Source organism: Tursiops truncatus, chromosome 11 (assembly GCF_011762595.2).
Source record: "Tursiops truncatus isolate mTurTru1 chromosome 11, mTurTru1.mat.Y, whole genome shotgun sequence".
In the NCBI taxonomy this organism is placed as follows: Eukaryota; Metazoa; Chordata; class Mammalia; order Artiodactyla; family Delphinidae; genus Tursiops; species Tursiops truncatus.
In genome coordinates, this window is record NC_047044.1 from 42474428 (window position 1) to 42610523 (window position 136096).

At 38.3% G+C, this 136096-nt stretch overlaps 3 protein-coding genes and 1 pseudogene across 3 annotated transcripts in view; 2 read left to right on the forward strand and 2 right to left on the reverse strand.

Annotated features, from left to right (window-relative positions):
- Window positions 1-2773, reverse strand: part of GLIPR1 (GLI pathogenesis related 1) — an 18347-nt gene extending 15574 nt beyond the window's left edge. Inside the window, exons 1-2 of the mRNA XM_033866311.2 lie at window positions 2510-2773; window positions 1464-1709 (exon numbers count right to left, since the gene is read on the reverse strand). Of these exons, the coding sequence (XP_033722202.1) occupies window positions 1464-1709; window positions 2510-2701 (438 nt within the window). The 5' untranslated portion in view covers window positions 2702-2773. The remainder of the gene's footprint in view (window positions 1-1463; window positions 1710-2509) is intronic.
- A 44349-nt stretch (window positions 2774-47122) lies between these two features.
- Window positions 47123-78307, reverse strand: GLIPR1L2 (GLIPR1 like 2; the record flags this gene model as incomplete). The annotated part of the gene is made up of 6 exons (XM_033865634.2): window positions 78050-78307; window positions 70490-70735; window positions 68575-68678; window positions 49410-49495; window positions 47474-47500; window positions 47123-47391 (listed from the first exon to the last, which is right to left on the reverse strand). Coding segments are annotated over exons 1-6 (966 nt in total), but the record flags the coding sequence as incomplete, so codon positions are not given.
- Window positions 78308-79496: 1189 nt separating this feature from the next.
- Window positions 79497-111132, forward strand: CAPS2 (calcyphosine 2). The gene is given in 7 exon segments (XM_073789217.1): window positions 79497-79578; window positions 96056-96176; window positions 96359-96392; window positions 99724-99763; window positions 99766-99840; window positions 101802-101900; window positions 110949-111132. Coding segments are annotated over 7 exon segments (627 nt in total). The 3' UTR covers window positions 111125-111132.
- A 13601-nt stretch (window positions 111133-124733) lies between these two features.
- Window positions 124734-125747, forward strand: LOC101337421 (cyclin-G2 pseudogene; annotated as a pseudogene).
- The last annotated feature ends 10349 nt before the right edge of the window (window positions 125748-136096 follow it).

Sequence of the window (136096 nt, forward strand, 5' to 3'; positions counted from 1 at the left end):
CTCCTTGATTACAATAACCTTAAGATGAAAATTTCACTGACATCAACCCTTTCCCTCTCATTATAACAATTTCCTGTAACTGTGCCAAACGTGTTTCATCTATACCACCACCAGTGAGGTCAGTATCTTTATAAGGCTGAACTATATTGAGTTTTTCTACCAACATTTTGCTCTTAAAAACACCTAATATTCCAAGTTAACTGGCTTGTTAGAAATGCTTTTGCTCTCAGACATCATTTCAACAATTTTTTTCTACGTTAAAACCAGTCAAACATAGGTTCACTACTTTTAGTTATTGGTTTGACAAGGACCACCAGGAAATAAAATAAATAAAATGTGGCCAGTATAGGGAGGTAGCATATTAAGAAGATTATAGAAGACTTTTCCTAGGGATTTGTTTCCACCATGTTGCAAATGTGAGTTAGAGTTAGGAAGCCAAAAACAGCTTGAATTTTAAAAAAAAAAAGAAAGAAAAAATCTCATCGAGAAGCTCTGAATGTGGCTATTGACACTAATACTGTAGATGTGGGTACAGGGTAGCTACAGGATTATTTGTACAAATTTATATGTTGACCTCTCCACTGGGTCTGGGACTTTTTTTTCGTCTTCATGTGGCACATCATAGATTCTTAGTCCATGTTTGAAAGACTAAGAGGATATGGAAGCATCAACTATTATTACCACAATTTTTTTTCTTTTGGCCACACTGCGCAGCATGCGGATCTTCCCCGACCAGGGATCGAACCCATGCCCCCCTGCAGCGGAAGCACAGACTCTTTACTACGGGACCACCAGGGAAGTCCCCTTCAATTCTTATTGATGCTTCTGTCTGAGAGGCTTATTTCTCCCAGTTTTATAGTCCCAGAACAATTGACTCAAATTTCCTAGAGAACTCGTACCTGGAATAAATCCATTTACTCATAAGGTCCTTTGATTATTCACAAATGGCACTAAATACCATGGGAAGACAGGTGTGATCAAAATTATTCAAAGGCTGTGCAGATTGGTGGGCCTCACATTTTACCTATGTCCATGTAACTACACTCTTCAAGCACTATCTCCTCTGGTATTGGAGTCTGTTCCATTTATTTATTTATTTATTTATTATTTATTTATTTTGCGGTACGCGGGCCTCTCACTGCTGTGGCCTCTCCCATTGCAGAGCACAGGCTCCGGACGCGCAGGCTCAGCGGCCATGGCTCACGGGCCCAGCTGCTCCGCGGCATGTGGGATCTTCCCGGACCGGGGCACGAACCCGTGTCCCCTGCATCGGCAGGCGGACTCACAACCACTGCGCCACCAGGAAGCCCTCCATTTATTTATTTTTAAAGTAAGCCTGTAACCCCTACTCTCTAATATTTACAGGGACACTAGCTTACTCTATATTTTTCTTAACACCAGATTCCAGCTTTCTCCTCACCCTTGAAACGACGGCTTCCAGAGAATATAAGGCAGATACTTACCTGAGTATAATGGCCACAGACCTTGTCACATTTCCGAGTCTTGAAGTCATAGTACTGAATTTCGTTGTACCAGTCTGTGACGGCTGAAGACACAGAAAAGAGGTACAGAGACCCAGTCCAGAGGTTTTCTCCCAGTGAAGTGAAATTTGGGTGCAGCTTGTGGGGTAGCTTCAGCTGTATGTTGTGTGCAAACTGACAGTTCCTTGCCCATGCTTTTGCAATTTGGGCTAGTACTGGGTCCCAAGTCTGCAGAAATAAATACGAAACACTAGGAGGGTCAAGAATGGAGCCTGTTACCCAACGCTGTAACCGCAGTGAGCAAAGTGGGAATTTGCATGGGAGGTGAGGCACGATGTCCAGAATGGAGAAGGACCACGAACATGTAGGTCCTCCGTATGTGGAGGATCATATTGTGGTCTTCAAGTTTGACTAGCGTTAGTGGGAGACATGATAATCTAGTTTCGAGGAATTTAGAATCAAAGTGAGTGACACAGAACAACATTTCACTGAAGGTCTATTATGTTGCAAAATAACATGCTGGTTTCACATATTTTCTGTAATTTCATACCTACGATAGCCCCTATCATAAGAAGCTCAGAAAGGTTAAAAAACCAGGCCAAAGCCACAGACCTAGGATTCAAACCCAAGCCTGACTGAATCAAAATCCTAGCCTTTCCCCCAGACGCCCTGCGGCCTCCCTGAGACAGTCAGTACTCTGCCGGCAACAAAAAAAAGTCAACTTAGAGACAAAAAACGAAACCAAAAAAACCTCACAAAAATTAACAGGCAAAAAAGAGACATAAATTGCACCTGAGGACGTGTGCAAAGGACGTGTCCAAAAAGAGAAGTAAAACATACTTGCTTTATAACAAGAACTGAGTAGGCAGAGAGAAACTGGGTTCGTTTTGATCGCAGGTGGTGAATTTAAAGCACACCTTCATCACCGCGAGAGCACTGGTCAGGATTACCAAGGATTCACCACCAAAATCAATCCACATTAGTTGTTTTTGACTGACTTCTGCCACAAGCCCTCATGTTTTTCTTACCATGTATAGCATATCACTGGCTTTTGGAGTCACTTCTGATCGGAACTTGTTGTGCATTCGAACACAGTCTTTGATGAAATCTTCATTTTCGATATCTGGCAAAGTATTTGCTGGAGAGGAAGAACTGGAGACCACAGAGAGCATCCAGTGTGTCACAGCAAGTGTGACTCGCATGCTCAGACTGTCTGGCATGGAGACCCGGAGGCTGGAATCCAGAGGCACTGCAGGTCCCGAGGGTCGGTGAGCCGGTTTTACAAAGCACAGTCGACTTCAGCTTTGAGAAAACGGAAAGCAGAACATGAGTTCATCACAAGTGTGAAGAAAAGGGTTTCTCCATATATGGTTTGCAGCTCGTTTTGTGCCCTTAACCCTGCCTTTTCGGTGGTTCTCAGTGACACAGCACCTATTGCAACATGGATTTTTATGAGGTTACATCAGACTTTCTTTTGAGTTGGGGGATGTTTCCAAAGGAAGTTCTGGAATCCCCAGAAATAATAGTCCCAATTTTTACTGAGGTTCTGGTGGTTAAACAAAAACATCTCTTATTTCAATAAAGGTCTTGCCAAATACTTTTTAAAAACATTTTTTTTGGAGTCACATCAGCACACCGTGGTTAGAATATCTGGTTAACATCATCGCTCGACCTAGAATTCATTCACAATGGTGAATGTGATGGGGTTAAGTCGATTTTGTCCATTCCCCTCCCCCAAATGAAAAAAACAGTTACGTGGACTTTTGGAGGCAGCTGGCTACTGCTGCCAATGGATTCCTAATTTTGCAGCCTTTGCTAAACCTCTGTCTGCTCTTCTCCTAGATCACAACACAGAGCCTATTTCCTGGCCCTTCAGAGGCATTAATCAATCTCCTTTGAAGCTTTAATATTAGCTTTGTCCACACTCCAAATTCTTGGCTTACCTAATTTTGACAGACCTGTTCATCTATACCGCCATGAAAATAATGGGACTGCTACAGGCATTCTAGGACAATCTTCTGCTTCTCAAGATACATCCCTGTAGCGTGTTTCTCATGCCAGTTAGCTCCTGCGGCATTAGGTGTGCCCCATGCTTCTGTGCAGTGGCTGCAGCTGCCGCCTTGATTGACAAAGCCAGTGTGCATGTTAGGCTCCCCTATTCATCTCTATGTTCCCCAGGCGGTGTCAGCTATTCTACAAGTTCAAAGGATACAGCAACTCTCTACACGGTGACAGGCCACTTATGAGCTGACTTTCTCATCATCTTACATCGTTGTAACCGTTTGAATCCAGCTACTTTACTACCCCTCCCTGATGGACAGCCCCGCTGTATCACACATGATTGCCTTGCAGCCGTAGAAATGGTCTCAAAGCCACGAGAGGTTCTCTCAGACACCCCTTTAGGTAACCCAGCCTGACTTCTATTTTGTGATGGCTCCCGTCAATGAAGTTTCTTGGGAAACATAACTGGTTATGCTGCAGTTTCCCCTCGTGGGACGCCTGCTGTTCATTCTGATGCCACAGGAAAATCAGCCCAAGCTGCTGAGCTCATAGCTCTTACTAGAGCTTGTACCTTAGCAGAAGGGAAAACTGCCGCTATTTACACAGATTCCAGATGTGCTGCTGGAGTCTGCCTTGCTGTTGGCACAATTTGCAGATCCCGTGGCCTCTTAACTTCTGCAGGTAATCTTATTGCTAATGACCATATAGCAGCTGCCTTATTACAAGATATTCACCTCCCTTCTAAAACTGTTGTTCATTGTTCAGCCCATACCAAGGAAATGCTGTATCTTTAGGAAATGATCAGGCTGACAGAGTTGCTAAAATCCAGCTCAAAATGGACACCCTTGTTCCTTCTCTACCGAATTTTTAAACTTACTTGTATTCTTGACTGATTTCATCAACTGTTAAGCAAATGCCCCGCAGTCTGAAAGAGGCAAATGGGTGCAAAAGGGTGCTAAACAATTACCAGATGGATACATCTGGCCAAATGGACTTCCTATAGCACCCTTCCCTTTAACCTCTTGGCTTATATCCCATCAAGTGGGATATATGTGCAGATGGGGGAGAATTAAGGAAATACAAGACAATTGGTTTTGCCCTGGCATCCATAAAATTTCTGACCAAAGTATTTCCCTGTGTACTACTTGTAAATCTCCCCAAATTTCTGGGAAATACCTGGGATACCCCAAGAAATCCTCCAAGGCCCACATTCCCCTTTGTGGCACTCCAAATGAATTTTATAGATTTCCTCCTGCTTTAGGCTATTCTCACTGTTTGGCTGTTGTCTACATGTTTCGTGGATGGACTGAATCCTATTGGACTAGACGTGCCTCAACCACAACAGTGGTAAAGACATTAATAACTGAGGTTATTCCTCACTTTGGCATTCCTTTATGGACTGAATCAGATCAAGGAACTCATTTTACAACATAAAGCACTTGCTTGCAAAAACTCCAGGGTACTCATTACAATTTCAGACCCCATATCATCCTTAACCCTCAGGGAAAGTAGAACGTAAAAAATCTAGACATAAAAAAACTTTAGGAAAGATCTGTCAAGAAACTGGACTTAAATGGCCAGAAGCTTTGCCCTTGGCCCTTATAAAGATCCAGAATACTCCAAATAGGAGACATGGACTGACCCCTTTCAAAATGGTCTTTGGATACCCAATGTCCATTGGTATTTCTAAACCTTCCATTCCTGGGTTAAGTGAAGATTATGGGAACTTAGGTGAACAACCTGATGATATGACTAGCTAGATACAACAACAAATGTACATGAAGAAGGTAAAAGGGGCTTGGCTTCCATCAACTGATAAGCCTCGCCATCCTTTCGACCAGGAGACCAAGTGTACATCAAGGTCTTTAGAAGAAAACATGTGCTGTCACCTCCCTGGGAAGGACCTAATGAGGTACTGCCAACCACCTACACTGTCGTCAAAAGGAAAATCCTCCTGGATCCACGCAAGCCATGCCAACACAGGCCCAGAACATCCCTCTCAAGACAAGTGGGAGACAGATGCCCCAGGTGATTTTGAAAGATTTCCAGGGCCGATTCCCAGGCCCAGAAGCAGCCAGCGTCATGAAGCAGACAGCTTTTCCCAAGATCACAGATCAAGAAGCCTCACTTTCACCTATCTCCCTTTCCCCACTTTTAAGACTCCCTATACACACACATCAAAAAACAGAACACTTTTTCTTATTAACAAATCCTTTCTCTGCATTTATTAATCATTTATTAGAAGGCTAGCTAGAGAACACTTGTCTCTATCTTATTTCTCCTCTAAGTCTCCACTCTGGGCTCGTTTTCAACCTGTGTTTTGTTCTTACTAACCCTCCCTTACCCCCTTATGCTAACTTACCAAACCCTGGCCACGCTAACTCAGCCTGAGTGTTGATTATGTCAACATGTGGATAGTGCAAAAGAGCCTGACCGAGTCTGGGTTCCTGCTGATGTGGACATGGTGGGCTAAGTACGTAAGATGGATGAGCGGCAGGGTATGATATCCATGACAAGAAAATCATCACTCTGCATCTTCTTTTTTTTGCGATACGCGGGCCTCTCACTGTTGTGGCCTCTCCCGTTGCGGAGCACAGGCTCCGGATGCGCAGGCTCAGCGGCCATGGCTCACTGGCCCAGCCGCCCCGCGGCATGTGGGATCTTCCCGGACTGGGGCACGAACCCATGTCCCCTGCATCGGCAGGCGGACTCTCAACCACTGCACCACCAGGGAAGCCCTCTGCATCTTCTTTTAGTGAGTCATTTGGGCCCCAGAAAAAAATCTGTAGAAGCCCACAGACTGTCCCTTACCCAGATAAATAGGTGAAAAATTTTCCCTTTGCATTAAAAGCAAACATGACACTGGACCTTTCTTGGGTGACATACCAGGACAATATTGCAAATCAAATTCTGTGGTTTGATTCCATAGGTGACATCTTTAAACCTCGCAAGGAAACTGCAAATGACTCTAGCACCACCATTTTGGGAACAAATGTCTGCCAAATCACCACATGTTCCGGATGTCTCAGAGGTCACCCTTGTACAAGTCAGGATATTGCAGCTGCCCCCATGATCAAGCTGCCCCAAACCACAAACTATATACGGGTGGATCAAAAATCTGGACTTACTTTGGTTAGGTGACAGAAATAAGCTTTACAGCTGCCAAAACCAGACAACCGACCTCCTATATCAGCTATTTTGCAATCTGTTTCACTCTCACATGTCGACAGGAGCGCATGGAGAATGGAGGCGTTTGGACACTACAGCACCACTGGCAAAAGTCATGGAATACCCCTGGGAATTACAGCTTCCATTCTAACCTTGTCTGTAAACCACTCTAGTCTTTTTATTTTGTGTGACAACCAATGTATAAAGGGTTCCTGACTAAATGGTCAGGACCATGTGGATTTGGATACCAGTCTCCTTCTGTCACCAAATACTCCACCCTAAATACCAGCCAAATTACAAACATGAGTTCCTTTGTTCATAAAGTTGTGCCACATAGACATGCTTGCCGAGAAATCACAGGGAATCTGCTGCGTATCCCAGTCCCAATGTCTTTTCAGCACTGAGGGTCTTATTGCCAAGCTTTAAAGATTATGAATTGGAAAAAGGAATCTCTCTGCAGTAATGGAAGAAGAGTTCAATACTGCTGTGCAAACCCTGAAAATACTCCAATCAGAAGTTAATAGCTTAGGGCTTCCCTGGTGGCGCAGTGGTTGAGAGTCTGCCTGCCGGTGCAGGGGACACGGGTTCGGGCCCTGGTCTGGGAGGATCCCACATGCCGTGAAGCGGCTGGGCCCGTGAGCCACAGCTACTGAGCCTGCGCTTCTGGAGCCTGTGCTCCGCAGCAAGAGAGGCCGCGACAGTGAGAGGCCCGCGCACGGCGATGAAGAGTGGACCCCGCTCGCCGCAACTAGAGAAAGCCCTCGCACAGAAACGAAGACCCAACACAGCCAAAAATAAATAAATAAATAAATAGATAGATAGATAAAACACACACACACAAACCAAACTGCTTGAAGATGGGAAATGAAATTTAAAAAAAGGGGGAGGTATTAATATCTAATGGCAACTCTTAAAAAGTAAAGAGAGAAAGATAAATACCGTATGCTAACACATATATATGGAATTTAAGAAAAAAAAATGTCATGAAGAACCTAGGGGTAAGACAGAAATAAAGACACAGACCTACTAGAGAATGGACTTGAGGATATGGGGAGGGAGAAGGGTAAGCTGTGATAAAGTGAGAGAGTGGCATGGACATATATACACTACCAAACTTAAGGTAGATAGCTAGTGGGAAGCAGCCGCATAGCACAGGGAGATCCGCTTGGTGCTTTGTTACCGCCTGGAGGGGTGGGATAGGGAGACGCAAGAGGGAAGAAATATGGGGACATATGTATATGTATAACTGATTCACTTTGTTATAAAGCAGAAACTAACACACCATTGTAAAGCAATTATACTCCAATAAAGATGCAAAAAAAAAAGTAAAGAAACATTACAGAAACCTAAGGTGGAATTATTGTTGCCACTAAGATAAGGTAGAAGGCCCGCTGCAAGAAGGGGCTATCACCATAGCTAACTATAGTATAATATAAACTAGGTGTGGTAGACAGGAAAGAACCTGGCAAGGCCTGGTGGGTCAGTCTTCTTTGAGTCCCACTATCTCTAGATGTCCCAGCAAACACTTGTCTACCAAGCATTAACTCTTTCCATCTTCTTGTGGATTATCTTACTTCCCCTAGAAGTCCCAAACCTCCACCTCCTTACTCCTTGGTCCAGGACATATATACCCCATCTTGCCTTACTACCTTTGTAATTTCTCATGCTTATGTGAATTCCCCATATGTACACGTTAAACTTGATTTTCTCCTCTTAATCTGCTTTTTGCCATTTTAGTTATATGACCAGCCAAAAAGAATCAAGAGGGGAAGGGGGTAACTTTCCCCTCCCCACAGATGCATGTGTGTAATATATGTGTGTGGAAGGGGGTGACAGAGCGTGCCCGTGAGAAAGGGGGGGCAAAGAGAGAACAGTACAAAGAATACTGGTCTCAATTTCAGATTTCAGTTTAAGCTCTGTTGCTAACTAGCTGTAAAACTTCGGATGAATTATCCAACTCTCTAATCCTGCCTGTTCACTGAAAGAGACTAAGAGGACCTTTTCTGTTATACCTTCTTAATCAGAGAGGGTTTGGGAGGATCAAATGAACTAGCTAACATATTAATTCAACACAACTAAATTCCTGCTCTGTGTATTCAAGTTAGTAATACAAGATAAAAACATAGTCACTGCCTTCAACAAGCCCACAGTGGTAAGAGCTGTGAGCTGGTGGTGACAAAGACGGGGAGAGTTGAAGACCAGGGTAGAGGAGAACAAGGGCTAAGGACTCACAGGTGAGGATGCTTAACCCATTCTGGGAAAAGTAGAGATGGCTTCCTACATGTAGCAGTGAGGTCTTCACTGAGCTGGGTTGGTGTTGATCAAATGAAAAAGGGATGGAGAGATGAAGGAAATCGGGGGGATAGGAACTGGATTTCTAGTTGTGAAGTTGGAAACATGATGTCATGGCAAGAAGAGAAGAGCCAGTTCACATTCTCTCTATAAAGATGACTTCAAGTATTGCTTATGTCTGGTAGGAAACATGGTACCTGGCCTCATGGAATTTAGAATCCAAATGGTGCTTTTATGCCAATCAGGAAGAGCTGTAAGACTCAGATTAAGGAGGACTTCTGGATTCTGCCAGTGATTTGGATTTTATCACAAAGCTGCTGGGAAGTTACAGGAGAGATTTTTAGCTATAGGGCTATAGGTGGGGTGTAATCTGGTTTTAGAAAACACCAGTGTTTTAGAAAATCAAGAGATATGGAGAATGGAATGGGGTGGGGGAGGTATTAATATCTAATGGCAACTCTTAAAAAATAAAGAAACATTACAGAAACCTAAGGTGGAATTATTGTTGCCACACACATGCACAGAAAATCACCTCACAAGGTACTCATATATTATAATTTCAATATGTCCAGGCTGCCTAATTTATACCAGCATTCCTTTCCATTATATTGACCTAGGGTAAGCATCTCCTTGTGTGGGGTTCAGAGGCAACCTTGATCAAGGGAGTGACAATCAACAGTTAGACCTTCCTCCAGCTTGAGTTGGTAACCAGGCCTGAAGCCTGCTTTCCATCTTGTTCTGGGTCTCTGAACTAGATTGCCTGGGTTTTGAACACAAGAACAAGAGAGGTGAGAACTTGCAAGCAAGGAAATTCAGTGATGTTTTGTGGTTGCTTGAGCAAACCACATTGTACATGTACAACTCCCAAGAATGAGCAATATTATCTTGGTGATGAAATAAACTAATTACTTTTCTCTAATTTCCAAAAATAAGCAAAATGGAGTCTGCTATTACTGAGACCAATTTTTACATGATTATGCAGAGCAATTTAGCTCCTCAAAGCTACAACCCTCAAATTTCTTAATTCATACTACATTCCCACAACAAAAGCCCAAAGAAGTCATTTGCTCAGAACAACAGGAACTTTTGCTGTTTCAACAGGCTCACAACTTTGCCAAGTCTTTCCTTTTCTTATCTTGGGTCTTCACCATGATCTCCTTGAAAAGTATGTGTGTGTTAAGAAAGATTTGTTTTCAGGGTTTATCTCTGAATAGTGGCACTTTTTTATTCCTTTCTGTGTTTACATTTTTTGGTTTTTTACAATAAGCATATACTATCTTTTATAATTAGAAAATAAACTGAAATTTTTATTTCAGAGAACCATGGGATCTGTGTAATTGTTAAAAAAAGAAACCACAGGCCCAAAATGGAGTCACTTATGTTGAGCTCACAAAGACTTAATACCTAACCTAACTGCACTTAGAACCTCCCCCAGAAATGTACTCTTAATTGCTCAGTCTGGAATTTTCTGGTCAGTGCCAATGAAGTCATCTGCCACATAGCCCCTTTTCCATCAGCCAAAAGAAGATGAGCTTTCCCTTTTGTACAGCTCCTCTGAGCTTCTCTCTGTTAGATGGGTTGCTGCCCAATTCATGAATTCTTGGATTAAGCCAGTTAGACCTTCACATTTACTCAGCTGAATTTTTGTTACTTAACAGATTTGGTGGCAGTGACAGTGGGATCCAAAGTTATCTTCTGATGGCATTTAGGGACAAAGAGAAACACAGGTGTGGTACCCCATACAACCTTTGAGTTCACTGTCTTTCCTGTTATTTTCGAGGGCCATTGGTAAGTTCCTTTTGGTTTTAAGCTCCACTCTCTTTGCATGGAGCTCCCCATCTAACTGGTTTTCTGCAATTCCCTATTTGGTTGGAAACTCTGACCTTGGTTTTGTCTCCCAATCCCCAGATTCCATGGTGGTTACTGGCCAGAGTTGACTGGGTCCAACTTAAAAACCAAACTGAGTCTGAGGTTGGACTGGGTCCCACTTGAACTGGACTAAGTCCAGCAAAGTCTAGTTGATAATGGGAGAAACTTGAGAGTCACAAAAAGCTGCAAAAATGGTTGGCATGCATTGAGCATTTAACAACTGTTACAGCACTCACCACTTAACCTGAAAACTCCTGTGTAGGGTAAGTTGGTCACAGAATGGGTTAGATTGACACTAGGTCACCCGCCAACCTCTAAAAAATTTCTGTGCGAGAAGGTACACTGTGAAACATCACACAATTTCCAACTCAGCAGCACACTTTTTAGATGTTAGTTTGATGCTGAGAGACCCAAAAGTTTAAACTAACTAAATAAATCAAAAATGGGTTCCTTAAAATCCAGAGTTAAGTGCACTACCTTACGGCACACCTACCTATTTTATAGGTAAGAACTATCTGTCGTGAAAGCTCCAAGAATTTGGCTTGGTAACCATGAGGTTGGGGGTCAAACAGTTTGGCGGCTGGACACAGATGTGGGTTAATCTCCATTTTCAGCCCAGGTCCTACCAAATTGCTGCCAGCTCTTGGGGAGTTACAACCTAGTTTACAATGGCCATGACAGAACATTCAGATTAGACAAGATCATTTAAAAAGTGCACTTGAAAGTAAGGGTTCCCAAATTAAGCAAGCAGAATGGGATACCTATTTTAATTAGTACACAGAGGAATCCAAAAGGCTTCAAAATTCCAAAATAGCTTCATGGGGGGGAAAAAAAAAGATTGTTGCAGAAGACAAATGAAGATTTAAAGACAGGAGATCATCAGTAAAAGCTCACCAAACCATTAGCTTTACAGGTACAACAGCTTCAGGGCCAAGCAACTAAAATACCTGGCCCCCCACAGGGCACATTCCTAGGAGCCCTGAATTAAAACACTGGCCTAGGGACTGTTGTTTTAGTTGTAATCAACTGGGACACTGGAAAAGAGGTTGCCCTTCAAGGACCTATGATGATTTGTCAACATCAATTCAAATGCCTTCATAATCCACCCCTAAAGGTATGCCCCCTTTTAGGCCCCTTCCAGAACTGATGGGACTCCAAGACTCCAAAGGATTCCCTAGGAAAGTGCTATGCTATTTTCTTAAATAGCCAAGGGAAGTTAAAATTAAAATGAATAAGAAACCAGTCTGTAGAGGGGATTCCTGGAAAAACTGGCAGAAGCCAGTTGAAGGGTAAGAATTCTTACCACAATCTCCTGAATCTCTGTCATGCTCGGCTGAGACAGAAAAGTAAAATTTCACGTTGTCCCTTTCTTTCCAAATCCAGACCCATTGGTTATTGACGCTTCCTCTCCCAGGGACAACTACTGCATTCTCACTTGTCTAGTTTTGTGTCCTAAGAGCTTGGCTTGGCGTTCTGCCTGCCTGGGACAAGCAGCCTATTGGTTCTTTAGCTATCTATGGGAGTGACTCTAGATCTTGGGAAGGTGGTAACTTGCACACTAAGATGCCTTTTGGGTCCATGGAGTTATTTAATACTGCCAGAAATATTTATTGTCTGTTCCAGCTGAAATCTGGCAAGATATTTGAAAAGATTTAATAACTATTTTTTTAACATCTTCATTGGAGTATAATTGTTTTACAACGTTGTGTTAGTTTCTGTTGTATAACAAAGTGAATCGGCTGTATGCATATGTATATCCCCATATCCCCTCCCTCTTGCGTCTCCCTCCCACCCTCCTTATCCCACCCCTCTCGGTGGTGGAAAAGCACCGAGCTGATCTCCCTGTGCTATGCAGTTTCTTCCCACTGGCTATCTATCTTACATTTTATAGAGTATATATGTCAATGTTACTCTCACTTCGTCCCAGCTTACCCTTCCCCCTCCTCGTGTCCTCAAGTCCATTCTCTAGGAGTCTGCCTTTATTCCTCTCCTGCCCCTAAGTTCATCAGAACCTTTTTTTTTTTAGCTTCTATATATGTGTTAGCATACGGTATTTTTCTCTGAAAGGATTTAATAACTTTATGATCAGAAATTTGGCCAAATTGGAAACTGATATTCAGAGCCTAAAGGGATTTTTTTTTAAGCCTCCTCCTGTAAGCTAAAGTGAAACCACGTCCCCAGAGAGAAAGAAGAACTATTTAAAACCCTCATAAAAGGATTTTGGGTGGATCAACCTCTGGTGTCATTTAAGTTACAACCCAATTGCTTAAAGACAGTTGCTCTTAATTCCTTATCTCTAAACTCCTTGTAAAACTAGAAATGCAGTTTGGGAGACAGTTCAAAGTTCACTTATTCCTTTACCAATCCCAACCACCACCCCCCCATCCCTCAGAGGTCTGTAAATATTAGCCTTGGGAAACCAAAGTCCTTCTTGGAGGAACTTGCATTCCTTCCCTGTGCTTTGAGATATAAATATTCTATAAACTTAAAGGAAGTAATTCTTGTTAGAAGGAAAACAAAAGGGGAAAGGGTAATTTGAAACTTGGGCAAGTAGAAAAATCTTTTAAGTGCTTCTCCACAGATATATATTGAAAGGCTTTAACCAGGTAACCTTAACTTGCTCCATCTAACAGAAAAACTTAGATTCAACTTTTATAACTAATGAGCTTTACATGATTGTACATATCTCATGGCTGAAATTTCAGAACAAGTCTATAAGGTCTTTGCACCTGTCTGTATGTTCATGTGTGTTTAGAGAGACAGTAGATGTGAGATATATATCTACCACTGGATGGTATTGCTAAGATTAATTTATAGAAGAGCTCTAATTGGCTTAAAAAGTACTTATATAAATTAAAATAACAGAAACTAAGCTAACGTGAGCTAGGATTACGTTGTGTTTATATAGGTATATAAGTGTTTTGGAAATTCCTGAAAATCTGATATGTCCTGATATAATATTATCAGTCCTAATGCCAGTTATCATCTATTGGGCTGCATCCCTCAGGCCTGCAAGTCCTATACTTGCCCAGCCTCAAGATCAAATAAAGAGCTCAGAGATGTTACCCAGTCCAAGCTTGTACTGCTCACCCTCTGGCTGGCTAATAAATCAAGAGACAAGTTGTCTAAGTGCCCATCACCAGATGAATGGATAAAGAAGATGTGGCACATATATACAATGGAATATTACTCAGCAATAAAAAGAAACGAAATTGAGCTATTTGTAATGAGGTGGACAGACTTAGAGTCTGTCATCCAGAGTGAAGTAAGTCAGAAAGAAAAAGACAAATTCCGTATGCTAACACATATATATGGAATTTAAGAAAAAAAAATGTCATGAAGAACCTAGGGGTAAGACAGGAATAAAGACACAGACCTACTAGAGAACGGACTTGAGGATATGGGGAGGGGGAAGGGTGAGCTGTGACAAAGCGAAGAGAGAGGCATGGACATACATGCACTACCAAACGTAAGGTAGATAGCTAGTGGGAAGCAGCCGCATAGCACAGGGAGATCAGCTCGGTGCTTTGTGACCACCTAGAGGGGTGGGATAGGGAGGGTGGGGGGGAGGGAGACGCAAGAAGGAAGAGAGATGGGAACATATGTATATGTATAACTGATTCACTTTGTTATAAAGCAGAAACTAACACACCATTGTAAAGCAATTATACCCCAATAAAGATGTTAAAAAAAAAAAAAGAGAAGTTGTTGGGCTTCACTGGTGGCCCAGTTGTTGAGAGTCCACCTGCTGATGCAGGGGACACGGGTTTGTGCCCCGGCCTGGGAAGAGGCCGCGGAGCGGCTGGGTCCGGGAGCCATGGCCGCTGAGCCTGCGCGTCCGGAGCCTGTGCTCCGCTACGGGAGAGGCCACAACAGTGAGAGGCCCGCGTACCGCAAAAAAAAAAAAGAGACAAGTTATTGGGACAAGCAATAGTGACTTTATTTGGAAAGCCACCAGACCAAGATGTTGGGCTCGTGTCCCAAAGAACCATCTTGCCTGAGTTAAAATTCAGGCTTCTTTTATACTAAAAGTGGAGGGAGTGAAGACCAGCATTTCCTGGTTCCCATCAGCCTCTGGGGGAGTTGTGTTAATTTCTTCCCTCCGGCTGTCACTCACAGGTGGGCCTGGTCAGGATGTTTTCTGTGAGCTAAACAAAGGTATTTTAGCTTAATGCTCATTACCTGGGACGCAGAGTTCCCCGGGAGATAGACCCTTATGTATAACTTAAGCTGACAGGCAACATCCCTTTAGTGATTAACTTGAAATACAAAAGGCTCTTCCCTATTACAGTACCCTACTGTCAATATCCCTTGCACAGTCTTGTGGGAAAGGGATGAAGACTTCCTTTTTTTTATTTTTGCAATACGCAGGCCTCTCCCGTTGAGGAGCACAGGCTCCAGACGCCGAGGCCCAGAGGCCAGAACTCACGGGCCCAGCCGCTTCGCAGCATGTGGGATCCTCCCGGACCGGGGCACGAACCCATGTCCCCTGCATCGGCAAGCGGACTCTCAACCTCTGCACCACCAGGGAAGCCCTAGTCAGGCCTCTTTTATCTGCAACTATTTGAACCTGATGAAACCCCTTAGCACTTTGTTGTCTAATTTGTAATTGAACTTGGAGTTTTTGTTCCAGTTCCCAATATATATACTAAATTCCCGTGCTATTTATTTGGACATAAATAGGTAGGTTGACTCTTCTCCAGCTACAATGAAACTACCATCTATTTCAACTGGATAGGCAGACCTGTTGGGGGCAAACTCATGAAGAGGTTAGTATACTGCCCAAAGTTGTTTTTTTCTTTTTTTTTTTTTTTTTGCGGTACGTGGGCTTCTCACTGTTGTGGCCTCTCCCGTAGCTGAGCACAGGCTCTGGACGCGCAGGCTCAGTGGCCATGGATCACGGGCTCAGCCGCTCCGCGGCATGTGGGATCCTCCCAGACCGGGGCACAAACCCGTGTCCCCTGCATCGGCAGGCGGACTCTCAACCACTGCGCCACCAGGGAAACCCCCCAAAGTTTTAATGTAATTGGCAACTGCTGGGTATCTTAGAGCATTTATAGATTCTCTCGCCTGGGCAGACACCTGGAAATGGCCTACCATACAATATTTCAAAGGGGCTTAATTTAAACCTGCTTCTGGGTGCCACCGATCTGTATCAGGGCGACTGGCAAGGCCTTATCCCAGGTTAAATTAGTCTCGACATATTTTAGAGATGTTCCTTTTTAATGTATGATTCACTTTCTTGGTTTTTCCTGTTGACTGTGGTCTGCAGGATGAAAGTAGTTTTAATGCCTCAACCCAAATCCGGGGATAATTTCCCTTAGGAGGGCTTTAACCACTTCAGAGACTTCTGTCCAGGTGGGATATGCTTCCACCCATCCTGAAAAAGTATCCATAAACACTAGCAGGTTATCAGGAATTTCCTGCAGTTCAGGGTATTTGAGTAAAGTCTATTTTCCCGTCCTCGGTGTGGCAGGTTCCTCTGTTTTGAGTCCCCATCTAGGGAGGTCTGACGGCAGTCTTTTTATTATTTCTAGACTGTGATGTCAAGCTGTTATGGTGGAAAGCTTCAGGGTGAGGTCCATCAGAAAGTTAATCAGCTCATTCCCCACTGTCAATTTTTAAATGGGGCTCCTGTGGGGAATTAGATGCCTCAAGTCCAAGGGAGCCCCTGGGCTTCTTTGTTCATCATGTTCCTCTCTTTCTACTATCTGAGAGTCTTTTACTGTTTTTCTTATGTTTTGGCCTAGGGCAATCTGTTTTCCAATGCTCTTTCTGCTTACAGGAAGCACATGTTTCTTCTCGAATAGTGGCTTACCTCTCTTCAAGTAACTAGCCTTCTGGGAATCCAATACAGCTGCCAAAAAAGTGGCGTTTTGTTTGCATCTTCTTTCTTCTGTTTACCCTGCTGAACACTTTAAAAGCAACATCCAGCAACTGAGAAGGATTTATTCCAAATGCACCATCTAATTCTTGCAATTTCTCCTGGTATCTGAAGCACTTTGCCCTCCCCGCGCCCCCCAAAAAGGGGCAAGTTTACCATTCTTTTATTTTCAGGGGCCTCACAATCTGCATTAGGATGATGTCAGTAGGCCTGATAAATCCTTTCCAAAAACTCAGAGGTCTTCATTTGTGTTTTTGCTGAGTTTCTTGAATTTTGTTCAAACTCTTTTGCTTTGGTTCCCTCTTTCAAAGCCCTGCCAAGATGCACTAATAAGTAATGCTCTAATAAGGGCATTCTTCCCTCATTGGGGCTCCAAGTTGGCTCAGCTGTGGGTGCTGTCAGTTGGCCTTCAGGTGTAGAGGACCCTCCCTATAAATGAGTGTTGCAATCTTTCCAGTTAAACAAGTCTGAGAAACCCAGCTGGCTGGTCATTTGCCTTTAGCCCTCATGCAAGATAACAGAATGGAAAGTGCCTTGCCCTGAGAGCGGCTCCTGGCCCAAACTGGGTGCCCTGTTGGGTCTTAGATGGTGATACCTGGCCAAGTCCCTGTGCCCCAGAAACTAAACACGGGATTTTTTCTTTTTTTAAGTTTACTGAAGTATAGTTGATTTACAATTTTGTGTTAATTTCTGCTGTACATCTAAGTGATTCAGTTATGTATAATTTTCATATTCTTTTCCATTATGGTTAAGTGCAGGATATTGACTGTTGTTCCCTTTGCTATACAGTAGGACCCTGTTTATCCTTTCTATATATGATAGTTTGCATCTGCTAATCTCAAACTCCAAATCTATCCCTCCTCCACACCCCTCCCTTGGCAACTACAAGTCAGTTCTCTATGTCAACACAGGATTTTCTAATTGATCCTTAGAAGGGGGGAAGTCATGAGCTCAGTCAGTGGAGTTAGGTTTGAAGCAACATATTCTCACTCTCATTCCCTTCATTTTCCCTGATGTAATAGCACAAATACTTGAACATGAAGGATTTCATCATTCTTCCCCGCTTCTGTACAAAATCGCTATAGTCATTCAAAAGCCACTGTAAAACCATAAATAGCAGTTGATCATCTCTAACCATTAAAGGGATGCCTTTTTGCTTTGGCATCAACCAGCCGGGATTACAATGCAATTGAAAAGAAAATTGGTTACTGCTGTGACACAGTTTAAGATAATTACTAAAAGTATTAGTGATATCATTTACCAGGATATTCCAGGACTTTAGAAGTTCCATATAATTGCCAGAATGCGTATATTAAGTGTTTACCCATGATATAATCTAAGACGTTTTATCACCATTTATTTGACAGTGCTTCCCACGTAATTTAACATACCAAGTAAGCCTAGTTAGTTTAATATTCCTCTCACTGAGATTGAAAGAATCCAAATAATTTGAAGTGTTCCAGGGACCCTTTGGAAAATCTCAAAAGTTAACTAGAGGTCAAGTGAGCTTCATTTAGAATTTGATCTTTGGGAAGCTTGTCAAAAATATCAAAAATTTTAACCAGTGATAATAAAAGATCTCAATGGCAAATACAGATCACTTAAAGAAACTCAGTTACCATAAGTTCAATATTTCAAGAAACCTTTGTCCTCTTAGAGAACCAAATTCAGGTTTTGTACCACTTTACCTTTAAAATTCTATTTAAGTTCAGTGTTACCTTAGCCAATCCTGACAATGCACAAAACTCTTCCAGCGTTCCTCCTCCACAAGCGTTCCACAATTTTCTGTATCCTTATTCATCTGTTCCTTTCTTCTCCATTTAGAAACAACCAGCTCTAGGACAGAACCGCCTTTTTCCCTTTAACAAAATGTATTGTCATGCTGAAACCATGCACGTCAGACTGGAACTTGAACCCAAGCGGCCAGGACTCCAATCCAGCCAAAACCCACAGTCTTCCAACTGAGATCACACACCTGGTTTCAGGACTTAATGAAACATCAGGTTCTTGATGTCTCATCGCAAAAAGAATTCAGTGAGAAACAAAGTGATAGGTAAGAAGTGGATTTATTTAGAGAGAAACACACTCCACAGACAGAGTGTGGGCCACCACAGAAGGGGAGAAAGGCAGCAGGGTATGGAGTTGTCAGTTTTTATAGGGGTGGGTAATTTCATAGGCTAATGTGCGGGAGGAATATTCCAGCTATTTTGGGGAAGGGGTGGGGATTTCCTGAAATTGGGCCACCGCTCACTTTTTGACCTTTAGGGTCAGGCTTAGAACTGTCATGGTGCCTGTGGGTGTATCATTTAGCTCGCTGATGTGTTACAATGAGCCAAACTGAGGCTCAAGGTCTCGTGGAAGTCAACTTGTCCGCCATCTTGGACCCATTTGTTTCTAATCAGTTTATGTCATGTTCTCGGGCTATGTCATTCTTCCAAAGGTTGTGCTGTCCTCTTCCCTCCTGCTTCAATTCCTCATTCCTTCTTTGCTGAAGACAAACATCCTACATTTCTTCATACTGAAATGTTTCCCTTATAATTCTTAACCTTAAAACCTTAATCTCTAGTGAAAACCAAGATGCAAGTAATTGTAAACTGTCATACCAGCATTTCCTGATTGATAAACTTATGTTCTAATATTTTGTCCTATTTGAAATGACCCAGATAGTCAATGAATTCTCTTTTAACTTAAAGTTACAAAAATCTGGAGACTATTATAGACATTCCCAAAACATAATTATTCCTATAGAGTTCACCTAAAACTTTTACCTCATTTACCTCTATTTACTTAAAACCTTTGTCGTATTGTTATTTTTCTTGCTGACAAACTTTGTAACAGGAATAATAAGGTCTTATTTGATTTCTAGTAAACCTGGGTACAATAAAAGTATTATACTTAATGTTGATAACCCTAAAGATAGGTCTGTATTAATCAAACCAACAAGCTCAAGCTAACTTTAATACTAGATATTAATTCAACACTGAATATTTCCGAGATCACATGAACCCAAAATTTATTCTGGCCAGTTTTATATTTTGAGCATTTATATAAGCACTTAATTTCCTTTAAGTCAATCAAGCAGAGCTCTTTTACAAATTAATATCGGTAATGCCACACATCTATAACACACCTACAAACACAGACCTCATAGCTCCCATTCCAAAATTTCAGCCATGAATCAGATACAACGTAAAACTCAGTTACAAAAGAGACTGGATTCAAATTGGGTTTCTGGCAGATGAGAAATCAAGCTCACCTGTTTAGATGGCTAAGCCCTTTTTACTAATATTTACGGAAAAGACACGTCTATTTCTATTTGTAGCTTTTGCTGATTTTAGGAACCAAGTGGAAACTTTTTCTTCCTGGAAATGTCCCACTCTTCAACAAGGAAAGGTGTTTTTTTTTTCCTGTTCTTTTCCTCCATTTGACATCAGTAAAAGTTTTAAATATCACAAAGCTGATTTGGGTGTGAGGCAGGAGACAGATGGGCCCTCAGGGCAAATAGATTTCCATACTCCCAGACCAGAATAACAGGACAATTGAGAGTGGAAGCTGGGGCCCTGCCCAGATAGAAGATAAGAGACCACATAGTCTTCATTTTCAAAGTCAGGAGACCTCCCCGACTACATACATGCAGAAAGGCTCCCTGGAGGTCCAAAGGGGAGTGATGCCAACTTGCCAAACCTACCCTTAGGCCTCTTCGGTAGAATCTATCTTGGCTAAGAGCTGCGCGTGCACACATGGGAAAATCCTGAGCTATATACCAAATACACACTTTGAACCAGGCAAATCAAAATGATTGGCCAAAGGAAACCTGGAAGAAATGCCCCATAAAAGTGATTCAAATTGCCATGAGGGAGGGTGCGATTCTGAGCCCGCCCGGGTGTCTATCCACATGTACTGTACTTCTTTTTTCTCCTAATAAATACTTTATTTCTTTCACTACTTGCCGTCTTTGTGGGAATTCTTTTTCTTTAAAGCGATAGGGCCAGGGCCTTGTCACTGACCCCTGGTCTAGTGGCTAGGATTTGGTACTCTCATTGCTGTGTCCCGACCTCAATCACTGGCCAGGAACCGAAACCCTCCTTCAAGCCACTGCAGGCCGAGGCCACCCAAGATCAGGTGTAAATGGAGAAACAGTACTAAACAAAATGAAAAACCCAAAGGGCAAACAGAAAATCCTACATAAACCCTCAAGTTTGGTCTTGGGGTTTTACACATACCAATGACACAGAAGACCATAAACAACATAATTAACACAGCAACAGTAGCAGTACATGGTGCACAGGGTCCCAAGATAACCCTGCCTACACCCCTTTGTGCAGATCCTAACAGGTACTGTGGTCACACACTGTTACAATAAAATAGCATCTTCCTCTCACCCGTGAGTTCACAGCTATAATCAGATCACTTATCCAAAATGTGCCACAGAGAATTTCTTTAGGGATAGTTGAAACAGTCCCCCCCCCTTTTTTTTTTTTTTTTTTTTTTTGCGGTACGCGGGCCTCTCACTGTTGTGGCCTCTCCCGTTGTGGAGCACAGGCTCCGGACGCGCAGGCTCAGCGGCCATGGCTCACGGGCCCAGCCGCTCTAAGGCATGTGGGATCTTCTCAGACCGGAGAACGAACCCGTGTTCCCTGCATTGGCAGGCGGACTCTCAACCACTGCGCCACCAGGGAAGCCCCATTCCCCATTTTTAAAAACAGAAATTCAAGACAAACAAAACACAAACTGCACACACAAATGCTAGTATCCAAATAAATGAACCAGTTCACAAATCCGGTAGAAGGCCAAAAACTCTTTCTCTCTCCAACAGGTACCCTACTCAAATACAAAACAGATTTGCTTATTCCGGAGAAAAAGCCCCAGATAGAGAGGAAATAAAGTTTCCAGCTGTACACACTGGACGGACTTACCCTGCTGCATGGAGCCTATCAGCTTCTCCAAAGTGTTGATTCCTTGTTCCAAATGCCAAGCACTGGGGCAGCCGGTGCTGCTTTGGGGAATTTTTTTTTTTGTAATATCTTTATTGGAGTATAATTGCTTTACAATGTTGTGTTAGTTTCTGGCTTTGGGGAATTTTGAAGGAAAGATCCTCAGGACAAGTGATCCCGCAGCTGCTAGGGCCTTACCCGAAAATTCCCCAATCAGGCCAGCTAGCCAAGAGTAGCAAGGATCCTGGCTGGCTGTGCCACAATTTGTTTCGTAGTCCAAGCTTGTACTGCTCGCCACGTGACAGGCCAATAAATCGAGAGGAATTGTTAGGGCAAGGAATGCCGACTTTATCTGGGAAGTCGGCTGACCAAGAAAATGGCGACCTCCTACCTCAAAGAACCATCTTGCCTGAGTGAGAATTCAAGCTTCTTTTATGCTAAAAGGGGAGGAAGTAAGTCCCGTATTTCCTGGTTCCCATCAGCCTCTGGGGGGGTTGTGTTAATTTCTTCCCTCCGGCTGTCATTCACAGGTGGGCCTGGTCAGGATGTTTTCTGTGAGCTAAACAAAGGTATTTTAGCTTAATGCTCATTACCTGGGAGGCAGAGTTCCCGGGGAGATGGACCCTTATGTATAATTTAAGCTTACAGGCAACATCCTTTTAGTGATTAACTTGAAACAGAATACAAAGTTTCTTCCCTCTTACAGAGTCAGCGACAGAGACGTCAATGGTTTAGTGGGTAGGGGGGGAATCTTCCGTGTCTGAAGCAAGGTCCTGGAGCAATACCCCACTGTGTGTGGCAGACAGCAGGCAGGACAGGGCAGTAGTCCTTGCTACGGGGCGGTGGGTAAGGGGCGGGGGCACTGGGGCAAAGGGGAGAAGTTACCAGTTATAGAGGGAATTGACCTCAGGTTAGCTCTTTGGTTACCAGGGAAAACAGCAGAGGAGCGTGCAGTTAACTGTCTGTCCCTTTGTGTTGTTTTGGTTTTTTTGCGGTACGCGGGCCTCTCACTGTTGTGGCCTCTCCCATTGCGGAGCACAGGCTCCGGACGCGCAGGCTCAGCGGCCATGGCTCACTGGCCTAGCCGCTCCGCGGCATGTGGGATCTTCCTGGACCGGGGAACGAACCCGTGTCCCCTGCCTCGGCAGGTGGACTCTCAACCACTGCGCCACCAGGGAAGCCCTGTCTGTCCCTTTGATAAGCTATCCCTAATCTTTAGAACAATCAGTAGCTGGGGTCTGGGACAAGTATCTAGGCATATACTGATTAGGATCTATGATTAAGAGGAGGGCTTGCCTGGTGGCTTGAGCCTTGGGTACACATGTCACAGCTGAAGAAGTCTACACCTGACATCTGCTCTGGTACAAATGCTGGAGACGTTCAGATCACATTGATGAGGAGGAGAAGTAGCTGATATCAGTGTAGACTGCTTCCTCTTGAGACAACGGAGTTTTCTTCTCAAGCAGAGCCAACCATATCAAGTTAGATTAGTAACACACACCTGTCTCTTGCTCACAACTGCCTAAAATAAGACCACAAAGCTTTGCAAAATCGCCCTGCAATAAACCCTTACTTTGCTCCAATCACCTGCTGTCAGAGTTTGGCTTTCTGCGCTGCGGGCACACCAGCCCATTGCTTGGTTACAATCTCCTATGATCTTTCCCATCTCAGTACATTACAGCCCAGTCTTCCAAATTCTCAGGCCAACATCTAGGAGTCACCCTTGAAATATGTCCAGAATTCAACCACTCCTCACCATTCCCCTTTCACCAATCTATCTTCACCTCTCACCTGGATTATCACAATGACCTCCTAAGCAGTCTTCTCGCTTCCTCCCCTATCCCCTACATTATATTCTCCTCCCAGCAGTCAGAATTATCCTTTTACAGTATAAGTCAGTTATGTCAGTCCTCTGATCACTTGGAGATGGGCAACATGAGGAAATAGCCTCAGTGTTTTTTCCATTTTTGCTGGATGGGTGGCATCAGACACGTACAGCTTCTGGGGTTTGCAGTTTAAGAGTAGCTTTCTAGAATTGCTGACAGCCAGTTGTAGAAACGTCCTGTTGCTGGCATTTCTTACATAGCATCAGCGGTGATGATGGTTTTCTTATCAACCAGACCTGGGCATTGCTTTAGGAAGCTGAGTCTGGGGATTGTTTCTCCAGCCCCCTCAATCATTCTGTCAGCTACCTTATTTGTTTTAATAAATGATTTTTCTGCTTAATTTTGCCAGAGTGGCTTCTTTTGTTTGCAGCTAAGAATCCTGACTTCTTTATTTTTTGTCACACCCAGTGGCTTGCGGGATCTTAGTTCCCCAACCAGGGATTGAACCTGGGCCCTTGGCAGTGAAAGTGCAGTCCTAACCACTGGACCACCAGGGAAGTCCCAAGAATCCTGACTTTTTGAGGAGGAAAAAACAAATCTATCAGTCCACCTCAGGAGACCCTCCCCACCTTTTAACATTTTGGTGTACTTCTTTCAGTGTTGTACGTTCATATATATACATTCACATACATATGTATGTTTTCAATATCTATATAATACACATGCAGAAATTTGTTAAATGAGGGCATAATTTTATGCAATTTAGTATCTTGCTTTTTTCTCTACTTACCACCATTTCATAAGTATGTTTTTTGTTATTATGACTTTTCACAAACATTTTGAGGGCTGCACAATGTTTCCTCAAACCGCTATGAGTGCCTCATAACTTACATAGCAAATTATTGTTGGATATTCAGATTCTTTCCAATTTTTCTTTATTATAAACAATGCTGCTGTGGATATCTGTATATATAAGGCATATATCGTAGGATTGATTCCTAGAAATAAAATTACTGAGTAACAAGGTATGAGTGTTATAAAGATTTCAGATACAGAATGTCCAATTACCCTCACAGAACTTGTACTAATTTATACTTCCATCATCATCATATGGACATTGAGACCATATATTATCTTTAACATCAGAACTATGTGTATATATGTACCTGTTCGTGCATATTGTCAAAGAGAACCAGAGCCAGACACTAGTTAAAGCAGTAAAGATAGAGTTAATTCAGAAACTATTGCAATAGGGGAAATTCTTTTTTTCCTTTTGTTTTAATTTACCCTTTATTATTGGAAGTGGAACAATTTTTTTTTTTAACATATACTTGTATCTTTTCTTTTTCAAAATCTTTTCCCATTTAGGTTGTTACATAACACTGAGCAGAGTTCCCTGTGCTATACTGTAGGTCCTTGTTGGTTATCCATTTTAAATATAGCAGTGTGTACTTGTCAATCCCAAACTCCCTAACTATCCCTTCCCCCCACCCTTCCCCCCTGGTAACCATAAGTTCATTCTCTAAGCCTGTGAGTCTGTTTCTGTTTTGTAAATAAGTTCATTTGCATCATTTTAAGATTCTCCATATAAGTGATATCATACAGTATTTGTCTTTCTCTTCCTGACATTTCACTCAGTATGACAATCTCTAGATCCATCCATGTTGCTGCAAATGGCATTATTTCATTCTTTTTAATGGCTGAGTAATATTCCATTGTATATATGTACCACATCTTCTTTATCCGTTCATCTGTTGATGGACATTTAGGTTGCTTCCCTGAAGAGACTTCAGTTTAGAACTGAGCTCAATTCAGAATACAAGGCAGCCAAGATTGATAGCCAAGGAACAGGGTTGGGGAGGAAAGATTTGGTGGATGGAAAATTACTAGTAGCAGGCCAGAGTAATCAGGTGGCAAGGGTGGGGGAGGAGATATTTGATGAGCTATTTAGAGTGATCAGATCTGAAGAGTGGGGGAGATTTTCTCTAAACTGATTTGGCAGGATTCTTGCTAAAACTGGGCTATGCACATTTGGCAAGGATGGGGATAAGAATGCAAAGTCAAAGCCTAGTCAGGAACAGGGCTTAGAGAGGTCTGACTAAAGAGTTTGGTCAGGGAGAGTGTCTTGTCAATATGCGTATTTGAGTGCTTCCCGTTTTCTCTCCCTTTCTATGCCGGATTTTAGATTATCATCTCCTAACTTTAGCTGACTTTGAGGCATATTTTGTCCAAAGAGGAGGCCACAGTGGAATTTCTAAATTTTGCCTTTGATTTGTTGTACGATATGGCAAAAGAAACAGCACCCAAACAACGTTATAAGCACTGGGATCTATTCTGCTCATACTTAAACAGAGTGGTCACTTTTAAAAGTGTGAATTCAAAGATAATGTTAACATGAGAATTGAGTAACGTAAGATTTCTAAACTCTTAAACATAGCTGCACTTGTATTTCTATAAATATTTCTAAACACTTTCTTTAGCATAGATATGTTTCAGAGGAAAACATTTACTGAGGGTTCACCTCCTCTTGTTGCATTTCTTAATTTCATAAGAGTCCAAATTTGAGTTAACTCAATTTCAGCATAAAAGTCTGCCTGGTGCTTCCTTTTCCGTTTCACTATGGAGTAACGCTGTTCTGATTTCGTAAGGCAAGAGAGAAGTTTTTACCGTGTACTCCGTCAAGTTCCTTCGGGGCCTCTCTGCTGGGGTGACCTCAGAGAATGACTCATATACTTCAGTGTTTATACTACTGGCCTCAGCAGCTGAGCTAAGATCTCTGTACAAACTGCAAATTGTGTGCAAGAAAATCAGTTGCCACGTGGAGAGGCTGAGGGGGCTAGCATGCAGTTACCTTAGCACTGCGCCTTCGCTTTCTGCCTTTAGCTTCTGCCCTGCCCAAGACTGGGGAAGCCTACTAATCGCATGCTGGACTACTCCACTTACTCCAAGAGGCAGGTCTCTTCTGCCAGTTCGCTATGGTCCATTCACAAGACAGAGATCCATGACATGGCATAGCATGACCCAGCCTGTTCTCAGTTAATGTTTACTTCATTATGGTCCTGGAAAGTATGTATTATACAGCTACATCTGGGGGCCAACATTAAGTAAGTTGCTCACGTTCACACAGTTAGTAAATGAAAGAAGTGAATTAAACTTAAGGTTATCTCTCTTCTTTACACCAATGACTCACACACCTTGGTGTGCATTAGAATGTCCACACTGTAACAACCCATCACTGCTTTTAATCAGCTCTTCCCAATGTTTTAATCAACAGAATTTTATTTCTTACATTTCTGGAGACTGAGACGTCCCACCATCTGTGTGCCAGCTGGTTCGGCTCTTGGTGAGGCCCTCTTCCTGGCTTGCAGAAGGTCACCTTCTCACTCTGTCCTCACATAGTGAAGAGGGAGACGGAGAGGAAAAGAGGAAGAGAGAGAGAAAAGACACTGATCCCATCATGGGCGCTCCACTTTCATGACCTCATCTTCCCAAAAGCCCCACCTCCTAATACCATCACACTGGGGGGTTAGGGCTTCAACATATGAATTTGGAGGTGACACAAACATTCAGTCAACACACCCTCTAATTTGGAATCCCCACCTCAAATCATAGAAAGTAAACAGAAGCTTACTTGGATATTGGATAAGATGTGCTCTAGGGCTAAAGCACTTTCAAGAGCTCAGTCTTTAAATCTGTGCTGTCTAATGTTATAACCACTAGCCACATGGGCTAATGAGCACTTGAAATGTGGCTAGTCTAAATTGAGAGGTATTTGAAATGTAAAATATACATTGGATTTTAAAGAATTTGTATGAAACAAAGGGTATAAAACATCACCTTAATACTTTTAATATTGGTTATGTGCTGAAATGATAATATTTTGAATTTGTTGGACTAGATAAGATCTAGTATTAAAATTAATTTCACCTGCTTCTTTTTACTTTTTTAAGTGGCTACAAGAAAATTTAAAATAACATGTGTGGCTTGCATTATATTTCTTTAGACAGTGATGTTTTAAGTAAATAACCCATGACGATCAGTATGAATATACTGACTGACACAAAAGTATGGACTGATAGAGTTAAGGAATATCAGGAACTAGGAACTTTGTGTATAAAACTGTACTTATAAGAATATTTCATTTTTTATAATTCTCCAAACTATATAGTAAATTCTAGTTTCTTATCAATATGAGATTAAAATTAGAAAGAACTTAGTGACAAGCCTAGTCCACCTCATTATCAGAAGGTTTTATAGATTCTGTCCTAACATATTCTTGCATAACAATTAAAATATAGCATCATCATTATCCAAGTATTCATATTCAAGTCACCACAGTTACAAGGTGGCACAGGTCTAGAGAGGCATGGATATATATACACTACCAAACGTAAAATAGATAGCTAGTGGGAAGCAGCCGAATAGCACAGGCAGATCAGCTCGGTGCTTTGTCACCACCTAGAGGGGTGGGGTAGGGAGGGTGGGAAGGAGGGAGACGTAAGAGGGAAGAGATATGGGAACATATGTATATGTATAACTGATTCACTTTGTTATAAAGCAGAAACTAACACACCATTGTAAAGCAATTATACTCCAATAAAGATGTTAAAAAAAAAAGACACACACAAATTTGTTAATAAACTTATATACAATTACTTCCAATTCAAACATTCCTATTCCCTTATCATTAACACCTAATCTTTGCACTTCCATTTTTTAAAAGAAAACCCCATTTAAATAATTTTCTCTCACATTTTATTTTGAATTTTTGATCCTCATTTAATGTATGTTTTCTTTAAACAGTCTTTTTCTGATACAGTACCAGTTATCATAAGATAATTATGATGGCCACGTTTTCAAAATCATTATAAATTCAAACACGATATAAATGTACTTTCCAAATCAATAAATATCCAGAAATGAATAAATAGATCAATGCTTGTGTTTATGAAGTGCTTACATTATACTGAATAACACTGCTAGATATAGTCATTCCTGAATTAAACTTGTTAGGCATTCTAAATATAAACTGAGTGTTTACAGGTAGGAATACAAGATATAAATGGTCAAAGAGATAATGTAGCCAATATAATCTTGTAGCATTGAGACTTATCCAATGTTAACACTATTCAACTAGCTACACATTTTAGTCTAGTTAACTTCTCACTTCTGAGAAGGAAATTATTTTGAACTTGCTCTACCCTAAGGAAATGGTGGTTTCAACAGCAAGTTAGCTGTTTCCTTTGAACTTTTATTTTTTTCAGTTTCATTACTAAAATCTTCTAAAGCATGTTTTGTCAGGTGTGGTTCTGGGCGACTACGCTCTGTTTTTATTACAAGCCTTATAGGATTATTTGATTTCTTAAAGTATGCATATGTATATCTTTAATATAAATAAAATTTAAGAAACAAAAATGTTTTTAAAAGCTTTATTATCATTGTTGTGAGTAAAATACTGTCCTTTGTCTCTGACCCAGAAGTCTTGCATTTTCTCTAAGTATCCTTGACTAACTTGTTAACTTGCTGGCAGGATACAGTCTCAGACCTTTCACAGTTTTTGACAGGAGGCCATTTCAAATATTTTTCTTTATTCTTATGTTGGTTTTGGAAGTGGACTCATTCAAGAATTTGCTCATTCCATCTAAATTGTTGAGTCTATTGACAAAAAGTTATTCATTATGTTCACTTATCATTCTTTTAATTTCTCTAGACCTCTAGTAGTGTCCCTTGTTTATTCCTGATACTGGTGATTTTTGTTTTCTGTCTCTTTTTTTTTTTTCCTCAGTCAGCCTTTCTCATTGTAGGTAGGCTCAGCCAGGATGCCATGAGGCTGACAGTTGTAAGGAGAGTTAAAAGCTTCTGCCAAAGTCAGTGCTAGGAGAGCGGAACCAGGCCGAAAGAAAGGATTGCGAAATTTAGCCGGTCAAATCAGAAACCAAGACAGGAAATTTGTCAGTGGGCAGGGTCTAAGGTCATTTGATGATAGTCCTTTTGTGAGGCACACAGCTGTCACCGATGAGACTGTAACTGACAACTTTGCAAATAGGTGTGGAAATGGAGAAGGTCACACTTTGATTTAAAACAGAAAGAAAACAAAAAACAGAACTAAAACATATACTATTTGTTATTTAAAGTAAGATGCCAGCTGCTTGTGTTGAGCTGCTAAGATGTGCCAGTACTAAATCACTGATAAACATGACTGACTTCATTAAGCTTGCATGAGCAATTAGGCCAGGGGAAGCAGGCCATTAACACAGCGGTTTTGTTTTGAGGTTGTTTTTGAAGTGGGGGAGGGTTGCACAAAAGCTCATCTACCGTGGCTTAACTACAATGGGCTATACTTTTTCTAAAATAATAGTTAAGTCCAAAGGTGGGGAGTCCAGGGCTGGTGCTGTGGCAACATGATGTCAATGTTTCTATCTCTTCCTATTTTTCTGCTTAATCATCTTTAGCATGTGGCTTTTCCACTCATGCTTCTTATCTCATGGTCACAAGACAGGTGCTCCATCTACAGCTTCACATCCACATTCTAAGTATGAAGAAGAAAAAGAAAGGAAGGGATGGTGCCTATATCAGACCAGGGATACGATGGAGATAGCTAGTTTCTGCTTTGTGTAGGAGGCTGAAGGATAAAACTACTTTAACAGAAGTTATTCAGAGAGATATCAGCATCCCCAGTCAAGGCACCTATTATGGATTGCATTGAGCCCCTTCAGAAGATATGTGGAAGCCCTAACCCCATGAACCTCAGAATGACATTTAGAAATGGGGTCCTTACAGATGTAATCAAGTTAAGATGAGGTTGTTAGGATGGACTGTAATCCAATATGACTAATGTCCTTATAAGAAGTGGAGTAAGAGATACAGAGAAGAGAATTCCATTTGAAGACACAGAGGCAAAGAGAGAGAAGACCATGTGAAGACGGAGGCAGAGACTGGAATCATGCTGTCACAAGGTAAGGAATGCCTTGGGCTACTAGCAGCTGGGAGAGGGAAGGAAGCTTAATCTCTTTGAGGCTTCAACAGGAGGACAGCCCAACCTACACCTTAATTTTGAACTTCTGACCTCCAAAAATGTGAGAGAATAAATTTCTCTTGTTTTAAGCCACCCAATTTGTGGTAGTTTGTTACCCTAGCCCTAGGAAACTAACATAGCATTCAACCCAGATTTGAGGGATGTTAATTCTTTTTATTTCCTTTTTATTTTTTAAAAAATTTATTTCTTTATTTTTGGCTGCATTGGGTCTTCGTTGCTGTGCTCAGGCTTTTCTCTAGTTGCAGCGAGCAGGGGTTACTCTTCTTTGTGGTGCACGGGCTTCTCATTGCGGTGGCTCCTCTTGTTGTGGAGCATGGGCTCTAGGCACGCGGGCTTCAGTAGTTGTGGCACGCAGGCTCAGTATTTGTGGCTCACAGGCTCTAGAGTGAAGGCTCAGTAGTTGTGGTGCACGGGCTTAGTTGCTCCATGGCATGTGGGATCTTCCCGGACCAGGGCTCAAACCTGTGTCCCTTGCATTGGCAGTCGGATTCTTAACCACTGTGCCACCAGGGAAGACCGGATGTTAATTCTTGAGTTCCAGAACTTGAGAGGACAATAATAAGAACCTGCTTAGAGGAAAGTTTTCTTGGGTGTCGTCCTGGGAGGGTAGCAACATAAACATGATTATACCCCTCTAAGGGAATCAGAAGTAGAAATAGTAAAGAAATAAATAAACACAGAGTACTGAGATTTTAGAATAGGACAAAGTTTTTAAGTTATTGTATTTATAAAAATACTATTTTTGTCTTGCTTTTAAGTTATATAAATAGTTCAATAGAACATCTCATTCTAAAGCTGCAATTATAATCTATTTTTTAAGGAGAGGTAAATATTTAATACTTGTTTAATAAAATTAATGTTCATAATTTTATTAGAATATAAATAATAAATTTAGCATTAAAATAGGTACAGAATAATGTTTATGCAAAAGTCCCTTTGACATTAAATGAACAATTAAATGAGACCATTAACCTTTATTTAAGTCCTAATAATTATGCATAAATTATAAAACTATTAAGCTGGACTCAAATATATACATACACATATTACCTGGTTATAATACAATAATGTATCATGACAGCAGGAGTTGAGGAAAAAGCAAGGAATGTGGGAAAGAAGGCCTCAGGGAAGAAATAGAAAAAAGAGTGGAAGAAGAGGAGCCAAGAGACAGAACAAAAATAGTGTCCCTTAGAGGAAAGCAACTAAGAAATGAGTGACAGTACAGAAATACATTAAATAAATATGGAACTAATACCTTGAATTGGAAAACTACATTGAGAAGTGTCAGTTTCACTAATGTATAATATAAATTGAATACAATCACAATTATAATAATCCCAATGAAAGATACTAATGATTTGACAAAATAATCCCAATTCAGAAGACTGGGAATAGCAAAAAAATTTTGAAAAAGGAAAGGATAAGGAGAGATTCCTCTGAGAAAGATGAGAAAATGTACTAGATTACTATAATAATAATAATAAGAATCTTACTAGTGTAAGAATGAACAAATTGGCCTCAAACTTCTCAAATTCATTCTAGTCCTTTTACTCCACCCCAAGCAGGACTATTAAACTTCATTAATCATTTGCAAATATTTTCTCCCATTCTGAGGGCTGTCTTTTCATCTTGTTTATGGTTTCCTTTACTGTGCAATAGCTTTTAAGTTTAATTAGTTCTCATTTGTTTATTTTCATTTTTATTCTCATTACTCTAGGAGGTGGGTCAAAAAAGAGCTTGCTGCTATTTATGTCAGTGTTCTGCCTAAGTTTTCCTCTAAGAGTTTTATAGTGTCTGGCCTTACATTTAGGTCTTTAATTCATTTTGAGTTTATTTTTGTGTATGGTTTTAGGGAGTGTTCTAATTTCATTCTTTTACATGTAGCTGTCCAGTTTTCCCAGCACCACTTATTGAAGAGGCTGTCTTTGCTCTATCATATATTCTGGCCTCCTTTGTCATAGATTAGGTGACCATAGGTGTGTGGGTTTATCTCTGGGCTTTCTATCCTGTACCACTGGTTATATTTCTGTTTTTGTGCCAGTACCATACTATCTTGACTACTGTACCTTTGTAGTATAGTCTGAAGTCAGGAAGCCTGATTCCTCCAGCTCTGTTTTTTTTTTTTTTCTCAAGATTGCTTTTGCCATTCGAGGTCTTTTGTGTTTCCATACAAATTGTAAAACTTTTTGTTCTAGTTCTGTGAGAAATACCATTGGTAATTTGATAGCGATTGCATTGAATCTGTAGATTGCTTTGGGTAGTATAGTCATTTTCACAATATTGATTCTTCCAATCCAAGAACATAGTATATCTCTCCAACTGTTTGCAAATGAAGCAACTGACAAAGGACTAATTTCCAAAATATACAAACAGCTCATGCAGCTCAATATCAAAAAAACAAACAACCTAATCCAAAAATGGGCAGAAGACCTAAATAGACATTTCTCCAAAGAAGACATACAGATGGCCAACAAACACATGAAAGAATGCTCAACATCACTAATCATTAGAGAAATGCAAATCAAAACTACAATGAGCTATCACCTCACACCGGTCAGAATGGCCATCATCAAAAAATCTACAAACAATAAATGCTGGAGAGGGTGAGGAGAAAAGGCAACCCTCTTGCACTGTTGGTGGGAATGTAAATTGATACAGCCACTATGGAGAACAGTATGGAGGTTCCTTAAAAAACTAAAAAAAGAAATACCATATGACCCAGCACTCCCACTACTGGGCATATACCCTGAGAAACCATAATTCAAAAAGAGTCATGTACCACAATGTTCATTGCAGATCTATTTACAATAGCCAGGACATGGAAGCAACCTAAGTGTCCATCGACAGATGAATGGATAAAGAAGATGTGGCACATATATACAATGGAATATTACTCAGCCATAAAAAGAAACAAAATTGAGTTATTTGTAGTGAGGTGGATGGACCTAGAGTCTGTCATACAGAGTGAAGTAAGTCAGAAAGAGAAAAACAAATACCATATGCTAACACACATATATGGAATCTAAAAAAAAAAAAAGTTTATGAAGAACCTAGGGCCAGGACAGGAATAAAGACGTAGACATAGAGAATGGACTTGAGGACATGGGGAGGGGGAAGGGTAAGCTGGGACGAAGTGAGAGAGTGGCATGGACTTATATACACTACCAAATGTAAAATAGATAGCTAGTGGGAAGCAGCTGCATGGCACAGGGTGATCAGCTCAGTGCCTTGTGACCACTTAGAGGGGTGAGAGAAGGAGGGTGGGAGGGAGATGCAAGAGGGAGGAGATATGGGGATATATGTATATGTATATCTGATTCACTTTGTTATAAAGCAGAAACTAACACACCATTGTAAAGCAATTATACTCCAATAAAGGTGTTAAAAAAATTTAAAAAACAAAAAACCCCATCAAAAAATGGGCAGAAGACCTAAACAGACATTTCTCCAAAGAAGACATACAGATGGCCAACAAACAACATGAAAAAGATGCTCAACATCACTAATTATCAGAGAAATGTAAATCCAGACTACAATGAAGTATCACCTCACACCGGTCAGAATGGCCATCATCAAAAAACCTACAAACAATAAATGTTGGAGAAAAGGGAACCCTCTTACACTGTTGGTGGGAATGTCAATTGATACAGCCACTATGGAGAACAGTATGGAGGTGATTTAAAAAACTAAAAATAGAACTAACATGTGACCCAGCAATACCACTACTGGGCATATACCCAAAGAAAACCATAATTCAAAAAGACACATGTACCCCAATGTTCATTGCAGCACTATTTACAATAGCCAGGACATGGAAACAACCTAAATGTCCATTAACAGAAGAATGGATAAAGAAGATGTGGTACATATATACAATGGAATATTACTCAGCCATAAAAAGGAATGAAAGTGGGTCATTTGTAGAGACATGGATGGACCTAGAGATTGTCATACTGAGTAATATTGTCATACTGGAGTAAGTAGGAAGAGGAAAACAAATATTGTATATTAATGCATATATGTGGAATCTGAAAAAATTGGTATAGATGATCTTATTTACAAAGCAGAAATAGAGACACTGACATAGAGAACAAACATATGAATACCAAGGGGGAAAGGGGGATGGGATAAATTGGGAGATTGGGATTCACATATACACACTATTGATACAATGTATAAAATAGATAACCAATGAGAACCTACTATATAGCACAGGGAACTCTACTCAATGCTCTGTGGTGATCTAAATGGGAAGGAAATCCAAAAAAGAGGGGATATATGTATATGTATAGCTGATTCACTTTGCTGTACAGCAGAAATTAATACAACATTGTAAAGCAACTATACTCCAATAAAAATCAGAAAAAAATAAACTTCATTAGTCATGTGTCATTGCACTGGCTGGGCCATGTTATTTGGAATGGAGCATTCAAAGGAAAAAAAAGTAATAAAAAACATGGGTGTGATCTCTTCACTATTTTTCTTCCATGCTTGGGGACATCTCCTTCTGGAGTCTGTAGTACTTCTGTCTTTACTCACTTAAGATATGTCTGGGATATACATGTGCTAAATTCATTTGCTCTGTTTCCTCTGGTATGGCTTTCAGTTCTACTCAATGCTAAATCCTGAGATCCAGGGATAGGTATTGGGGAGAGAGAGTGCACAGGCCATAGTTGGACATAGCTTAATCAAGCTCACTATGGTTCTTTAGTGGGAGCTTGGGGACAAAATCTTTGCTAACAGTAAAGAGTTACATTGCCTTGCATAATTCTCACTCAGCTAGAGAGTGTGTGTTGAGGAATGGAGGGAAGTGAGATAGCCATGATACTACTAGGTCTCTTGGTTAACAGCATCTCAGTTGTATTATGCTTCTCCAGAGAAACACAACCAACAGGACATATATAGATATGTAGAAAGGGATCCATTATGAGGGATAGGCTCATATGATTAAAGAGGTTGAGAAGTCTCATGATTTGCCATCTGCAAGCTGGAGACCCAGGAAAGCTGGCAGTACAGTCTTAGTTCAAACCTGAAGGCCTGAGAACTAGGGGAGCCAATGGTGTTAAGTCCGAATCTGAGTCTGAAGGCCTAAGCACCTGGAGTGCTGATGTCTGAGGGCGGGAGACCATCACCTCAGTATAATCCATTTCTTATCATCAACCTAACTAGACAGATCAGTAGAATAAAATAAAAAAGTTCAAAAACAAATGCAAGTGTTTATAAGAATTTAATATATGGTAGCATTTTATCAAACTATATTCTCTTGAAAACAGAGCAGATATGTGAGAAAGTACTTAACGATAAGAAGGGTGAAAAGCTCTTCATATTCTAAACACACTTTATTTATTTATTTTTTAAATGATGTGTTATTTTTAAAGAATTTTTATTGGAGTATAGTTGCTTTACAATGTTGTGTTATTTTCTACTTCTACACACACTTTAGAGATTCCTAATTCACATTTAGCCTATCAAAGTCTCTGAGAATTCGTGTAGTATCTAGTAAAGAAGTCTGTTTAACTTTTTAAATACAGCATTTTCAACTGCAGAAATTTCGAATTCAACATTGTATTTGGCCAGAATTGCAGTGCAAATTTGTTTTGGTCTTGGTATGTGCCTAACATATCTGGGGATTAACTGACTATTCAAGAAGTGATTTCAAGACAACAATCAATTTGGCAAAAACTGCAGTGGCACATTGCTGCAATTAACTGTAGTAACTATGGTGTTTCTGGTTTCTGTATACAGAACCCTCCCATCTATTACCTCTGTGTAGCCAGGGTTTGGCTGTCTATCATGATGCCCTGTTCCTCCATCTCCATGTACTGGAATATGCACAGAGCCTAGATTGGGCCAATCAGAGTCTTGCTTGGTCTCTCTCTGCATTCTCTGGGTATGGTGATTGGTTCAGGAATGAGAACATGGTCCAAGCTAAGCCAATCAGTACTTCTTGAGTTTTGGGCTGGAGCTGGTAAGGCAGATTGCCCCTCTTTCTTTGTGAGATATAAGAATATAGGCCTGGGGTTATTGACAGTGAGATTTAAAACAGCACCATAGACAAATATAAAGACAAGTAACAAACTGTGGACAGATATTGCTACCCATGTGATATAGCATGGTTATCATCCTTAAATATGGTCTTATTTATCAATGAGAAAACAATAAAAGCTCCAACTGAGGAATGGGTAAGAAATCCAGACAAACAATAGAAAAACTGAAATGGTCAATAAGCCTAAGGGAAAAAAAAGTACTACCTCAGTAGTATTAAAAAAATAAATTAAAATATGAAGATAGCATTTGTAATCAATCAGATTTACAGACAGTAAAAACAATGATAGCATTCTACATTGGACGAGAGGTGGAAAACAGGTAATCTCAGCCATTAATTATAGGAGTATAAATTGTTAACATTTTGTGAACCGTTACTGTGGTAAAACAAATCAAATATCTTCAGCATTTGTATTTCTCGATATCCCAGTTAATTTATCCCAAGGAAATAATTGGACAAGTGCTCAGATATGTGTGTTTGTGGCAGGGCTTGATCTCAAAATATTAATCTAATTGTTTCTCCCTACTTTCTCTCACATTTATCTCAAGGGATAATTTTATGTCCCAAACTCACACCAAAGACTCAAAGAAATTACCAGCCTCAGTGCTAGATCTAAGCAGGGCTGGTCCCTAGGCTCTTTTACTTTCATAGGCCCTCCATCATAAAAAATATTGAAAATTATATTTTATAACTCTGTTGGTATAAAGGTGAATATAATCTAGGCTGGATGTGTCATTATGTTTATTATTTTTATCATATCAATTTTCTTCTGATTTTAAAATAAATTAAAATATTTTCATGGGTCCCTGAAAGTGTAATTGGCCCTAGGCCCTTGCCTACTGTGCCTACTGGCTAAGTCAGCCCTAGATATAAGCCCTGGGTTAGAGAGGGGAATAGCCAGGGTGCCAACTCAAAACAAAACAGAGTTGAGGGAAGATCTGGAGGAGATCAGTGAGCAAAGCAGCAGGGACTTAGGACCCGTTGTCCCTGCTCTCTTTTCCTATCAACTGGTCACTTGTAGAAAACTTACAGTTGACAGTCCTGGACTTTGTTATCCCCTCTTTACAGGACTTATGTGGAGATGGGGCATAAAGGAAGAAATTTCTCCCATGTCCCCATCAAGATAGAACTGAACTCAAGTAGTAGGGAATCTCCTTTGGAGCAGGAAAATCAATAGCCTCTGTTGTTCGTGTAATGTGTTAGAAAGAACACAAACATGCAATAAAAGGAGGCAGGTGATGTAGAGAGCATTCACATAGTAGACATTTTTGTAGCCATTAAAAAGTATTTAGATATATCTTATTAATATGAGACAAGAACACGTGGTACATTGAGACTTGTCTCCCAATAGGGGCATTATCAGGCAGTAAGCCTAGTCTCACCAGTGGGAAAATAGGATGGGCCTGAGAACCGTTCTCTTGGGGTATATCTCACTTTACAAGGTCCACTAATGGCCTGCTATGTCACTGTTGACCCAAAGTGAGTCAGGATTTGTTCTCCCTTAAATTGTGATCCCAGAATCCCCAGCCATTGTCCCCAACTATGGACATTTGATCTCCTGGTATTATCAATAGTTCTTCCGACTATCTAAAGGGGTTAGCTGTCCATAACCCTACTGTCTGAAAACTTCCTAAGTTTAGATTGTCCATGTTCACAAAGCTTCTGCAGCTCTAACTCTTGACCAAGATCCAGAAACAGAAACTCTTCATGGGCCCCCATTTTACTGTTTTTCTTCTTTATTATATCTCTGATTCATAAAAAATCAGTTTTCTTTTTTATTCTGATTCATGGCCTCTAAACCAATTATGATTGCACCGTGTTATGCCAAGACTATACTTTTTATATAGGATTTAGAAACCATCTACAAAAGCAATGTTATTTTGCTTTATGCACAAAATGTAGTCATTTATATAATGTAAGCCACTTTCTAATCCTTGCCATTGTATTTAGGAACTTGGCATACATTTCAATACCTTGATGGATTCTAAAACATGGTATCTGCTTTGCATTTCTGTTCATGGCCTGGCTGGCTATTTTGTCAGGGAATTTTCCCCCTGGGTTCTTAGGGGAAAAATCTCAACACTGATTAAATAACCTATTATTCCCACTTCTATTTCCAAATTACACTATTGCACTAGGAATTGACACATTCACAATGTTCACTCATTATTGCCCATACAGGGATTGCCTTTTGTCCAAGTCCATAGCAATAGACTCAGAGTTATTGAATCAGTGCTGGAGGCTTCTCTCAAGATCCTTCCTTAAGGGTTGTGGACATACAGAGTAAGAATGCTTAGGGCACATTCTCTTCTTCTCTACTTCTTTAAAATGCCAATTTACTGTTGCCTGATTCTCTATCTGCATCTTTCCTTTGCCCTATTGGAGGAGATATATTTGAGAAATACTCCAAATGGTGAACAGCAAATATGGTATGACCAAACTCTCTCCTCTCTTCATTCCAACCTACGTTCCAAACTCCATGGAGTTTCCCTTCCCCTAGGTAGGGAGACTCTGTGAGCATGATATCTACCTTAGTTATGAGAGACAGGGCTGATCCAGCCTATTACTCTTATTAATGAAATCCTAGTAGTCACATTTGTATAACAAGTCACAGATTACTGGAATTCTAATGTTTCTATCTTGGAGACATATAACTGAATCTCTGCTCTTAATATAATGACTGGAATAACAATTGTCTAAAAACTTACCTGGGTAATTATGAGTTACATCTTTCATCTCTATCCCCTCGTTGTCAACTCCAACTCTTAGAAACAATTCAACTGGTGATCTACCTTTATCATCCTTCAACGTGAATTGAAACACATTCTTTTAATCTGGAACATTACTTAATGCTCTATCACTCCTCCTATTTTGGCTAGTAATTGCTTAAAGTGCCCATTTAAATTTTTACTTATTCCTCCGCTTTGTGTTTGATATGAATTGTTGAGAGGATTACTTCACCATTGTATTTCCTTGTCCTTCCTTCCTCTTTTTTTTTTTTCTTTTTATATTTTTGGCCATGTCATGCAGCATGTCAGATAGTTTTCTGACCAGGGATCAAACCTGGGCCTCTGCAGTGAAAGTGCCAAATCCTAGCCACTAGGCCACCAGGAAACTCCCTGTCCTTCCTTTCTTATACTGTTTGTGCTATAAAATGCTACTTCCTGATCTGATGATATCTAAGTTTGGGTCTGTATTTGTGGATAGTCTTGTCTTTTAGCCTTTTTTGTCTTTGTCAAGGCCTCAGTCACAAAGTCAAAACCAAAAATATTGTCAATACCAGAGAAAACCTATTTATAACTTGTTGCTCCCATGGGTGATAAACCACGTAACCTTGGGACCTGTTTACTGACTGAAATATAAACATGTCTTTGGCTGTTTAGAAGCTGGACAATCCCAAGGAAGAAGAGCAATTTCTGGAGATGTGTCCACTGAAACATAGCTTACAGCCCTGAGCACACCCATCTCAGGAAACTAACACTGCCAAAGCTTACATGAACATATATATCTTATCTCAATCACGAGCAGATTTCTCCTCTGAATGTGACTGATGGGCATCAACATGACTAACCTGTATTTTTAGGTAAAGCTCATGGCTTTTTCTTTTTAAGTCCAGCATCCAAATGAGGTTATTTTAAAGTCTGGTTCCCTGTATCCCACTTGCCAAAACAAGTAGTTAGACCACTGGTCATTGACTGAGTCATTATATGTATACATAAATATATCTGTCTATCACTATCTATCTATCTATCCATCTCATCTAGCTATCTCAGAAGGGGTTTATGCTAGCCACACAGCATATATCTCTGTCCATTTTGCTGATATACCCCATCTTTTTTTCTTTTACTAGAAATTTTCAGTTAGCTGGTATTCTTTCAGACACAAATCCTCTCCATTAACCAAGCATTGTCATCCATAAACTAAGTTCCCTCACTTTTTTTTTTTTTTCTGAATACAGAAACTCACACGGTGTAGTATAAGCCTTCAATGTCAGAAGTAAATCCTCTCACAAGGACAGTCTTGGCCCCTGGAAAGTGACTTCCTCTTATTTGTAGACAGGTTTCTGAATCTATCATTTCCATTTAATCAATTCGCTTTGATGAGCTGCTTGTGTTTTTTTGTTGTTGTTGTTTAAATGCTTTTCTGACAATGCCCAGGTTCTTCTTGGAATCTTTGATCTTAAAATTATTGGAGTCCCTCATTAGTAGCTTACATGACAACATGGGGGTTAATCCGTGTATAATTTATAGTCAGCCATGTGTATCCATGGCTCTGCATCAGCGGATTCAACCAAACATGGACCATGTAGTACTGTATTATTTATTACTGAAAAATATCCACAGATACGTGGACCAGGGCAGTTCAAACCTGTGTTATACACGGGTCAACTGTAGTCTTGAGTGTGCTCTGTAGAATGTCTATGATTGTACTTCAAAGGGAAAACGGTGAGTAGCTGGATCAAGGATGGTTTGGTCTCAAAGTCCAATGTTCTTTCCTGTAGCACTCTCCCTGCTTTCAGCCAGAAGTACAATTTCCTATTGTGCCCCAAGGAAGTCTGTATTGTTAAAACTTTCCTGTGTCTTTCAGCTTTGACTACTCCAAGGTTTCCATTCAATGAACCCTTCCTTACTCTCTCCTAATGCAGCAGCAGAGTTACCTACTCACTCATACCATCCATAGACTCTGGTATTCCTCATGATAGAATTTGTTACTGATTTGTTAGTCTAACACCTTTTACTCTTTCACCACTGCATCCTTCTCTCTCCTCACTATTGATGTATGGTCCTTGCCCTAGGATCTGTGTTATATTGTACACTGAGACAAGTACTGTATCCAGAAATCCATGAAAGCTCTGTTACTGATCCAAGCAGGACCAGAGGACATGAATAAGCTACATGAGCGGGCAACTTAGACGTCCATTTCACTCACCACAGTTACACCAAAACCCCTCTCTCAACTCACACCTATGACTATATTGAGTGGGGGGTCTTGTATCTCTAGGTAAAGGTAAGGAAAAAAGCCAAATCTTAGCTTATCAATTGGTTGACTTGGCACGTGAGTGCAAGCTGAAAATGTACAATGGCTACATTACAGCCATACTCAGGGGTGGCCTTGAAAGACAGTGGTAAGGGAAGATCTTGAAGGTGGAGTTCTGAGTGGTTTACCTGGTCACCACTTTGTATGGAAACATGAGTGGCCTGAGATGGGAATTAATATGGATACATGGACAGTAGAAAAGGCCTGACCAGAGGTTAGGGGTTTAGAAGAAAAAGGGTTGAAAGATCAGAAATAAGAGGGTCTGGGGCAAAGGAATGTGAATGGAGATATGGGAGTGGAGTGGGAATGGTGTGTGAGACTTTTTACAGGTTAATGCCCACCAGAGGCATTGAATAACCAAGTAGACAAATTGGCTCAATCAGTTGACATTAGCCAGGCTTTGTTTTTTGTGCACCCAGAATTAGCACGATGGACAAATAAAAGGCATGTATGCCACACATTGGTTCAAATGCACGGACTTTCACTTATCAATGCTGACCTAGGTATCTCTCTACGTACGATCTACCAACAGTGGAGAGGAATGTTGTGTCCCCATCATGGCACTATTGTTTGAGGAGACCAATTGGCACTTGGTGGCAAGTTGACTACACTGGATTCCTTCCATTCTGGAAAAGCCAGTGGTTCATTCTCATTGGAACAGACACCCATTCTGACATTTTTTCTGGGTATGGGTTTGACTTTCCTGCTCTCAGAGTCTTAGCCAGTACCACCATGTGTGGACTTCCAGAGTGCCTGATCCACAGGAAGAGAATACCACACAAGCTAGCATCCCATCAGAGGTCTCACTTCACAATGGAGGATTTTCAGGAGGGGGACACTGACTATGGAATCCACTGATTATTTGACATATCACTCCATGCAAAAACTTCTGGCCTGATAAAGCATTGGGATGGTCTTTTGAAGGTGCAGCTAACATGCCAGGTTAGAGGCAATATTCTGCAAGGATATGCTGCCAATAGGAAGACTACGTGGGACCAGGAATCAGGGGGTGGAAGCTAGAGCGGCCCTGTTACCCTCACTCCCAAGGCCCATTGGGTGACTTTGTGCTCTTCAGGCTTTGGGCTCCTTTAAACTATAAGTTATAGCTGGCTAGTTTTTTTTGTTTGTTTGTTTTCATTGTACAGGTTTGTCACCACACTACGCTGTCCCAACTTGAGTGAGTCAGAAGGTTAGTGATTATAGTTTTCGCTAATGATAAGGTCTATAAAGTCTGTTTAATGAGGGGAATATCATTAGTACTCCTCAGATTTTAAATATTTTTATTTTATTATTATCATTTTGGCTGTGTTGTGCGGCATGCGGGATCTTAGTTCCCTGACCAGCGATTGAACCCATGCCCCCTGCATTGGGAGTGTAGCATCTTAACCACTGGACCACCAGGGAAGTCCTAGATTTTAGATATTTTTAGGTGCCCATAATCATATTTCCTTCACTCAGGTGGTACTTTGAATTTAAGTGGGCATGTGCTTTTGGCAATTTCCTCTTTCAGGACAAAACTGTTGAATTTCTGCTAAGGAAGGCAAAGAAAGGTACTTACTGTCCAGTGCCCCCTCACTCCATCCCAGTCCCCTGCAGCTGACTAACCTGGTTTCCCGGCAACATTGTGTTGAATGATCTAGAAGAGAGTTCATGGTTATAATAAATAATTGCGGGTCCTACCACCTCTAGATTCATCAAGCCCTGTGACTGTAGTTCCTCCCCCCATTGCTGTGTGCTGTTCCTTGTAAACGTTCTGCTCTTTCCCAGACTCCCTTTGTGTAGTGTCTATTACCACACAGCACTGTAGTCCATTGCTAAGGGAAACTGAGGAACCTATAGCAAAACCAACTATCTTCACTTTTATCTGGTTTTAAGGAATAACAAACATGATCTTTGACCATTTAAATGGAGGACTCAAGATAGCATTGGATCACTAACATTTTGTCAAAATTTATTGACAAAGTATACTGATTCTTTCACACTATTTTTTCCAGCCCTTAGCTAAATCAAAGGCTAATAGAAAACCAACATGGTACCACATGGTATCATCTCTGTCCCCTTTATTATCCGAAAGTTTTCCCTACAGAGATTTATCCATATTGGATATGGAGTCTTTTTTTTTTTTTTGCGGTACGCGGGCCTCTCACTGTTGTGGCCTCTCCCAACGTGGAGCACAGGCTCCGGACGCGCAGGCTCGGCAGCCATGGCTCACGGGCCCAGCTGCTCCGCGGCATGTGGGATCTTCCTGGACCGGGGCACGAACCCGTGTTCCCTGCATCAGCAGATGGACTCTCAACCACTGCACCACCAGGGAAGCCCGGATATGGAGTCTTTGTGTCATTTCCATTCTGCACAACTGCTACAATAACAATGTAAAAGTATTGATGGATAAACAAGGCACAGACACTTGAGAACATCAAACAGTTTTTACTCATGTAAAGGACACAAAAGGATGTCAGGATATATAGCAGAGCGTAGCAACATTCTCCAGCACCAAAGAGTGCAAACTTCCTAGTACTACACCTCATCAGCAGATGTATGGTTGCAGAGGTTAAGATGTAAATGACTGAAGGCCTAGAAGCATAACTGTCTTCTTCTGGCCTAGTCATATACTGGGGCGAACCTGCACATAATGTAGTATAGACACTTTCTGGAGATTACCTTACCAGGGCTAGGAGCATTTCTATATTCTCAGTTATATAATGCAGAATAGAATACACAGTACTTTAAGGAATCAAGCAAATGCTCATCTATCACCCCAGCCTATCTATGCTAGCATATCCTGGTTAAAGTACATTCCTGAACTCAAGAGCCATGGAAAAACTTTCCCAGACACCTCTGGGATTCATACAAATAATCCCTTGATCTAGCTGAAGGAGTCCACCTGTGACTCGTGTAATAAGGATAAAAACAAGTATTCTAAGCACATAGGGTGTGTGGTTCTAGGAGAGCTAGAGATGATACCAAAAACAAAGATTTGGGAAATAAAACTTAAGAAGAAACTGTTCCTTTGACCACATGATGATATGAAGAACATCTATAAATTGAGTTTTTGTTCATGCTGTTTCGAATAATGAAAATTTTAATTAAAATAAATTTGTAGTACGAATGTCCTTCAGTTGAATCAGAGGAATTGAATTCAAAATAACATAAGAAAAGAGGTAAACTTACTGGATAGAATTAGGATATATTCTGAAAAAACAAAACAAAACAGTTCATGTGAAACGTTGGGATGAAACTAGGTATCAGAGACAACAAACAGTCTTTCACTGCTTCTCTCTGTGTTTGGACTTCATTCTTTCTTTCCATGTGGTATGCTACATAGCCTCAGAGCTTCACATATTAAAATTTTAGCCACCAAGGAGGACATGCCTCGAATGTCTGTCTGGATCCCCAAACCAAACACCATGACTGGGCCCAGCTGTGGTCAGTGGACCATCACCCAAACTAGGGAGACAGAATCACAAAAACAAAGTGACACTATTGGCATTTTGGACCAGATCATTCTTTGTTGTGAGGGCTGTCCTGTGTACTTCAGGATGTTTAGCAGCATTTCTGACCTCTACCCACTAGACAATAGCAGCACCTTCCTGGTTGTGGCAATCAAAAATGTTCCCAAACACTGCCATATGTCATTGGTGGAGAGGTGACAAAATTGCCCCCAGTTAAGAACCACTGGCCTGTAGCAATCATATTCCATGAAATCACCAGAGAACATGGCGAAGAGTAGATGTAGAGGAGTAGGAATCAGATTATAGATACAGAGCAAGGTTTGTCGCAGTAGGAATAGAACATGGTATGGTGAGGAATTTATGCTTATAAATGCATCAGAATGTTCAGAAAGTAATTTGTTCTCAGTCCTAGATTGAACCACTTTGCAAATGCAAAATCAGTTTTCTCAGTTTAAAAGTGGAAGCAATACCAACTCCACAGAGTGGCTTTGAGTATTAAATAATTATGTGAAAGCACTTCAGAAGCTATGAAATGACACACAAATATAAGATAATAATAATAAATAAAATCACCAGCCCTTTTCTCTACCTCAGGCTGTTTCTCAGGAGGCTGGGTAGAAAAGAGGCTGACTTCATGGAAATTTTATATATCTATATCTATATCTATCTATCTCAGAGCTCTTGAAAAACAAAACAAAGCAAATGAAAACAAACAAACAAAAAACCAGAAACTATCAAATACAAAAGGATAGTTCATTGCTTTTTTATATAATTCTCATGTTGTCCCATTTAAGAACAGGCTTTTGATATAATACAGTTAATAAACATCAAGTTTATACCATTTGATGTATTTTGCTTATGTTACTCATTTTTACTCAGTTCATTTATTAGTACTACAAGTGGTAAGTAGTTAATTTATATTACTAATTTATGAACTTTTACTATAGATATTGAATAACTATAAGTAAATAACTATTTAAAAATTTTTATTTTATTTTATAACATAAATTTGGAAGCAGCCATATTGCTCAATCACAAATAATTAAACTTTTGACATTTATTAGCCCTTGGTGTCAACAAATTGTATAGCCTAGTAAAGAATTACAGCAAGGCTTTAATGAAATATTGAACATGAAGTAGAAATAATAAATTTGTCTCCTAACAGCATGTACAAATACCACTTAAGCCATTCCAAAACACATATACTACAAAGATAAATAATGGTATTAGAAGCCTTGATAACACATGGAAAATATCACCACCATCATCACCACCAATAACAACTGTGATAGGAATGATAAAAACAACAAAATCAAAAGTTATCAAATGGTTGTCCTGAACTTGGAATGGTCCTAAGCACCTTACATGTATAATCTTATTTAATACTCAAGAGTTTTTTTAACCCATTTAAAAATACTTAAAACATAGAGATAGAAACATGTTTAGAAAGTGGAAATTTCATTCTTTATCAGAATAACAGTGAAATCTTAAGATTAATTAGACTGGTCAAATCTTTTTTTAGTATTTCTGTCATCGCATCCTTATTTGTTCTTAGTGTCCAAGAACTTGCCTTACAGTACTTACTATAAAATACATGCTTTTTGTTTGTTTCTTTGTTTTTCAAATTTAAATTTGTTGAATAAATATGGGGAAGAGAAGGAAATAAAAGGTGTTGCAGTTGTGGTTTGTGCATATTCTTTTTTGTTAAAGCTCAGTGGGGTTTTTTTTCAGTGTTTATTATTTTATTTTTTTTGCCTTTTTTGTATTACATTTTTGTCCTATGATAGTGGTAAATCTCACCCCTTCACCTCCTCTTCCACCTTTTCCTCTTCCTCTTCCTCTTTTTTCCTGTCCTTCTTCTCCTCCTCCCCCTCCCCCTCCTCCTTCCCCTCCTCCTTCCCCTCCTCCTCCCCCTCCTACTCCTCCTCCTCCTTCTCCTCCTCCCCCTCCTCCTCCTCCCCCTCCTCCTCCTCCCCCTCCTCCTCCTCCTCCTCCTCCTCCTCCTCCTCCTCCTCCTTCTCCTTCTCCTCCTCCTCCCCCTCCTCCTCCTCCCCCTCCTCCTCCTCCTCCTCCTCCCCTTCCCCCTCCTCCTCCTCCTCCTCCTCCTCCTCCTCCTCCTCCTCCTCCTCCTCCTCCTCCTCTTCCTCTTTCTCTATGTTTTCCTCCTCCTTTGCTGGCCCAGTTACCTCAGGGATAAAAACTATCTCTTCTTCCAATAATATATTTGGAAAATAAGACTGTATTATCAAAACAATTGCGGCACTTAGTGAAAAACACAGCATTCTGAGAAATAAAATAAGCATGCACAGTGGATCACACACAATTGGCCGGGGTACTTCCCATCTTGGATACCAAAATCGGTAATCTGTAAATAAAGAAGTAATTGAAAGCTGGATTTCACATAAAGTAGTAAAATCATTCAAGAAATAAAGGACAAAAATACATACATATGGCTTGGTCACGACCTGCATTACCTAGAAAGAAAAAGAAAGTTCATAAAGTTACATAGAATTTCTTCTTTTTCTAGAATATATGTTTCTCAACAATAATAATATCATTCTCCTAGTTTTCAGGCACCATGCTCTCATCTTTGATGTCTCCCCTTCAACCAGTAGCCAATTGTAAAGTACAACATATTTTCTTTTAGTAAAAGTCCTCCTGGTCTACCAGAGAGAGCACAGAAGTACAGGAGGAAGAGGTGTGGATTCTAGTACTAATTCTGTCTCTAAATCCTGACAACTTATATAAGCCACTCCACTCCTGCCTTTCAAAGATTGTTCCATCTTCGACATTCTAGAATTCTACATCTCTCTTTTTAAAAAATTGAAGTATAGTTAATTTGCAATGTCCTGTTAGAACATCTCTTATTTTTATCTCTCTTCTCCCCACTTCCCCCCAAGATCATTCAAAATTAATTTTCTGAATCTACTCACTTTATTCATTTAATTCTTATTTTCAGAAGCTTTCAGTTGCTCTTCATTTCCTAGATGGCAAGGTTGACTACAGAGCCTGCTATTCCTCGTTTTTGCTGTCTAGCCCAATGCTATCATAATACTTTTCAGGAAATAAATTTCCCTTCCTCTGCTCACCTGGGCAGAGAAGGTCAAACAATCATTCCCAGATTCCACTAGAAAGGAGAGTGGGAGAATAAATGCAGTCTCACCCATAGAGAGCCCAATGTCAACCAGGGCTTTGTCTTGCAATGATGGTACACTTAGAGGAAAATTTAGAAATCACTCCTCAGGCACCTTGGAGATGAACTGAACTTCTGGTGGATCTTTGACATTATTTTAAGTGTTACGCTATGTCAGGCTTCTCCTTCCCACCCCATGTGGATTCTATCCTCACTTTGCTTGGACTCTGACACCAAATAGTGAGCCACTCCCGCATGGACATCCCTTTACCCTGATCTTATACCCCAAGCCTGACCTCATGCGGGTACACTCACCTCATTCCATGAGAGCTCTAACTTCCCATACAAGGCCATACCATGTGGACACTGTTCTCACCCTACTTAGGCTCTTTCCCCATGCCTACCACATCATGTATGAATCCCTTGTCTTCTTGCTTAGGTTCTAACATGGCACATCTGGATGCCCTCTGTGTGGATGCCTACCTCTTTCTGACTTACCCAATGGCTTTAGGTCTGGATATTTTCAGGAAGAGAAAGAAAAGGCGAAGAGGAAGAGCAAGGTTTTGCATCTTGATTCAAATGAAGCAAGGGAAGAAATGTTACGGTGGAGTCACTCCAGCAGTGGCATTATAATGAAATTGTTCACTAGTTTCTTTAACATAAAAGCCTAATATGCCCCTTACTCACTGTCTGACTTTATCCCCTACCACATTCCTCTAAGCATCATATATTCCAGCCATAGTTATACTTTTGGATTATACGCTCTCATGTTTAGAAAAACTAAAAGAAAAATTTAATAAAACATATTTTCTACTTTTATCTTTTGGATGTTTAGGGGGAAAATGAAAATAAAAGGCTATTAAATATTTGCTACTTTACTTCTTTCCTCTTTCTGAATGTTTTGGAATATCCTATCCTTTCGAGCAGCCACTCTCAAACAGGCCGCTATTTCAGGAATTAACTGAGAAGCTTTTTCAGGGCATAACTGTTAGTTCTCTTTCCTTCTTTCAGATTCTAGTATGTACTAAGGGGCAGGAATAATAGTAAGAGAGGGCAGAAGAGGTTGTGTAGTTTAAAAAAATCTAAAGATGATACTGTTTGATACCACCTTTGATAATATAACAATACCATCCTGAACAAAGGAACAATATTAACATGACAATGAAAGACTAGTGTTCACCACTTCTTTTTCTTGTCATCCAATGCATTATGGATTTTTTTTCATGTTTCAGTTATTTTCTTTATCTTACTGCATAGAAAATCTGTGCATCTGTCATAGATGCTACATCGGGAACACATTAATCCTCGTTGATAAGGACTTCTTGACAGAGATCCTCTACAAAAAAGCAGAAAACATTTTGTTAGAAAAAGTCTCAAATTTTATGTTATTTAAATAATATGGTTAACCAATTTTTAATTAATTTATAAGGGCGATTTAATTTAAAAAATGGACTTAAGGGAGTACTTAAAAGTACTTAAATTGCAGATGTAATCTTCCCCCTCTTTTTTCCCCCCAGAAATACTCTCTTCTGAAACTAATTCCCATTAATTTTAAAGTATTGTAATTTAAATATGAGGGAGTTTTAAAGCTTCTTTCATTTTATTTTGTATAAAAAATTTCCTTTAAAAATGGATATTATAGAATGTTTTATAACTAATTGCTTCCTGATTGGCACATACATATAAAAAGCTATATATAAATGATATATTAGTTTTCTGAAACATTTGCAAAATCCTGAAATGCCTATTGGCACAAATACCCAGCTGCATGGATTATTTTGAGGTCTACATGAAAAACACATAAGTATATAAACAAGCAAATAAATGTAAATGGGATTTTACAAAGTTGTTTTAATCTATCGTACAGAGCACAGGGGAGAAGTTAAAAATTGTTACATCAATTGCCCAGAGGTAAGTTAGGAAAAGAGGCCCAAAAATAGATATGAATTGGGAAGCATATTTTAAAATATCTGAATAAGAAAGATAGAGAAGATAGATAGGGAAAATATATTTTTGAGTGAGAAGAGGGTCATTAATTGTGGTTATTTAAACATGATTGCTTATTTACTCAGTGTATAGTTGCAAGCTATAAAAACAAACATTAGGCATTTAGGTCCCTGGTTAGGCCACTCTGGGCCATCTAGAAGAATGGCCAAACCTTAGAAATACATATTCAAAAATGTGAATATCAAATTTCTGAGTTGTATCTTATGAGAAGTTTTTGATGATACCCAATAAGGTATCTGATACCCTCAAATGGCAAGCTTTCAAGTACATCAAGGATATACAGATACCTATTGTTATTTGCAGATCATATATCGTTCTCTAATTTCACTGTTCCACAATCAAACCATTTCAAGAAGGAAATGAATTTTGTTTGGATCCCAGCCAGAATACTAGCCGTCAAGAAATCCAAGAATTGAACCAGTCACCTTTACCTAATACCGTAGTCTACTTTTACTGCCTTAATTCTTTATCACTGAAACAGATGCCTCCAACTCAAAAGCAGAGCTTATACTGTTCTAAAATCCCTGGGGTGGGGGACCTCTGTTCTTGTACCTATGCAGAAAGCTACTCACTATACAGACTGCCTTTAAAACCTGGAGCAAGCAACCTAAATGTCCATCAACAGATGATTGTATAAAGAAGATGTGGCACATATATACAATGGAATATTACTCAGCCATAGAAAGGAACAAAATTGAGTTATTTGCAGTGAGGTGGATGGACCTAGAATCTGTCATACAGGATGAAGTAAGTCAGAAAGAGAAAAACAAATACCATATGTTAACGCATATATATGGAATTTTAAAATGCAGTACTGATGAACCTAGTGGCAGGGCAGGAATAAAGGCGCAGACGTAGAGAACAGACCTGAGGGCACAGGGGTGAAGGGGAAGCTGGGATGAAGTGAGAGAGTAGCATTGACGTATATACACTACCAAATGTAAAATGGATGGCTACTGGGAAGCTGCTGCATAGCATGGGGAGATCGGCTTGGTACTTTGTGACAACCTAGAGGGATGGGATAGGGAGGGTGGGAGCGAGGCTCAAGAGGGAGGGGATATGAGGATATATGTATACATATAGCTGATTCACTTTGCTGTACAGCAGAAACTAACACAACATTGTAAAGCATTTATACTCCAATAAAGATGTGAAAAAAAAAACCTGGAGCATAGGCTAATCATCCCATGACCATAATGTCTGATAACCATGGCCTGGAATAACTCTGGAAAGGCAAATAAATATATAAATAAATACATGAATTAATTAATCAAAATAAATAAATTCACATTGTGCTAGAATACAACGGGCCCTCCTTTTCAAAGATATGAACATTATAAAACTGTTTATATTAGGTAGCCAGAAATGGCAAGCTAATACTCTCCCATGTTAATCTTCCTGTTGTTCTGAGTTTCTAAAAAGTTTAACCTAAAGCAACTTGAGTCTGAATCTACAGTATAAGTCCACAACTGCAATTGGAAATTATTGGGCTGGATTAGGAGAAAACAACAGATAAGTATCTACAACTAGCAAAGTCCTTTGAAATTTCATAGCTGCCCTGGTGGTGCCTGAAGAAATAGATGATATTCTCTGTCTTTAGGCATTTGCCTTTTCCGAGAAGCAGCCCAAGGGTTCGCTGAGACCAAGTCCTGACTCTGAACATAGTCCTCGGGAACTTTTCTTAGACTTGCATCTGGCCATATCTTCATTATATTGCCACCTATAGGATATGTGTCCAGGCCCTAGATAAGGACATGTCACCTGGGTAGCCCAATGGGTAAACTACTCCCATGCCCAACCCAAAGTCCATTAGAAAACCATTATTCAAATTTTATAATAGATCTACATTGTTCCAGAATGAGAACACAATTCTGGTGGTGATGGAAACTTTTATTGCCTGCCACTTTGTTCATGAAGGAGATAATCCAGCTCCATGGATTGACAATCTAGGAATTACAATTTGTAGATAGATTCTTCTCTTCAAAGTTCTCCATGTGCAGACTCATATAATCTGTATATTGTCCATGGAACAATGGCCAGAGTACATCAAATAGATATTGATTTTTCCATATTATACAACCAGAATAACTAGGCCACCTACAGTAACTCTTTTCACTTTTACTACATCCATATGGCACTGAGAAATATCACAGTGCTGGCTTCTGGTTCATATCCAAACATCTATGGATTTCCCAAGTAGACTTAAAGAATCTATCCCAATAAGCTAGAGAAAAATACATGCAATAAGCAGCAAAGATTATCTTTTAGAGATTCTATCTGGCTCTTCTTCTGATTCATCTAATATATTTGTCTTTGCCCAAAACTCCATGACTACTTCTTGGACCTATTCAAGGTCAAGGAAGGTATGGATCCTGTTGTTTTCTGCCTCAAATTATCCCTGTATATGCAAAGCTACCTCACTTTATATCACTTTCTGTGAAAATCAGTTGGTCACATCTCCTCCCTTCACTTCCACATCTTGCACCTAAAGGACCAGGGAACACAGTTAAACACCTATAAAGCTCCTTGAGGCTGATATTATGTAGTTGTACCATCCTCTAATCCTCCCCAAGATACCATCTACCTTCTGATTATGCCTCCTTATTCACTTTGGTATCTGGCTCACCATTTTGCTTTTTAGTCAAAATTGTGCGATTGTCTACAAATTTGGGACCTAGAGGATTACAATATGCTAATGGATAATTCATCCAATAACTTGGTCTCTATGTTATTGGATGTCTTCACCATCATAAAACTTCCTAATGCTACATAACTGTCACTTTTGTAGCCACATTCTGCATCTTATTATCTCCTAAATCTGCTCTACTTCTGAACTCACAAATCACACATTCCACTCATTGACTGCAACCTCCTGTCCTTCCAGGTTCCTAACTCATTCACTCCCATCACACTTGTCCATTAATTTCACTGTTTCCACAGTGTACTTTCTCTCCTATTTTTCTCCCTATCCATCGTGTTGTCTTTTCTCAATCAAGCTTAGGTCCATCACTTTGCATGTTCTCTACCTAAAACCTTGAAACTCGCTTGCACTATTTTCCTTTACATCCACCTGACAAAACCGCTGTGTAGGAAAAAGTGAAGGAATCTTACTGTCTGCATGTCCCATGCCTGCTTCAGGGCTGCTGGGTGCTGCTGGAGGAAAATCATTAAACTAGGTAGAGAATATCTCTATCATTCTCTCTATTCAGCTTCCGCTCTCATGTTCCATAATAACTATTTCATATCTTCCCAGTCCTCAAACTTCCAGCTTCACTGTCTCTCCCTTTATTCTCAGGACATGATCTATTCTACTTCACAGAGAATCATAACAGCTATTAGACTGGAACTCGAGAAATTTTCTGTCACTAAATATGACAAATATACCTACGCTTTCCTTTCTAATACAACTGAAGAACTGCTCCTCATTCTTTCTAAGGCTAATCTCTCTCTTTTTTTTTAAGTTCAAAAGTCATATAATTAATTGTTTGCACTTTTTTGTTGTTGTTGTTGGTCCTACATTTTCTTTTAGCATCTTTATTGGAGTATAATGGCTTTACAGTGTTGTATTAGTTTCTGCTGTATAACAAAGTGAATCAGCTCTACGTATACATATATCCCCATATCTCCTCCCTCTTATGTCTCCCTCCCACTCTCCCTATCCCACCACTCTGGGTGGTCACAAAGCACCGAGCTGATCTCCCTGTGCTATGCGGCTGCTTCCCACTAGCTATCTATTTTACATTTGGTAGTGTATATATGTCCATGCCACTCTCACTTCGTCCCAGCTTACCCTTCCCCCTCCCCGCATCCTCAAGTCCATTCTCTCCATCTGAGTCTTTATTCCTGTCCTGCCCCTAGGTTCTTGAGAACCATTTTTTCTTTTTTTTTGGATTCCATATATATGTGTTAGCATATTGTATTTTTTTTCTCTTTCTGACTTACTCCACTCTGTATGACAGACTCTAGGTCCATCCACCTCACTACAAATAACTCAATTTCATTTCTTTTTATGGCTGAGTAATATTCCATTGTATATATGTGCCACATCTTCTTTATCTATTCATATGTCAATGGGCACTTAGGTTGCTTCCATGTCCTGGCTATTGTAAATAGAGCTGCAATGAATACTGTGGTACATGAGTCTTTTTGAGTTATGGTTTTCTCATGGTATATGCCCAGTAGTGGGATTGCTGGGTCGTATGGTAGTTCTATTTTTAGTTTTTTAAGGAACCTCCATACTGGTCTCCATAGTGGCTGTATCAATTTACATTCCCACCAACAGTGCAAGAGGGTTCCCTTTTCTCCACACCCTCTCCAGCATTTATTCTTTGTAGATTTTTTGATGATGGCCATTCTGACTGGTGTGAGGTGATACCTCACTGTAGTTTTGATTTGCATTTCTCTAATGATTCGTGATGTTGAGCATCCTTTCATGTATTTGTTGGCAATCTGTATATCTTCTTTGGAGAAATGTCTATTTAGGTCTTCTGCCCATTTTTGGATTGGGTTGTTTGTTTTTTTGATATTGAGCTGCATGAACCATTTGTATATTTTGGAGATTAATCCTTTGTCAGTTGCTTTGTTTGCAAATATTTTCTCCCATTCTGAGGGTTGTCTTTTCATCTTGTTTATGGTTTCCTTTTCTGTTCAAAAGATTTTAAATCTGATTAGGTTCCATTTGTTTATTTTTGCTTTTGTTTCCATTTCTCTAGAAGGTGGGTCAAAAAGGATCTTGCTGTGATTTATGTCATAGAGTGTTCTGCCTATGTTTTCCTCCAAGAGTTTTATAGTGTCTGGCCTTACATTTAGGTCTTTAATCCATTTTGAGTTTATTTTTGTGTATGGTGTTAGGGAATGTTCTAGTTTCATTCATTTACATGTAGCTGTCCAGTTTTCCCAGCACCACTTATAGAAGAGGCTGTCTTTTCTCCATTGTATATTTTTGCCTCCTTTATCAAAGAAAGGTGACCATATGTGCGTGGGTTTATCTCTGAGCTCTCTATCCTGTTCCATTGGGGGGACCTTCAAGATGGCAGAGGAGTAAGCCGTAGAGCTCCCCTTCCTCCCCACAAATACATCAGAAATACATCTACATGTGGAACAACTCCTACAGAACACCTGCTGAACGCTGGAAGAAGACCTCAGACCTCCCAAAAGGCAAGAAACTCCCCACGTACCTGGGTAGGGCAAAAGAAAAAAAGAAAAAACAGACAAAATAGGGATGGGCCCTGCACCACTGGGAGGGAGCTGAGAAGGAGGAAAGGTTTCCACACACTAGGAAGACCCTTCACTGGAGGAGACGGTGGCGGGGTGGGGAGGGGGGGTAGGCAGCGGCGGAGCTTCGGAGCCACGGAGAAGAGCGCAGCAACAGAGGTGCAGAGAGCAAAGCGGTGAGATTCCCGCACAGAGGATCGGTGCCGACCAGCACCCACCAGCCTGAGCGGCTTGTCTGTTCACCCGCCGGGGCGGGCGGGCTGGGAGCTGAGGCTCGGACTTCGGAGGTCGGATCCCAGGGAGAGGACTGGGGTTGGCTGCGTGAACACAGCCTGAAGGGGTCTAGTGCGCCACAGCTAGCCGGGAGGGAGTCCGGGGAAAAGTCTGCACCTGCCGAAGAGGCAAGAGACCATTGTTTCCTGGTGCGCGAGGAGAGGGGATTAAGAGCACCGCCTAAACAAGCTCCAGAGACGGGCGCGAGGCGCGGTTATCAGCGCGGACCCCAGAGACGGGCATGAGACGCTAAGGCTGCTGCTGCCGCCACCAAGAAGCCTGTGTGCAAGCACAGGTCACTCTCCACACCTCCCCTCCCGGGAGCCTGTGCAGCCAGGACCCCATGATTCAGTGACCACTTCCCCGGAAGAACGCACGGCGCGCCTCAGGCTGGTGCAAAGTCACGTCGGCCTCTGCCGCCGCAGGCCCGCCCCGCACTCCGTGCCCCTCCCTCCCCCGGGCCTGAGTGAGCCAGAGCCCCCGAATCAGCTGCTCCTTTAACCCCGTCCTGTCTGAGCGAAGAACAGACGCCCTCAGGCGACCTAGACGCAGAGGCGGGGCCAAATCCAAAGCTGAGCCCCAGGAGCTGTGCGAACAAAGAGAAAGGGAAATCTCTCCCAGTAGCCTCTGGAGCAGCGGATTAAAGCTCCACAATCAACTTGATGTGCCCTGCATCTGTGGAATACATGAATAGAAAACGAATTATCCCAAATTGAGGAGGTGGACTTTGGGAGCAATGATATATATATATATCTATATATTTTTTTCCTTTTTCTCTATTTGTGAGTGTGTATGTGTATGCTTCTTTGTGTGATTTTTGTCTGTATAGCTTTGCTTTTACCATTTGTCCTATGGTTCTGTCTGCTTTTTTTTTTAAGTATAGTTTTTTTTAGCCCTAATCTCTTTTAAACCCTTCCTTTTTCTCTTTTAAAGCCTTCTGTTTTCTCAGGGACTTGTATCTTTACATATACCCTGCCTTTATACTTTATAAAGAATTACTTTTATTTTGTATTAGATTCTTCATGTCAATATTTAAATATGCTCACATCTTCCCCATTTTAAAAACAAAACAAAATAAAAACAACAACAAAACAGTTCTCAATTCATTCCAACCTGGCATCAGTTTCCTCTACTCCATAGAAGCAGTTTTCCTATGTTTATTAATGAACTTCTCTTTAGATCTGATATTTTTAAGTCCTGACTTTGCTTGACGTCTTGGAATTTGAAAGTTTGGACGAGTTTTTCCTTTTAAAAATATTCTTTCCCCACACCTTCCCTGATACCATACTCTTCTGCTTTTTCTTCTACCTGTCTGGCCACTCTTCTTAGGTCTCCCACTTATCTTCCACTAACTGCCCTTAAATGTTGGCATGACATTCCACAGGTCCTATTCTCTTCTCATTCCATACTCTCTTGCTAAGCAATCTCATCTATTCCCATGATTTAAATTACCCTATGTTTCCTGGCACTCCAAATGTTTCTTCTATGTCATTCCTCACTCATGAGCTTCTGACCTAAATAACAACCTGCTTACTAAACATCTCAAAGTGAGTATTTCGCAGCCAACTCCAATTCATTATGTACAAAGTGGAACTCATTATCTTCCCTCCCAAAATGTTCAGTGTTCCCCTTTGCAGTTAATGCCAATACCATTCATGCCTGATCATAAATTTGAAAATCTTCCTTGACTACTTCCTTTCTCTGATTACTTAATACAATGACCTGCAAATCTTGTTATTTATACCTTCTGGAAATGTCTTAAATATGTCTCCAATATCAATCCAGACATCCCTTGTTGATGTAAAAGATAAACAAAAGTAATACATATATATTATTTATAAGTATATGACAGAAAGGAGGAAGCAGAAAAGGGCACCTTTAAAGGGGAAAAAATGTCTCCATCTTCCACTTTCCATCTGTCTCTCCAGAGATAACATCTGTTAACAACTTCTTATGATTCCTTCCAGAAGAAAGTTTTTCATAAAAATTCTCAGTACTTACATGCTTGTGATAGAGACTGCTAGCTGTCAATCTAAATATCTCTTGAAATACTGAAATAACAGTATTTTAGCTTGGCACATTAATGGCTAGTCTCAGTACATTTCCCAACCTCTCCTGCAACTTAGATGTGGCCATGAGATTAATTTTATATCCAATGGAATGGCAGTTAGCAGTGATGTGCACCACTCCCCACCTGGTACTCATGCTGCCAGCATGTTTCTTTTCCCTTACTATGAGCTTGAGCTAGCTTATGTCTGTGGCCTGGATTTGATCATGTGGACAAAGACACTGCCCCAGGGGATGGTGAAGAAACAAAATAGGAGAAACCTGGGTCTTTGAATGACTAATGGAGCACAGTACCCACCAAACTGAAATTTCCCACTTTTATCTTGAATCACTACATTTTTTGGTAATAGTAACTGTTATAACAAAAAGACCTGTTCTTACTTATTATTGTTTTTTATCTTACTTTTTCACCTAACGAGTGAGACCTTTCCATACTGGTACATAGAAAAGTACACCAGTCCACCAAACTGAAATTTCCCACTTTTATCTTGAATCACTACATTTTTTGGTAATAGTAACTGTTATAACAAAAAGACCTGTTCTTACTTATTATTGTTTTTTATCTTACTTTTTCACCTAACGAGTGAGACCTTTCCATACTGGTACATAGAAAAGTACACCAGTTTTTTCAATGGTTACACAATAATGTGCAGTAAATTAATTGCTTAGTCCCCTATTACTGGAGTCGTTGGTTTTTTAAATTTCAGTTTCATGCTATTAAAACATGCTCCAATGTGTATCCCTGTATGTATATCTTGGCCAACTTTCATGAAGATATTACTAAGATAAAATCCTGATAAGGAGATTACAAGATCAAATGGTAAGTATAATTTTAAATTTTGTTACACTGCCGAACCCAGAAAGACTGTATCAATTTATTGCCCTATTGCAAACGCAGAGTATCAGTTAAGCTTTTCTATATTCTCAAATGGATGAGTGGAAAGTGAACATTTATTTTTGTTTTTACCTGAATTGCTTCAATTATGAGTGAGATTGAATACATTTTCATATGATTCATGACCATTTTCTTTTCTTTTTGGTAAATGACTTCTTCATATCTTCTGCACGTTATTCTCTTGGGTTGTTTCTCTTTTTCTTTTTGATTTGTATGAATTCTTTGTAAATTAAGGGGACTGTCTCTGCCATATATTCCACACATACATTTTCCAGTATATCAATTTTTCTTTGGCTATTATCTATAGTATTTCTTTAGTCATTAATTAGTTTGAAATTTTTATAAAATTAGGTACATATTTTTTGGATTTTAATGTTCTGCTCGGTCAGACTTTTCGTCAATACCTCTCCATTTTGGCTAGGCCCAAACTGCAGCTTTGTCTTCTCAGCACTGTGCAGCTTCTGAAATCTCTGTGCAGGTCTTCAGCCTGCAAGTAACTGTTCCTATCTAATCCTTCCAGAATCTCGCTTTGAGGAGTGCAGCTTAGGAGCTGCCCAAGGACTTGCAGAGAAATTGTACACAGATGTTTGGGGGTCCTTCTCTGCAGCCCCCTCCTCTTTGGGATCCTGTCCTAAATCCTAGACTACTTAACATCAATCAACACTGATATCTCCTTTGCCCAGAAAATACACAATCTTTGCTTGCTTTGGCTATGGTTTGTACAATAGGATGCTCACAGAGAGAAAACCAAGGCACATATAGGGTTCCTACTGTACTCTTTTCTATTTGCAAGGATCATAGCACTGTACTGGTTGTTTTCTAATGCCTAAAAACAGTTATTTTATATGTTTTGCCCAGTCTTTATAGTTACTTTAAGCAGGAGGCTAATTCTTATACCAGCTTACATAATGTCCAGAATCAAAGTGGATCAAATTAATTTAAAAGTTAAAAAAAAATAAAGAACCATTAGAAGAAAATGTGAGATAATAATATTTGGGGAAGGCTTGTCTAAGTATGATACAAACCTCAAAACCCATGAAAAAAGTACTGATACATTTTTTTCTACAATGAAACAAAATAATTCTATTGGCAAAAATAAATTGCATTATAAATAAAGTCAAAAGTTAAACATAAAACTAGAAAATATTTGTAAATTATATTACATAAAAGAGCTAATTTTCTTGTACATAAGACACTCCTCCAAGTTAAAAAACAAAAAAAGTCCAACAACTTAAGAGAAAAACAGTAAATGTATAGGAACCCTCAGGTCCCAGTAAATGAAATCCACATATTCTAAAATATAAAAAAATATACTTAAACTCATGAAAAATAGAAGATGAAAATTAAACATATACATAACTCATAGTAGTAAATAGAAAAATATTTGAAAATATATTATCTTAGCAAGGGAGTTTAAATATAGCCCCTCTTATATGCCGACATAAAAAAAAGTTGTAATAGAAAAAATGGCGTGACTATGATGAATAGATATTTAGTAATATATATGCAAATTAAAAGTACACATTCTCTTTGGCCTAGGGTTTCCATGACTATACGTTTATATTATAGCTACTAACTCATGTCAGAATTACATGTCTAACTGAATAATTACTGCTTGAAATAAAATTAATAAAATAGCCTAAACGTCCATCAGAAGGAGAGGATTATTCAAATTAATTTTTGTCCATCCACTAAAAAAAAAAAACTGTGAAATTCTTAAAAAGAATTTGGAAACTCTTCACGTACTCAAATGGAAAGACTTCCAGTCCATATCAAGTAAAAAAATTAAAGAACATCACAAGAAATGTAGTGCGCTCCTGTTTGAATTATGGAAATGCACACATTTGTGCACCCAGACACACATACACAAAGATAGATATACTTTTCTGTATGCACAGAATATATCTTTTAGGATAAAATTTTGGAGAGAGTAACTGAAAGGCAAGGATGGGAACATTATTTTCTCCTTGGATAGATTTTTCCATCATGAATATGTATCAAGTACTAAACATGATTTATTAAATGACCTAAAATTACAATACATAGAAAGCAATGAGAAAGAGACTATGTCATACGAGATCCTAAGGTCTAGTAAAAATTGTAATCAAAGGAAAATATATAACTGTAAATATCTTCACTATTAAGTAGGATTAAAGATAAATGAATGTAGTATATTTTGATAAAAACAGCAACATATAACAGCCCCTCTCCCTAAAAAGTACCTGGAAGATTAAATATCTCAAAACAAAGGAATGAGAAAGGATAAATAACCCCTTAAATCTTTTCTTTCGAGAGATCAATAAAATAGATTAAACCCTCATGAGCAAGAAAGAAAAATATTTACTATTAAGAATTTCTCTAATTTTCTCTTCTTATACTTCTCTCCTCCTGTTTTTTTTCCAGATAGAACTTTCTTTTTCAATTCTTCCCCCATCTCTTATATGTTCTAATATATTCTATCACTCTCTATTTATGATGGCTTTCTTTAGCTTATAAAAATACATTAGAAACCAAAGTCATAAAACAAAAACTTTCACTCAACTCTACACACCTACACACCTTCCTTTTCTTTGTTGCCAAATATCTATATAGAATATTCTAAATTGGCATTACTATTTTTCAAACTGCAAGTTATGAGCTATTACTAGGTCATGAAATCAAATTTAGTGCTTCACAGTTCACATCCAATATTTTAAAATATGAGACAGACTAGAAAGCTGTACTTAACTGTGAATAATATACTATTTCATATATTGATAACATGTTCTTATTTTATCATTCATAGTAAGGATACACATTGTTCTGTAAATCTTTTCTTTCAGTAATGTACTGTGCCTCATAATTCTAAGATGTACATCTTTTCTTATTTTAGCACCTCTGAAATTGAGATGCATCTTAACATTGATGGCATCTTAAAATCACAGTTGACCAGGCAGTGAACATGATATGGTTGTCACTGCACATTGCGAACTTGTCATAGCTTTTCATACTGTCATACTTGAAATGGGTTATATGCATTGTTTGCATTTTACGTATTTAAATTGCTATTCAAAATGTCTAAAATGATCACAATAATATATCATTGAATCATAAATTATTATGCATGCAGAAAATCATGGAAAGAGAGCCACCTCATATATAATAGAGACTGATGAGAAAATAAGTCTAAATGTTATTTTAAAAATCTACCAGTACAGTTCTAGTTTCCCTCTTACCTTACTAGTCTCTTTCTATACTCCTTTGCTAGCTCCTTTGCCTGAAGTTGAAATACTGTAGTGATGTAGGGTTTAGTCCTTAGTCTCTTCTGTCCCGTTTTCCACACCTATTTTCTCACAAGGTGATTTCTTTCAGGACTGTGACTCATTTCTGCCTCAGGGCCTTTATATCTGCAGTTCCCACTACTTAAAAACCCATCCTAGACCTTCATCTGACTAGCTCCCTCATTTGATTCATTCACATTTCTCACATTTATTACTCCACCAAATGTATGTGAACCAAAACACTTGATCTTCTCTCAAGCTCTGCTCCTCCACAAGTCTTCCCTATCTGTCTAATGGCACTAATGTTCATCCAGTTGCTGAGACTAAAGGCATAGGTGTCATTCTTGATTATTCTATTCCATTCACCCCTAAAGTTAAATCTGTCAGCAGGTGTTGTTAAGCTCCATCTTCAAATTATATCCCGAATCTGACCTTTCCTCACTATTTCCATGTTCTGTAGGCAGAATCCATGTCATGGTACAGTATGGGTTTTGGCAGTGTAGAGGAGCTTTCCTCCATGCAGTGATTCTGGGGCACTGGCTCATTTCATCTTGTGGCTCTGCCACTCTCTAGGACATCTTAATCCTCCACCAGATCCTCTGTATCCAACCAGTAGATGAGGGAAGACCAAGAGTGTGAAGGATCATGTAGGAAGTTTTCAAAGGCCAGGCCTGGAAGTGGCCTAAATTCCACTGGCCAAAGCTTAGCCACATGGCCCAACCGAACTTCTAGGGAGGCTGGGAAACATATTCTAGCTGTCTGTTCATGACGTAAAGAAAATGGCACCACCTGCCAGATTGCATTTCCTTATTTATTTATTTTTTTTTTTTGTGGCTTGCGGGCTCTAGAGCGCAGGCTCAGTAGTTGTGGTGCACGGGCTTAGTTGCTCCGCGGTCCTTAATTTTTAAATAAAGAAAATGTTCTTTACTAAATACCTTTGGACACTATAATTTACTTCTTTTAAAGGTCCAGCTTTAGATTCAAGTCATTTTCTTCAATCTCAGAACTCTTACCTCCTCCACTGGCCTCGTTTCCCTTCTAATACACCTCTATGCATCAAACTTAACTACTTCTGAATCTGTATCCTGGCTAACTGCTTCTATGATTTCATACCTGCTTTTACAACAGATCTTTTCTATTTAAAATACAGATGTTGTATGTATTTGGTTAACGTTGTGTTTTTTTTTTTAATTTCTTTCCCAACAGTCTATAAGTGTTTTCAGGATGAATACCATGTAAAAAATGTGGAGTTCTATTGCTTAGTTATTGTTTAAATGTACCTACTATAAACATATTTAAATAAGTAAAAGATCCTGCAGGAACCTGCAGATGCAACATGTCTAAAAATAAACAAATCCTTTTTTCTTCCACCCTACATCTTTTCCTAACTCAGTTAATAAAATTATTTATCATTTAAGCTTAAATTCTAATGCTCATCTTTGATTGTACCCCCTTCAATACCGAAATTCAAGGCTAATCTAATTAATACTGTTTTATTTTACTTTGTCTTATTTTTCGTAGAAATGTATGTTTTTTATTTTATTTTATTTTATTATTATTATTATTTTTGACTGTACCACGTAGCTTGTGGGATCTTAGTTCCTCGACCAGATTGAACCCATGCCCTCGGCAGTGAAGGCACGGAGTCCAACCACTAGACTGCAAGGGAATTCCCAGGAATGTATAAGTTTTTATCTTTGAAATTGAAAAATAACCACTAGAAAATGACATATGTAAATATTGTTGCAGCTCACTTTTCCTGATACATTATAAGCTATCTTAACCTTTATATAGGTATCTATACAGATTCTTTTCTTTTGCTTATTCTTTTCTTTTCTTTGATTATTATTTCTGTTCCATTTATTCTCTGTTCTTTAGGAGCAATAATTTATAGATTTATCACCCTACAGGGTTCCTTTCTTTTTCCATATATATTTTTACTTCTATTGTACATCTTCGTGTTCTGAAATTTTTCAAGATTGTGGTTGACTCATATTTTCCCTATTGCCAAATCTGTTTTATTCTTCCATTCTGTACTAGCTTGCTGTGGCTACTTTAACAATGCCACAAACTTGGTGGTTTATAAAAACAGAAATTTATTTTCTCAGTTCTGGAGGCCTGAACTCCAAAATCAAGGTGTTGGCAGGGCTATGCTCCCTCCAAAGGCTCAGAGAGGGAATTCCTTGACTCTTCCAGCTTCTGGTGGCTCCAGAAGTTCCTTGGTTTGTGAATATATCACTCCAACCTCTCCCTCCACAGTCACATTGCCTCCTTCTCTTCTGTGTGTCTAGTGCTGAAATCTCCTCCCTCTCTCTTATGAGGACACAAGTAATTACATTTAGGTCCCACCTGAATAATCTAAAATAAGCGCTTCCTCTGAAGATCCTTATCTTAAACGTGTCTTTTGCCATATAAGGCAATATTTACTCTTGACATGTAACTTAATATTCACAGGTTCTGTGAATTAGGAACTAGATACATCCTTTGGTGGGGGCCACCATTCAGTCCATTACACATTCTACTTTTCAATTTGGTTTTCTTTTTTTTTTTTTTTGCTGTGTTGGGTCTTTGTTGCTGCGCGTGGGCTTTCTCTAGTTGCTGTGGCGAGCCGGGGGCTACTCTTTGCTGCGGTGCATGAGCTTCTCATTGCAGTGGCTTCTCATTGCAGAGCATGGGCTCTAGGCACACAGGCTTCAGTAGTTGCAGCACGTGGGCCCTGGAGCACGCAGGCTTCAGTAGTTGTGGCGCACGGGCTTAGTTGCTCTGTGGCTTGTGGGAATCTTCCCAGACCAGGGCTCCAACCCATGTTCCCTGCATTGGCAGGTGGATTCTTAATCACTGCACCACCAGGGAAGTCCCCAATCTGGCTTTCTTATTTTCATTTCTATGAAGTAGTTTATAAGACTGTGATGAATTAATTTTTCTACAATGATTCTTAAGAAAGATACCTATGACTGCCTATTTTGAGTACATAGCAAATAACTTGGACTGAGTTGACTCAGTCAACTCATAATTGAGTTGACTCACATAATATATGTGCCAACCTAGATCCTTCACAAATGGACTTTCCAAAGTTTGTATCAAGGAAATAATGGTTGATAGAAATTTCAAGACAAAGAAGCCTATGGGACAGGTGAGTGGAAAGAAGAGTAATCCTAACGACTAGTAGGTTCATCTTATCACTATAGTCATGGGATACCCCTGCAGTCACTACTGCTATTAAGGTCACCAAATACCTTCATCTTATCAAACGGAAATGTCATCTTTCCTTCCTCGTTTTTTTTTTTTTCATTCTTTCAGGAGCATCTCATACAGTTAACCACTTTGGGCATCATGACTCACGTTCTTCACTTGATTTCCAAGTACCCTACCAGCATTGTTTGGGTTTCCTTCTTATCTTGTTAGCCTCTTCACTCTCCTTTGTTATCTCTTTTGCCTGAAGTTGAAATACTGTAGTGATCTAGGACTTAATCCTTGAATTAAGTCTCCATACTCACTCTTTCATAAGGGGGTCTTGTTCAGGACTGTGACTCATTTCTACGTCAGGGCCTTTATAGTAGCAGTTTCCTTTACTTCAAAACCTATCCCAGACCCTCATACAGCTAGTTCCTTCTCATGATTCATTTACATTTTCCACATTTACATTTCTACCTAATGTGTCCAAACATAAAACACATCTTCTGATGTTCTTCCTTGTCTTAGTTAATGGTATCATCACTTATCCAGTTGTTCAGACTAAAAGCATGGGTATCGCCACAGTTTATTCTATACCTCTTATCCCTAAAGTTAAATCCATCAACTGGTATTTTTAGCTCTACCTTCATAATATATCCAGAAACTGACCTTTTTTCACAATTTCCATGGTATAGTAAGCAGAATTCTAAAATGGAGCACAAGCTCCCCTACCCCTGCTATACATGCCTTGCATAATTCTGAGGAAAGTGAATGTAATGGAATTTACTTCCATGATTAAATTATGTTATTTGGCACAGCTGACCATCAAATAGGGAAATTATCCAGGAAAATATCCTGACCCAATCACTTGGGCACTTTAAAAGCAGAGAGTTTTCTCTGGCTGGTCACAGAAGAGAAGTCAGAGATTTGGATCGTGGGAAGGACCTGATGTGCCTTTGTGGACATAAAGATGGTGGGAGCCACGCATCAAGGAATGTGGGCAACCTCTAGAAGACGAGAGCAACCACTGGCTTAGAACCAGCAAGAAAATGGGGACCCAAGTCCTATAACCACAAGGCATTGAATTCTGCTAACAACCTGAAGGAGCTTAAAAGCAGACTCTTCCCCAGAGCCTCCAGATAAGAACTCAGTCAACACCTTGATTTTGGCCTTTGAGACCCTGAGCAGAGAATCCAGCTATACCGTGCCTGGACTTATAACTTACAGAACTGTTTAATAATAAATGGCTGCTGTTTTAAGTCACTAAGTTTGTGGTTTATTATGCAGCAATAGAAAACCAATCCACATGCTAAAATCCTAATCCAAGATACCAGTCTATAGCCTGCACTACAGAAACAATCTCCTAATTGTGCTTGTTTCTCTTTGTACCCTTGTTTTCCTATACTCCATTATTGACACAACAGCAAGAGCAATCTTTTATTGCTAAGTTTTCTTTTCAAAACATAGATGAGGGACTTCCCTGGTGGCGCAGTAGTTAATAATCCTCCTGCCAGTGCAGGGGACGTGGGTTCGATCCCTTGTCCGGGAAGATCCCACATGCCGTGGAGCAACTAAGCCCGTGCGCCACAACTACTGAGCCTGTGCTCTGGAGCCCGTGAGCCACAACTACTGAGCCCGAGCGCCAGAACTGCTGAAGCCCACGTGCCTAGAGCTCATGCTCCACAACAAGAGAAGCCACTGCAATGAGAAGCTTGTGCACCACAACGAAGAGTAGCCCCTGCTCGCCGCAACTAGAGAAAGCCCACGTGCAGCAACACAGACTCAATGCAGCCAAAAACAAATAAATAAATAAATTTTTTTAAAAAACAAAGAACAGGGAGAAAAAAAACCATAGATGAGATCATGCCACTTACTTGCTTATTACTTTCCAATGACTTTGCTATTATGTAGAATAAACCCCCAAATCCTTAACCTGGCCTATGGTATTCTATTTGATTTAGTTGTCACCTAACTCTCTACCTCGTCTCCTACCTCTAACCACAGTTATTCATTTTTCAAACATGCTAAACTTATTCCAAGCTCAGAGATTTTACATGTGCTCTCACTTCTACCTGAAATATTCTTTAGCCGTCTCCTCATCTTTTGGCTTTCGGTTTAAATGCCACCTCCTTTTGCAGCTATCCTATCCATATTCTATGCTAGTTACTCCCTATTTGCTTACTGTGCTTTGTTTCTATGGCATATTTTATTATTTAATTAAATATCATTTATTTCTATGTTCACTTATTTATTGTTTGTCTCTCTTCCAAGACTACAAACTAAGTATGGTCAGTCTTTATTGGTTTGTCAGTAGACAGATCAGAGCCTTGTATGTAATTGCTGAGCATGTAAAATGAAGACTAGTACCCCAGAGGAACCTCTTCCTTCCCCACCACCCATGCCCAGTGGTCTGTTTGAATTTTCAATACCAATCAGTAGTTAACTTTCAAAAGTTTCTCCATGTAATAGATATCACCCCAGTACTTCTAGTCTGTAGGACTGAAAGAGGCCAAAAAAGTTTTGCAATTACTCTACATTCCAAACTTGTTTTGCATGCCTATGTTCAAAGTCAGCAAAGCTTCCATTTAAGAAGGGGTTTCTGAATCTAATTCAACTTACATCATAGTTCTGTTGTTTTCCCTATCTAGGGGAATACAATCATTAATTAGTAATCAATGTTTTTTTTTTCTTTCTCTTTTTGGTTTAGCCCCAGAAGCATTTTATTTTTAAGAAATTCCTTCTCAATCCTAGCATGTAGTCAATTTTTCTTGGCATGTTGATTAGGATATTTTCTCACTTCAGTTAGACGTTTTAACAGTATTACTTATAGTATCATATCGACCTGTAAGAAAACTTGAGATTTTCCAACAAAGCTCTCCAGAGATGGAGGCTATTTTGGAAGGTAGTTTTTTCCCATCATTGGAAAGTTTTTAGGTACAGGTAAGTAACCACATGATAAGTAAGTGTTAAGAATTCAAGTTTCATATGCATAGCATAACTAGAAGACTTGTGAAGTACTTTTGCACCTCTGAGTTATTATGATTCCTTATATGTATGAGACTAGCCCCAATTAATAATACACTCTCCAGAGGATAGTCAACTAAAAGTGTCCTTCATGTTATAAAACTGATGTACTCTTGAAACAATTCTTACAACATACATTTCAACACACTTAACCTTATTTTCTTTTGACTTTTTAAAAATAAATATGGAGATAAACAATTTTGGAAAATAATTTAAATCCTATGTTAATAAGGCTAGGTACTATGAAATAATACTAAAGTTAAAATTCTCTCAGGAAGTAATATTTGGCTAGTCTATACATAAAATCAGTATGCCTAAATTGACTTATTTTATTATTAAATTTAAAATATTTCAATATAAAGTCTTTAATTGCTATCTCATACTTAATTCTTTTATAGCTTGCAAAGACATTTAGAAGAATATGTTGAAAGTTAGGAAAACTTAACCTTGAAAAATCCCCAATTTATTTTTATATTATTTAAAAAATTTAAAGGAACTTACCCTGGTGCATAGTTGCATATGAAAAGTGCTGCATGTTTAATATGTCCAATTCTTGAACATGGAGTAACAGCACAACCAACTTTGTAAGACTGGTCCCAAACAAGCTAAAATAAAATTTTCAAAGAAAACATAAAATTTAATTCTAAACATTTACTCTGCCATAGTATAAACAATAGTATATTCAATACACATAGGACCTTTAACAAAGCAATTCAAGGAATATGAACAATTCTTCATTTGGATGCAGGTAGAGAATTATCATGGATTTAGGGAAGCATTTCCAAAACTGTATTTAGAGAAACACTTTAATAGGTTCTACCAATACTGTATTCTTAGGATAAAGAGTCTGAGAAAAACTGATCCAGAATAATGTATTAGAGCGAAAGGAAGACACCTGCTGAATCAATTTTCGACCTCTTGTTGACTCTGAGAGTTCTAGGTTATTGGCAAAGAGGAAGAGGGAAATGTGAAGACACAAAGTTTTGGAAGAATGGAAGTTGTGAATAAAAAGGAAAAAAAGAGGGGACAGGAAGATTATAGAAGGGAAGGAAAAGAAATACAAGAGTGGAAAGTAATTGAATGTTATCAGCATTTTTCTTTTCTTTTATTGAGGAAATTCCATTACAAAATAAAATGAAGTCTGGACCTTTCATTTAAAAAATGAGTAAAAGAGCTGGTTCCTATAAAATAATTTCTTGCAAAATAGGTCTTGGAGTGAAAATATGAGAATAATTAAAGATATTCCAGAAATTCCTGAATGGCTTTAATATTCCTAATACTTACAAGTGAATGACAACAAAAAATTGTTTTGTTAACCTCTGTGGGAGAGGGAGAAACAATTTGTTTTCCTTTTCTCTATAGCTGAAGTCTTAGTGATTCCAAAAGAAATAGAGTGATGCATTAAAAGAATAGAGAATAGAATGTCTGTAACAGTTGAAGTTAAACAGGTCAAATGCAGGAAATGAAAATGTCTAGGAAACTAGACTTAAGGAGGAAAAAATACAGAGGAGTAGGTCAGGGAGTAGACTTTTACTCAGAGTATTGAAGTCATATTAAGGAGTCTAGCTTTGACATGAGTAAGACAGTAGAGAACCACTCTAACTTTCTAGGAGAAAAAATTGATTAAACATTTTTTGAAACATAAATCATTTGATGGAACAGGAAGACATGAGTTCAACATGAAAAAATTCCAAGATTTTAAGTTCTACATTAGAGTTTATTGACTGAAAAATAATCTTTTAAATGAGCTTGGAAGTTAATTCAATAGTTTCTTGATACCTGATACAAATATTTATTGAAGACCTAAATAATGTCATGTTGCTGTGCTGAGAATACATGGATAAGAAGACAAGGTCCCTGCCCTTAGTGTAGTATTAGATATATAAACAGATGATTATAAAACAATGTAATATGTGAAAAAATAAATGTTTGTACAGGAAATAAAAAGTGGTTCAGTGTTCTTGGAGTACAAAGTGTAAGAGTGAATTGTTAGACATGAGGTAGGAAAATAATTATATGTATTTGCATTTAAAACATTTTAATCAGTTATATAGTAGTATGTGTGCTGATCTGTGCAAAAAAAATCATCTTTTACTTATGTTTATAGTCAATAAACTAAAACTAATTTTTATTTGCTAGTTTCTTTCTTTTCCAGTGTACATTATTTTAGAAAGGTACCTTTCATCTTTGGCTATGGAGATTAGACTTACTATATTTAAAGGAATGTTTTAATTGCATGGTTCAAATAATAGAAGAAATTATGAACATTCAGAAGATCTAGGACTGATTAGAATTTTGATTCTATTAGAGGTAATAATTTTGCCATTTGAGTTTATTTATAAAATTGAAACACAATAACAACGTAGTAGTAAAGCAATTAAGGAGTCTATTGAATTAATAATATAAAATTAGATACCTGTAGATAATTAGAACAGTTATCAGAGCAACTGTTCTTTTCAAAATTGTACTTTTTCCTCTGTGCGAACCAACTTCTGATAGCGATACTTGCAGTAAATTCATTTTCAGGGCCGACCCACATATTTTCACCAATACCATTAAATCTAGGATGGGCCATTTTTCGTTTTTCTAAATGAATATTACGTTCAAACACACATTTTTTCCCCCATGCTCTAGCAGTCCGTGACAAAGCTACATCCCAAGTCTGAAAAAAAAAAATGCAAAAAGTAAAGAAGAAAAAATAACAACAATGAGTTATTTTTTTTTGTGCTCTAAATTACTTTCCTTGAGTTTTCATAATTATATGCAAGGAAAACAATTGTTATTTTGTGCTTATGAGTCTGGTTTATGGAATTTACGTAGGAGAAAAAGTGTTTTGAGACAATTATAAATGAAACAACTATTTCCTGAGATGAAGGCTTATGCATATATTTTTAAGTAAAAAATCAGATTGTTAGATGATGCAAATGGTTATAATACTCTTACATGTAGTCTATTCAGAAAATGTGTATTTTTAATCTCATGCCTTTTATATGTAATAATACAATAATTTAAAATATTTAAGAACTATTTATTGAGCACTGATTATATGCAAATTATTGTACTGTGAGGAATAAAATATGAAGTCAACATAAATTTTGTCCTCTAGTTGCTTACTGTTGTTAGGAGAAAAACCTGGGATAATATATACATACATATACATATATATACAAATACATATATATATATATATATTTATATATATATATTTTAACACATAGTGGTAGTTGGTAAATGTTATAAAAGAGGCACATGTAAAGTTTTATGGATGTTCCCAGAAATGTAAGAAAATATCACAAGATGCTGCTCCCCTCCATTTATGGAAATATCCAGAAATGTGTACTTCTGACATATTTAGAGCCTCATAAATTCATTGTTTAGTTAAGGACAAGAACAAAAATAACACAAATAGAAAAATCAACAAAATATTTGTAAAACCAACATGCTAAATATATATACGTTACAGTAAATCTGAAAATAAACATTTCTGAAAAACAATACTAAGATTTCCTTAGAGTTTTCTTGGTTAATTTCATAGATTATACAGAAGTACAATACAGAAAATATATTATAGAAAACTTCAGCATATCCCCTCCCTCCCCACACTATTTCCCTCCCCAGAGGTAATCATTTTTTAAAAAATTGTTTATGTATAAATTTCTCTAGCTCCATATACACACATTCATATATAAGATATGTTAGGGTGTTTTAGATGAGTATTTTGTGATTTTTGTCTTTGCACGGTTTTAATCATACCATACACAATATTATTGGCCCGTAACTTGCAGTTTTCACTTAGAGAGATTGTTCCATATTAGCACAACTAGATCTACCTAATTTTTTGCAAACTTTTTATAGTATTCCATAGTATGGCTAGCAGCATGTAATAAAGGCTACCGTTCCACTATTAATGGCCCTTCAGATTCTTTGCCATTTGCAAACTATGCTCCATGGACCATCTTTCTACTGCCTAATTTTGCATATTGTTTACACACCACATGCTTACAATGCACCATGTCACTATTCTAAGTGGGTTTTTTTCCTTCCATTTTTATTGAGATATAATTGACACACAGCACTGTGTAAGTTTCAGGTGTACAGCATAATACATCATGAAATGATTAACACAATTAGTTTAGTGAACATCCATTATCTCATATAGATATAAAAACAAAATTTTTCCCTTGTGATGAGAACTCAAGATTTACTCTCTTAACAATTTCAGATATAACATACAGCAGTAGTGTAATATTAATCATTTGGACATCATCCCTAGTACTTATCTTATAACTGGAAGTTTGTACCTTTTAACCACCTTCATCCAATCCCCCCCTGCCCCCACCCTCATAACCACAAATCTGATCTCTTTTTCTATGAGTATTTTTGTTTTCGTTGTTTTTTGAAGTCTAATTGACCTACAACACTACTATGTTAGTTCCTGATGAACAACATAGTGATTCAATATTTCCATACATTACAAAATAATCAGCACAACAGGTTTAGTTACCATTTGTCTCCATACAAAGATATTACATTATTGTTGACTGTACTTCCCAAATTTCATTCCCCTGGCTCACTTATTTTGTAACTGGAAGTTTGTACCTCTTAATTTCCCTCACCTATTTCACTCATCCTCCCCTCCCACTCCTCTCTGGCAATCACCTGTTTGTTCTCTTTATCTATGACTCTGTTTCTGTTTGATTATGTTTGTTGTTTTCTGGACTCCATATATAAGTGAAATCATATGGTATTTGTCTTTCTCTGTCTGACTTATTTCACTTAGCATAATACCTTCTAGGTCCATCCATGTTGTTGCAAATAGCAAGATTTCATTCCTTTTTATGGCTGAGTAATAACCCATTGTATATATAGTGCAGATACCTTTTTGAATTAGTGTTTTTTTTGTTTTTTTTCTTTTGGAAAAATACCCAGAAGTGGAATTGCTGCCACTGGAATGTATACTCCCTTGTTTCTATGAGTTTGACTTTTTTTTTCAGATTCCACATATAAGTGATACCATGCAATATTTATCTTTGTCTGGATTATTTCACTTAGCACAATGCCTTCAAGTTCCATCCCAGTTGTTGCAAATAGCAGGATTTCCTTCTTTTCTCATGGCTGAACAATATTCCATTGTATATATACACACCACTTCCTCTTTGTCCATTCGTCCATCGATGGGCACTTAGGTTGCTTCCATATCTTGGCTATTGTGAATAATGCTGCAGTGAACACAGGAGTGCAGACATCTCTGTGATATCCTGTTGTCATTTCCTTTGTTTTTATACCTAAGAGTGGAATTGCTGGATCATATGGTAGTTCTTTTTTAAATTTTTTAAGGAATCCTCCACACTGATTTCCATAGTGGTTGTACGAATATACATTCCCAACAACAATGCACAAATCTTCCCTTTTCTCTATATCCTCACCAATGTTTGTTTTCTCCTGTCTTTTTTGGTGATAGACATTCTAATGGGTATGAAGTGATACCTTATTGTGGTTTTAATTTGCATTTCCCAGATGATTAGTCATGTTGAGCACCTTTTTATGTACCTGTTGGCTAAAGCTATAAAATTCTTACAAGAAACAAAGGGGAAAAGCTTCATGACATTGGATTTGGTGATAATTTCTTAGATATGTCACCAAAAGCACAGGCAACAAGATAAAAAAAATAGATAATTAGACTTAATTACAATTAAAAACTTTTGTGTATCAAAGGACACTATTAACAGAATGAAAGGCAACCTATGGAGGGGAGAAAACATCTGAAGATCATATATTTGACAAGGGATTTTATCCAGAATATATAAAGAATTCCTTCAACTCAGCTAACCAAAAGACCCTAACCACCTGACCAAAAAATGACCAAAGAACTTGTGCAAACATTTCTACAAAGAAGACATACAAATGGCCAATAAACACCTGAAAATATGCTCAACATAACTAATCATTAGGGAAATGAAAATCAAAACCATAATGACATACCACTTCACACCCATTAAAACAAGTGTTGGCAAGGATGTGGAGAAATTGAAACCCTGTGCATTGCTGGTAGGAATGCGAAATGTGCAGCCACTATGGGAAACAGAATGTCAGTTCTTCAAAAAATTAAGCATAGAATTTGTACATGTTTTTGCAATTCCATTTCTGGGTATATACCTAGTAAAGGTGAAAGCAGGGAATCGAACAGATATTTATTCACGTACCTATGTCCACAGCAGCATTATTCACGATAACCAAAATGTGGAAGAAACTCAACCATCCATGGAGAGATAAATGGATAAACAAAATGTGGTATATACATAAAGTGGAATATTATTCAGCCTTTAAGAGGATGGAAATTCTTTTTTAAAACATTTTTTAAAATTAATTTTTTTTTGGCTGTATTGGGTCTTTTTTGCTGTGCGGGCTTTCTCTAGTTGTGGAGAGCAGGGGCTACTCTTCATGCAGTACACAGGCTTCTCATCGCAGTGGCTTCTCTTGTTGCGGAGCACAGGCTCTAGGCGTGCAGGCTCAGTAGTTGTGGCACATGGGCTTAGTTGCTCCATGGCATGTGGGATCTTCCTGGACCAGGGCTCAAACCCATATTCCCTGTGTTGGCAGGTGGATTTTTAACCACTGCACCATCAAGGAAGTCCCAGAATGAAACCTTGAAGACATCATGCTAAGTGAAACAATCCAGTCACAAAGAGAAACACTTATGATTCTTATATGATGTACCTGGAGTAGTCAAATTTATGAGACCGAAAGTAGAATGGTAGTAGCCAGCAGAAAGAAGGGAATGGGGAGTTAGTGTTTAATGGGTGCAGAGTTTCTATTGGGTAGGATGAAAATGTTCTGGAGATGAATGGTGGTGATGATTGCACAACAATGTGAATGTATTTAATGTCATAGAACTGTACACTTAAAGATGGTTAAAATGGTAAATTTTATGTTATGTATATTTTACAATAAAAAAACCCAATAAATTTTTTAGTTTAAAAATTGTTTTGAGTTTAAAAACAAGGTAGAACAAAAATACTAGGTGACGACAACAACAGCATGGACATGGGCAGAAGACAAACAATTTATGTGTTGTAATATCTTTTTAATATTTAGAAGGAGGTTATAGATGTTGATTAACTTTGGACTTTGTAAAGTATATACATTAAAATGTTAAGCATAACCAGTAAATAATAAAGATAAAATGTATGATTTCCAAACCTGTCAAGGAAAAGTTCTAAGTAGACCATACTATTATGATAGACTATACTATTTACAGTTATTATTTACATCTTAGTAAAATCCATGGGAAAAATATATACAAATTTTTAGAAAGAAGAGAAGGATAAAAGTTAGAGTGCAGCTTTAAACTGTACCCAAAACATTATTCCTTCAAAAATGTTCACATATTAAGATATATATTGAGGGGACACAATATTATGCTTTATATTATTCTCTACGCTTTATGTTTGAAATAAAAATTTTAGACATTAGGAATACAAAACCTATAAAAAGTTGAATTAAAAATATTTTGTGTTTACTCATTATCAGGAGGAACGCTAATCTTCAAACTTGGAAGAAATCGAATTAATCACAAAGGGTGGGAAATACATAGATATAACTCTCAAATATCCTCAAATTCTAATTAAACTCAAAAGATTAAAATTGGCTTGGATAAAACTATCTTCAGCAAATACAATGCTAGTATTGATATATTTCTATAAGAAAATATATAAACAGAAGAGGAAACTTACTGAGAATTCAAAAGGTAAAGAAAATGAACAAAATACGTACAAAATATGTCCAATCAAAATAACATTTTAAAATTAACATTAAAGCAAAGTTCCCTTTTATAATTTATTAGTTTAGCAAGTGACTGAAAATACCCAAGCCAGTCAGATGTGGTATGTCCAGTCACATGTATGTATGGTATGTCACATGTGCAGTCCAGTAAATTAGTTCACGTGTCTGGCGTACATTGTCATGTGCGTGCATCCTCTACAAGTGGTTGTGCTTTGTGTAGCTTACTAATGAAGACCTGATGGAATTGAGGCCCAGAGAATGGACAAAGAGAGACTAGAGGAAGAAGAAGTAACTGAAGAACAGAAGAGATTCAAGACGCAGGAAATGGCAAGGGGATTTTCTTTATTTGAGGAGGCACTGTTCGTTTCTAAGGCACAGGACCTGAACGTAGTATGGTACACAAAGGTTGCAGCAGCCATTCAGAATGCAATCCAGTGCTACCATGTCATCTATGACAAGAAAAAAAGAGCTACTACCCAGACATCACTGGATTGCTTTTTCAAGAGGGTAGATAGAATTGAATCCAGCAAGGAACCAGAACCTGTGCCATCAACTACAGGTGTTAGTGAAATTGCAGCTTGCCCTCCATCTCCTATTGCTGACAATCCTTCAGCTCTGTCATCTCCCACCTCCTCTGCCCCCTCCAGTCAGTAACTCTTCTTGCCTGTTCACTGGATGCCAGCCCCTGTATGCCAGCTATTGTACCGTACTACTGTGCTTTTCAAGGTACTATACAGTAAGGTTAAAAATGTTTTATTTGGGGGCTTCCCTCGTGGTGCAGTGGTTGAGAATCTGCCTGCTAATGCAGGGGACACGGGTTCGAGCTCTGGTCTGGGATGATCCCACATGCCGTGGAGCAACTAGGCCCGTGAGACATAACTACTGAGCCTGCGCATCTGGAGCCTGTGCTCCGCAACAAGAGAGGCCGCGATAATGAGAGGCCTGCGCACCGCGAAGAAGAGTGGCCCCCGCTTGCCACAACTAGAGAAAGCCCTTGTGCAGAAACAAAGACCCAACAGAGCAAAAATAAATTAATTAATTAATAAACTCCTACCCCCAACATCTTAAAAAAAAAGTTTTATTTTTTGTGTTTTATGTATTATTTGTGTGAAAAGTATTATAAACCTATTACAGTATAGTACTATATAGCCGCTTGTGTTAGTCGGGTACCTAGGCTAACTTTGTTGGACTTTGGAACAAATTGGACTTAAGAACGCACTCTAGGAACTGAACTCGTTCGTATGTAGGGGACTTACTGTACTTCTACACTGCTGATATTTGCTTAATTTGGCACAGTCCTTCAGTATAGCAATTGCTACGTATCGTATAAATAAAAAAATCACATACTTTATTTGTCACATTTCTGGAATTTTTCCTAAGGAACTAATCCAGAAGGAAGAAAAGACATATCTAGGGAGACAGTCCTTGCAATATTTACAACATAAATTGGAAGGTCCTAATTGCCCGATACATTTTGCATTCATTTTTAATGACAATCATGAAGACTCTATAGCACCAGGGGAACAGCTAACGAGACATTACAAAGAAATACGGGGGAAAAAATGGGAAAGAAGCAAGAACTATTTTGTAAGGGAATGCAAAATCAGGGCCGGGTCTAGGACGAGGTGAATGAAACACCCTCTAGGGAGCAAAATTTAGGCTGGATACCAAAAAACTCAATAATCAAGATAAAAAATATTTTAAAAAGGCAAAATTAGTGTGAAAACATCCATGATAAAAATTCAAAATTTTAAATAAGAACAGAATCTGACCTTTTATTTGCATTATCCTGAGAGTGCCTCACTTGCCTCTCCCAAATTCAAGCTCAAAGATCCTGTCTTTGTTTAAAGTGATTTTGTTTCATCAATAATACTTTTGCATTGATTTTTAAATTTAAAAAATTACATTAAACTATCATTTTCTCGAATTAAAGCTCCCTTAAATTTTGCACCTCTGGTGAGTACCTCTACTCACCCTAGTCCAAGCCCTGTGCAAACCCTTGGTAATAACTATGCGTTTGAGTGACAGTGGTTTTTATTTCTTGAACATATAAACTTCACGTGTATTTTAAAACCCAAACTCTAAGCGCGGTTGTCCGCGATCCTTAAGGCTCAGAGACCCAGACTCTCCGCGGCCGAGGGGGAGGTCCTGACAGGGGCTGTTGGAGGTTTGGGCAACCGCCTTAGGGCCTCACCATGAAGCGCAAGTTAGCCCCTCGGGGGATGACGCTGCCCCGGAGCTCATTGTGGAGGTTCACGTACTCATTGATAAACGTTACGTCCTCTTCGTGTGGCAAAGAATGCGCGTTTAAACCGGAACCCAGCAGTAGTAGCCAGAACTCACAAAGCCACACCTCCCAAACAACCGTCTGCGCCAGACGAAGCCTTTGGGCGCACCACTCCCGGGCGAAGCGCCTCGGGGTCTCCATCGTTCACTGGCCGTGGCCAGGCCAGTGCGCACGCGCCGGCCCGCCCCAGCGAACTGCCAATCAACGGGGAGGGGCGGTGCAGGCACGTCTGGCCCCGCCTCCCCGCGAACGGAGAGAAAAGGATGAAGGGAAACCAGAGTGAGGGAAGGCTCGTGAAAGCTGTCTGCAGAACAAACCACAACAGAGGCTTGAGTTAAATGAGTGCAAGCTTTTCACTAAACTAATGTAGTTAAATATCCAGAGTCGATTTCTGACACCAGATGATGTGTCATCGTTTATTAATGTGTCAACTGCCCAGTAAATGCCAATTGCTGAATAAGTAACATGTCTGAGGAACCTTCTAATTCTTCTGTGACACCGATGAAAATTCAACCAAAAAAAAAATCCTTACTTGTTAAGTTGGGAGTTTAATGCAAGATCTTCCTTTTATTTTCCTCCTGGACAGAAGAATATCCTCTTTTAGGCCAACTTCCTCACTGAGATTTTCTCAATGTTTTAATGATCATTTGTGGGAAACCGCAGGATAAATGGGAAAAGTGGAAAGCTCAGCAGGTAGGGGGTAGACTAGGGATCATCAAATTCTCATAAAGTTAAAATATTTTCATTTTTTTCTTTCACCAGCATGTCTGGAATATCAATATTCATCTTCTCTGACAAATTGTCATGTTAACAGTAGGTAAGAACTCATTTTTTTTTTTTTGGTTTTCATTTCTTTCAGACAAAAATGGCTAGTATCCTAGAAGATTTTGGCCCGGTTTCTTTAGCTTCAAGTATTTGGCTCAAGAAAACTTGCTTTGAAGAATGTAAGCTGTAGGCACAAAATAAAAACACATATTCGTTTTGGGGTACATATTTGCATATCACATATTGTGCTGGATAGCATTAAGGAGATATTCAGAATCATTGACACAGGAACAGAATTTTGCCACAAAGAGAGCATTGCAACTGCTTGACCAAAAAAAATCTAAAAATAAATGTGCTTTTAAAGATTATCTATGGTGTACACAATTGAAAGCAGTAGACCTCATAAGATGGTTTCATTCATGCCTTAATTCTTTTAATAAATATGTATTACCAGGTAGTGTGTTAGGTGGATGAGAAAGGCCAGTGGACAAGACACAAACCCTGCTTCCAAGTAGCTTACAGTCTAGAGAACTAGCAAATCGGTGACTTTATACCATGGATAAATATAAAGCCAAAGTGTTATGGCATAATGTGTGGGGCAACTAACACCCTTTCTGAGGACCACGTAGGCCTGTTTGGGGAGTGTGACATCGAGAAAGTGAAGCACACAAGTTAAAGAGTGCATTCTAAACAAAGAAAAAAGCATGTAGTATGCTAGGAGATCAAAAAAGGCTAAAAGTGCTTTAGTATGACCAGAGCGTATTGCGGGGGGTCAAGGTGGCAAGTGCTGAAAGATGGAATTCCTTTATTATGTTGGTACTGTTGTTAGACTATGAAAACTGCTATATTAAAGCACAAGATAAATACAATAATCCAGACTTAGATTAGGAAGAAATTTTAGCCTTTTATTCATCCCACTGTATTAGACATATCTGACACATCACTGACAGGTGATCACCATATCCTCTGCTTAAATAATTATGTTAGCAGGGAAGTCACTATCTCTTAGGCAGCCCATTCCATTGCTGGACATCTTACTCATTAATTTAATAAGTATTTCTTTAGGACCTCTATGTGTCAGACCCATGCTAGGTGTTAGAGCTACAGATTTTCAGCAAATTAGATTCGTAGTCTATCCACATGAAGCTTTTAGTTAAAGGTGATACAAATCATCAAATAACTATAATACAGAGTAATAAGTGCTATTTTAAAATTTAAAAAATTCTTGCTGTGTGTCAGGAGCTATTTTGTTTGTTTTCTATTGTGGTAAAATATACATAAAATTTACCATTTTAACCATTTTTAGTGGAAAATTCAGTGTCAATTACATTCACTGTGTTGTTTCCAGAACTATCAGGTGAGATTTTAAATGTTTGGAAAATATCAACTCATTTAAATCATAAAACCCTTAAGAAACAGATATTATGTTTAAAATTTTTATTGAAGTATAGTTGATTTACAATGTTGTGTTTAATTTCTGCTGTTCAGCAAAGTGACTCAGTTATATTTATATATAAATATTCTTTTTCATGTTCTTTTCCATCATGGTTTATTACAGGATATTAAATATAATTCTCTGTGCTATACAGTAGGACCTTGTTGTTTATCCATCCTATATATGTTTGCCTCTGCTAATCCCAAGCTCCCAATCCTCTTCTCCCACACCTCTCCATCCCCTTGGCAACCACAAGTCTGTTCTCTATATCTGTGAGTCTGTTTCTGTTTCATAGATATGTTCATTTGCGTCGTATTTCACATTCCACATATAAGTAATATCATATGGTATTTGTCTTTCTCTTTCTGACTTACTTTGCTTAGTATGATAATCTCTAGGTCCATCCATGTTGCTGCAAATGGCTTTATTTCATTCTTTCTAATGGCTGAGTTATATTCCATTGTATATATATATACCACATCTTCTTTATCCATTCATCTGTTGATGGACAATTAGGTTGTTTCCATGTCCTGGCTCTTGTAAATAGTGCTGCTATAAACATAGGGTGCATGTATCTTTTCAAATTAGAGTTTTATCTGGATATATGTCCAGGAGTGGGACTGCTGGATAATATGGCTACTCTATTTTTAGTTTTTGAGGAATCTCCATACTGTTTTCCATAGTGGCTGCACCAATATACATTACCACCAACAGTGTAAGAAGGTTCCCTTTCTCCACACCCTCTCTAGCATTTATTATTTGTAGACAATTATTATTATAATGATGGCCATTCTGACTGGTGTGAGATGGTACCTCATTGTTAAGAAACAGATATTATTATTATCTCCATTATACAGATGGAAAAGCTAAGAAAAAGCAAAGTAAAGTAATTTGTCTAAAGTCACCCAGCCAGTAGGTGTTAGAGCTGGTTTTCAAACTCAGGTGACTAATACAGGAGTATACAGGAACAGGAAATGAAGACGTCTAGTTTGGTTTGTGTAGAAAGAGGCCAAGCTTGCTGAAGATGTTTTGAAAACGTTCAACCTTTCAGATCTGTCAGTGAATTAGTTGGCTGACATCATGTACTTCATACAAAAAATAGTGCTAGGTTCTTCATGACAGTTTTTTTTTTTCTTAAATTCCATATATAGGTGTTAGCATACGGTATTTGTCTCTCTCTTTCTGACTTACTTCACTCTGTATGACAGACTCTAGGTCCATCCACCTCACTACAAATAACTCAATTTCATTTCTTTTTTGGATGAGTAATATTCCATTGTATATATGTGCCACATCTTCTTTATCCATTCATCTGTTGATGGACACTAAGGTTGCTTCCATAACCTGGCTACTGTAAATAGGGCTGTAATAAACATTGTGGTACATGACTCTTTTGGAATTATGGTTTTCGCAGTGTGTATGCCCAGTAGTGGGATTGCTGGGTCATATGGTAGTTCTATTTGTAGTTTTTTAAGGAACCTCCATACTGTTCTCCATAGTGGCTGTATCAATGTACATTCCCACCAACAGTGCAAGAGGCTTCCCTTTTCTCCACACCCTCTCCAGTATTTATTGTTTCTAGATTTTTTTTAATGAAAGCCATTCTGACTGGTGTGAGGTGATACCCCATTGTAGTTTTGATTTGCATTTCTGTAATGATTACTGATGTTGAGCATTCTTTCATGTGTTTGTTGGCAGTCTGTATATCTTCTTTGGAGAAATGTCTATTTAGGTCTTCTGCCCATTTTTGGATTGGGCTGTTTTATTGACATTGACCTGCAGGAGCTGCTTGTATATTTTGGAGATTAAACTTTTGTCAGTTGCTTCATTTGCAACTATTTTCTCCTGTTCTGAGGGTTGTCTTTTCATCTGGTTTATGGTTTCCTTTACTATGCAAAAGCTTTTAAGTTTCATTAGGTCCCATTTGTTTATTTTTGTTTTTATTTCCATTTCTCTAGGAGATGGGTCAAAAAGGATCTTGCTGTGATTTATGTCAAAGAGTGTTCCTCCTTGAGTTTTATAGTGTCTGGCCTTATATTTAGGTCTTTAAAACGTTTTGAGTTTATTTTGTGTATGGTGTTAGGGAGTATTCTAATTTCATTCTTTTACATGTAGCTGTCCAGTTTTCCCAGCACCACTTATTGAAAAGACTCTCTTTTCTCCATTGTATATCCTTGCCTCCTTTGTCATAGATTAGTTGACCATATGTGCGTGGGTTTATCTCTGGGCTCTCTATCCTGTTCCATTGATCTATATTTCTGTTTTTGTGCCAGTACCATATTGTCTTGATTACTGTAGCTTTGTAGTATAGTCTGAAGTCAGGGAGTCTGATTCCTCCAGCTCTGTTTTTTTCCCTCAAGACTGCTTTGGCTATTTGGGGTCTTTTGTGTCTCCATACAAATTTTAAGATTTTTTTATTCTAGTTCTGTAAAAAATGCCACTGGTAATTTGATAGGGATTGGATTCAATCTGTAGATTGATTTGGGTAGTAAGGTCATTTTCATAATATTGATTCTTCCAATCCAAGAACATGGTACATCTCTCCATCTGTTTGTATCATCTTTAATTTCTTTCATCAGTGTCTTATAGTTTTCTGCATACAGGTCTTTTGTCTCCCTAGGTAGGTTTATTCCTAGGTATTTTATTCTGTTTGTTGCAATGATAAATGGGAGTGTTTCCTTAATTTCTCTTTCAGATTTTTCATCATTAGTGTATAGGAATGAAAGACATTTCTGTGCATTAATTTTGTATCCTGAAACTTTACCAAATTCATTGATTAGCTCTAGTAGTTTTCTGGTGGCATCTTTAGGGTTCTCTATGTATAGTATCATGTCATTGGCAAACAGTGACAGTTTTCTTCTTCTTTCCCAATTTGTATTCCTTTTATTTCTTTTTCTTCTCTGATTGCTGTGGCTAAAACTTCTAAAACTACGTTGAATAATAGTGGTGAAAGCGGACATCCTTGTCTCGTTCCTGATCTTAGAGGAAATGCTTTCAGTTTTTCACTATTGAGAACGATGTTTGCTGTGGGTTTGTCATATATGGCCTTTATTATGTTGAGGTAAGTTCCCTCTATGCCTAATTTATGGAGGGTTTTTATCATAAATGAATGTTGAATTTTGTCAAAAGCTTTTTCTGCATCTATTGAGATGATCATATGGTTTTTCGTCTTCAATTTGTTAGTATGGTGTATCACATTGATTGATTTGCGTATATTGAAGAATCCTTGCATCACTGGGATAAATCCCACTTGATCATGGTGTATGATCCATTTAATGTGTTGTTTGAGTCTGTTTGCTAGTATTTTGTTGAGGATTTTTGCATCTATATTCATCAGTGATATTGGTCTGTAAGTTTCTTTTTTTTGTAGTGTCTTTGTCTGGTTTTGGTATCAGGGTGACGGTGGCCTCGTAGAATGAGTTTTGGAGTGTTCCTTCCTCTGCAATTTTTTGGAAGAGTTTGAGAGGGATGGGTGTTAGCTCTTCTCTAAATGTTTGATAGAGTTCACCTGTGAAGCCATCTGGTCCTGGACTTTTGTTTGTTGCAAGACTTTTAACCACAGTTTCAATTTCATTACTTGTGATTGGTCTGTTCATATTTTCTATTTCTTTCTGGTTCAATCTTGGAAGGTTTCTTTCTTTCTAAGAATTTGTCCATTTCTTCCAGGTTGTCCATTTTATTGGCATAGAGTTGCTTGTAGTAGTCTCTTAGGATGCTTTGTATCTCTGCGGTGTCTGTTGTAACTTCTCCTTTTTCCTTTCTAAGTTTATTGATTTGAGTTGTCTCCCTCTTTTTCTTGATGAGTCTGGCTAATGGTTTGTCAATTTTGTTTATCTTCTCAAAGAACCATCTTTTAGTTTTATTGATCTTTGCTATTGTTTTCTTACTTTCTATTTCATTTATTTCTGCTCTGGTCTTTATGATTTCTTTCCTTCTGCTAACTTTGGGTTTTGTTTGTTCTTCTTTCTCTAGTTCCTTTAGGTGTAACGTTAGATTGCTTATTTGAGATTTTTCTTGTTTCTTGAGGTAGGCTTGTATAGCTGTAAACTTCCCTCTTAGAATTGCTTTTGCTGCATCCCATAGGTTTTGGATCATCATGTTTTCATTGTCATTTGTCTCTCGGTATTTTTTTATTTCCTCTTTGATTTTTTTAGTGATCTCTTGGTTATTTAGTAACGTATTGTTTAGCCTCCATGTGTTTGTGTTTTTTACGTTCTTTTCCCTGTAATTGATTTCTAATCTCATAGCGTTGTGGTCAGAAAAGATGCTTGAGACGATTTCAATTTTCTTATATTTACTGAGGCTTGAATTGTGACCCAAGATGTGATCTATCCTGGAGAATGTTCCATGCTCACTTGAGAAGAAAGTGTAATCTGCTGTTTTTGGATGGAATGTCCTACAAATATCAATTAAATCTATCTGGTCTATTGTTTCATTTAAAGCGTGTGTTTCCTTATTAATTTTCTGTTTGGATGATCTGTCCGTTGGTGTAAGTGAGGTGTTAAAGTCCCCCACTAGTATTGTGTTACTGTCAATTTCCTCTTTTAGAGCTGTTAGCAGTTGCCTTATGTATTGAGGTGCTCCTATGTTGGGTGCATATATATTTATAATTGTTATATCTTCTTCTTGGATCGATCCCTTTATCATTATGTAGTGTCCTTCCTTGTATCTTGTAACATTCTTTATTTTAAAGTCTATTTTATCTGATATGAGTATTGCTACTCCAGCTTTCTTTTGATTTCCATTTGCATGGAATATCTTTTTCCATCCCCTCACTTTCAGTCTGTATGTGTCTCTAGGTCTGAAGTGGGTCTCTTGTAGACAGCATATATATGGCTCTTGTTTTTGTATCCATTCAGCAAGCCTGTGTCTTTTGGTTGGAGCATTTAATCCATTCACATTTAAGGTAATTATCGATATGTATGTTCCTATGACCATTTTCTTAATTGTTTTGGGTTTGTTTTTGTAAGTCCTTTTCTTCTGTTGTGTTTCCCACTTAGAGAAGTTCCGTTAGCATTTGTTGTAGAGCTGGTTTGGTGGTGCTGAATTCTCTAGCTTTTGTTTGTCTGTAAAACTTTTGATTTCTCCATCGAATCTGAATGAGATCCTTGCCGGGTAGAGTAACCTTGGTTGTAGGTTCTTCCCTTTCATCACTTTAAGTATATTATGCCACTCCCTTCTGGCTTGTAGAGTTTCTGCTGAGAAATCAGCTGTTAATCTTATGGGAGTTCCCTTGTGTTACTTGTCATTTTTCCCTTGTTGCTTTCAATAATTTTTCTTTGTCTTTAATTTTTGCCAATTTGATTACTATGTGTCTCGGTGTGTTTCTCCTTGGGTTTATCCTGCATGGGACTTGCTGTGCTTCCTGGACTTGGATGGCTATTTCCTTTCCCATGTTAGGGAAGTTTTTGACCATAATCTCTTCAGATATTTTCTGGGTCCTTTCTCTCTCTCTTCTCCTTCTGGGACCCCTGTAATGCGAATGTTGTTGCGCTTAATGTTGTCCCAGAGGTCTCTTAGGCTGTCTTCATTTCTTTTCATTCTTTTTTCTGTATTCTGTTCTGCAGCAGTGAATTCCACCATTCTGTCTTCCAGGTCACTTATCTGTTCTTCTGCCTCAGTTATTCTGCTATTGATTCCTTCTAGTGTATTTTTCATTTTAGTTATTGTATTGTTCATCTCTGTTTGTTTGTTCTTCAATTCTTCTAGATCTTTGTTAAACATTTCTTGCATTTTCTTGATCTTTGCCTCCATTCTTTTTCTGAGGTCCTGGATCATCTTCACTATCATTTTTCTGAATTCTTTTTCTGGAAGATTGCCTATCTCCATTTCATTTAGTTGTTTTTCTGGGGTTTTATCTTGTTCCTTCATCTGGTACATAGCCCTCTGCCTTTTCATCTTGTCTGTCTTTCTGTGAATGTGGTTTTTGTTCCACAGGCTGCAGGATTGTAGTTCTTCTTGCTTCTGCTGTCTGCCCTCTGGTGGATGAGGCTATCGAAGTATATATCTTTATATAGATGTTTTAGTGGTTGCTATAGGTATTATATAATATATAAGTGTAACTTATTACAAACTATTGGTGTCAGCATTTTACCAGTTTGAATGAAGTGTAGAAATATTACTTCCATTTAGGTCCCTTTGCCACTCACTCCACCAATAATACAATTGTCTTAAATATTTCTTCTGTATCAAGAACCTACATATGTTCTATAACCAATATAATATAACCAATATAACCATAACCTATGTTATAATTTTTGCTTTAACTCTCAAACATAATTTAGAAAAGATAAGGGAATAGTTTTTTATGTTTACTCATAGTTTTACTCTTTGCCTTGTGTTTTCTTCATTCCTGATGTTCCAAGAATCCTTGATTTATCATTATCTTACTATTTTAAGATCTTTGTTTAGCTATTCTTTTAGAGTGGGTCTGATTATGACAAATCATCTTAGTTTTTCTGAATCTGAGAATGTCTTAATTTCAATCTTCATTCCTAAAGCATATTTTCTCTATGTAGTATTCTTAGTTGACTCTTTTTTGAAATTGAAATTAAAGTTGAAAATGTTGTGCCACTTTCTCTGGCATCCTTGGATTTGGTTGAGAAATTTGATGACACTGAAATTGTTGTTCTCCTATAGGTAATGTATTGTTTCTCTCCAGTTACTTTTAAGCTTTTTTGTCTTAGGGTCTCTGAAGTTTGATTATGATGTATGTTGGCATGAATTTCTTTGGGGTTATCATATTCGGCTTTTACTCAGAATTGTTTATATCTTTATCTAAATTTTGGAAGTTCTCAGCCACTATTTCTTAGAATATTTTTTCTGGCCCTCCCCATCTTTCTCAATTCCTTCTGGGACTCCAATGACATGAATATTAGATATAATATTTTGTTATTGTCTCATAGATCCCTGATGTTCTGTTCATTTTTCTTTTCAGTCCATTTTCTCTCTGTTGTTCAGATTTGGTAATTCCTACTGTTCTATTTTCAAGTTCACCGGTCTTTTCCTTTCCCATTTTCATTGCTCATCCAGTGAATTTTTAATATTGGTTTGTCTATATTTTAGTTCTAAAGTTTCCATTTGAATCTGTAACTTCCATTTCCTAGCTGAGACTTTATTTTTTTTCATTTCTCTTAAGCATTTTTGTAATAGCTCCTTGAAGCATTTTTATGATTTTTTTGATATCTTTTTTAATTGAAGTATAGTTGATTACACTGTTTCAGGTGTACAGCAAAGTTATATATGTGTATGTATATATTCTTTTTATGATGTCTACTTTAAAATCCTTGTCAGATAATCCTAACACCTGTGCCATTTGGGTGTTGACATCTGTTGCCTTTTCTCATTCACATCGAGATTTTCCTGGTTCTTGGTATGTGACTGATTTTTTAAATTGTATCCTTGACATTTTGCGTATTATATTATGAGATTCTAGATCTTAGTCAATCTTCCAGTTTTAGCAGGTCTTCACTGACATTGCTCCAGTGGGGGTCAGTCCTACTTATCACTGGTTGGTGGGCAAAAGTCCAGGATCCCTATTCACTTTTATTAACCCTGCTGTGGGGAGGGTTATCTTGTTACCACTGGAAGGAGATGGACATCCAGGCTCCCCCTTTGCTTCTGCTGACATCATCTTATGGGGAGAGAAAGGGGTACCTTGTTATGACCAGGCGGGAATGAAAGTCTAAGCTCCCCACTTGACCTCTGCTGACACCCCAGGTGAGGAAGGGGTATCTATTGCCTCAGATGAGGCTGGAAGTCCTGTTTCCCCATATGGCCTCCATTGACACTGTTGGGGGGGTGTTGTTGTGAGGTGCACTTCATTACTGCTGGGTGGTAGTGAACATGTATGCTCCATGCTTGGCCTCCTCTGACACCACCCTGGCTGGGAGGGCGAGGGGCACCTCATTACTGCCTGGTGGGGGCTGGAAGTCTCCTCACTCTCCTCTGACACATCACTGGTGGAGAGGTGATGGGAGGGGTGCTTCATAAGTGTCAGGCAAGGATGATGGTCTAAGTCCTCCACTTGGCCTTTGTTGAAAAGGATAAGAGGCTTGTTTTTTCCTCATGTTGTTTGTCCAGAAGAGGATGTTTACTGTAAAAAATAAAACGAACAAAAAACATTTCTGCCTTACTAGGCTGTCCCTTTCCTTATTCTCTGGCAAGAGAGGGCAGGCTTTTCTTGAGGCTTTTGTTTCCGTCATCCATTGACATTTCTGGATTTCAGGCTTCTTTAGTACCCAGTCCAGGATTTACAAGAGTCAAAAAGGAAATCCAGGGAACTCACCTTGTGTCATTCCTTGAGTCTTGGAGTCTCTAGAGGATGTCTGCTTCCTTTTCTCCAACTTTAAGTCTTCTGATATTTGTTTTATATAGAATATCCAAGGTTTTTAGCTATACTTAATGGGGGGAGTAGGGCAAATGGATCTACTCCATCTTGTTGGGAAGGTAATTTTTTAAAGTTTTTGCTCATTGTATTTCCCATTCCTATCTCCACAACTCTAAAAGAAGGCATTCCTAATAGATAGATAGATTCCCTATAATCCCTTGACTCAAGAATTTTGGCCTGGCAGAAAGCTTGAGCAGCTAAAAATAAAGGCTGCTACCAGTATCGGAATCGTAGCCTTGAGCATACAAAAAGATCTCAGAGGGAATGGTAGGACATTGGACTCGGAAGGTAGTGTATCTAATATTGTTCTTCCAGCCTTTGTCATGATTTCTGTGGCATAGGACTACCATGGAAGCAGTAGCATGTCCAACCTGGAAGGACAATGTCACTGGCATCCCAGTGGTCACTAGTTTGGAAGGATAATAATGATCATTGACTTGATTCCTAAAGATGCTTCCTTTATCTTTTGGAACAAAGACTTCAGATTTTGTGTGTGTGTGTAACAATGGGGGAAGATAAGTCCAAAAATGTTAAAGATAGCATTTTTAACTCCCTTTTCAATGTGAGGACTAAAAATTACACTGAAGTTGATTTAATGAAAACAAATAAATGCCATTATGTTTCCATTTTAGGATTGTAGGTTTAAATTCATGCTATTAACCTCATTGGTTAATTTCCTATATTCTTTTTTTGTCATTTTAATAACTAATTTTCTTTCAAACTGCAAAAATTGTCGTATCAAAAATTTTGTTTTCAGTATCCAAGAGAGACTTCAGTAGTTTTCAGAGGATGGTACATAATTTACTCTTCTGAAAAATGAATAGACTGCGTGATGAGTTCTGATATACCAACCTCCACCAAAAATTATATGAACTTGAAACAGGTAAAATACCAGAAAGACAGAGCCTCCATTTTTTTCTCACAGATACAATTCAGAACCAAACCAAGAAATCAACAACAGCAAAGAAATGTTTTCAACCAGTTCTTTTCACCTAATATATTCCTAGCTATAGTTTTTATGCAATTCATTTCTTTTCCAAGGTATCTCAGCATAGCTATAGTCTCTAGAAAACTTTACCTCCCATTAAGCCTGTGAGAATCCTAGTCTTTTGCCTGGATCATTGGGAGATTTCTCTGCTTTAAAAAGGAAAAATGATTAGCTTTAATCTGGTATATATTTTAAAAGAAAAAATATAAATTAAAGTACAGTTCTACCATGAAATAGCTTGTACCAAGTCATCCTCTATCCAAAGCATGGTACAAAAGAAAACTATTCTGTCATTCTAATTAAGATCTAGAATTATTACTATCCAAATGGTAAAGACTATGGTCTTGAAAAAGTAAGAATTAATATCCGATGGCTAAGGAATTATATTTATTCAAAACATGTATTTCAAGCCAGTTCAAACATACACAAGATGTACAAATTATAATTCCCTAGATGTATGTATAACTAAAAACATATATTTGCATTTTAAAATTCCCAAGGAGTCTATAATTATAGCTCATTTGTTTTGATTGAACAATGTAATTAAAAATTTTTTTAGAAAAAAAATTTAACGACCTCTCAGATCTGGCAATGCTTTCACTTAAAACGTAATTGCTATTAAGTCTCTGGCCCTAAGGGAAAATTTTTATTGAGCAGTATTCTGGCTTAACTTGTAAATGGAAGAAGTTGACTTACTTATAGACATAAATCTCTTTAAAAAGCCTAATCACTTGTCTTATGCCTAGTAACTAATAATTCAAGTACATTCTAGAAGCTCTTGTAATCACAAACACTCATATTATGAATGACATCTATATAACAAGTTTCTCTACAGAAGGAAGAAGAAAAAAACCTACCAAGAAATTCTTCAAAATAGAAACTAAATACAAAGATATTTATAATAGTTTCATCTGATGGAGAGTTCCCACACTACTTTTGTTTATTTATTTATTTTTTTTTTGCGGTACGCGGGCCTGTCACTGTTGTGGCCTCTCCCGTTGCAGAGCACAGGCTCCGGACGCACAGGCTCAGAGGCCATGGCTCACGGGCCCAGCCGCTCCGTGGCATGTGGGATCTTCCCAGACCGGGGCACGAACCCGCGTCCCCTGCATCGGCAGGTGGACTCTCAACCACTGCGCCACCAGGGAAGCCCCCCACACACTACTTTTTAAGGATATGCTCAGATAATCATGATGCTTCTGCTTATGCTGTGGCAAGAAACAATATATTGTGCATAGGGTTGAGAGCAGGAGGATGTTGGGATGTATCATATGCTACTGAAGAATTTATTCTATATACAGAGAGGATAAAAAAAAAGTTCAGCAATAAAAATATATAGCATAATAGTCACTATTCAAAATTCCTGAAAGGAATATACTAAATAATGCAAATGACAAAAATAATACTTTAAAATGGATTTATTGAGGTATAATTAATATAGAAAAAAACTGTGCATATTAAATGTGTACAATTTGATGAGTTTGGACATATGCAAACACTCATGATACCATCACCACAATCAAGGTAACAGACATAATCAACACTTCCCAGTATTTACTTGTATCCCTTTGTGTGTGTGTGCTTTTTTTAAATTAATTTATTTATTTTCTATTTGTTTTTGTTTGTTTGTTTGTTTTTGCAGTACGCGGGCCTGTCACTGTTGTGGCCTCTCCCGTTGCGGAGCACAGGCTCCGGACGCGCAGGCTCAGCGGCCATGACTCACAGGCCCAGCCGCTCCGCGGCATGTGGGATCTTCCCGGACCCGGGCATGAACCCGTGTCCCCTGCATCGGCAGGCGGACTCTCAACCACTGCGCCATTTGGCTGCTTTGGGTCTTTGTTGCTGCGCGTGGGCTTTCTCTAGTTGCAGTGAGCGGGGGCTACTCTTTGTTGCGGTGCATGGGCTTCTCTCTGTGGTGGCTTCTCTTTTTGCGGAGCACGGCTCTAGGCACGCGGGCTTCAGTAGTTGTGGCTCACAGGCTCTGGAGCCCAGGCTCAGTAGTTGTGGCACACTGGCTTAGTTGCTCCGTGGCATGTGGGATCTTCCCAGACCAGGGCTCGAACCCACATCCCCTGCATTGGCAGGAGGACTCTCAACCACTGTGCCACCAGAGAAGTCCCTCCCTTTGTGTTTTGTTTGTTTTTATGGTAAAAACACTTAACAAATGAGATCTACCTTCTTCACAAATTTTGAAGTGCACCATATCTTATTGTTAACAATTGGCACCATGCTATTTGGCAGATCTCTAGAACTTATTCATCTAATGTAACTGAAACTTTGTACCCTTTGAATAACAATTCCCCGATTTTTCCACCTCCAAGACCCTGGCAACCACTACTGTATTCTTTGCTTCTATGAGTTTGACTATTTTAGATGCATCCAATAGCTGGAATCATACAGTATTTGTCATTCTGTGACTGGTTTATTTCACTTAGCATAATGTCCTTCAGATTCTTCCATGTTGCCACAAATGGCAGGATTTCCTTCTTTTTTTAAGGCTGAATAATATTCCATTGTAATGTATATACAACATTTTCTTTATCCAGTCTTCTTTTGATGGACCCTTGGGTTGTTCCTATATCTTGGCTAATGCAAATAGTGGTGCAATGAACGTGGAAGTGCAGATATCTCTTCAAGATCCTGAGTTTTCAATTTTTTTTTGGATAGATACCCAGAAGTGGGATTTCTGGATCATATCATAGTTCTATTTTTTAATTTCTTGAGGAAGCTCCATACTTTTTTCCATAGCTGCAGCACAATTTTACATTCCCACTAACAGTGTACCATGGTTCCAATTTCTCCACAACCTCACCAAAACTTACCTTAAAATTTATTTGTGTTATAATTAGTTACCACCAGCATAACAAACATTTGCAGTTAAGAATAACAACAATCTGGGGCTTCCCTGGTGGCGCAGTGGTTGAGAGTCCGCCTGCCAATGCAGGGGACACGGGTTCGTGCCCCGGTCCGGAAAGATCCCACATGCCGCGGAGCGGCTGCGCCTGTGAGCCATGGCCGCTGAGCCTGCGCGTCCGGAGCTTGTGCTCTGCGACGGGAGAGGCCACAGCGGTGAGAGGCCCGCGTACCGCAAAAAAAAAAAAAAAAAAAAAAAAAAAGAATAACAACAATCTGAATGAGTCATTAATTTAATAAAAAATGGGGATGAAAAGAAAGCAAAAGGATGCTAAACCTTTTACATTAGAATAGCAAGAGGATCAGTAGATACCCTCCTATTCTTCACATTGGTAAAGCAATTATCCAATGAATGACCTTGGGAGCTCTTGTTATACTGCCTGTCACTGAGCTAGCTGAGTTTGGGGGCACTCCTTTGCCCCAGCCAGAGAGGCTGAATCCTAACTCATTTTCTCTACAACCTGTGTTAAGTATGAAATTAAACTTTGTTTCATTAAGCCACTGAGATTTCAGGGTTTATTTCATACCAGGGCTCAGCCTAGCCTCTTGTAAAACTTATTGCTGGAAGTGCAGTGCAGCCATAATAAAAATCCAAGCTCATACCTCTTGAGACCTAGGTAGGAAGGATCCCTGCTCTGGGTCCAGACTATATAGAACATCACATATTACAAACACACACACACACACACACACACACACACACTTTATTTTAAAATGAGGAGAAAGATTCTCCTCATTATAGCCTTAGCACGGGTTCAATGAGACCCGCAACACTGAATGTCTGCATCTTTTGCCACATGTTTTTAAAGCAAAAGGCATCTGTATCTGAATGGTAAAAAGGATTGCGAATATTGTTGCTGATGACACTGGAGACAGACACTGCTTCAGAGTCCAAGAAAGATTTGAACCATGGAAGCTCTTAGGTTAAGAGAAAAGCTCAACTTGTCAAATCTTTCATTTCAGCATGAAAGCAGTAGATTCATGCATAATATAACATTATTTAGAAGTACTACTGAAGATCTGTTTCCTCACTTCTCTCTTCATATTCCCATTTCAGGGATAAGGAGACTTTTTGCAATGGTAACAAGTTTCTATTACTGTTAAGTAGGGATAAATGTAGTTGTTTATGTCACCTAAGTGAAGCATGACATCAGTTCTTCACATTGGCCAGTAGATGGATATGAGCACTAGAATAGCAAATAATCTTATACTTATAAAAATATTTAAGAAGACAATGAAATTTTCCAAAAACTTAAAAAAATATTTAAAATACTAAAATTGATGACCATTCATTATAACTTTAACCCTAACCCTAACCCTGTAGTTACAGTTATAACTATAAAATTATAGCTATAATTTTAATGGACAGTTTTGATTATTTTAGAAGAAATGGAAATTTAGTTAAGAACATCAATGAAAATGAGCAAAATTATCCTGACCGAATCCAAATCTGAGCAGATTAGATGAAATCCCTGAAACCACATATTCTTTTTTTTTTTTCTTTTTTGCAGTACGCGGGCCTCTCACTGCTGTGGCCTCTCCTGTTGCGGAGCACAGGCTCCGGACGCGCAGGCTCAGCGGCCATGGCTCACAGGCCTAGCCGCTCCGCGGCACGTGGGATCTTCCTGGACCGGGGCATGAACCCATGTCCCCTGCATCGGCAGGCGGACTCCCAACCACTGCGCCACCAGGGAAGCCCCACATATTCTTTACTAAATAAAAATCTACTGAGCCAACAATGAGACTATATGTGAGCTTCCATTTTTTTTACTTCTTCTAGCCCACAAATGTTAGTGGCAAGCTTGCCTTAGCTATGTGGTAGAGTTTACCAGTTAGTTGGCGAGCAGTGAGGAAACTTATGTCAGAGTAGTGATGGCAATCCATGTGATTCAGAGCCAAAATATCTGAAAAAATGTGATCTATTACTCAGGAGGCAGATCATGAGTCCATTGAACTTGAAGCTCTAAGCAGAGGTTGGAAAACAGATAATTAATAGTATTTGTAGGTTGTAGTGTGGGTTCAAGAAGATATTATAAAAGTATTTAAAACACTGGCCAGTTTGGAAGCAGAAAGAGAGAATCAAGAAATGTGGGGCTTTTGAGAAATGGAAAAGGAGCTGCTTCTATATAAAAGGCTTTGAGAGACCAATGTTGTAAAACTTTCATGTGATTAAAAGCCTCAGGGCAAAGAGAAGATGAAGTATGTGATTCCAAGGAAATCCTCTTAATTGATTAAAAATTGCCTCAGCAAATGGAACAGATTAAGACTGTACCCATTTCTCCAAAATTCATGTTTCAAGGTAACTGGCATTAAGATGAAAAAGAAAAGTGCCAGGGTGAGAAAACAAAGAAATAAAGATTTGAAAATTTCTCCAAACTATACTTTAAGCATGGGTATTGGTACTTGGAACTGACTGGAGGCATATAGCTGAAAGACCTTCAGAGTTTTGGAGAGAGGTGTATTCCCAAAGATACTGTAAACCTGTTATGAAAAAGCAATGAATGCAAGATATTTTAATGACTCTTAGACCTTAAACTTCTGTGGGCAGAAAGCAGTCTGAGAAGGCTGTGTAGCCCTCAAAGATGGCATATTTCCCAAGGCCCCCTTCAGACTGGTCCAAGGAGAATGAGGGATAAGGAAGAACATTTTTTTTTTTTTTTTTTTTTTTTGCGGTACGCGGGCCTCTCACTGTTGTGGCCTCTCCTCTTGCGGAGCACAGGCTCTGTACGCACAGGCTCAGCGGCCATGGCTCACTGGCCTAGCCGCTCCGCGGCATGTGGAATCCTCTCAGACCAGGGGCACGAACCCGTGTCCCCTGCATCCGCAGGCGGACTCTCTACCACTGCGCCACCAGGGAAGCCCTGGAAAGGGTTACTTTAAATGTATAAGGATAGGATAGCATTCCAAAGCCTTGATGCTATTTAATATATAACCTACAGTTTGAAGATTTCAAACTATTTTAGAAATTTTGAACTGATGAATTGATGTCAGGCAGATCACTCAAAAGTTTGTAATTCAGTTGGTAATTACAAAGAAAGAGGAAGGAGATTAAAGATATGGGCTTGACAGATGAAGAGGAAACCTGGGAAATTTTAAAAAACTAAGATTTTATTTGTAACATTTAGGTTATTTTCATGCTGATAAAGTGAACCATTATTTTCCTATGTATAAAATGCAACACTTTCACCACACAGTGGTGCTATTGTTCTGGTACATTTTACATGTGATTTTGTATATAACCCCCTTTACTAAGAGCATTCTATTTTTGAAAGCCTTTTGTCAGTCATACTTATGATCTGGTTGCATAGTCACATCCCTTATGTCAGTTATATCAACTTTAATTTTCTTACCGGAAAGACAATCGCAACTTGATACATTTGTGCATAGGAATAATTAGTTTCCATCTCTCTTCTTCTTAAACAGATGTGCTAAAAGAACAGCTATGTAAAAGAGGTGTTCATATTTTGACTGGATTGAGAAAATACCTTCAACAATTGGACAAGGAAGGAAATGGACTTTTAGATAAGGCAGATTTCACAGGGAGATCAGCTCGGTGCTTTGTGACCACCTGGAGGGGTGGGATAGGGGGGACGGGAGGGAGGGAGACGCAAGAGGGAAGAGATATGGGAACATATGTATATGTATAACTGATTCACTTTGTTATAAAGCAGAAACTAACACACTATTGTAAAGCAATTATACTCCAATAAAGATGTAAAACAAAACAAAAAAAGTATTTCACTTAGAAGTGTCCAAAAATGTATGTACCACAGATAATTCTCTGCAGTGAATGACATAATATTCTTCAGTGGTCTTATTCACTTTTCTACTGAAATTTTAGTAGTTCATTTGTCTCCTTCTTTATGCCTCGTTATCAGTGTTAAGCCATCAGGCAAGTCCTGCTGATTTTTTAAATGTCAACATTTATCCCTCCCTCATATACTTATTAAGAGCCTAATAAGTGGGCATTGTTCTAAACTCTGAGAAGACATACTCTGTACTCTTAAGGTCTTCATAAGTAAAGGAAAGAAAAATATAAATGATTACAAAACAACATGATAAGTGTTAAATAGAGAATGCTTTCAGAACATGTGAGATAAATTGCAAGCCAGGTTAAGGAGAAGGAAGTTCATAGGATTTCTGGGAGAAGGAAGTTCATAGGATTCCTGGAGGTGGGTATGTGTCAGAGCTGAGTTTTGAAGGATGAGGAGGAATGAAGCAGACAAGAGGGTAGGAGGAGCGTGGATCCGACAATAGCTACTTCAGGAAAGGGAGAAGCTCATGTGAAGGCTTCCAGGGGAGAGGGAATGCGGCAGGTTCCAGGAATTGCCCCAGAGGTTTCACCCCTACCTTTCCCTCTGCTGTGAGTAATCTTCCACCAGACCTTTGCATGGCTGAATTTTCTCATCATTCAGGTTTTCTCTGCTAAGAACACTACACTGACACCTCCATCTAAAGGAGCATCCCATCTGATCCCTGATCCTCTCCATACCATTTATCTATTTTGTTTTCTTTATACCACTTTGTAGATATTCTCTGGCTCTGCCTGCAGTAGAATGGAAGTTCCATCAGGGCAGAGACCAAGGTGCTTCTTGTTTCCTGCTCTATTTCTAATACCTCGAATAGAACCTGGCGTTTGGCAGGTGCTGAATAAATAGACGATGCATGAGTTGAAATAGATAGATAGGTGGAAGGAAGGAAAGGAGAAGAATGGAGAGAAATAAGCCTAGCAGGGTCCATTACATTAAAGCTTTGCACGCTATGCTCAGAAGTTTGGATTTTCTCCTGAGTGTATATGAATTTGAAACATGTCTACCTCAAGGGTTTTAGATAAGGCATTCTCTTGCATTGTTCTCTTTTGCTTCAAATCGTCTTGTCACAAGATATAGTACATTTTGTGGGAGGAACACTGGAAATTGAATTTATGAGATCAAGGTTCAAGTTCTAGCCTTAACATTTGAAATGTGTGATCTTAAATAGGCCTTTTCACTTTTCTGACAGACAGACTCTGCTGGAGCAATCCAGAGATAATAATTATAGTCAGAGTTGCTTTGAAACTCAAATGAGAAAATTACATGCTTTATCAATTGTAAACTTCTGTGCTAGTATGGTATTGCTTATCATTGCTGTGCCATACCTGTCTTGTGTTTTTTTTTTTTTTTTTTTTTTTTTTTTTTTTTTTTTTTTTGCGGTACGCGGGCCTCTCACTGTTGTGGCCTCTCCCGTTGCGGAGCACAGGCTCCGGATGCTCAGGCTCAGCGGCCATGGCTCACGGGCCCAGCCGCTCCGCGGCACGTGGGATCTTCCCGGACCGGGGCACGAACCCGCGTCCCCTGCATCGGCAGGCGGACTCTCAATCACTGCGCCACCAGGGAAGCCCCTGTCTTGTGTTTTTTACAATGTTTAACCTTATGGCCCACCTAGTGACACACACTAGGGATTATCTAACTTCATCTCTTCCTTGCATTAATAATAATAATAATAGTAATAAAATAGCAATAGAAAATTAGAAAGATGTGGTGTCTTATACCCTGTTTTTTCTTTTCCTCTATAATATCACTGGAGACTGCCCATGCAATGAGAAGCAAAAACAAGAACATAAGAATCACCAATCTGGGTCTAATTCTGGCACTAGTTTGGGGGAAGGCAATGTCATTCTTACTAATTTGAAATTTTAAAAAATTGGTATGCCCCCTAAATAGCCTAATTTATATAGAGATACTATCAATAAATATACCTTAGTTTTGTTTCAACTGAATTATCATTTTCCATCCTGCACCATATTTTAGAAAGAGTTATATAAATTTGTTGCAACTTTTGGTAAATTATTCAATTCTTGAAAAATGTTTCTTTTAAGCTTCTAGCATTATCTTTTAATTCTAGTATCCCTTGAGTTGGGTGAGCAAATTCATCTTCTATCCATATTACGTATGATTTTAAAGATTAAGCTCAATTTCACTCTTAAAAGCTCATTTTATAGACCTTAAAGGCTTTTCATGTACAGGGCATTACAACAGACCAAAAAAAATGTATGGGTTGTTGAGAACTGTGGGGGGGGGGGGTGGTGGGGCAGGGCGTCTTAAGTTTCCTTATTAAAATTTTAATTGAAAAAATTAGAAGGAAATGGAAGAGAATATTTTGGGGGTAACCATTATTTGTCAGTCACCTTGCTAGACGTTTTATTTATATTCTCATTTAAAGCTAACAACTTGACTGAAATATTGAAAATCTATTTACCTGAGTTTAAGAAAATCTCATACTGTATTTTTGTTGTTGTTGTTAGGAACTTTATGAATAGAATATTCTATTAAATAGTGCATTTGCCAAAGAAGTAAGTGGCAATGGTGAAATGAATAAATTGGCATAAGGGATCTACTCAAAACAGCACCTTTCAGTGTAAATCATGGAATAATTGTTAGAGTCATTCAAATCTCTTATACTTTGAAATATGAAGACTAGCAGAAGTACAGTCAGTATCCTAATGCCTTTTGGAGGCATTCCAGTAAGTGAAGTGACTTCTTAATTGTCACTGATATAATACATTAAAGATAATGAAATGGTCAAATTCAAGTGAATGGTAAGCATTTTTTATTGAAAAAAAATAAATTTAAAAAGATACATTTGGGGCTTCCCTGGTGGCGCAGTGGTTGAGAGTCCGCCTGCTGATGCAGGGGACACGGGTTCGTGCCCCGGTCCAGGAAGATCCCACATGCCGCGGAGCGGCTGGGCCCATGAGCCATGGTCGCTGAGCCTGCGCGTCTGGAGCCTGTGCTCCACAACGGGAGAGGCCACAACAGTGAGAGGCCCGCATACCACAAAAAAAAAAAAAAAAAAAAAAAGATACATTTGTGATTTATTGCCACTCTTAAATATTTCTTAACTTTATGGAACTGTCCACTACAGAGTTCCTCTAAATAAGCTTTTTTAGTGCCTTTGATTGGATTTATATGTAACTTTTTGGAATTTTCTTATTAAGTCCACTACCTTGTCTAGGGCTACAACAGATGTAACAAAATGCTATTATGATGATTATTGTTGTAGCCATATATAACTTAAAGGTGTAACAGTGGTCTCTGTGTGATTATTTCTAGGATTTTGAGTCTTTGTGGCTAATTCTAAATGGTTATGGCAATGTAAGGTTGATTACAGAGAATTCAAGCATACCGTTATAGGTGAAATGAATGAATACAGAAAATCATTTGTTCAAAAGGAAACGAAGTAATCTTTCAAACGGTTACTTTCAATAGATTTTTAGGTTCTTTCTTTTAAATCTTTAATGAATTACCTTTGAAAATGTTTTAAATTCCTTTCCCTGTAATGTATTTTGGGTTTAGTAAAACACAAACACACACATACACATACAAATCTACCCAGTATAAAGCGACATAACTTATGCCTATGTTTTAGGAAAATATTGTAAAAGGAAAATAAAATCTGAAATTAAATTTCAGTTCACAAATTACTAATTCCATAAATTGCTGGCTCCATATAGCTATATGTCTATATCTATTATAAAATATTTCCAAGCCTCAGTTTCTTATCTCACAGAACTGGTCTAAGGTATTACATGTAAAATTATGAGCATTATAGCTGTCCCAGTGTCAAGGCTCAATGCACATTATCTTAGGATGATGACTAAAACACGTTTGTCTACTTTTTAAATATGCATGCTAAATGTTAAAATGAAAATTAAAATGATCATGTTAAATTGTAAATTAAAAACAGGAGCTCTGACTTATGTAGGAGAGAAGATATTACTTAGGTTCTGGTAGCCATTTTTAGAGCATGCTTTTGAGCAATGTAGTTTCCTTTTTCTTTTGTATATGTACCTAATATAAAATGTATATTTATCTAATACTGAAACAAAGCTATTGTGAATAAGGTAGTATGAACAATTACATCGGGTACAAATCTCCAATAGAAAATGTCAAAATCTTTATCTTTACTGGCCAAAAGACAAAATAAAAACCTTATGTTAAACAAATTCACCACATAATATTTATAAATTTGCATATATTTTTACCTTACATGTCCTAGTGATAGGCGTGAGTATCAGGAGTAGAAACTGGAGGGTTGTCTCTTTCATAAGTCTTGGTCCTGGGAATAGAGGACAAAAGTAGACTTAGTTTGCTAGGGCTACCATCACAAATACCATAGACTGGGTGACTTACATGACAGAAATTTGTTGTCTCACAATTCTGGAGGCTAGAAGTCCAAGATCAAGGTGTCATTAGGTTTGGTTTCTCCTGAGGCTGCTTTCCTTGGCTTGTAATTAACTGGCTGTCTTCTCCCTGTGTTCTCATGGGCATCCCTCAGTCTGTGTTGTCTGTGTCCTAATCTCCTCTTCTTATGAGGATACCAGTCATATTGGATTAGGGCCCACCCTAATGATTTCATTTTACCTTAATCACCTCTTTAAAGGCTCTATCTTTTTCTGTAGTCACACACTGAGGTACTGGGGGTTAGGGCTTCAACATATGAATTTTGGGGAGGATGCAATTCAGCCCATAACAGGTACCACATACCTGTGACATTATTGTGAATAAACAAACTTGATTCTAGTTTTGACTCATCTGCAAATGTAGGATGGTGCTTTTGGTCAGTTGTATGTTTCTATGGACACACTCCTCTTCTCAATAAAATATATTTTATGATCCTCAGAATTGCATTGAATTAGAGGAGTGATAAAACAACTAGCATTTCAAAAGGTAGTGTTAAATTTCAGGAAATAGAGTAACAAAACCCATTTAAGAATTATTTAACTTTCTCATTGATTTTAGTAATGGAATATTTGCAGGTTTACTTTTTGACTCAAAATACTCCTGGTCATTTGTCTTGGCCATTTATCAATTTCATGTGATTCGTAGAGCTGAAAGTTACCGGAGAGGTCTTTTACCCAACTCCTCAGTGTGCAGAAGAGGAAAGCCAGGGTAACAGAGGTTAAGTTACTTTCTCAAGGTCAGGGTGCTAGAAAGTGGTAGTGCACCTTAAGTGCAGGTTACCTAATATCTTGCTCCAATATCTTTCTCCCTGTTTTCATGATGCTTCCTTCACATACCAGTTTAGTACTTTAAACTGTCTTGTTTAGAGGTAAAAAATAACCTACTGCAGAATAGAAAATTAGGTTCTAATGATTTCACAGAAAAAAATAACATTTCTCTCTTTATTTAGGCCTTTATGAAAATGGATTTTAACAAAACAGGCAGTGTGTCTGTTATAGACATAAGAAAATGTTATTGTGCAAAGAAGCATCCTTAAGTAATTTTAGGTAATCATTACAAGTGAAAATACATTAGATTTCTAAAATGTGAGTTAATCAAAGTAATATCTTTAAATTATATTAATTCATAGCATGGACTTGAGGCCATTAAGTGAGGAAATAAATAATTATTTTTTAAACCAGAAATGTGAGAGCTTTTTTTTTTAACATGTTTATTAGAGTATAATTGCTTTACAATGGCGAGTCAGTTTCTGCTTTATAACAAAGTGAATCAGTTATACATAAACATATGTCCCCATATCTCTTCCCTCTCGCGTCTCCCTCCGACCCTCCCTATCCCACCCCTCTAGGTGATCACAAAGCACCGAGCTGATCTCCCTGTGCTATGTGGCTGCTTCCCATTAGCTAGCTACTTTACATTTGGTAGTGTATATATGTCCATGCCACTCTCTCACTTTGTCCCAGCTTACCCCTCCCCCTCCCCGTATCCTCAAGTCCATTCTCTAGTAGGTCTGCATCTTTATTCTCCTCTTGCCCCTAGGTTCTTCTGACCATTTTCTTTTCTTTTTTTTTTTTTTAGAGTCCATATATCTGTGTTAGCATATGGTATTTATTTTTCTCTTTCTGACTTACTTCACTCTGTATGACAGACTCTAGGTCCATCCACCTCACTACAAATAACTCAGTTTCGTTCCATTTTATGGCTGAGTACTATTCCATTGTATATATGTGTCACATCTTCTTTATCCATTCATCTGTTGGTGGACACGTAGGTTGTTTCCATGTCCTGGCTATTGTAAATAGAGCTGCAATGACCATTTTGGTACATGACTCTTTTTCAGTTATGGTTTTCTCAGGGTATATGCCCAGTAGTCGGATTGCTGGGATGTATGGTAGTTCTATTTTTAGTTTTTTAAGGAACCTCCATACTGTTCTCCATAGTGGCTGTATCAATTTACATTCCCACCAACAGTGCAAGAGGGTTCCCTTTTCTCCATAACCTCTCCAGCATTTATTGTTTCTAGATTTTTGGATGATGGCCATTCTGACGGGTGTGAGATGATATCTCATTTTAGTTTTGATTTGCATTTCTCTAATGATTAATGATGTTGAGCATTCTTTCATGTGTGTGTTGGCAATCTGTATATCTTCTTTGGAGAAATGTCTATTTAGGTCTTCTGCCCATTTTTGGTTTGGGTTGTTTTTTTTGATATTGAGCTATATGAGCTGCTTGCAAATTTTGGAGATTAATCCTTTGTCGGTTGCTTCATTTGCAAATATTTTCTCCCATTCTGAGGGTTGTCTTTTGGTCTTGTTCATGGTTTCCTTTGCTGTGCAAAAGCTTTTAAGTTTCATTAGGTCCCATTTGTTTATTTTTGTTTTTATTTCCATTTCTCCAGGAGGTGGGTCAAAAAGAATCTCGCTGTGATTTACATCATAGAGTGTTCTGCCTATGTTTTTGGTTTTTTTCTGCTTTTTTTTTTTGTACGTGGGCCTCTCACTGTTGTGGCCTCTCCCGTTGCGGAGCACAGGCTCCAGACGTGCAGGCTCAGTGGCCATGGTTCACGGGCCCACTGCTCTGCGGCATGTGGGATCTTCCCAGACCGGGGCATGAACCTGTGTCCCCTGCATCGGCAGGCGGACTCTCAACCAGTGCGCCACCAGGGAAGCCCCTGCCTATGTTTTCCTTTAAGAGTTTGATAGGGTCTGGCCTTACATTTAGGTCTTTAATCCATTTTCAGTTTATTTTTGTGTATGGTGTTAGGGAGTGTTCTAATTTCATTATTTTCCATGTAGCTGTCCGAGCAGTTTTCACAGCATCACTTATTGAAGAGGCTGTCTTTTCTCCACTGTATATTCTTGCCTCCTTTATCAAAGATAAGGTGACCATATGTGCATGGGTTTATCTCTGGGCTTTCCATCCTGTTCCATTGATCTATATTTGTTTTTGTGCCAGTACCATACTGTCTTGATTACTGTAGCTTTGTAGTGTAGTCGGAAGTAAGGGAGCCTGATTCCTCCACCTGCGTTTTTCTTTCTCAAGATTGCTTTGTCTATTCGGGGTCTTTTGTGTTAACATACAAAGTGTGAAATTTTCTCTTCTAGTTCTGTGAAAAATGCCAGGGGTAGTTTGATAGGGATTGCATTGAACCTGTAGATTGCTTTGGGTAGTAGAGTCATTTTCACAATGTTGATTCTTCCAATCCAAGAATATGGTATATCTCTCCATCTATTTGTATCATCTTTAATTTCTTTCATCTGTGTTGTATAATTTTCTGTATACGGGTCTTTTGTCTCCTTAGGTAGGTTTATTCCTAGATATTTTATTCTTTTTGTTGCAATGGTAAATGGGAGTGTTTTATTACTTTCACTTTTATATTTTCCTCCATTGGTGTATAGGAATGCAAGAGATTTCTGTGCTTTTTTTTTTTTTCTTTTGCAGTACGCGGGCCTGTCACTGTTGTGGCCTCTCCCGTTGCGGAGCACAGGCTCTGGATGCGCAGGCTCAGCAGCCATGGCTCACAGGCCCAGCCGTTCCATGGCATTTGGGATCTTTCTGGACTGGGGCAAGAACCCGTGTCCCCTGCATCAGCAGGTGGACTCTCAACCACTGCGCCACCAGGGAAGCCCTGTGCATTACTTTTGTATCCTGCTACTGTACCAACTTCGTTGATTAGCTCTAGTAGTTTTCTAGTAGCATCTTTAGGATTCTCTATGTATAGTATCATGTCATCTGCAAACAGTGAGAGCTTTATTTCTTCTTTTCCAATTTGGATTCCTTTTATATCTTTTTCTTCTCTGATTGCTGTGACTAAAACTTCCAAAACTATGTTGAATAATAGTGGTGAGAGTGGGCATTCCTGATCTTAGTGGAAATGCTTTCAGTTTTTCACCATTGAGGATGATGTTGGCTGTGGGTTTGTCATATATGGCCTTTATTATGTTGAGGAAAGTTCCCTCTATGCCTGCTTTCTGGAGGGTTTTTATCATAAATGGGTGTTGAATTTTGTCAAAAGCTTTCTCTGCATCTATTGAGATGATAATATGGTTTTTCTCCTTCAACTTGTTAATATGGTGTATCACGTTGATTGATTTGCAAATATTGAAGAATCCTTGCATTCCTGGGATAAACCCCACTTGATCATAATGTATGATCCTTTTAATGTGCTGTTGGATTCTGTTTACTAGTATTTTGTTGAGGATTTCTGCATCTATGTTCATAAGTGATATTGGCCTGTAGTTTTCTTTCTTTGTGACATCTTTTTCTGGTTTTGGTATCAGAGTGATGGTGGCCTCGTAGAATGAGTTTGGGTGTGTTCCTCCCTCTGCTATATTTTGGAAGAGTTTGAGAAGGACAGGTGTTAGCTCTTCTCTAAATGTTTGATAGATTGCTCCTGTGAAGCCATCTGGTCCTGGGCTTTTGTTTGTTGGAAGATTTTTAATCACAGTTTCAATTTCAGTGCTTGTGATTGGTCTGTTCATATTTTCTATTTCTTTTTGGTTCATCTCCGAAGGTTGTGAATTTCTAAGAATTTGTCCATTTCTTCCAGGTTGTCCATTTTATTGGCGTATAGTTCCTTTTAGTAATCTCTCATGATCCCTTGTATTTCTGCAGTGTCAGTTATTACTTCTCCTTTTTCATTTCTAATTCTATTGATTTGAGTCTTCTTCCTTTTTTTCTTGATAAGTCTGGCTAATGATTTATGATTTTATCTTCTCAGAGAATCAGCTTTTAGTTTTATTGATCTTTGCTACCATTTCCTTCATTTCTTTTTCATTTATTTCTGATCTGATCTTTATGATTTCTTTCCTTCTGCTAACTTTGGACTTCTTTTGTTCTTCTTTCTCTAATTGCTTTGGGTGTAAGATTAGGTTATTTATTTGAGATGTTTCTTGTTTCTCAAGGTAGGCTTGTATAGCTATGAACTTCCCTCTTAGAACTGCTCTTGCTGCATCCCATAGGTTTTCGGTTATTGTGTTTTCATTGTCATTTGTTTCTAGGTATTTTTTGATTTACTCTTGTGATTTCTTCAGTGATCTCTTGGTTCTTAAGTAGTGTGTTGTTTAGCCTCCATGTGTGTGTATTTCCTACAGATTTTTTGCTGTAATTGATATCTAGTCACATGGCATTGTGGTCAGAAAAGATACTTGATACGATTTCAATTTTCTTCAACTTACCAAGGCTTGGTTTGTGACCCAAGATATGATCTATCCTGGAGAATGTTCCATGATCACTTGAGAAGAATGTGTATTCTGTTGTTTTGGGATGGAATGTCCTATAAATATCAATTAAGTCCATCTTGTTTAATGTGTCATTTAAAGCTTGTGTTTCCTTATTTATTTTCATCTTGGATGATCTGTCCATTGGTGAAAGTGGGGTGTTAAAGTCCCCTACCATGATTGTGTTACTGTCGATTTCCCCTTTTATGGCTCTTAGTATTTTTCTTATATATTGAAGTGCTCCTATGTTGGGTGCATAAGTATTTACAATTGCTATTTCTTCTTCTTGGATTGATCTCTTGATCATTATGTAGTGTCCTTCTTTGTCTCTTGTAATAGTCTTTGTTTTAAAGTCTATTTTGTCTGATATGAGAATTGCTACTCCAGCTTTCTTTTGATTTCCATTTGCATGAAATATCTTTTTCCATCCGCTCATTTTCAGTCTGTATGTATCCCTAGGTCTGAAGTGGTTCTCTTGTAGACAGCATATATACGGGTCTTGTTTTTGTACCCATTCAGCCAGTCTATGCCTTTTGGTTGGAGCATTTAATCCATTTACATTTAAGGTAATTATTGATATGTATGTTCCTATGACCATTTTCTTAATTGTTTTGGGTTTGCTATTGTAGGTCTTTTCCTTCTCTTTTGTTTCCTGCCTAGAGAACTTCCTTTAGCATTTGTTGTAAAGCTGGTTTGGTGGTGCTGAATTCTCTTAGCTTTTGCTTTTCTGTAAAACATTTAATTTCTCCATCAAATCTCAATGAGATCCTTGCTGGGTAGAGTAATCTTGGTTGTAGGTTTTTCTCTTTCATCATTTTAAATATGTCCTGCCACTCCCTTCTGGCTTGCAGAGTGTCTGCTGAAAGATCAGCTGTTATCCTTATGGGGATTCCCTTACGTGTTATTTGCTGTTTTTCCCTTTCAGCTGTTAACCTTATGCGGATTCCTTTATGTGTTACTTGCTGTTTTTCCCTTGCTGCTTTTAATATTTGTTGTATTTAATTTTTGATAGTTTCATTAATATGTCTTGGCGTGTTTCTCCTTGCATTTATCCTGTATGGGATTCTCTGTTCTTCCTGGACTTGATTAACTATTTCCCTTCCCATATTAGAGAAGTTTTCAACTATAATCTCTTCAAATATTTTCTCAGTCCATTTCTTTTTCTCTTCTTCTTCTGGGACCCCTATAATTCGAATGTTGGTGCGTTTAATGTTGTCCCAGAGGTCTCTGAGACTGTCCTCAATTCTTTTCATTCTTTTTTCTTTATTCTGCTCTGCAGTAGTTATTTCCACTATTTTATCTTCCAGGTCACTTACCCGTTCTTCTGCCTCTGTTATTCTGCTATTGATCCCTTCTAGAGAATTTTTAATTTCATTTATTGTGTTTTTCATCTCTGTTTGTTTGCTCTTTAGTTCTTCTAGGTCCTTGTTAAACGTTTATTTTCTCCATTCTATTCCAAGATTGTGGATCATCTTTACTATCATTATTCTGAATTCTTTTTCAGGTAGAGTGCCTATTTCCTCTTCATTTTTTAGGTCTGGTGGGTTTTTGACTTGCTCCTTCATCTGCTGTGTGTATCTCTGTCTTCTCACTTTGCTTAACTTACTGTATTTGGGGTCTCCTGTTCGCAGGCTGCAGGTTCGTAGTTTCTGTTGTTTTTGGTGTCTGTTCCCAGTGGCTAAGGTTGGTTCAGTGGGTTGTGTAGGCTTCCTGGTGGAGGGGACTGGTGCCTGTGTTCTGGTGGAGGAGGCTGGATTTTGTCCATCTGGTGGGCAGGTCCACGTCTGCTGGTATGTTTTGGGGTGTCTGTGGCCTTTTTATGATTTCAGGCAGCCTCTGTGCTAATGGATGGGGTTGTGTTCCTGTCTTGCTAGTTGTTTGGCATAGGGTATCCTGCACTGTAGCTTGCTGGTCGTTGAGTGGAGGTGGGTCTTGGCGTTGAGATTGAGATCTCTGGGAGATTTTCGCCGTTTGATATTACGTGAGCTGGGAGGTCTCTTGTGGACCAGTGTCCTGAACTTGGCTCTCCCACCTCAGTGGCACAGCCCTGGTGCCTAGCTGGAGCACTAAGAGCCTGTCCTCCACATGGCTCAGAATAAAAGGGAGAGAAGAAAGAAAGAAGAAGATAAAATAAAATAAAATAAATTTATTAAAATAAAAAATAAATATCAAGCAAAACAATTTTTTTAAGTAAAAAAAAAAAAAACGACAGAGAGAACCCTAGGACAAATGGTAAAAGCAAAGCTATACAGACAAAATCACACACAGAAGCATACACATACACACTCACAAAAAGAGAAAAAGGGGGAAACATATATATATCATTGCTCCCAAAGTCTACCTCCTCAATTTGCGATGATTCGTTGTCTCTTCAGGTATTCCACAGATGCAGGGCACATCAAGTTGATTGTGGAGGTTTAATCCGCTGCTCCTGAGGCTGCTAGGAGAGATTTCCCTTTCTCTTCTTTGTTCCCACAGCTCCCGGGGCTCAGCTTTAGATTGGGCCCCGCCTCTGCGTGTAGGTCGCCTGAGGGCATCTGTTCTTCGCTCAGACAGGACGGGGTTAAAGGAGCAGCTGCTTCGGGGGCTCTGGCTCCCTCAGGCTGGAGGGAGGAAGGTGTACGGATGCGGTGCGAGCCTGCTGAGGCAGAGGCCGGCGTGACGTTGCACTAGCCTGAGGCGCGCCGTGCGTTCTCCCGGGGAAGTTTTCCCTGGATCACGGGGCCCTGGCATTGGCGAGCTGCACAGGCTTTCGGGAGGGGAGGTGTGGAGAGTGACCTATTATCACACACAGGCTTCTTGGTGGCTGCAGTAGCAGCCTTAGCGTCTCATGCCCGTCTCTGGGATCCGCGCTTTTAGCCGCGGCTCGCGCCCGTCTCTGGAGCTCCTTTAAGCGGCGCTCTTAATCCCCTCTCCTCGCGCACCAGGAAAAAGAGGCAAGAAAAAGTCTCTTGCCGCTTCGGTAGCTCCAGACTTTTTCCCGGACTCCCTCCCGGCTAGCTGTGGCGCACTAGCCCCCTTCAGGGTGTGTTCATGCAGCCAACCCCAGTCCTCTCCCTGCGATACGACCGAAGCACGAGCCTCAGCTCCCGGCCCCCACCCGCTCCGGCGGGTGAGCAGACAAGCCTCTCCGGCTGGTGAGTGCCGGTCGGCCCTGATCCTCTGTGCGGGAATCTCTCCGCTTTGCCCTCCGCACCCCTGTTGCTGTGCTCTCCTCCTCGGCTCCTAAGCTTTCCCCCTCTGCCACCCGCAGTCTCCGCCAGCGAAGGGCCTTCCTACTGTGTGGAAATCTTTCCTCCTTCACAGCTCCCTCCCACTGGTGCAGGTCCCGTTCCTATTCTTTGTCTCTGTTTTTTCTTTTGCCCTACCCAGGTACGAGGGGAGTTTCTTGCCTTTTGGGAGGTCAGAGGTCTTCTGCCAGCGTTCAATAGGTGTTCTGTAGGAGTTGTTCCACATGTAGATGTATTTCTGATGTTTTTGTTGGCAGGAAGGTGAGCTCCGCGTCTTACTCTTCCGCCATCTTGAAGGCAAACAGTAAACTTTAGTATGTTCTTTTACTATAAACGGCTGAGGCCCTTCCTGAGATACTGCAAAGTTTAATGGGAAAACTGTGGGAGTTCCAATCAGAGAGATCCATGTAATTTACTGCTTAACCATTTACTGTCTGTGTGATACTGGATGAGTTATTTAGCCCTATGAGTTCTTTCCTGTAAGTGGTCGGCCATGGAGCTCTTTCTTCTTAAACACGTTAGCAGCAACTGGAGAGCTGCTTAATTTAAAAGTTCTGAGGTCTATTATCTGTACTTACTTTTTTCTTTTATGTTTATAATTGAGATTAACTTTTATTTCCTGTTGAGGAGATAGTGATGAAATTGAGTTAGAACAGAATAGATTTAGAGGATACATAATTACATGTGCAAGTTCTCTGAATTAGTTTTACTGTAACTGCTTATGCTTCAAGATTTAAGGCAGAATAAGGAAATGGCTTTCTCTAGGGATGGAGCTATCATATAATGAACATAAATATGTCTATTAAAATTTGAAGGTACAGAAAATATCCTAATATTTCCTCCCTAAGGAAAAAGTATTTAAGCTGAGATCACTCTTTCCTTTAGCTGGCCATAATATAATCAAAGGTATTATTTAAATAGCTTATTGTTCTTTTTCTAAATTAAAAAATCAAATGAATTTTTAAAAAAGGATGAATCAGATATTTTATGTTCTCACTTTAAATAACAAACTATTCAATTTTTTTTGTTACATATGTGATTCTCAATAGCATCTTCCTATGGGTAAAATTTAATCATATTTAGTATAACCGACCAGTGGAAATAGCCTACTTAATGTCAGAGATTAAAAATAGAATGAGTTAATCAAGTAAAATTTCTTCCAGCAAAGATTTTCATAGGCCTCTGAATCCTGTGTTTGCAGTAATATTTTCTAGCTGCAGTTATGAGTAACTGCTTCATAAAGTAACTAATGCCTTTAACACATTGCATTACTGTGTTATCAGCCTTTAAATCATGAAACTATTTACTTGTTTTCTTCTTTCCTCATTTCTAATGGGAATGAAACCGAGTTCTCTAAAACATTAACAAATACAAGAATATCTACAGTAGTAACTGTTATTTTGCCTATACATAAGGACACATCCTGTCAGACGCTTTTAAAAGATGCTTCAAATGTGTGTTGAAGTCCTCACCATTAAATTCTAGTTCATGCAAGAAAATGTTTAAATAAATTGCAGGGTAGTTTGACATAAGACTTCAAATTGTTGGAAAGATTTCATCAGGTGACTTAAGTATTTCTTTATTATCATCAGCCATTTCACTGAACTTTTAAGGACATTGTTTCATAGTCAGTACTATTTTACAGGACATTCCACAGAGGAAGAAATCAAAACGTCTTTTCTAGAAACACTGAAAGATGCCTGCAGTAAGTCTGATGAAGTGTCATATGGTGAATTTGAAGATCACTATGAAGGTCTAAGTATAGGGATAGTAGATGATGAAGATTTTGTTAATATCTTACATACTCCATGGGGGATCTAGTTTTTTAAAATGAGTATATCATCAGTACTAAGCATTTTAAAGGAGAGATGAATTGAATTTAAAGTATCAAACACTGGAATGTATTTTTCTAGGGCTCTCATTATTCTGTTTGTTTGTTGTTTTCTCAAAAAAGTTGAACCTGGAAAGAGAGGTATTCAGAAAGATAGATGTAAGGGTATGTGTATACTCACACACATATACGAGTGCTCGCCTGCTTATAAGTTTATAAAGATCTGTCTTTCTGATTTATTACTTATCTTGAATAAGTAATTATTCAAGTTATTTTAGTAGGTCATATTTTATTAGCCTTCATAGAAAAGTAACATCTGTATCAAACAATAGGTGAGCAGCTATACTGTAACCACGTTTCTTGTCCATTGATTTTTTTTGCTACCCATTCCCCAAAATATAATTGCCACCATTCCCAATTTGATGAACTAGACTTGGACCCAAAGCCTATGAGACTGAAATAGTTCAGCTTGCTTCAAACATCTGAAAATGTTAAATGAATTAAAGGATATGCAAAAGAAACTTTCCATGCAGTGTGACTATAGATGTTTTCTGTACATAAATATTTAGAATGGTGGAGGCTTACCCCTCAAATGCTTATTTAAACACTGACTTGTGAATTCTTGTCTTCCAAATCATGTACTATTGCTTGTTCAATAGAGCACAATGTAATTATTCTGGTGATCAGTTCTATTTGTTATTTTATTCTGTTTTTAACTGCAATTCCTATTACCTGCACAGAATTATTATTTAACTAGAAACAATACAAAATGGGAAGAGAAATATTTTCTTAGAATATTAAATAAAGAACTCAAAAAGTATGTTATCACTTGTATGGACTAAGGGATAATTTAGTAATTCTTAACCAAAATGTAAAAAGTTCATCTGTGTCCTAAAATGAACGCATGCTATCCTAAATAACACCTCTTTTTGGTATACTAAACAACTGAAACATTTTTTTCGAAATAGATCTTATTTAACAGTTAGATGTAATCATTCTTTATAAATTCTTCTATGTTCCTCACATCTCTTTGGAAATGCAGAGAGAAAGAAAAAACTTTATAGAGTTATTTTCAAGTTTATGATTTAAAATTTTATGTATTAAGATAAAACAAACTATAAAAAATAGTGTCAAGCAAAATAAGAAGTGGTTCAAAAATGAAAATACATACTGTGTAGAATATGAATTTTGGCATACAACTTCATATTTTGACAACATTATCAGAAATGTGATGTGCGTGAGCCCCATAAATTTAAAGTAGTACTTTTTCAAGATTCGAGGAGGTACTAAAACTTTCTACTGAAATATCAGAAACAAAGTATACATGGACATTTTAGTGCTATTTTCTCTAGCTAAATTCTTTATTCCTTCTTCAATTAGGTTATTGTAATTAAAACAATATGCTGGAAGATGTTTTGACAGAAATAAGTCTATAACAGTATTTCTGAGTCACATTCTTTTTCTTGGAAACATTTATCCAACTATAGTCATTTTAAACCCTACAAATTGTTTTTACATTAAAATGACTAATAACTCTGGGTGTTCAATATGCATGTAATATTTTTCGTTGGTAAATTTTTATTTAGTTCTCCTTAACAAATCTATTCTTAATATAGTTATGTCATATTTTCCTGTGAATATAATCAGAAAATGTATAGGCTGTCATATTGGGAAAAAAAAAAGGGTGGCGGGGAGATTCTTCCAGGATTTAACATATTAATATAACAGCATATTCTTCAATAAACCTCCACCCTCTGAATATAAATATTCATGTGATTATTTGCAGGAATTTTCTCTGTTTAGGAGATGTAACTTCTTGTAGTTAATTTCTTATTATTTTACACTGTTATTTCCATGTAGAGCTAGATAATCCATGTTCAATATGTTATTTGGCATAGTTTGTTAAATTATAATTCGTGGCACAATAAATCATTCTGCTTTTGCCTCACTGTCTGCATTCTTCTTTGGTATAGTAAAAATCTATTGTTTAGTATTCAATTTAATAGGAGAGCATTTAATAGAAGTTACATTTTCAAACATCCACAACATAATAATTGACTTTTGAAATTATATTAAAAATATAGTCTTCATATTCTAAAAATCTCTTGATTAGCTTTAAAATATTGTTATATGTTGTAACGATGTTACATGAAGTTTATGGTTAAGAGTATTTCATTGTTCTCTAGATCTCTAAAAGGTAGTTGTTTGTTTGTGGTATAGAATTGCTTTTCCAGTTAACCATACTGTTTATTGAATTCTATATATTGACTTTACTGTTTCTATTCTTATAAATAAAGTTTTACAGATTTTCAGGGAAAATTTATATTTAATTAGAAAAGGGATATTATTTAGGAACTTTTAGCTATATTTTAATTAGGAAAGAATATACATTTGTATGATGGAACAACTATAGTATAGATAAAAGTATATGTTCCTGTTTTAAATTTTATGGTATATGAACATAGGTACTTAATAAGCCAGTGATTCTGCACAGGGAGAGTCACTTAGGATAATTCATAATGTAGATGCAGCTGTAAAACACATCTTAGTTTATTAATTACTTTGGATTTCTAGTCAATCTAAGTTGTCAGTTACTTCAGGAGAGAATTGTATAAAGTAAGCTGTGCTTACTGCAGATTAATTAACATGCATTTGTGAGATTACAGTTTATGCTACAGTGCTTGCAAAATAAAATATGTACTGTGATAAACGGTAATCACTACTAGGTTGACCAGCAAGAAAAAAACATCTACAGTGAAAGTGCTTAAAGAAGTAGAAGGGACTGAGCCTGTATAACAGAAGCCAAGCAAGAGAAGAGAATCCAATGGGTTGACAGGGATTATTAGAAACTGATAAGAGACGAAGCTTGTGTCATTGCCTCCTACTTTTGTTTTATGGTTATACAAACTTCTAAGGACAACTTACGTATTGGATATCTTCATATAGTAAAGAATAAATACTCCATATTGGAGCCACTGTTCATTTGATCATTACTTCATTCATTCAGTCATTTACACCTATTGTGTAGCACTATCCATACAATTGCCCAAGGCAGAGGTATTCTAAATTTTTCTCACACTCTGTATATCCACTCAGTCTCAAGTCCTTTGGTTTCTTTCTTTTGAATCTGTTTCTTTCACTATTCTCGATTGCTTATGCCTTTGCTCAAGGTTTTACCACATACCCCCTCGTCAACTCTGTCTCTTCCCCAGTCCTGCTTCAACCCATCCTGCATATTGCTGTTGGAATGATCTTTCTAAAATGTACACTTCTTCCATGATTAAAATCTTCCCTTGGTATACCATATCTTTTAGAAAAGTTCAAACTGCTTACCGTAACTTGTAAACCTGAATGATCTGGTCTCCCTAAGCTCCTCTCTCTCCACTCAGCTCACTCTCCTTGATCCCCCAGCCATTCTGAACTGCTTACAATTTTGAAAATGGATTGTGAGGTTTCAAACTTCTCTGCCTTCAGAATTGCTCTGCTACTTTTGTCCAAAATTATTTCTTCCACTTAGTGCATCTAACTTAATTCATAGTTGTGTTCTGATACTACTTCAAGAACCATGTCTTTTAGAAAGCTACATCAGACAAACTCTTGAGTCTGATGTAGTTGCCCTTCTTTGGGATCCTCTTGGCACCTTGGATGTGCCCTTAATCCAGCATTTATCACTTCATACTATAGTGATTATTTTGCTTATGTTTCTCCAACTAGATTGTAAGCTTCTTGAGGATAAGAACCATATCTTATTTAACGTTATGGTGTCTAGCATTGTGTCTGACCTGTGGTAGGTGTTAAATCAAAATTTGTTGACAGGATACACGTGTGATTTACTGAGCAGCGATTGTTAATGGTTCTTACATACGAACAATTTTGCATTAAAACATTTTAGCATAGACCATGTAAATAGTATGAATGTGCACTTTAGTGCAAACTTCAACTACAGGGGCAGTAAGTTTCCCTAATAAAGAATGCACAGACTGCACTTCATCAACAAGGCCTCATGGCTCAGGGGCTACTATATTCACTTCAGTTAGCTGGGACTCAGTCATTATCGGATGCCTAGGTAATTAGCCTCCTAAACGCAATGGGTTTTATCCATGAAAACAGTGTCTTGTTAGAGTCCTAAATGGTCTTGTGTCTATCTATGGATTAGAACGACTTCTGGCCGACCAACTATAACAATGCAGTAACCAGATCCCTCCCCTGGAGTGTGCCGGCTTCTTCCTCTGGTGAGCATTTCAGCATAGCGTTGATTGGAGTTCCCAAAAGGACAGACTGCTGGGATTTCACTGAGTTTACAGAAGAGGTTTGGTAATCTCTCCGTGTCTCCTTGCTAAGACGCGCTTGTTTAATAAACGTCTGTATGTCTGGCAGAATTTACTCTGAAATTTATTTCGTTATAACTGGGTAGTGAGGATAAGAGGAATAGCTAATTCTCACCTACCTCAAAGATTTTAGGGAGGGTGGGGAAGTCACAGTTAACTACCATAAAGAACGTGTTACTTGTGTACAACTAAATTAACTACTCCTAAGTTAGTTGTCAGGTCACAGCTGCAGTTCTCCGTCAGACACTACAGTAGGCATCACGGACCCAAATATGGCATGGCACAATGCCTAAGGTAGTTAAAAATTCCAAAACCTAATTCATGATTGCTGTAACACAGGCATAAACTAGGCACAGTGGAGCATGGAAGGGCTGTCTGTGTCATCCCAGGGAACAATAATAACACACCATTCTGAAAATATTCGATTTATTAAGGTATTATTGAGATGGCAATTAAAAGGTTCTATTGATATATATAAGCTGAAACAGAAGATTTTGGAGATTTGATCATGGAGATTTTAGAAATGTATTAGTGGATACACATTTTCAGATTTCTCTCTTTAATAACCTGCGTAAGCTGATTTGTATAGTTTTTGGATATCCAAGCAAGGCAAAATTATTTGGAAGGATTTGAATAAAAATTACCTCTCTGGTGACAAATTTTATGCCAAGAGAAAACAATCATGGTCCTTGTGTTTAAGTATTCTTTTTATCAAGTTAGAATGGGATTTCGGAGCCATGGCTGAATAAGTTTAGATATAAACGAAAAGATTCCTCACCTTTGCAACTGTATGTTGAGTTTTCTGCGATTTTCAGATGATGAGAAAGTCAGTATGAAACAAATGACTGTAATTCAAGGAAATCATTGTGTGTCACTTATGAAAGTTGCACACTTATAAAGTAGTTGAAGAGATTCTTACAGAACTTTTTTTTTTTTTTTTTGCGGTACGCGGGCCTCTCACCGTTGCGGCCTCTCCCGTTGCGGAGCACAGGCTCCGGACGCGCAGGCTCAGCGGCCATGGCTCACGGGGCCCAGCCGCTCCGCGGCATGTGGGATCTTCCCAGACCGGGGCACGAACCCGTGTCCCCTGCATCGGCAGGTGGACTCTCAACCACTGCGCCACCAGTTTTAAGTTGTCAAGGAAAAGTAATTTGGGGGAAGTATTCAGATGACCACCACATCAAGGAAAAGTATGTGCTTATAGTAATATTTTAATGTAAATGATGTTGTGGAAAGAGCACAAGCTTTAAAGTCACTGAATACTGCTTTCAAACCTGAGCTCTGCTGCAAATCAGCTATATGACTTTGGAAAGCAACTTAGTATCACTTAGTCTCTACTTTTGCATCTGAAGGTTGAAATGAGGGTTGAATATAGATATAGAAATGGATATACTTAAAGATGTTAAGCATAAATACATATCCAGATACAGTACTTAGCACAATCTAGTAGACAGATGTAACTCAGTATACATTTAGTTCCTTTGTTTTCTTGCTTGAAATAAAATAATCAACGTTTTCCTTATTTTTTTCTGATTAATCCCAAATGGCAATCGTAAGAGCTACTTTTTTTTTTTAACATCTTTATTGGAGTATAATTGCTTTACAATGGTGTGTTAGTTTCTGCTTTATAACAAAATGAATCAGATATACATACATCCCCATATCTCCTCCCTCTTGCGTCTCCCTCCCACCCTCCCTATCCCACCCCTCTAGGTGGGCACAAAGCAGCGAGCTGATCTCCCTGTGCTATGCGGCTGTAGAGCTGTTCTTTTAAAGGGATATATATTATGGGTAGAAATAATTTGTATGTCACTATTTACTCCTGCATCTAATAAACTTCTCATTATTATCAATTCTCTTCCTTCAACAGAGCCCATGAAGGAAATTCAAAATCTTGTATTAAGGCTATCAATTCTTTAGTGATTAGTAATAAAACTTGTTGTTATTGAAATTAATTGAAAGATGATACATATGGAAGACTAATTTTATATCTATACAGACTTTAGGTGACACTTCTAATATCTTTGGTGTGTTACAGTAGGACAATAGACTGCCTGGAATTCTGTAAGAGATTGTTTTCCAAAGATGGCTGCAACATTATCCCATCCCATGTAGTGTTCTTACATAGTGAATTTGGCTTCACATCAAGAAATGGGGTCTATTTCCCCTTTGCTTGGTTGTGGATAACTTGTTACTTCTTTGTAACAATGGATTATGGCTACAGTGATGCTGTGTTACTTTTCAGACTAGGCAAGAAAAATCCACCTAGTTTTTGCCACATTTGTTGATGCTTGAGCCACGTGGGACTGCCAAACTGCAGAGGTTATATGCAGGTGCTCTATCAATAGCCAAATCTGCACTCACAGCTAGTAACTAGTATCAATTGTTTGACAGGTAAGTGAGTCATTTTGGGTTAATTCCAGTCCCAGCCAACATCTCACTATAGTTACATGACAGACCCCAAATGAGAACCACCCAGCTGAACCCTTAGCCCTTCCATATTCTTTATTTTTAATTTCAGATTTATTGAGATATAATTGATCCATAAACTTGTGAGCAAAATAAAATGGTTGCTTTAACCTGCTAAGTTTTGGAGTTAATTTTTATATAAAAATAGTTAAACAAATCCTTAAACTTTGAATAAAGCAAGGATATTAAAAACATTTTGTCAAATATTCAGGGGATTTAATTTATATGGCAACAGTTTATAAAATTCTTTTGAGACACTAAAGGAAAAAATAGACATGATAAGTCTATATGATTTCAGTTGTACGGTAGAAAGTTATCTGATGGAATGTGTAATACACAAAATCCAAAAGGTCATACTTTATGAAAGAGAAACCAAATTGAATCGTAATGTAAAATCAAAACCTTGCAGAACATGTTACTTTACCACTGCAGCAGTTACTCTTTATATTATATTAGTTCTGGCAAATAGTTTACTTATTTATTTGCCAGTCTTAGATTAAGTATCATGTAATTTTCTTGCTGAAAACATTTGCTTATTTGCTCTAACAGTTTCACCAATGACTCAAATAAATATGGCAAGATAATTTGTAGAGATAATAATTTATGTTTGGTTTTTATTCCTATAAGATACAGAAAAGAATAAAAGAGATCCCTCCAGTCCTATTCCAAGAAGACAGGCAAGCTTTTGCTTTTATTGTTCCAAGGTCTGAAGCAGAAATGCCAAGAACTCAAATCAGGATCTGAACCTCACCTATCTTGAGAGTGTGTGTGTGTGTGTGTGTGTGTGTGTGTGTGTGTGTATTGGAGGGAGTTTAAGTAGATTATAATGGATATGGGTCCACCTGGAGTGGAAGAGTAAAATTTGAGTTTCTACTGGGACAGAGAAGGAAAGGGTTTTCCTATGCTAGATCTTCATGATAACAAAGTAGAATAAAAGATGCTTTCTGTCCTCAAGAAGGCTTATCGGTCCTGGAGACTGCAGATCCAGAAGTCAATGATTATAATAAGTGTGACAAGCGATTGACAACATAGATATAGAAATAATACTCTAGGTGAGCACATGTGCATTTGTATATGTGTCATGACAATGGGGGAAGAGACAAAGAAGATGATATGTAAGCAAGTTTAAATGGAGCTACCTAAGGCAATGAAGGCTGGAAGGCAGAGGGAGGGTAAGATTTTGATGTATTTCCTACTTATGTTTTTCTTTTGTATTTCAGTATCACTTAGAAGGTAACTATTCTATTTCTGAAATTTCTTGTGAACAATTTAAAACCCACTTTCAGGTTTCATCTGTAATGCCAGAAATACTAGGACTCCTTTTTTATACCCTCCACAACATTCTCTTTATCTGTTGTATCACTCTGCCACTAGTATTTGTCTAAATCAATTATTATCTTCCTTGAGAGGGCAGTTGACATTTTTAACTGTTCATCACTGTATTCTCATAGTCTAGTGCAGTTCCTGGTTTTGTGTCTGGCACATAAATAGAAAATAAATATTTGTCCACTGACATAATACATAAAATTGTATCTACCTCAACAATCCCACTACTTTTGGATCATTTTTATATCATATATTTTATGTTGTTTATCTTGTCTATCCTGTCATATTCTTTATGATTTCTGTATGAAGAACTGATATTTTTGAAAGTTATGTTCAAAAGTTACTGGAGTTATTTAAATTCCACACCAACTTCTTATAAATGTTTGTATTTTACCCTTTTAAATGATCACTTTTATCTTCTTTTTATTATTTATGAATCAATAAAGTAGTTTATAAAACATCCAAAGACTTTTTTTTGAGCTTTCCTGTAACCTTTTAGTTATTGATGTTCTAAGTGCTATACTCTATTGTCCTCTGAAGAAAGATGTATGAGTGGAAAAGATGTTGGAAATTGGCCTTTCTTAGTATGGCTCCTATAGCCGCCATGCAGTAGGGACAACTTGAGATTAGTCTTAGATCACCTGCTTTCTCTTTCAGGCTTTTGGAGACGTCACTCCACTGTCTTTGGTAGTCTGAAGCACTCTTAAATTTGGTTTCCTGGTGGTAATGTGTTCACTCTCCTTCTGCTTTTGAAGTTTAGTGAATTCTTTTTTCTTGAAATTTAAGGCTTTTATTAGGATATATCCTAGTGTTGATTTCAGCTTGTTCATTTAACACCAGACATATTTTCTAATTTTTCCATTTCTCACCTTAGTTATTTTTCAGAATTTTTACATTATAATGTGGATTATCAATTTTGCTCTGTTATTTTCTTTGCATATTTTAAGGTTGGATTGCAATGTTGTAATATCCATATCCATATTTCTTAAATGTTTGCTGTTTTCCATTATTTTCTTGACTATCTTCTATTTTATAAACGGCACGTTCATATGTCACTATATCCTTTTTCTGTATTAAAGGTCCAAGTTTATATGTCATTATAGCCTTTTCTTGTATTAAAGTTCTTTCTTTCACAGTGGAGTCAGATTAGTGTTTTCTGGTTTTCCTGTTACCTTGCAAGCTCTCCCGTCCCATCCCCAAGTTAGGACCTATCAATTGCATCTCCTGAGCCAGCTTTTCCTCAGAACTCAGTAAGAAGAAGTTATCTTTTAGAAAAGTGAAACAAAAATACGTGTATGCATGTGTGTATGTGTACACACACATTTATTTTGTACAATCCCTGTTCAGTATTATTTTCCAATTAAATCACTGAATTGTAGTTTCTTCATTAAGAGTCTCACTGGTGTTCCTTATTGTTGGCTAATTCTGAAGCTATAGATAAACACTGATCTTAATTGAAAGTATTTAGCCTAATTGTTTTTTACCCTTAAGCAGGCCCATAGTACTTCTCCTTTGTTATTTCCTTCAGCAAATATATACTGAATACTTACTATATATGTCAGGCGCTGTGCCAGGCACGGAGAGTATACAAACACAAACCACATAGTTACTACACTTGTGTGACTGTCTCATATGGGAAACAGCTATGTTATACAAATATAAGCCAAATTATAAAATATCAGGAACTAAGGAAGTCCCAGTAATGTAATGGTGGTGGCTAATCAGAGAAAAGTTCTTACAGGAATTGAAACCAGAGATACTTCTTAAAGGACGAGGAGGGGTTATTTAGTGAATACCAGGGATGGAGATGGGAGAAGTGTGGAAGAGAAAGGCATGAGCAAATGCACAAAAGTAAGGACCAGTATAGTACGTGAGGTGTGTGTGTGTATCTGTGTGTGTGTATGTGTGTGTGTGCGTGCTCCCATACAGTTTAGTTTTGCTGGAATTTGACTAGTCCAACAAGGAGTGGCAGAAGCCCAGAGTAGGTCCTGGAGAGCAGGTCCTGGAGAGCCTTGTATGCCTTATAAAGGGACTTGGATTTTATGCTGAAGGTGAGTGGTTCTTAATCTTTGGATAATGTTCCCCTTTGAGAATCTGTTGACAGCACTGGAACCTCTCCAGAACAGTGGGGGGAGACTTACACATGTTCATAGATTAAAGGGCTTGCACTCAAGACACTTCATATCTTCTGCTCCAAATACAAGCAAATGACAAAATATTAAATGAAATTAACTGACAATAAAATGTTATTTTCTGTGCGCATTTAAAATAAAGAATAAAACGAAAACTGTAAACAACAATAACATTGTGCAGGAAGAGATTGTGAAAGATGATATGATTGGCTGGGGTAGAGGTAGAAATACTGTTACATTTTGCTAAAAATTATAGTTAAGTATTCATATCAAAATTTTAGCAGAAGTCACCAAAAAGAATAAAAATGTCATCTACAGTTTTAAAATCATCATAGATAAAAGAAAACATAAAAATATTTATCAAATGGAAGGTAAGTAGGGAAGGAATCTAAGAAAAACTTTGGATAAACAGAAACCACAAAATAGGATTGTAATAAAATCCTAATATACTAGTAACCATAATAAATACAATTGGGCTAATTTCACCAGGCAGATTTTAACACATTGAATAAAAAGAATAAAACTTTTAGCCACATACTACTTATAAGGGACACCCAAGTTAAATAATTAATTACCTAAATCAAAACCACACAGAAATGGATAAGGAAATATATACCATTCAAAAAATAACCAAAAGAGGGCTTCCCTGGCGGCGCAGTGGTTGAGAGTCCGCCTGCCGATGCAGGGGACACGGGTTCGTGCCCCGGTCCGGGAAGATCCCACATGCCGCGAAGCGGCTGGGCCCGTAAGCCATGGCCGCTGAGCCTGCGCGTCCGGAGCTTGTGCTCCGCAACGGGAGAGGCCACAACAGTGAGAGGCCCGCGTACCGCAAAAAAAAAAAAACCAAAAGAAAGTTGATCTAGCTAAACTAATATTGGACAAAACAATGTAAGGCAAAAAGCATTTATGAGAATAAAGCAAGGGCACTACTTAAGAATAATAAGAAGATAAAAGGGAAGATTAAAAAATATGAGGTACTGATGGAGTACTAGGTAGCTTGGGACAAGATGGGGTCAAGGGTACACATGATGAACTTTAAGATTCTTGGGAAAGAATAGTGCAGATGGTTGAGAATGGGTGTAACCTAATTGTTGGCAGTCCTCTCTTGTGGTTAGAAAAATTGGGGTAGAGATAAGGAGGCGTGCATTTTCACTTGTGTCCAGTGGCTATTCAGAAAAAGCTCACTTTGAAGTTTTCCCAAGTTATTCTGGGAGGCTTGAAAGTGGTATTTCATATGCTCCCAGGACCATTCTGCCAGCTGCATTAACTGAGCTTATGGTTCAAGGATAAGTTCCTAGTCTTAGTACTGGATCGGCTACCTCCTCTCAGGACCATGTGGTTCACATTTTTCTTATGGGTTTGCTGAAAGCAAAAATAGGAACTGCATGTACATAATAAGCACAAGGAGGCTGATTACTCAATGAAAGTTTACTACTCTTATTTTGACAAAACTACAAAACATCAACCAAGATTGTTCTTGTCATTGGAGGTTCATGTATTAAAGATCTTTTCTTGTATTAAAGAGGCTTATCCATTTTATATTCTACACCCCCCTTCTCTTGACATAGAATACATGGTTGTCAGTGGTCTATACCCCTTCTACAGAGGGCAGCCATGAATGGGAGTTAAGGGGCTGGTGAGCACATATTAAGGTGGCAAATGAATGTCAGGTTAGATTTAAATCTGGGGGGAAACTGAAAGCCTATTCCTTGAAATGACTGCTAGGCATCTACTCATTGAACAGTATAAGCATTAGTTAGGACCTCTCCTCCAAATGCTAGCAGGCATAGTATGGGAATGAAGTCAGCTATTGGGCAGATTTCAGGCATCAGGATAAATCCAGATTGGCTTTTCTCATTTGCTACATTATCTCAATCCACATGACAGATGGTAGTGTCCTGGTATAAAATGATATCACTGGATTAGGATGACAGCTATTGGGGAGTTCAAATTCTGATCATACTTTGAAGATAGAGTCAAAAGGATATTCTAATGTTGCAAATGGTATATGGCATTACCTGTTGCCCCCCAAACCACCCATATGTACACTTATGATGTTGTCCAATGTTTTAGAAATAGCAACAGTTAACTACTGAACCCTTCCCGTTAAGTTTGGCAGATTGACCACCCTTGCCCATCAGCTCTCCCTGCAAAAACTTCATTAAAATATCAGTGAAGAAACAAAAAAGTATTAACCACAAGGGTAAATTCAACATAAGGGAAAACCATGGATGAAAGATTTCAAAAAATGTTTAGACAGCAAACTGATGGAGGAGATTTAATGAACTTACCAGACTAGAAGAAGTAGAAATCCAAATACCTGCAAGAGGTGGGGTACCTATAAGAATTTATCTAATTTGCCTTGAAGAATGCCTAGAACATGGGCTGAGGTGTGATTGGCAACATGATTGGTTTAATATCTGTACATCAACTGGTTGAACTTGCCTGCTCCCCTGCACTTCCCTGAGCAGTCAGAGAACGACTCCACCCACCTCCATCGTATGCAGCAACAGGTTTAGTCTGGAGAAACTAAGCTCAGGAGCTCTGGATTCAGAGACAACAGACACAGGATAAGATAGGGGTGAGTGTTGGAGCTAAGAATATTGGAATTATGTAAACATCTATGTATTGAAATACTGGACTAGCAGGCTGCTTCTCCTGCTTTGCTCCTAGAATCCTAGACAGCCAGGTTGCTACCCTCCACCAACACACACAATGCACTTATTCCAATCAGCTTCTCATTTTTACATATAAAGGGAATGCCAATAATCACTGGACATTTGAGAAAAGACAACTCAAGAGGCAGAGACAAAAACAAACAAAAAAAAACTTGGACAAAAACAATCAATGGAACAGAGAACCAAAAAAATTCATAGTTAATATAATCAAAGATAGAAGAAAAGATTATCTGTTTATGAAGCCAAAACGGGATCTTATAGAAAAGGGAAAATCGAAGAACAATTTTTAACTTTGGAAATTAAGAATATGATGAACAAGAACAGGTTTGCTTCAGCTTCTGCTGATGGCATGGCATGGCGCGAGAGCTGCTGGGAGACCAGAGTCTGCAGGAGGAGATGCTGTCAGTAGGAGGGTGGGCATGGGCAGCGGTGTGAAGCTGGGCTCTGAGGCTGCGGAGGAGGTGGCAGAGGCAGTGGAGGGTTGGATGCTTGTTGGGGACACTGTTGAGCTGGTGGGTCACTGACCCAGGGAAGAGTCCATCGTGTTCTTCTGTGCTCAGCTCTCCCCAGGCCAGATGCTGCCTCTCCCACCTAGTGAAGGATCTGGGGGCATAGGTCTTGGCAGGCTGGAATAAGTTCAACTCTCTGAGCTACTGAAACTCTTACTTGGAATAGGAACAGAAATTCCCACCACAAAAAAGGACTGAGCTTGATGAAGGCTTCCCCTGAGAACAATAACATTGTGTGTTAAAGACAGAGACAGGTCAAGATTTAAGGGATTTAACCAACTTTTTTATTTTCAGTCTTGCACATAAACTTTTATCCTGGTTGTCAATATTTTGGACAGATCCTTGGCTTTTATGAAGGTGAAACCTAAAATTTGTCTTGCACTGGAGTCTGTTGTTTTTGCTGGCTGCCAGAAGAGTTGAAGAAGAATGCAATGATTCATCTTCTCATGAAGTAGTCTGGATTAGTCAATGTAAATGCACTGCTTCTGACAGAAAATGAAGGAAAAAAATAACTTTGGAAGAAAAATTAGAACTATGAAATGGAACATGCTGCTGTATTAAACTTTTTTTTCTCACACAAGACTATTATACTTCTTCATATTTCAGAAAGGAAAGAAATATTGAGCCTTGATAAACTGGAAGCTCAGCTGAAAGCTTGCAATTTTCTACTAGTCTTTGCAAAAGCAAAGCCATCCGTATTAACTTTGTGTCTTCTCAATCTGGAAGTAGAAACGTAATTCATTAAGTTATCGCAGTTTCTCCAGCTTGTTATAAAGTATTCAAAGATTAATGATACTGAGTCCTTTTACTGGAGGTAAGTAAGTAGTTTCTAAATGACTAGCTGGATATTTTCTCTTGAATGTTGCAAGAAGTTGGTTTGGATTGTCTATAGGCAAGAGCCCAGACCCTCCAAGACAGCAACTTTGGTGTTCCTGAGTTGTCAACAATACCAGAAGATTGCTGTCTTGATGAAAGTGAAAGTGAATCCCTTGTGGATGTGAGTTTTATTTTTTTTTTTTATTTTTTTTTTTTAACATCTTTATTGGGGTATAATTACTTTACAATGGTGTGTTAGTTTCTGTGGATGTGAGTTTTAGAGAATGAAGTCTCAGCAGTTCTCTCGCCATCTCAGTGATCAAAGATGCACTATCTTTTTCGACTCAAAAGTGGCACACTCTCTGTGTTTTCCATTTTAGAAATCTAATTACATTGTGTCAGAATTTAAAGTATACATATAGTTTATAAGCAATAAATGGGGAAGTAGGTAGTTTTTGGTCCAGCCCCTATCTAGGTAGGAATACAAAGACTGGAACACCTGCTGTCTATAATTATTCAGATCAGATCTGGTTTATTTTCATATTCTAAGCTATCAAATGGGTTAGGACCTCTCAAATGATTGAAAATGATTTAAATTTTGCACTGTAGTTTTTTCTTTGAATAAAATAATTTTTAGCTACTTTTCCATATGGATAATATATTTTGCTGGTAAGGATGTAGGGAGGTAAAGAGAGAACCTTTTTTTTCCCCATGATGAACTATAAAGCAGAAGACTTTGATATCTGCTGAGAATAAAAGAGTCGAGTCTGAGTGAAGATGAGGTTTGAGGGAGGGGAGTGGTGCAAGTTCTGAATGTGTTTTGAGGGGAAGGTTGGAGGGAACTAATCAAGGAAAGTAAGAGTACTGAGGTTGATGCTGACGTCCTAGCCAGGGCTGAAAATCATGAATTTATAGTAGTGCAAAATCAAAGAATTGGAAGATTTTTATCCAGTATTCTCAACTATCAAAATGTAGAAACAAAAAAGGTTAACTGTTACTGCTCCAGGATTTGGGTTTTGCAGTTGCTGAACTTCTGAGGTCCAAGCTCAGTAAGGAAGGAAGTTAGCCTAGGATGGAACCGATAAATCCAAAGAAAATGGGGAATCCAGGGACTAGAGGGTTTGTGGAAATTGTTGTGCAGATTTGGTGGGAAGGATAGTAGGAGAGAGGTGAAAAAACAAAAATTTGTTTACAAAGTATAGAATATGAAACTTTGAAATTTCTGAGTGAGCTATTAAAATGTGTTCTTTAGAGGAGCGCTGTAATGCAGAGGAGGAAAGGGTAAGGTGAAAGAGGTCTAGGGAATTTGAAACTAGGATGCCATCCTTTGTCTACATGAATGCTAAAATCTCCTAGAATTACGGCAGAAGTATGGCAGAAAAATACTGTGAGCCAGGTCTGAAGGTCTACATTCAATGAAATGAGCTTAACAGGGATGATGTACAATAAATAGCCTTAAATGAGGATGGACTTTTACAGGCAGATGGAAGAGTAAAAGTCAGGAAGAAGAATGAGGGAATCAGGAGAATGTCACCTCCACTATCTCTCCATATATCCACTTTCCTGTGGACATCGGAAAAAGAATAGCTTTCAGTAGAGAGGCTTACGGGAGTACTAAAAGTCACAATTAATCAAGGTCTGTCTTCCTGTAGCATCCATTTCCATGCTTGGCAAACAATTTCATACATCTCAGATTAATAGAAACTCAGATGCATTTTGAAGTAGGATGCTAAATTTATGTACATTAATGATAAAACAGCAAATGACAAAGAAAATTTACACTTATGAAATGCTGCTTTGGGCTAGTCCTATGGTTCCTTCCAAAGACTCTCTTTTCACTGTCACGTATGTGGAAAACTTTAGAATTATCTAGCAGGTAAGGGGAGGGGAAGCGGTCCTGAAAGAGAAGGACACAAGGCAGTTCATTATCCACAGAAAGGACTCTTGCATGGCAACGAATAAGGTGGAGGTTGTGTTGTTTAATAGAGAGAAAGATCAGGAAGAGACATTTGAAAACAGTAAGAGTGCAGGTGCCCAGGGAAAGAAAAGAGGAGAAAGTGTAGGATGCTGCAATTGTTCAGTGATTAAGAAAAACAGGAATGAAGATTGTTCACAGGTGATTGTTCTCAGATATTTTCCATTCTAACTTTTGCACAAGTCATTTTTGTGTGGGAAGTACTGTACCTTGCTTGTCTTAGGCATGTGGTAAGGACTATATGTGAGGAGATTTCAGCCAGTGTTAAGAGTGCTGATAAACCCAGGGTTTTTCATGGTGTTAGAAGCAGAGAGTCATTAGTTTAAGTTCCTTCCTCATAACCCTCCACGTATCTTATAATTAATTGAAATGGTGATGAGATGACTTAACTTTAGCTCAGTAACTCTTTTCTGTCAGGTCAGAGATAACCAATGAAGACCCCAAGACACGATTTCACTTTTTGAAAAAATTGGTTTTCATAATGCTTGTCTCTTCAACCTCCTTAGGAGAGACAATAAATGCATGCAAGCTGCTAACAATGAGTTTCTCAGCACGTTTAACTTGTTAAGTGCCCAAGTATCTGATCTTTTGGCCTTCTGCTCACACAGTGTCTTAAATCCCGGTTCTTTTGTTGGAACTATTTGCTTTTATCAAAAATTACAGCAACACTGGTATTTTTTTGCTCCTTAAGGGTTATTTTGTCCTCATGAGAGATCTCTAAAAATGCATCAGAGTAAAGACATAACCTCAGAACCCTTGAAGCGCTTTTCCTCTGTTGCCCAAATGATTCTGCTATTTTGAAATTATGCAGCATTTTTCAACCAGAAAGCTTCGTGAAGAATACTTCCTTCCTCAAATGTTTTTGGGTATTGAATTATAGTCCCTGTTTTCCCTGTCAGTGAAAGTGATCACATTATCTTCAGATAAACTAATTTCATGATTTATTAATATCATATGGCAGTAATTTGACCTGGTATGGCTATGAATGGTGAACTAGACTTTTTATGAGAAACTCTGGAATTTAAAGACGTATATTTTTGATCTAGCCTGAAAGAGCGGCAGTCATTTCCAGAAGGAGTGAAGGCAAGTCAGCTGAAAAATATTGTGAGTTTGGAGCCACTGATAAAAGGGAATTTTTCTAAAAAGGCAGGCAGTGGCCTCAGGAAAGGAGACTTGCTAACGGTACTGGGTACAGACAGGAAATAATAGAATTGCCAAATTGGGTTTTTGAGGATATCAGGATGAGACTTAACCTGGAATTATTGAGTTTAAGTCTAGCGAGAAAGAACAGAGTAACACCTGGGGCTGTTATCAATGGTCTGCTAGCCCAAGAGGGTAATAACAAAGTAATGCTAACCCTAGCATAAATTGTTTAATTTTTATTTTTAAGAGATACTCTTCTCACCTAGGTACAATAAAGCAACAGCTGACATCTATTAAACAAAATCCATACTTACTCAGTCATTTAAGCATCAACTGATTTACTGAATTTTTAAAAAGACTTAAAATTGTCCTAGAAAATTTCCCAACTGTATTGAGAGGTAGTGGGGATTTGTGATGGATGTTTAAAGATGATGTGACTTTGATAATTTGAAAAAGAAAGTGTGTGACATAAGGACTAGGATGAAGAAAGGCAATAGCTAAAAACAAAACAATGGAAGTCATATTATAAATATTAGAAAGCTATTTGAATGATAGATTGTTTGTATTTTTTTCGAATGGTCACAGAAAAATACTATACATCCCCAAATAGAAAAGTAGCACTGATTTAGGAATCTTAATCAATGATGTCATGTTGGATGGGCGAGGATTATATAGACAATAGGGTGACGGTGGTGGCTATTGCAATTACATAAATACTACGTGAACCTCCCTTGCAGGGCAAGCAGTGATTATGGAAAAGTAAAGAAGGAATAGGTGTGAGAGGCTGTGGTTGTAGCTGATTGCATTTAAGCAAGCTGTTTCCACCATTGGTTTAAGATAGATGTGGTCTGTGTGATGGTGATTAGGTCTACCAGAGTCTATCCTGCCTAACTGAGGAGGCTTCTTGGATGAAAACTTGACCTCAGAGAAGAGGGAGTCAATGACTCAATCTGTAGATATTCAAACCAAAACCAGGCATTTTTCATCCTTGGGGAATAGTGATGCTGAGTACACATCATTTTTGCCAGTTAGATTTGTCTCCTCTATGGATCTATATTTTAAAGTAAAAACTAAGTTTTTTAAAAAAGTCTCTAAGATGGGAACAAGCAACTTGGCTGTGTTATCCGTTAGTAGAACATAACACAAAAAGTGGAAAGAAGCATTTTCCTCCAATTCAAAAATTTGATGCTTCTGGGATTTGAGTGCCACTATTGCAGCATCAGCAGAAATGATGGGCAAGGCTAGGAACAGTGATCGTGATCCTCCAAGGCTACATCACTAACCAGAAGACATGCTTGTATTTAATGAACAAGGCTAAGGAAGAAAAGAGGGATAACAGTACAGGTGAAACTTTAAAAAAATATGACTTGGTTTAAGTACATGCGAGGTACCTGGTGGAACTCCCAGAAGTGCTTGGAAGGAAAAGAATTTTGCATAGGATTTGTCCTAAATTATGAAATAAGGGGGAAAAAAGCAAAAAAAAAAAAAAAAAAAAAGGATGGGGGAGGTGATATTTCAACTGATTTGGATTAGATGATGTGATAGATAGAATAATGGCTCCACAAAGATGTCCAAATCCTAATCCTCAGAGACTGTGAATGTTACAGGGTGAGGGGGAAATTAAGGTTGAGATTGGAATTAAGATTGCTAATCAGCTAATGCAGGAAATTATTCTGGATTATGCAGGTGGGTTCAGTGTAATCCAAAGGGTCATCGAGGAAGAAGGAGACAGAAAAAATAGAACCAGAGAAATGGCAGCACAAAAAAGATTCAACTAGTCATTGCAGGCTTTGAAGATGGGAGGAGGCCATGAGCCAAGGAAGGTGGGTAGCCTCTAGAAGATGGAAAAGGCAAAAAAAAAAAAAGAATTCTTCCCTAGAACTCTCATAAGGAATGCAGTCCCACTGACACATTGATTTTAGCCCATTTCAGACTTTTGTCCTCTAAAGCTGTAAGATAATTGATTGCTGTTTTAAGTTGTTTTAAGCCACTAAGTTTGTAGTAATATGTTACAACAGCAATAGGAAATCAATACAGATATGAGTTTATGGGAGTTGATGTGATTGATCAGGGAAGGAAAAGAGAAAAACAAATATATGAATCTTTTTTTGTTTTTTTTAAATTTAAGTGGTCAATTGGGATAACAATGCATCCAGAGAAGCCAACCATAATTGGCAATGGGAGATGTTTCGGGGTAGAAGATAATGAGAGTCAACTGATTTATGTTGAGTTTGAGGTAGTAGAATGTTATGAAAGCGTAAATATCCAGATGAAAAAATAGATTTGGATTTGGAAATTGACAATATAGAGAAGTACAAGAATAGAAGATTAGTCTAAAGAGTATTTTAGGCAAAAATATGGTTTAATTTTAGAGATTTTCAGATTTAGAGGTAGATCAAAATTATAAAAAATAAAATAATAGAGCAATCAGAAGTGGAAGGGGAACCAATAAAGGACAGGGATGAGTTTTAAGAGAGTTTGTGGAATGTAATTGGAGTTTGGTAAACATCTGTTGAATGAATAAAAGAGAAATATCTTACAAACTAGATAAAGGCTAAGACTGGGGTGGTTAAACGTGGCCTTGATAGTCAAGAGCAGTGAAATTGCTCCTATAAAATAATATAGACTTAGAAATTGACTAGTTTATTATACATTCCAAAAAAACACAGATTAGAGTTTATGTCCTGAAAAGTACCATCTAATAGCAGTATATGTGAGTGCTTGTTTCACTATGACCTTGCCCATGTGGAATGTTATAATTTGAGAAGGAGGATCTCAAGTGCATCCAACTAAATTGAGGTATATTCCTTGGTATATTATCAGTCAGTATATGACAAATTTTTATTTTGTATTTTTATACCCTTCATCTCCCAGCACGATCCCATCCCATTATGCTTTCTTTCCTTTTGTGCTTAATTTTTGTCCTGCCAATTCATACTTCCATAGATGTCTTTACATGTGTCAAGGTAAAATATACAGTATTGCTTCATATAATGCATATATACTTATATATGTATATATAAATTACATAAGTTTCATATAAATATTAGATTCATATATTACTACATGTGTTGCATTACATTTCTTACTTTTTTCATTCAGCCCATATGGAACTGGATTAAAAAATAAATATATTGGAATTATCCTCTTTTAGTACTCACCTAGGTTATCTAGTCTTCTATTGACTGATACGTAGATTGCTTCCAATGTTTTTCTACTGTTGTACTTCAATGAGCATTTTTATTCATGCCTATTTGTGTACCTGAACAAGAGTTTCTCTAGAGCTTGTTTTTGATTCTAGGAGATGTACATACCCTTATTGAACTAACAGATTTTATTTCCAAAATGAATGCTACTGATTACATCCAAAAATAGTGCATCAGGGTTTTTGCTTCCCTGAACCTGCAACAATACTTAATATTATTTGAAGTTTTGCCAATATGATGAACATGCAGTGTAGCCATTGTTACTTTTACTTGCACTTCTGTGATTACTACTGAAGTTGGTTTCCTTTTTGTATATTTAATGGTGTTTGTGTCTATAAATTGCCTATTCCTATCCTTTCTCAATTTTTTGTGGTTTCCTTATTCTTTTTTAGTCTTTTTTAAAAAATTGAAGTATAGTTGACTTACAATATTGTGTGAGTCTCAGAAGTACAGCAAAGTGATCCAGATATATAATTTTTTTCATATTATTTTACATTATAAGTTATTACTGGTTTCCTTTTTTCTTGATAATTTTTAAGACTTCCTTGATATTCCAGATCTTAATCCTTTTGTCACTTTTGGATGTTGCAAATACCCTCTTACTGCTAACGTTATCTGAGGGGCCCTTGTCTGAGGAAATCTTTATTTTTTGGATGTAATGTTATACATGATTTTTCTTTACCTCATTAATGCCTTTTGGTCTTATTTTAAAGTCATTCTCCATAGAGAGAGAAAAGATGTTAGAGTACACTTTCCACTAATTCTGCTTTTCTTTCACAATATGTCTTCGATCCATGGAGCTTTTTTTCTGTGAAGAGTCATAATTCCTTTGTGTTTTACATAGTATAGTGAACCAATTATTTCAACATCATTCACAAAATAATCCATACTTTATCCTCTATATAGTACTTTAGTCTTTTATCATTTTACATCCAATGTTGCTCTTTGGGAACCTCAGCTCAATGATTCAAATTTAACATTACCATTTTACCCTACAAATGTTGAGAATTTCTCTTTGTGTTTAATGTTTTTAAATATTTCTGTACTATTTATAAATATGTATTATTTTGTCTTTTCTGGTCTGCTTTGTACTCTGTGGCTTCTCATCTGAGGGCATGTATTTTTCTTTAGTTATGAAGATTTCATGACTATTACATCTTTAGTTTTTCCTCTCCATTATCTTTTCCTTTTTTAAATTTTTGGCTGCGTTGGGTCTTCGTTGCTGCGTGTGGGCTTTCTCTAGTTGTGGTGAGTGGGGACTACTCTTCACTGCGGTGAGTGGGGTTCTCATTGTGGTGGCTTCTCTTGTTTGGAGCATGGGCTCTAGGTGCACAGGCTTCAGTAGTTGTGGCGCGTGGACTCAGTAGTTGTGGCACACAGGCTTAGTTGCTCCGCGGCATACAGGATCTTCCCAGACCAGGGCTCGAACCTGGGTCCCCTGCATTGGCAGGCGGATTCTTAACCACTGCGCCACCAGGGGAGCCCCTCCTCTCCATTTTCTTATTTATTTTTTTCTTTCTGGGATTTCTATTAGATGGAAATGGATACTTTGACCTTTAGTGTTTGTATCTTGTAACTTCCATTTTTATAGAGTTGGGCTGAGGGTTTGTACAAGTACATAAAAGTCTATCTCATTCATTTAAAAGGCCATGTAGTGGGAGGACCTTCAAGATGGTGGAGGAGTAAGATGTGGAGATCACCTTCCTCTCCACAAATACATTAAAAAATACATCTACATGTGGAACAACTCCTACAGAACACCTACTGAACGCTGGCAGAGGACCTCAGACTTCACAAAAGGCAAGAAACTACCCATGTACCTGGATAGGGCAAAAGAAAAAAGAACAAAGACAAAAGAAGAGGGACAGGACCTGCACCTCTGGGAGGGAGCTGTGAAGGAGGAAGAGTTTCCACATGCTAGGAAGCGCCTTCACTGGTGGAAACAGGGGGTGGGGGTTGGGGGAAGCTTCGGAGTCACGTAGGAGAGTGCAGCCAAAGCGGAGAGATTCCCGCACGGAGGACCGGTGCTGACCAGCACTCACCAGCCCGAGAGGCTTGTCTGCTCACCCGTCGGGACAGGTGGGGGCTGGGAGCTGAGGTTCGGAATACGGAGGTCGGATCCCAGGGAGTGGACTGGGGTTGGCTGTGTGAACACAGCCTGAAGGGGGCTAGTGTGCCACAGCTAGCCGGGAGGGAGTCCAGGAAAACGTCTGGAGCTGCCTAAGAGGGAAGAGACCATTGTTTTGGGGTGCGTGAGGAGGGGGGGACTCAGAGCACCGCCTAAATAAGCTTCAGAGATGGGCGTGAGCCACGGCTATCAGCATGGACAACAGACATGGGCATGCAATGCTAAAGCTGCTGCTGCAACCACTAAGGAGCCTGTTTTCTTGAAAATGGTCAAAGGTATTCCTATTAGCATATAAACTTGGTATATGTAGCTTTAAATGCATGCATGACTTTGACTCTTCAAAGTTAGATACATTACTAAATAAGCAAATGTATGAATAACATTAATTTTTTTTAGAGAATGGACTTGTGTACAAACTATTTTGTAAATAGTCTTGTAGTTCTGATAAAGTTGGTTTGTTTTCTGATGTTTTCCAAATAATGCCTTGACAAATATATGAATCAACACAAGGTTATTCAAGGACAGACTGAACAATATCTACATATGTTTAAGTCACTCTTTTCTATTAAATTTGTTAATCACAAAGGGCTTTATTTTGGCATAGTAAGTTATCTGAAGACTTAAGACTTGTTCCCTATGAAGAACAATAATTATAAAATAACAAAGTATTTTTTTCCTGTTGGGTCCCTTCTTCTTGGAATCAATAATGACAAGTGATTTTAACACCTATGAAGGATGTCAACGTCAATACTTTACATTTGAAAATGTTACACTTTTCAGTGTTCTTTTATGTATGTGATTCATTTGATTTATTTTAAAAGAAATCCTGTAAGGTAGACAATATGGGTGTTTTAAAATCACCATTTAAAAAACTGAGGCTATTGAAGACCATCAAAGCTAAATGATATGTCTAATGAATAAAGACGTTTTTTGCCATGAGTAGGCATTAGTAAAGCCAAGGCTAGAAACTTTAAAATTCTAGTCCAGTACTCTTTCAAGAATATTCTTTATTCTTTTAATAAAGTCATTTAACTTTAGGTAACTGTTGCATATGCTTGAAAAAGCATAGTTACTTGCCCAATTATTTCTGTTTTCCTCCAGGGATTTTAACATTCTTATTAGGCCTTTTATAGTGTCCCATACATCTCCTATATTCTTCTTTTTTTATTCCTTTTCCTTGTATGTGTTTCAGTCCTGATATTTTCTACTAACTGGCTGAACTTCCACTTCACTAATCATTTCATCAGCTGTGTCTAATATCCTGTTACACTCATGTAATAATTTCTTAATTCCAGTAACTATATATTTCATTTCTAGAATTTCTTATATTGTAACAACTAATATAATAAAGATTAATTCAGGCAAACATTATACATGAATGCTAAAACAAATAAAATGTTGGGAAAAAGAATTTTCATGTGATCTCAAAGAATCATCCCACAGATTACTAACCACAGTCAAATGTACCTTTACCTGAAAAGATTTGGTGGTCACTTGATTACCAAATGACAACATTAGCATCATCAATAGTAGTATAATTGGTTATTGTATGTCTTCAGATGTGATACAATAAAAAAGTATGCTATATCATCTATTATTTCCAAAAACTGTAATTGTATCTAATAATAAGAGAACAATCAGACAAACTCAGAATATGAGACATCGTGCAAGACAAATGGCCTGGCCTCTTTGAAAACATCATGAGAAACAAAGGAAGGGCAACAAGTTCCAGATGAAAGGAGATTAAAGAGACCTAATGAACACATGCAAATGTGTAAACATCGGTTAGATCCCAGAATGGGAAAAATTCAATATTGAATGTTTATTAGACATTATTGAATTATTGTTAATTTTCTTAGGTATTATGGACATATAAGAGAACGTCTTCATTTATAGGAAATACATATTGAAATATTCAGAGGTGAAATGTCAAGTCATCTACAGCTTATTTTCAATTGATTCAGCAATATACACACACATATACACATACATATGTGTGTATATTTGTATATATAATGTAAGTCCTTATACATATAAATGTAACTAAATATACATATTTAATGAACAAGTTAAATTCACTGATAATAAAATAAATATAAGGTAATAAAACAATAAAATATTTTCCTTCTATATCAATAGAGAGGATAAATTATGCTTCTTCACACAATTTACTAAGGCAGAAAATGTGAAATACATTTTAGGTAGCTTTTCTTAAAATATTGAAAAGAAAATATATGAAATCTAAAGGAATA